General features: G+C 44.5%; 2 protein-coding genes and 1 long non-coding RNA gene across 3 annotated transcripts; all 3 read right to left on the bottom strand.

Annotated features, from left to right (window-relative positions):
• Positions 1 to 50,144: 50,144 nt before the first annotated feature.
• PCYOX1L (prenylcysteine oxidase 1 like) lies at positions 50,145 to 78,325 on the bottom strand. Its single transcript, XM_040406502.1, has 6 exons — positions 78,210 to 78,325; positions 74,629 to 74,835; positions 71,388 to 71,562; positions 56,992 to 57,203; positions 53,461 to 53,601; positions 50,145 to 51,474 (listed from the first exon to the last, which is right to left on the bottom strand). Exons 1-6 carry the CDS (start codon positions 78,292 to 78,294, stop codon positions 50,807 to 50,809), a joined length of 1,488 nt encoding a protein of 495 aa, XP_040262436.1. The 5' UTR covers positions 78,295 to 78,325; the 3' UTR covers positions 50,145 to 50,806.
• Positions 78,326 to 80,116: 1,791 nt separating this feature from the next.
• LOC120978261 lies at positions 80,117 to 94,682 on the bottom strand. Its single transcript, XR_005774045.1, has 3 exons — positions 93,958 to 94,682; positions 87,670 to 87,673; positions 80,117 to 80,128 (listed from the first exon to the last, which is right to left on the bottom strand). It is a non-coding gene; the product is annotated as an uncharacterized LOC120978261 (long non-coding RNA).
• A 2,024-nt stretch (positions 94,683 to 96,706) lies between these two features.
• GRPEL2 (GrpE like 2, mitochondrial) lies at positions 96,707 to 107,084 on the bottom strand. The gene is made up of 4 exons (XM_040406488.1): positions 106,971 to 107,084; positions 100,260 to 100,389; positions 99,253 to 99,334; positions 96,707 to 97,428 (listed from the first exon to the last, which is right to left on the bottom strand). The coding sequence occupies exons 1-4, from the start codon at positions 107,042 to 107,044 to the stop codon at positions 97,079 to 97,081; spliced, it is 636 nt and encodes a 211-aa protein (XP_040262422.1). The 5' UTR covers positions 107,045 to 107,084; the 3' UTR covers positions 96,707 to 97,078.
• Between the last annotated feature and the right edge of the window lie 364 nt (positions 107,085 to 107,448).

Below are 107,448 nucleotides of genomic sequence, written 5' to 3'. Positions count from 1 at the left end.
CTTACAAAAGTCTCTGGCATATGCTAACATCCCTGTTAGCGAATCTACGATACGTAAAACACTAAACAAGAATGGATTTCATGGGAGGATACCACAGAGGAAGCCACTGCTGTCCAAAAAAAACATTGCTGCACGTTTGCAGTTTGCACAAGAGCACCTGGATATTCCACAGCAGTACTGGCAAAATATTCTGTGGACAGATGAAACCAAAGTTGAGTTGTTTGGAAGACACACACAACACTATGTGTGGAGAAAAAAAGGCACAGCACACCAACATCAAAACCTCATCCCAACTGTGAAGTATAGTGGTGGGGACATCATGGTTTGGGGCTGCTTTGCTGCGTCAGGGCCTGGACGGACTGCTATCATCGAAGGAAAAATGAATTCCCAAGTTTATCAAGACATTTTGCAGGAGAACTTAAGGCCATCTGTCCACCAGCTGAAGCTCAACAGAAGATGGGTGTTGCAACAGGACAACGACCCAAAGCATAGAAGTAAATCAACAACAGAATGGCTTAAACATACGCCTTCGGGAGTGGCCCAGTTCCAGTCCTGACCTCAACCCAATTGAGATGCTGTGGCATGACCTGAAGAGAGCGATTCACACCAGACATCCCAAGAATATTGCTCAACTAAAACAGTTCTGTAAAGAGGAATGGTCAAGAATTACCCCTGACCGTTGTGCACGTCTGATCTGCAACTACAGGAAAACTTTTGGTTGAAGTTATTGCTGCCAAAGGAGGTTCAACCAGTTATTAAATCCAAGGGTTCACATACTTTTTCCACCTGCACTGTTAATGTTTAATAAAAACATGGTAACGTGTGTTATTAGTTTAAGCAGACTGTGATTGTCTATTGTTGTGACTTAGATGAAGATCAGATCACATTTTATGACCAATTTGTGCAGAAATCCATATCATTCCAAAGGGTTCACATACTTTTTCTTGCAACTGTATATATATAGGAGGCGCCCATCTGAGTAGGTATCGGTCGCGCTGGTAAATGAAACTAGCTGTAGTAATTTGTAAAATCAACGGTGGTCAGTGGGTACATACCTTGGACATTTGTGGAGAGGAGCGTGGACGCCATTACCCTGCAAGGATTTAATGGGAGTAGCGGTATGGCGTGCACCGCCAGGCGTCTAGCGTCATCAGAGGCGGGCGCATGCGCACTGGGGTTTTAGAGAGCAGTCAGGGAACTGGCACGCTCTTACTTATGCTGAGTTAGCTAATGGTTATGTAGAGCTGCTGATTCACAGGGGAAGTGCTACGGTGGTAGGAGGCAGTCCTTATATAATGAGGTGCAGTTTGAATATATAAATGTGTAAATGTATGTGGATGGGGGAGTGTGTAAAAGGAAGAGTGAGTACTGGACACAATTGAGCAGGAGAAAATATGAGAGGACAATGGAGAATAATAATAGTAAACAATATGCACAGTCATATGAATATTAGCAGACTTATAAATAAATGAATCAATGGACATGCACAATTATATAAATATACGCAAGCTTATGAATGAAAGGATAAATGGACAAAACATAATCATAAAATGAAATGAAAATCAACGTGAAGATAGCCCAGGTAGTAACGAAAATAGTATGTAGTAGTATAAGTGGGCAAAATACATATGTATGGTGTTTTATATATATAATATTCTATTGCTACTACTATTCCGATATATACTACCTGGCTGGGTGAAATCACTTTGTCTGTAGGGAAATAAGAAGAAGAGTTAGTAACAGAGAATATTATTTTGATATTCTAAGCAATATCGAATACACGTATGGTGCATTACAAGAAGAGTCATAGGGTAAAAAAATCATAAGATGCAAAAATCAAAATCTCTATTTAGTCCGCGTGGAGCGAGGGTATTGAGTTAAAAAATCCAGTATGCCTCCCGTTGTTTTAAGCGTGCAGTCCTGTTGCCTCCTCGTTTCATGGGAGCTATTTGTTCCAGGATTTGGAATTTAAGTTAGCTGATTTGGTGTTTGGCTGAGATGAAATGATGTGGGATAGGTTGTTCTATTTTTTGGCAGCGAATATCGGACTTGTGTTTAGAGATTCTGTCTCGCACACTTTGGGTGGTCTCGCCCACGTATGTGAGGCCGCACGGACATCTGATTAAGTAGACAACATAGGAGGAAGTAAAAGCCTTTTGAGTGGTAAATTTTGCCTGAGTGAGGATGGGTTGCCTTTGATGACATTTGTGCACTGTGCACAGTTGAGGCATGAATAGGTCCCCGTTTTTTTAGGTGCCAATGTTGTTTGTTTCAGGGTGGGTTTGAAAGGGCCGATATCAGCCTGTACTAATTTATCCCCTAGGTTTTGAGGTCTTTTATAGCACATTCTGATAGGGTTTTTTGGAATTCTACAATGTCCGCATATGATTGTTTAAGAATGGGCCAATGTTTTTGTATTATCGATTGGATTTTTGGTATTATGGGGTGGTATGTAAGGTATCAGTGGAATGTGAGGAGGAGGGGTGAGTGATGTTCGTGGCAGGTAATGTACTTGGTGGAGGAAGTTGATCTCTTTTGAGTAGGGAAGTTGGATAGCCCCTCTGTTTGAATTTTTGTGACATTTCATCTAGAAGTTGGCTGCAGAGAATGGGATCTTTGACTATTTTGGAAACTCTTTGAAACTGTGAACAGGGTAGTGATTTTTTTTGTAGTATGCGGGTGGCAGCTTGTGTAGTGGAGGAGAGTATTGCGATCTGTGGGTTTTCAATAAAAAATCTGTAGTGAGAGTACCGTGTGGTGTTTTGATGACAATTGTATCCAAGAAACTTATGGAGTGCAGATCGGTGTGAGAAGTGAATTGTAAATCTTGGTCTATTCCATTTATATGGTGAAGAAAATTGGAAAAGGAGTTCTGGTCACCCTTTCAAATACAGAATATGTAATCGATATATCTGTACCATGTTGTAGCGTGTGTTTGGAATAGGTTATTCAGGTAAATCCAGTCATTCTCGAATTTTGCCATAAAGGCGTTGGCATAAGGTGGCGCTACGTTCGCACCCTGCGGTACCTTTCCTATGAATGTAGAAATTGTCCCCAAACATAAAGAAGTTATGTTGTAGTATGAATTGTGATAGTTGTATGCAAAAAGTCTGGGCTGGTGGGGGTAGTTCAGAGGTGAGTAGGAGTGTTGTGATAGCCTGTATCCCTTTTTCATGTGAGATAGAAGTATATAGGCTGTTAACGTCAAGTGTCACAAGCATGCTTTCGGGGGGGAATGTTTTGTAGACTTGAGATGATGGATAGGAAGTGAGAAGTGTCTAGTAGGAAGGAGCATGTTTGTTTAACTAGAGGGGTTGATATTTTCTCGAGAAATATGGATAGTGGTGAGAGCAGTGAGTCTGTGGAGGCTACGATTGGTCTTCCAGGTGGGCGAGTTTGATTTTTATGAATTTTTGGTAGTGTGTTAAACACTGGAAGGATAGGGTTTTCATAGAGTAGAAAGGTGCAGGTGGATTTGTCCATGGTTCCTATTTGGAGGTGATGGTCAAGGAAAGCGGTGATATCTTTTTTTAATTTAAAGGTAGGGTTATGTTGGACCTATTCGTAAGTGGTTGTGTCTGACAGTTCTCTTTGGATTTCTTGAATGTAGACTGTAGTATCCATTATTACTATTGTGCCCCCTTTGTCAGCTGGTTTAATGGTAATTGATTTCTCCGATTAAAGTGCATTGAGGGCAATCTGTTTCTCACTACTTAGATTTTTTGGAGTGTGTAGGGTGCCTCTTTTTTAAAGCTGTAGTATTGGTATTAATTTCCCAATCTATGAGGTCAATGAATGCCTCGACCCCATGATAGGTCTTGGGGGGCATGAAGATGCTTTTATTTTTGAGGCCTAGTGTATGGATCAATAAGGTGGTAGAGAATGTTTAGGTGGGATTGATGTGGTACAGTGGGGCAAAAAAGTATTTAGTCAGCCACCAATTGTGTAAGTTCTCCCACTTAAAAAGATGAGAGAGGCCTGTAATTTTCATCATAGGTACACTTCAACTATGAGAAATAGAATGACGGGAAAGACTACAGGAAATCACATTGTGGGATTTCTAAAAAATTAATTGGTAAATTCCTCGGTAAAATAAGTATTTGGTCCCCTACAAACAAGCACGATTTCTGGATCTCACAGACCTGTAACTTCTTCTTTAAGAGGCTCCTCTGTCCTCCACTCGTTACCTGTTCTGGTCACCTGGCACCTGTTTGAACTTGTTACGAGTATAAAAAACACCTGTCCACAACCTCAAACAGTCACACTCCAAACTCCACTATGGCCAAGACCAAAGAGGTGTCGAAGGACACCAGAAACAAAATTGTAGACCTGCACAAGGCTGGGAAGTTTGAAACTGCAATAAGCAAGCAGATTGGTGTGAAGAAATCAACTGTGGGAGCAATTATTAGAAAATGGAAGACATACAAGACCACTGATAATCTCCCTCGATCTGGGGCTCCACGCAAGATCTCACCTCGTGGGGTCAAAATGATCACAAGAACGGTGAGCAAAAATCCCAGAACCACACGGGGGGACCTAGTGAATGACCTGCAGAGAGCTGGGACCAAAGTAACAAAGGCTACCATCAGTAACACCCTACGCCGCCAGGGACCCAAATCCTGCAGTGCCAGACGTTTCCCCCTGCTTAAGCGAGTACATGTTCGGGCCCGTATAAAGTTTGCTAGAGAGCATTTGGATGATCCAGAAGAGGATTGGGAGAATGTTATATGGTCAGATGAAACCAAAGTAGAACTTTTTGGTAAAACTCAACTCGTGTTTTAAAGAAAAAGAATGCCGAGTTGCAGCCAAAGAACACCATACCTACTGTGAAGCATGGGGGTGGAAATATCATGCTTTGGGGCTGTTTTTCTGCAAAGGGACCAGGACGACTGATCCGTGTAAAGGAAAGAATGAATGGGGCCATGTATCGTGAGATTTTGAGTGGAAACCTCCTTCCATCAACAAGGGCTTTGAAGATGAAACGTGGCTGGGTCTTTCAGCATGACAATGATCCCAAACACACCGCCCGGGCAACGAAGGAGTGGCTTCGTAAGAAGCATTTAAAAGGTCCTGGAGTGGCCTAGCCAGTCTCCAGATCTCAACCCCATTAGAGGGAGTTGAAAGTCCGGATTGCCCAGCGACAGCCCCAAAACATCACTGCTCTAGAGGAGATCTGCATGGAGGAATGGGCCAAAATAACAGCAACAGTGTGTGAAAATCTTGTGAAGACTTACAGAAAACATTTGACCTCTGTCATTGCCAACAAAGAGTATATAACAAAGTATTGAGATGAACTTTTGTTATTGACCAAATACTTATTTTCCACCATCATTTGCAAATAAATTCTTTAAAAAAAAATCAGACACTGTGATTTTCAGGATTTTTTTTCTCATTATGTCTCTCATAGTTGAGGAATACCTATGATGAAAATTACAGGCCTCTCTCATCTTTTTAAGTGAGAGAACTTGCACAATTAGTGGCTGACTAAATACTTTTTTGCCCCACTGTATGTTGCGCCTTTAGTCTAAGGGATCTGTAAAAGCTATTGAGTTCTTGTTAAAGGGAAAATTGGCATAAATTACCATATGGCCAGAATGAGAGACCCTTGGATAACAGATTTAGTTCAGCTGGTGACGGAGTTCGTTATGAGATATTTACAACGAGGTTCCTACCTGCGATCGGGTTTGTATGTTGCTGGAATTTGTATGTTGCAGGTGCCCCTCCCTCGGAGTATGTGTTGTTTCTTCTTGGTCGGTGTCTGCGTCTGGGGAAAAAACGTTGTGGACTGTAGCTTGTACTTCTTTTGCTGCCCAAGGAAGAGGTTGCATAGTCTACTTAGGTGGTGTTGCCGTATCCCTTGGTAGTAACTTGCCATTGCCACCATTAGACTCTGTTCAGTTGATAGTCTTCTTTGTCGCGGATGAACTTGGTATGTTTAGTATTTTCTAGATATTTTGAGTTCTTCTTGTATTTTTTCTGTCTTCTTATTTCTGACCATTCTGAAGTGGAGGTGGTAGATAGTAGTTGTGTTTCAATGATCGTGAGTTTTTCTTTAGACTCCTGGATTGCTGTTTGAAGGAATTCAATGCTGAGGACGATGATGTCTGTCACGATCCCTACTCAATAGGTCACGTCACTGGGGTGAATTATACTAGTGAGCTCATCAAGTTACCACAGAAATTCCCACCCACCTATTCTAGATGATGGAATTATGCTAACTTACTCCCCTAGATTCTAACACCCCAATATTTTCTATCACAATAGCTGCCACCACCTATACTATAAGGCAATAGGGGCCTATACTCAGATATTCTGTCAACCCAAATTTAACACAGTAACACAAGTTATCTATATGGGACCTAAAATCCTCTGAAACACTACTGGTAACGTTATTCCCTCCGAAAGAGCAAGTTCTATAAGACCACAAGGAAGGGACTTTATCAATTTTAAAATTTAATACACAATAGTGCAGTGCAATACAAAAAGAAAGTGTCAGAAAAAAGATAAAAATATACATACATACATACAATAATAATGCAGTAAAACAGATAAAATAAAAGGGGTAAAATACAGAATATTGGATAACTGAGATGCAACAATATAACAAACCAAACCTGTGAGGCCTGGGACATATCAGCAAGTCTTGAGTGGGACTCACAGACTCCTCCCTCCTCCCATTGCAGGCATGGCCACATGCTGGAGGTAACTGGTGAGTTGTTTGTGAGTCGGCCCAATGCTCCTGTAATTTGCCCACTGGCTCCTGGTATTGCCCATATGGCTCAGGTTGGAGAGTGTAGGGTCCCGGGCTACTTGAGAAACCTTGTCGCGGTGTCCGGGCTTAGACATGTTCTACACCGTGGGACATGTTGACTAATCTCTCAATTTTAAAATCAGTTTGAGGATTTAGTATTACTGCAGAGTGCACCTGTGTTCGTTATTGTTTTGTTATATTGTTATATTAATTATTACATCCGCACTTGTTACCTTGTGTAGGATGTCTATTGTGGTACTTGTGGTTCGCTGCGGGCATCCTCCATTGTATGCATTTTGCTGGGGATTGCCATTAGCAACGGGCCACAAATGCAGGATCTGCTCCCCTATATATATGCACAACTGCATGTGGGTTTGAAGCACCTCCTGCTAATGCCAACCTGTCTTCTTAGTTTGTATATATAGATTTCTGGAGGTGTATAAACTCCTATTTAAATGTGCCTGTTTTCCATCTACAGGTCACATTAAGGTGCACCTGTGAGGCCTGGGACATATCAGCAAGTCTTGAGTGGGACTCACAGACTCCTCCCTCCTCCCATTGCAGGCATGGCCACATGCTGGAGGTAACTGGTGAGTTGTTTGTGAGTCGGCCCAATGCTCCTGTAATTTGCCCACTGGCTCCTGGTATTGCCCATATGGCTCAGGTTGGAGAGTGTAGGGTCCCGGGCTACTTGAGAAACCTTGTCGCGGTGTCCGGGCTTAGACATGTTCTACACCGTGGGACATGTTGACTAATCTCTCAATTTTAAAATCAGTTTGAGGATTTAGTATTACTGCAGAGTGCACCTGTGTTCGTTATTGTTTTGTTATATTGTTATATTAATTATTACATCCGCACTTGTTACCTTGTGTAGGATGTCTATTGTGGTACTTGTGGTTCGCTGCGGGCATCCTCCATTGTATGCATTTTGCTGGGGATTGCCATTAGCAACGGGCCACAAATGCAGGATCTGCTCCCCTATATATATGCACAACTGCATGTGGGTTTGAAGCACCTCCTGCTAATGCCAACCTGTCTTCTTAGTTTGTATAACTGAGATGCAGCAGTTATATTCTGGCTGTGGGAACAGCTGAAGATATGGGCAGTCACTCCAAACTTTGTGGATCCCCAAAATGGCTTACAATTACCTGTTCCCAAACACCCATTTTTATCCCCCCTCAGCCGACGGGTGGGCAGTGAGGGAACCTCCCTCCTTTCGGTCCGGCCTTCTGGGACGTCTGATATTATTCAGGTTTATGCCCCACCTTCCCAGAAGACTGACTTAGGTGGCAATATGAATCACGGCGATTCCTCGATGTATGACAGGGACTGCGGGTACAGGTATGATCCCATAATCTGAGTCGCTATGTCCCGGTCATACAGACACCAAATGTGATTGAGTCATGAATTCCACAAGGCCGATCCTGAATACAGAGTAATGCCTCCTGTCCAGTATGGCGCGCATAGACTCTGCCCGAAGCCCATGTGAGGCTGAACACAATTATTAGGGTTCTGAGGCTGAGGGTGCCATGAGGTCGGAGTTATGGCTTCTGATATTATTTCATTTATCTACTGAATGGGTTAGACCACCCACTGGTCTAGCAGCCAACATGTCTAGGGTGGCTGTGCATTTTAAGTATCCCCCTGCCAGGTCTTCATTAGGATGCCCAAATCGTTTTCAGTATGCAGTCCAGTCCTAAATGGTGGCAACCTCTGAGAATGTGGAGTATCTCACCTAGTCTTCAGATGGGCTGGCATCTAGAAGCACCATTTGCATTTGCTTAATAGATTAATTAGCCATTGCTATACAATTAGCTATTGATCATGCAAGTTTAAGAGAATATGAGATCTATCTATCTGTCTGTATCTGTCTATTCACCTCAGATTTCATTACACCTCCCCCTTCAAGACATGGCATGGGATCATTGATTTAGCAATCAATATCACAAGCCATGCTCAGCCCTAACATTTCCTCTACCTCCCTCTTCATGTCCGCTCTTACCTCTATGGAGACTCGATAGGCCGTTCTAATCGGCAGATGATCCCCAGTGTCCACGCAGTGAGTGGCCAGGGGAGTCCTTCCAGGTCTCCCTGTAAAAGTGTCAAGAAAGGGGTTAAGTACCCCCCACAGCTGGGATCTCTGAAACTTGGACAGCTGTGAGCTAACTACGGCATCCTCAAGGTAACCTACCTCCTTAGCTGCAGCCACTAAAACCGACAGGGTGTCACTTTCCCCCTCCTCTGGTAAACTGCAGACAGGCAGGACGGACGTATCCCTGTCATGATGCGCCTTGATCATATTCACATGAAAGACTTTATGCTTCTTGCGAATATGATCGATCATGACTACATAGTCCACGTCATTTAAGCGTTCATGAATGGGATACGGGCCCTCCCATGCCGCCTGGAGTTTGTTCTGGGTCATAGGGACATAGTCGATTACAGAGACTTCGGGTGAAACAGATTCTCCCTCCCATGATTCCTTCAGGAGATCTAGGGGGCCCAGTACCCTTCTCCCATACAGGAGCTCAAAGGGTGAGAAACCCATTGAGGCCTGAGGTACCTCTCTGTAGGCAAATAGCAGGCGCGGTAGATAACGCTCCCAGTCTCGCCCGTGGGTATCCACAAGCATTTTGAGCATCTGCTTGAGGGTCCCGTTAAATCGCTCGCAGAGACCGTTTGTCTGCGGGTGATACGGACTGGCTACCAGGTGTTGCACCTGTATTTTCTTACAGAGGCTCTGCATAAGATTGGACATAAACTGGATCCCCTGATCTGTGAGCATCTCTCTGAGGAATCCTACACGGGAAAAGATGGTGAGAAGTGCATCTGCCACTTTGTCAGCCCTGACGGACGATAATGCAACGGCCTCTGGGTAACGTGTGGCTTAATCCACGACCGTCAAGATGAAGCGTTTTCCTGAGCTGCTGGGTACAGCCAAGGGCCCCACAATATCCACAGCAATCCTCTGGAAAGGCTCCTCAATGATGGGCAAAGGGATGAGGGGGGCACGATGCACAGGTCCTGCCTTCCCCATCCTTGCAGTTGATGGAGATTTGAGGGATGCACATCCAGGGCACGAAGCTCCCATTCCACCACATCCCAAAGAAGCTCTATTGGGTTGAGATCTGGTGACTGTGGGGGCCATTTTAGTACAGTGAACTCATTGTCATGTTCAAGAAACTAATTTGAAATGATTCGAGCTTTGTGACATGGTGCATTATCCTGCTGGAAGTAGCCATCAGAGGATGGATACATGTTCTCATTCTGTTTACGCCAAATTCGGACTCTACCATTTGAATGTCTCAACAGAAATCGAGACTCATCAGACCAGGCAACATTTTTCCAGTCTTCAACAGTCCAATTTTGGTGAGCTCGTGCAAATTGTAGCCTCTTTTTCCTATTTGTAGTGGAGAGGATTGGTACCCGGTGGGGTCTTCTGCTGTTGTAGCCCATCCGCCTCAAGGTTGTGCGTGTTGTGGCTTCACAAATGCTTTGCTGCATACCTCGGTTGTAAGGAGTGGTTATTTCAGTCAACGTTGCTCTTCTATCAGCTTGAATCAGTCGGCCCATTCTCCTCTGACCTCTAGCATCCACAAGGCATTTTTGCCCACAGGACTGCCGCATACTGGATGTTTTTCCCTTTTCACACCATTATTTGTAAACTCTAGAAATGGTTGTGAGTGAAAATCCCAGTAACTGAGCAGATTGTAAAATACTCAGAACGGCTCGTCTGGCACCAACAACCATGCCACGCTCAAAATTGCTTAAATCACCTTTCTTTCCCATTCTGACATTCAGTTTGGAGTTCAGGAGATTGTCTTGTCCAGGAGCACACCCCTAAATGCATTGAAGCAACTGCCATGTGATTGGTTGACTAGATAATTGCATTAATGAGAAATAGAACAGGTGTTCCTAATAATTCTTTAGGTGAGTGTATATATATATATATATATAAAAAACACCATACATATGTATTATGCCCACATATACTACTACATAGTATTTTCGTTACTACCTGGGCTATCTTTACGTTGCTTATCATTTCATTTTATGATTATGTATGTCCATTTATCCTTTAATTCATAAGCTTGCGTATATTTATATAATTGTCAATGTCCATTGATTCATTTATATATAAGTCGGCAAATATTCATATGACTGTGCATATGGTTTACTATTATTATTCTCCATTGTCCTCTCATATTTTCTCCTACTCAATTGTGTCCAGTACTCCCTCTTCCTTTTACACACTCCCCCGTCCACATACAGTGCCCTGCAAAAGTATTCACCCCCTTGACTTTTTTTGTGTTTTGTTACAGCCTTAAGTTCAATGTTTTGTTAATCTGAATGTTATGTGATGGATCAGAACACAATAGTCTAAGTTGGTGAAGTGAAATGAGAAAAATATATAAATAAAACTTGTTTAGAAATAGAAAGCAGAAAATTGGTATGTGCTTATGCGTTCACCCCCTTTGTTAGGAAGCCCATAAAAAGCTCTGGTGCAACCAGTTACCTTCAGAAGTCACATATATAGTGAAATGATGTCCACCTGTGTGCAATCTAAGTGTCACATGATCTGTCATTACATATACACACCTTTTTTGAAAGGCCCTAGAGGCTGCAACACCTAAGCAAGACGCATCACTAACCAAACACTGCCATGAAGACCAAGGAACTCTCCAAACCAGTGAGGGACAATGTTGTTGAGAAGTACAAGTTAGGGTTAGGTTATAAAAAAAAATATCCGAATCTTTGATGATCCCCAGGAGCCCCATCAAATCTATCATAACCAAATGGAAAGAACATGGCACAACAGCAAACCTGCAAAGAGACGGCCGCCCACCAAAACTCACGGACCGGGCAAGGAGGGCATTAATCAGAGAGGCAGCACAAAGACCTAAGGTAACCCTGGAGGAGCTGCAGAGTTCTACAGCAGAGACTGGAGTATCTGTATATAAAACGACAGTAAGCCGTACGCTCCATGGAGTTGGGCTTTATGGCAGAGTGGCCAGAAGAAAGCCATTACTTTCAGCTAAAAACAAAAAGGCACATTGTGAGTTTGTGAAAAGGAATGTGGGAGACTCCCAAAATGTATGGAGGAAGGTGCTATGGTCTGATGAGACTAAAATTAAACTAATCGGCCATCAAAGAAAATGCTATGTCTGGCACAAAGCCGACACATCACATCACCCAAAGAACACCATTCCCACAGTGAAACATGGTGGTGGCAGCATCATGGTGGGACTGGGAAACTGGTCAGAGTTGAGGGAAAGGTGGATGGTGCTAAATACAGGGATATTCTTGAGCAAAATTTGTACCACTCTGTGCATGATTTGAGGCTAGGACGGACACTCACCTTCCAGCAGGACAATGACCCTAAACACACTGCTAAAGCAACACTTGAGTAGTTTAAGGGGAAACATGTAAATGTGTTGGAATGGCCTAGTCAAAGACAAGATCTCAATTCAATAGAAAATCTGTGGTCAGACTTAAAGAATGCTGTTCACAAGCGCAAACCATCCAACTTGAAGGAGCTGGAGCAGTTCTGCAAGGAGGAATGGGCAAAAATCCCAGTGGTAAGATGTGGCACGCTCATAGAGATTTATCCAAAGTGACTTGGAGCTGTGGGCATGTTCTGTAAATTAACCACTTGCCATCTGGGCCATTTGCCCCCTTCCTGACCAGGCCTAATTTTGCAAAACTGACATATCTCACTTTATGTAGTAATAACTTTGGAACGCCTTTATTTATCCAAGTCATTCAGAGATTGCTTTCTCGTGACACATTGTACTTCATGATAGTCATAAATTTGAGTCAAAATATTTCACCTTTATTTATGAAAAAATCCCAAATTTACCCAAAAATTTTAAAAATTCGCAATTTTCTAAATTTCAATTTCTCTGTTTTTAAAACAGAAAGTGATACCTCATAAAATATTTATTACTTAACATTCCCCATATGTCTACTTTATGTTGGCATCATTTTGGAAATGTCATTTTATTTTTTTAGGACGTTAGAAGGCTTAGAAGTTTAGAAGCAATTCTTCAAATTTTTTAGAAAATTGCCAAAACCCACTTTTTAAGGACCAGTTCAGGTCTGAAGTCACTTTGTGGGGCCTACATAGTGGATACCCCCATAAATGACCCCATTGTAGAAACTACACCCCTCAAGGTATTCAAAACCGATTTTTACAAACTTTGTTAACCCTTTAGGCGTTCCACAAGAATTAAAGGAAAATGGAGATCAAATTTTAAAATTTCACTTTTTTGCAGATTTTCCATTTTAATCCAATTTTTTCTTTAACACATCGATGGTTAACAGCCAAACAAAACTCTATATTTATTACCCAGATTCTGCGGTTTACAGAAACACCCCACATGTGGTCATAAACTGCTGTATGGGCACACGGCAGGGCGCAGAAGAAAAGGAACTCCACATGGTTTTTAGATGCCATGTCCCATTTGAAGCCCCCCTGATGCACCCTTACAGTAGAAACTCCCAAGAAGTGACCCCATTTTGGAAACTAGGGGATAAGGTGCCAGTTTTATTAGTACTATTTTTGGGTACATATGATTTTTTGATCATTCATTATAACACTTTATGGGGCAAGGTGACCAAAAAATTGGTTGTTTTAGCACAGTTTCTATTTATTTATTTTTACAGCGTTCACCTGAGGGGTTCAGTCAAGTGACATTTTTATAGAGCAGATTGTTACGGACGTGGCGATACCTAATATGTATACTTTTTCTCATTTATTAAAGTTTTACACAATAATAGCATTTTTGAAACAAAAAAATTATGTTTTAATGTGTCCATGTTCTGAGAGCTATAGTTTTTTTTATTTTTTGAGAGATTTTCTTATGTAGGGGCTCATTTTTTGCGGGATGAGGTGACTGTTTTATTGGTACCATTTTGTGGGACATACGCGTTTTTGATCACTTGGTGTTGCACATTTTGTGATCCAAGGTGACAAAAATTGCTTGTTTTGACACTTTTTTATTTTTTTTGTACGGTGTTCACCTGAGGGGTTAGCTCATGTAATATTTTTATAGAGCTGGTTTTTACGGACGTGGCAATACCAAATATGTCTATTTTATTTTATTTTTTCTATTTTTAAAAAAAAAATGTATTCCTTACTTGGGGACTTTTTTTTTTTTACATGTGAAACTTTTTTTTATTTTATTTTTTCAACCCTTTATTTTATTTTTATTTATTTTACACTTTTCGTCCCCCATAAGGTCATACAAGACCTCTGGGGGACATTTGCTTCACTTTTTCTTTTTTTTTTTTTCACTGTTGATTTCTCCTGTAACTGGGGATGACATAGTAGCCCCAGTTACAGAAGAAATGCACCCCCCAGAGAGGCTGTACAGCATAATTCTGCGCTGTACAGCCTCAGAGCAGGGCTGATCGAGGTCTGTGAAAGACCTCACACAGCCCCTGCACTCTCCGGTCACGGCGGTCACATGACCGCCGGGCCATTACAGGAAGCGCATAGCGCTTCCTGCTCTGCATACACAGCGCTCGGCGAGCGCTGTGTATGCAGCGATCCAGAAGGCAGGGACACCTGGGCACTGTCCCTGCCTTCTCTAAGGGTTGCCCTGCTGTCACTGACAGCGGGCAACCCGATCAGCAGCTGCACGATTAGCGTGCAGCTGCACTTTCTGAACAGACGTTTTAAAACGTGCGTTCAGAAATAGAGATCCACCCATAGGACGTTTATATCCTATGGGCGGACGGGAGGTGGTTAAATGATGCAAATTCTCAAACAATCCATGTTAATTCCAGGTTGTGAGGCACCAAAACACGAAAAAAGTCAAGGGGGGTGAATACTTTTGCAAAGCACTGTACATCTACACATCCATATATTCAAACTGCGCCTCATTATAATATAATATAATATTAGGACTGCCTCCTACCACCATAGCACTCCCCCTGTAAATCAGCAGCGCTATATAACTATTAGCTAACCCTGACTGCGCTCTAAAACACCACTGCGCATGCGCCCGACTCCGATGACGCGCGTGCCATACTGCTACTCCCATTTAATCCTCGCAGGGTAATGGCCTCCACATGCCATCCTGCACGCTCCTCTCCACAAATGTCTAAGGTATGTACCCACAGACCACCAATGTATTTACAAATTACTACAACTAGTTTAATTTACCAACGCCACAGATACCTACTCAAATGGGCGCCCATATATATATATATATATATATATATTATATATATATATTATATATGTTGTTTTGACTGCTCTCTCTCCATACCTACCTCCCAGCGTCTCATATATTCCTCCCTAAGGGCTCTTTCACACTTGCGTTCTTGTGTTCCGGCATAGAGTTCCGTCGTCGGGGCTCTATGCTGGAAGAATCCTGATCAGGATTATCCCCATGCATTCTGAATGGAGATAAATCCGTTCAGGATGCATCAGGATGTCTTCAGTTCCGGAACGGAACGTTTTTTGGCCGGAGAAAATACCGCAGTATGCTGCGCTTTTTGCTCCGGTCAAAAATCCGGAACACTTGCCGCAAGGCCGGATCCGGAATTAATGCCCATTGAAAGGCATTAATCCGGATCCGGCCTTAACCACCTCCGGACCGCTGTACGCAGATTCGCGTTCCGGAGGTGGCAGCCCTGCGCTCAGCGACGCATATACGCGTCATCTCGCGTGAGCCGGGATTTCCTGTGAACGCGCGCACACAGGCGCGCGCGCTCACAGGAACGGAAGGTAAGAGAGTTGATCTCCAGCCTGCCAGCGGCGATCGTTCGCTGGCAGGCTGGAGATGTGTTTTTTTTAACCCCTAACAGGTATATTAGACGCTGTTTTGATAACAGCGTCTAATATACCTGCTACCTGGTCCTCTGGTGGTCCCCTTTGTTTGGATCGACCACCAGAGGACACAGGTAGCTCAGTAAAGTCCCACCAAGCACCACTACACTACACTACACCCCCCCCCCCGTCACTTATTAACCCCTTATTAGCCCCTGATCACCCCATATAGACTCCCTGATCACCCCCCTGTCATTGATTACCCCCCTGTCATTGATCAACCCCCTGTAAAGCTCCATTCAGATGTCCGCATGATTTTTACGGATCCACTGATAGATGGATCGGATCCGCAAAACGCATCCGGACGTCTGAATGAAGCCTTACAGGGGCATGATCAATGACTGTGGTTATCACCCCATATAGACTCCCTGATCACCCCCCTGTCATTGATTACCCCACCTGTCATTGATTACCCCCCTGTAAAGCTCCATTCAGATGTCCGCATGATTTTTACGGATGCACTGATAGATGGATCGGATCCGCAAAACGCATACGGACGTCTGAATGAAGCCTTACAGGGGCGTGATCAATGACTGTGGTTATCACCCCATATAGACTCCCTGATCACCCCCCTGTCATTGATTACACCCCTGTCATTGATCAACCCCCTGTAAAGCTCCATTCAGATGTCCGCATGATTTTTACGGATGCACTGATAGATGGATCGGTTCCGCAAAACGCATCCGGACGTCTGAATGAAGCCTTACAGGGGCATGATCAATGACTGTGGTTATCACCCCATATAGACTCCCTGATCACCCCCCTGTCATTGATCACCCCCCCTGTCATTGATTACCCCCCTGTAAAGCTCCATTCAGATGTCCGCATGATTTTTACAGATGCACTGATAGATGGATCGGATCCGCAAAACGCATACGGACGTCTGAATGAAGCCTTACACGGGCGTGATCAATGACTGTGGTTATCACCCCATATAGACTCCCTGATCACCCCCCTGTCATTGATCACCCCCCCTGTCATTGATCACCCTCTGTAAGGCTCCATTCAGACATTTTTTTGGCCCAAGTTAGCGGAAATTATTATTTTTTTTTCTTACAAAGTCTCATATTCCACTAACTTGTGTCAAAAAATAAAATCTCACATGAACTCGCCCTACCCCTCACGGAATCCAAATGCGTAAAATTTTTTAGACATTTATATTCCAGACTTCTTCTCACGCTTTAGGGCCCCTAGAATGCCAGGGCAGTATAAATACCCCACATGTGACCCCATTTCGGAAAGAAGACACCCCCAGGTATTCCGTGAGGGGCATATTGAGTCCATGAAAGATTGAAATTTTTGTCCCAAGTTAGCGGAACGGGAGACTTTGTGAGAAAAAAATAAAAAATATCAATTTCCGCTAACTTGTGCCAAAAAAAAAAATTTCTATGAACTCGCCATGCCCCTCATTGAATACCTTGGGGTGTCTTCTTTCCAAAATGGGGTCACATGTGGGGTATTTATACTGCCCTGGCATTCTAGGGGCCCCAAAGCGTGAGAAGAAGTCTGGTATCCAAATGTCTAAAAATGCCCTCCTAAAAGGAATTTGGGCCCCTTTGCGCATCTAGGCTGCAAAAAAGTGTCACACATGTGGTATCGCCGTACTCAGGAGAAGTTGGGGAATGTGTTTTGGGGTGTCATTTTACATATACCCATGCTGGGTGAGATAAATATCTTGGTCAAATGCCAACTTTGTATAAAAAAATGGGAAAAGTTGTCTTTTGCCAAGATATTTCTCTCACCCAGCATGGGTATATGTAAAATGACACCCCAAAACACATTCCCCACCTTCTCCTGAATACAGAGATACCAGATGTGTGACACTTTTTTGCAGCCTAGGTGGGCAAAGGGGCCCACATTCCAAAGAGCACCTTTCGGATTTCACTGGTCATTTACCTACTTACCACACATTAGGGCCCCTGGAAAATGCCAGGGCAGTATAACTACCCCACAAGTGACCCCATTTTGGAAAGAAGACACCCCAAGGTATTCCGTGAGGGGCATAGTGAGTTCATGGAAGTTTTTATTTTTTGTCACAAGTTAGTGGAATATGAGACTTTGTATGAAAAAAAAAAAAATAATAAAAAATCAGCATTTTCCACTAACTTGTGACAAAAAATAAAAAATTCTAGGAACTTGCCATGCCCCTCACGGAATACCTTGGGGTGTCTTCTTTCCAAAATGGGGTCACTTGTGGGGTAGTTATACTGCCCTGGCATTCTAGGGGCCCAAATGTGTGGTAAGGAGTTTGAAATCAAATTCTGTAAAAAATGACCTGTGAAATCCGAAAGGTGCTCTTTGGAATATGGGCCCCTTTGCCCACCTAGGCTGCAAAAAAGTGTCACACATCTGGTATCTCCGTACTCAGGAGAAGGTGGGGAATGTGTTTTGGGGTGTTTTTTTACATATACCCATGCTGGGTGAGATAAATATCTTGGTCAAATGCCAACTTTGTATAAAAAAATGGGAAAAGTTGTCTTTTGCCAAAATATTTCTCTCACCCAGCATGGGTATATGTAAAATGACACCCCAAAACACATTCCCCACCTTCTCCTGAGTACGGAGATACCAGATGTGTGACACTTTTTTGCAGCCTAGGTGGGCAAAGGGGCCCATATTCCAAAGAGCACCTTTCGGATTTCACAGGTCATTTTTTTACAGAATTTAATTTCAAACTCCTTACCACACATTTGGGCCCCTAGAATGCCAGGGCAGTATAACTACCCCACAAGTGACCCCATTTTGGAAAGAAGAGACCCCAAGGTATTTCGTGATGGGCATAGTGAGTTCATAGAACTTTTTATTTTTTGTCACAAGTTAGTGGAATATGAGACTTTGTAAGAAAAAAAAAAAAAAAAAATCATCATTTTCCGCTAACTTGTGACAAAAAATAAAAAGTTCTATGAACTCCCTATGCCCATCAGCGAATACCTTAGGGTGTGTACTTTCCGAAATGGGGTCATTTGTGGGGTGTTTGTACTGTCTGGGCATTGTAGAACCTCAGGAAACATGACAGGTGCTCAGAAAGTCAGAGCTGCTTCAAAAAGCGGAAATTCACATTTTTGTACCATAGTTTGTAAACGCTATAACTTTTACCCAAACCATTTTTTTTTTACCCAAACATTTTTTTTTTATCAAAGACATGTAGAACAATAAATTTAGAGCAAAATTTATATATGGATGTCGTTTTTTTTGCAAAATTTTACAACTGAAAGTGAAAAATGTCATTTTTTTGCAAAAAAATCGTTAAATTTCAATTAATAACAAAAAAAGTAAAAATGTCAGCAGCAATGAAATACCACCAAATGAAAGCTCTATTAGTGAGAAGAAAAGGAGGTAAAATTCATTTGGGTGGTAAGTTGCATGACCAAGCAATAAACGGTGAAAGTAGTGTAGGTCAGAAGTGTAAAAAGTGGCCTGGTCTTTCAGGGTGTTTAAGCACTGGGGGCTGAGGTGGTTAAGCTAAACGTCGTTTCGGCGCATTACCGGATCCGACGTTTAGCTTTTTCTGAATGGTTACCATGGCTGCCAGGACGCTAAAGTCCTGGTTGCCATGGTAAAGTGTAGTGGGGAGCGGGGGAGCAGTATACTTACCGTCCGTGCGGCTCCTGGGGAGCTTCAGAGTGACGTCAGGGCGCCCCACGCTCATGGATGACGTGTCGCATGGATTAAGTCATGCATGCGCATGGGGCGCTCTGACGTCATTCTGGAGCGCGCCGGGAGCCGCACGGACTGTAAGTATACTGCTCCCCCGCTCCCCACTACTACTATGGCAGCCAGGACTTTAATAGCGTCCTGGGTGCCATAGTAACAATGAACGCATTTTGAAGACGGATCCGTCTTCAAATGCTTTCAGTTCACTTGCGGTGTTACGGATCAGGCGGGTACCTCCGGAAAATGGAGTGCACGACGGATCCGGACAACGCAAGTGGGAAAGAGGCCTAATACAACTATCTTTACCCATGTACATAAAGCCTACACAGACACATTACTTACCTTAAGTAATCATTTTCATAAGGATACAATATGCCTATAGAAGTGCTTTGTAACGGATCACCTTCCGTTAATGGACTCTTCCTAGCTTGCGCCGAGGACCACAAGCACCGCACTGGACACCACAAGCACCGCAGACTCCACAACCGCCGTAGCTTAACTGGAGCCGCGCCGTCTTCCTACCACCCTGAATGAACCTCCAGCATTCAGGACCGTGTGGGAAAGATCTATCCTCCAGGGAATATGCAGAGCATAGCAATCCCCAGCGTGACACAGCAATTCCCTCCAAAAACGAGACGAGGCTGCGTTTTGAAGGGTTCCGAAAACATGGACTGACCTGAACTCTTTATTGAGGGCTACCCGCCCGTATTTATGCAGGTCCCCACAATGCATCATGGTCTCCTCCTCTCTGCCCTGGAGACACCCGAAGTGCAATTCAATTATCTCCCAGGACAAAGGGAGATCACCAATACACATGTGGGAACAATAGGAGAGGAATCACCACCCGAATACACAAAATCCTCTCTTCGGTCTGTGATATAATTATGGATTAACATAACTATCACAGACAGTAAAAATACAGTTTTTAAACATACACTGTAACTTTAAAACCATACATTCCATCTCTATAAAAATTACATATTTAAACTCTGCATACATCAAACATAAACACTCCCAAAAATCACACAAATCCCTCCAGCGGATCAAAAGTTAAGTGAAGTCCTTTATGACCGACCGCAAGCACAATTTCCTGGCCAAAACAGTTCCATAGATTCTTTAGTATACACCGCTGAACGCGTTCGGTCCTAAGAACAGTCCAGACATGCGGCATAATTCTGTTCTTGAAGGGTAATATGTCCCGGGGCCATAGTCGTAAGGCAGGAGGCTAGCCATAAGTCCTCTACAATGCCCAGTGGCAAATGGCAGTTTGTCACATGCTTATACAAAGATATTTGATAGATGTGTATGGCGACATTATATTCATTCATTATATTTATTCTTTTAAGTGCAGGGTTATTATAAAGACCCAAAGACATAGAGAACTCTCTCTGCGAATGAACCTATTGAGTACGCATAGGTGTCTTTCTCCTATTATATCTACTCACGGATGGTCTATTTGGAATCCATAGGGATCTCGTTTCTCTCTATATATGATTATGTTACTCCCTCCGCTATGGCATCATGTAACATTCTATATTATCTAGAGGTGTGTTGTTCAACTCTTTTGTCCAACTTATTTGTAAATTTGAGTCAGATCACCCTCCTGATGTCGTCTAACACTTCCCCCTATGATACCACAGCGGCAAAACATATCATCTCCCAAGTCACAGCATCAAGTGACTTCCTACACATACCCCACAGCGAATATCGCGCACGTGATTGGGAATGGGAGTCTAAGAAGCTCATCTCAGCTGAACTGCACTGCACAACTCTTGCAGAATACTACAAAAACAAGAGGATTCGCAGAGGACTAAGAGTCCATCTCCGCACGACTCTATTCCCTTCTAATACTGAATATTGCAACAAATTCGAGACCATCATAAACAAATATTCATTGGACATAATCATCATCATCCTCAGCATTGAATTCCTGCGAAAAGCAATCCAGGAGTCTAAAGAAAAACTCACGACCATCGAAACACAACTACTATTTACCACCTCCACTTCAGAATGGTCAGAACCAAAGAAGAAGAAGACAGAAAAAATATCTAGAAAATACCAAACGCACCAAGTTCATCCGCAACACAGAATACATTCAACTTAACAGAGTCTACCAGTGGCAATGGCAAGATACTACCAAGGGATACGGCAACACCACCTACGCAGACTACGCAACCCCCTCCTTGGGCAGCGAAAGAAGTACAAGCTATCGTCCACAAAGTTTTTTTCCCAGACGCAGACACCGACCAAGAAGAAGAAACACATAAGCCGAGGGAGGGGCACCCACCGATCAAAATTCCAGCAACATACAAACCTGATCGCAGGTAGGAACCTCATTGTAAATATCTCATCACGAACTCTGTACCAGCTGAACTAAATCTGTTATCCAAGGGTCTCTCATTCTGTCCATATGGTAATTTACGCCAATTTTCCCTTCAACAAGAACTCAAATCGATTTTACAGATCCCTTAGACTAAAGGCCCACTTTTCGCAAATATACCAAATTAATCCCACCTAAAACATCCTGTACCACCTTATCAATCCATACACTAGGCCTCAAAAATAAAAGCAACTTCATGCCCCCCAAGATCTATCATGGGGTTGAGGCATTCATTGACCTCATAGATTGGGAAATTAATACCAGTACTACAGCCTACACACTCCAAAAAATACTACCAGTACTACCCTACACACTCCAAAAAATCTAAGTAGTGAGAAACAGATTGCACTCAATACACTTCAATCGGATAAATCAATTACCATTAAACCAGCTGACAAAGGGGGCGCAATAGTAATAATGGATACTACAGCCTACATTCAAGAAATCCAAAGACAACTGTCAGACACAAGCACTTACGAACAGGTCCAACATAACCCTAACTTTCAATAAAAAAAAACATATCACCACTTTCCTTGACCATCACCTCCAAATAAGAACCATGGACAAAGCCACCTACACCTTTCTACTCAATGAAATCCCTATCCATTCAGTGTTTTACACACTACCAAAAATTCATAAAAATCTAACTCACCCACCTGGAAGACCAATCGTAGTCTCGTAGACTCACCACTATCCATATTTTTTGAGAAAATATTAACCCCTCTAGTTAAACAAACACGCTCCTTCCTACTAGACACTTCTCAGTTACTATCCATCATCTCAATTCTACAAAACATTTCCCCCCCACCCCCCGAAAGCATGCTTGTGACACTTGACGTTAACAGCCTATATACTTCTATCTCACATGAAAAAGGGATACAGGCTATCACAACACTCCTACTCACCTCTGAACTACCCCCACCAGCCCAGACTTTTTGCATACAACTATCACAATTCGTACTACAACATAACTTCTTTATGTTTGGGGACAATTTCTACATTCAAAAGGAAAGGTACCGCAATGGGTGCGAATGTAGCGACATCTTATGCCAACGCCTTCATGGCAAAATTCGAGAACGACTGGATTTACCCGAATAACCTATTCCAAACACACGCTACAACATGGTACAGATATATCGATGACATATTCTGTATTTGGAAGGGTGACCAGAACTACTTTTCCAATTTTCTTCACAATCTAAATGGAATAGACCAAGACTTACAATTCACTTTTCACACCGATCCGCACTCCATAAGTTTCTTGGATATAATTGTCATCAAAACATCACATGGTATTCTCACTACTGATCTATATCGAAAACCCACAGATCGCAATACTCTCCTCCACTACACAAGCTGCCGCCCTGTCATGGTCTTACCTTCTTGCTGTTCTCCTTCGTTTGACATGTGCTGGCGGCCATCTTGGTTTCTGGGTTTCTTGTAGCCTCCCACCCTGCGGCTCCTCCTTCCCACTGGGAGGAGCTGGATGCCCAGCTCATATATATAGGAGGTCTGTGGCTTCAGTTCCTTGCTTGGTCCTCCTGTGTTCACATGCTTCTAGACTGCTGCTGCTTCTGGTTCCTGATCCTGGTTTCGTCCGACTACCCTGCTGGTTCCTGATCCTGGTTTTGTCCGACTACCCTGCTGGTTCCTGATCCTGGCTTCGTCTGACTACCCTGCTGGTTCCTGATCCTGGCTTCGTCTGACTACCCTTCTGGTTCCTGACCTCTGGCTTCGCAAAGACTCTGCTTCGGTTTCGCCATCCGTTTGGACTTTTGCTTTACAGCTTTATTTTCAATAAAGCCTTCTTATTTTCACTTATCCCTTGTTGTACGTCTGGTTCATGGTTCCGTGACATTAGGACCAAGCCATGAATTCTGACGGTACAGGGCCATCCTTGCTACCCACGCTGGTTGCCAGACTTGATCAGCAGGATCACCTGTTGGGTCGGTTCGCTGTGGCGTTGCAAACCCTGCTTGAACGCACGGCTCATTTCGCTCCCGTTGCCGATGGGTCGGTTGTCGCTCCTGGGCCCGCTCCTACTGCCGCTCCGGTTGTTGCGCCAGAGTCTACCCCGACACCTGTTGTTGCACCTGCGGTGTTTCGGGGTATGACCGGTTCTGCCCCTCTTCCACAGCGCTTTGGGGGAGAGCCAACTCAGTGCCGAGGTTTCCTTAACCAGGTGGGCAGTTATTTCGAGTTGCTGCCACATGCCTTTCCCACTGAGAGATCAAAGGTGGGCTTCTTGATCTCGCTGCTCTCGGACAAGGCCTTGGCCTGGGCCAGCCCTTTATGGGAGAACAACAATCCGGTGGTTGCCGAGTTTTCCGGTTTTGTTGCTTCTCTTCGGAAGGTATTCGATGTGCCGGCTCGTGCGGCCTCTGCTGCGAAGCTCCTTATGTCCATCAGACAGGGTTCACGATCCGTAGCTGAATACGCCATTGAGTTTCGTACCCTGGCAGCAGAGGTGGGCTGGAATAATGAGGCTCTGGTCGCTGCTTTCTCTCATGGTCTCTCGGATGCCTTGAAGGATGAGGTTGCAGCTAAGGACCTACCAGTGGAGCTCGAGTCTCTTATTTCTTTCCTGATTTTGATTGACACCAGACTCAGGGAGAGACCTTCCTTTAAGGAGAGCCTGCGGAGGTTTTCTAACAGATTGGCGCCTACGTTTGCTGTCCCACCCGTGCCTCCCTCTCCTCCCACGCCTCCTGGGGATGACTTGTCTGGGGGTGAACCCATGCAGCTGGGGTTTGCTCGCCTGTCCGAGGGGGAGAGGGCACTCCGGAGACGCGAGGGCCGATGCATGTACTGTGGTCTCGGTGGGCATTTTCGGTTGGCATGTCCGAACCGTCCGGGAAACGCTCGCACCTGAGATCCTGTTGGGGGCAGATCTTGGGTGGAGTCTCCTCGTCCCCGGTTTCCCGTGTTGACAAACCACTGATCACTGTTGTCCTCTCCTGGGTCGGGGGCTCGGTGACGACCCAGGCGTTGGTGGACTCTGGTGCTGGTGGTTTGTTCATTGATAATGTGTTCGCTGCCGCCAATTCCATTCCTCTGCAGGCTCGAGGTTCCCCACTGGCTCTTGAGGCGATAGACGGCAGACCCCTTCTGCCGCCACACGTGACTCATGAGACCCTTCCAGTGGGGATAGCCATTGGTGCCGTTCACAGAGAGTCGGTCTGCCTCCAGGTTATTTAGTCTCCACACTACTCGGTGGTCTTGGGGTACCCCTGGCTCCAGAAGCATAATCCGACTTTCGATTGGAGATCGGCCGAGATCCTCTCGTGGTCACCGCAGTGTGGGGCTAGGTGCATCCATGGGTCTGTCAAGTTGCTGTGTACTTCCTCGGACTCTCTGTTGCCTCCTGAATACGAGGAGTACCGGGATGTATTCGATAAGGTGCGCGCGGTTGCCCTACCTCCGCACCGCCCATACGATTGTGCCATAGAGTTACAATCTGGTGCCGTTCCTCCTCGTGGCAAAGTCTATCCACTGTCGGTAGCGGAGAATGAGGCCATGGAGGAGTACGTGAGGGAGGCGCTTTCACGCGGACACATTCGCAAATCCTCGTCCCCGGCAGGGGCTGGATTTTTCTTTGTGAAAAAGAAGGGCGGTGAGTTGAGGCCTTGCATCGATTACAGGGGTCTCAATCGCATCACGATCAAGAACGCTTACCCGATACCCTTGATTTCCGAGCTGTTCGATCGCCTTAAAGGGGCCACGGTCTTTACCAAACTCGACCTGAGGGCGGCATATAACCTGGTAAGGATCAAGGCGGGCGATGAGTGGAAGACCGCGTTTAACACCAGGACCGGTCATTATGAATCCTTGGTTATGCCCTTTGGGTTGTGCAATGCGCCCGCAGTCTTTCAGGAATTCATCAACGATGTTTTCCGTGACCTGTTGCAGCAGTGTGTGGTGGTCTATTTGGATGACATCTTGGTATATTCTGAATCCATGGAGGCCCACATTCTGGATGTCAGACGAGTGTTGCAACGGTTACGAGAGAACAAGCTGTTCGGTAAGCTTGAGAAATGCGAATTTCACCGATCCCAGGTAACCTTCTTAGGTTACATCATTTCCGCTGAGGGGTTCTCCATGGATCCTGAGAAGGTTTCGGCTGTCTTACAGTGGCCCCAGCCCAGTGGTCTTCGTTCCCTGCAGCGCTTTTTGGGCTTCGCCAATTATTATCGGAAGTTCATCAGGGACTTTTCCATGCTAGCCAAGCCTCTCACGGATCTGACCAGGAAGGGCAGTAATTCCCAGGTCTGGCCGCTCGAGGCCATCCGAGCTTTTGAGGCTCTAAAGTCCGCCTTTGTGTCGGCTCCGATTCTGTCGCATCCCAACCCTGGGTTGCCCATTGTCCTCGAGGTGGACGCGTCTGAGACGGGAGTAGGCGCCCTTCTGTCTCAGCGTAGAACACCAGAGGGTCCTCTGCTTCCTTGTGGGTTTTACTCCCGGAAACTGTCTTCCGCGGAGTGCAACTATCAGATTGGTGACAGGGAGTTATTGGCCATCGTGCAGGCCCTTAAAGAATGGAGGCACTTGCTCGAGGGTTCGGTGGTTCCGGTCCTCATCCTGACGGACCACAAGAATCTGACCTACCTTTCTGAGGCCAAGAGATTGACACCACGTCAGGCCAGATGGGCTCTGTTCTTGTCACGTTTTAATTACGTGGTCTCCTACCTACCCGGTTCCAAGAACATCAGGGCGGATGCCTTATCACGGCAGTACTCCGAGCTGTCCAGGGAGGAGTCGATTCCGACTTCGGTCATACCTCCGAATCAGATCTTGGCCGCCATTCGCACCAGCCTGACCTCTCCCCTGGGTGAGCAGATTTTGGCGGCTCAATCTGGTGCTCCCTCTGGGAGACCCAACGGCAGATGTTTTGTGCCTGAGGAGTTGCGCACTCGGTTGTTGCGAACCTACCATAACTCCAAGACCGCGGGGCATCCTGGAAAGAATCAGCTGTCCTGGGCTGTTTCACGTCTGTTCTGGTGGCCTTCCCTACGTTCCGACATCGCCGCATATGTAGCGGCATGCTCCGTTTGTGCCCAGAGTAAGTCCCCCCGGCACCTTCCGTTGGGCCTTCTGCAACCCATAGCCACCGGGGAGCGCCCATGGTCACACCTGGGGATGGATTTCATTGTGGACCTCCCTGCATCCCGAGGCCATACGGTCATTCTCATGATTGTGGATCGGTTTTCCAAAATGTGCCACTGTGTTCCTCTCAAGAAGTTACCCTCTGCACAAGAGTTGGCCACGATTTTTGCCAGGGAGGTCTTCCGGTTGCACGGTTTGCCCAAGGAGATTGTGTCGGATCGGGGGAGTCAGTTTGTGTCCAGGTTCTGGCGCGCCTTTTGCTCCCAGTTGGGGATTCATCTCTCCTTCTCCTCGGCCTACCACCCTCAGTCCAATGGGGCCGCAGAACGATCCAATCAGGCCTTGGAGCAATTCCTTCGTTGCTATGTCTCCGATCACCAAGACAATTGGGTTGACCTCCTGCCTTGGGCTGTGTTTGCCAGGAACACGGCGGTGAACTCTTCCTCTGGGACGTCTCCCTTCATGGCCAATTATGGGTTCCAACCTGCCGTGTTACCGGAGGTATTCTCTCCCCAGGATATTCCGGCTGTGGAGGATCACCTTTCCGTCCTACGTGCTTCTTGGGTACTGATCCAGAAGTCCCTTGAGGTCTCTGCGCAGCGCCAGAGACTCCAGGCTGATCGCAGACGAGCGCCTGCTCCTTCCTACCAGGTCGGAGACCGTGTATGGTTGTCCACCCGCAACCTCAACCTTCGAGTGCCCACTTCCAAGCTGGCGCCTCGCTTTGTTGGTCCCTTCCGAGTGCTTCGCAGGGTAAACCCGGTAGCCTATGCCCTTGCGCTTCCTCCTGGCATGCGGATCTCCAACGTGTTTCATGTCTCCCTGTTGAAGCCACTGGTGTGTAATCGTTTAACTTCCTCGATTCCTCGGTCTCGTCCGGTCCAAGTGGGTAATCGTGAGGAGTATGAGGTGAGCAATATCCTGGACTCAAGCCTGGTCCGCGGTCGGGTGCAGTTTTTGGTCCATTGGCGTGGTTATGGTCCAGAGGAGCGTTCCTGGGTTCCCTCCGCAGATGTCCATGCTCCTGCCTTGCTCCGAGCCTTCCACGCACGCTTCCCTCAGAAACCGTTCTTTACTCCGCGGAGGAGGGGCCCTTGAGGGGGAGGTACTGTCATGGTCTTACCTTCTTGCTGTTCTCCTTCGTTTGACATGTGCTGGCGGCCATCTTGGTTTCTGGGTTCTTGTAGCCTCCCACCCTGCGGCTCCTCCTTCCCACTGGGAGTAGCTGGATGCCCAGCTCATATATATAGGAGGTCTGTGGCTTCAGTTCCTTGCTTGGTCCTCCTGTGTTCACATGCTTCTAGACTGCTGCTGCTTCTGGTTCCTGATCCTGGTTTCGTCCGACTACCCTGCTGGTTCCTGATCCTGGTTTTGTCCGACTACCCTGCTGGTTCCTGATCCTGGCTTCGTCTGACTACCCTGCTGGTTCCTGATCCTGGCTTCGTCTGACTACCCTTCTGGTTCCTGACCTCTGGCTTCGCAAAGACTCTGCTTCGGTTTCGCCATCCGTTTGGACTTTTGCTTTACAGCTTTATTTTCAATAAAGCCTTCTTATTTTCACTTATCCCTTGTTGTACGTCTGGTTCATGGTTCCGTGACACGCCCGCATACTAAAAAAAAAATCACTACCCCGTGTACAGATTCAAAGTTTCCAGAATAGTCAAAGATCCCATTCTCCGCAGTAGTCTAGCTGAAATGTCACAAAAATTCAAAGAGAGGGGCTATCCAATTTCCCTACTCAAAAGACATCAACTTCCTCCGCCAAGTACATCACCTGCCATGAACATCACTCACCCCTCCTCCTCACATTTCACTGATACCTTACATACCACCCCATAATACCAAAAATCTAATCGATAATACAAAAACATTGGCCCATTCTTAAACAATCATATGCGGACATTGTAGAATTCCAAAAAACCCTATCAGAATGTGCTATAAAAGACCTCAAAACCTAGGAGATAAATTAGTACAGGCTGATATCGGCCCTTTCAAACCCACCCTGAAACAAACAACATTGGCACCTAAAAAAACGGGGACCTATCCATGCCTCAACTGTGCACAGAGCACAAATGTCATCAAAGGCAGCACAATTACCCATCCTCACTCAGGCAAAACTTACCACTCAAAAGGCTTTTACACATGTACTTCCTATGTTGTCTACTTAATCAGATATCCGTGCGGCTTCGCATACGTGGGCGAGACCACCCAAAGTGTGCGAGAACGCATCTCTAAACACAAGTCCGATATTCGCTGTCAAAAAATAGAACAACCTATCCCACATCATTTCATCTTAGCCAAACACCAAATCAGCCAACTTAAATTCCAAATCATGGAACAAATAGCTCCCATAAAACGAGGAGGCAACAGGACCACACGCTTCAAACAACGGGAGGCATACTGGATTTTTTAACTCAATACCCTCGCTCCACGCAGACTAAATAGAGATTTTGATTCTTATGATTCTTTTACCCTATGACTCTTCTTGTTCTGGACATTTTCTGAAATGCACCATACAAGTATTCGATGTAGCTTATAATATCAAAATAATAGTCTCTGTTACTAACTCTTCTTTACCCTTATTTCCCTACAGACGAAGTGATCTCACCCAGCCAGGTAGTATATATCGCAATAATAGTAGTAGCAATAGATTATATTATATATAAAACACCATACATATGTACACTGCTCAAAAAAATAAAGGGAACACTTAAACAACACAATGTAACTCCAAGTCAATCACACTTCTGTGAAATCAAACTGTCCACTTAGAAAGCAACACTGTGTGACAATCAATTTCACATGCTGTTGTGCAAATGGGATAGACAACAGGTGGAAATTATAGGCAATTAGCAAGACACCCCCAATAAAGGAGTGGTTCTGCAGGTGGTAACCACAGACCACTTCTCAGTTCCTATGCTTCCTGGCTGATGTTTTGGTCACTTTTGAATGCTGGCGGTGCTTTCACTCTAGTGGTAGCATGAGACAGAGTCTACAACCCACACAAGTGGCTCAGGTAGTGCAGCTTATCCAGGATGGCACATCAATGCGAGCTGTGGCAAGAAGGTTTGCTGTGTCTGTCAGCGTAGTGTCCAGAGCATGGAGGCGCTACCAGGAGACAGGCCAGTACATCAGGAGACGTGGAGGAGGCCGTAGGAGGGCAACAACCCAGCAGCAGGACCGCTACCTCCACCTTTGTGCAAGGAGGAACAGGAGGAGCACTGCCAGAGCCCTGCAAAATGACCTCCAGCAGGCCACAAATGTGCATGTGTCTGCTCAAACGGTCAGAAACAGACTCCATGAGGGTGATATGAGGGCCCGACGTCCACAGGTGGGGGTTGTGCTTACAGCCCAACACCGTGCAGGACGTTTGGCATTTGCCAAAGAACACCAAGATTGGCAAATTCACCACTGGCGCCCTGTGCTCTTCACAGATGAAAGCAGGTTCACACTGAGCACATGTGACAGACGTGACAGAGTCTGGAGACCCCGTGGTGAACGTTCTGCTGCCTGCAACATCCTCCAGCATGACCGGTTTGGCATTGGGTCAGTAATGGTGTGGGGTGGCATTTCTTTGGAGGGCCGCACAGCCCTCCATGTGCTCGCCAGAGGTAGCCTGACTGCCATTAGGTACCGAGATGAGATCCTCAGACCCCTTGTGAGACCATATGCTAGTGCGGTTGGCCCTGGGTTCCTCCTAATGCAAGACAATGCTAGACCTCATGTGGCTGGAGTGTGTCAGCAGTTCCTGCAAGATGAAGGCATTGATGCTATGGACTGGCCCGCCCGTTCCCCAGACCTGAATCCAATTGAGCACATCTGGGACATCATGTCTCGCTCTATCCACCAACGTCACGTTGCACCACAGACTGTCCAGGAGTTGGCAGATGCTTTAGTCCAGGTCTGGGAGGAGATCCCTCAGGAGACCGTCCGCCACCTCATCAAGAGCATGCACAGGCATTGTAGGGAGGTCATACAGGCACGTGGAGGCCACACACACTACTGAACCTCATTTTGACTTGTTTTAAGGACATTACATCAAAGTTGGATCAGCCTGTTTTTCCACTTTATTTTTGAGTGTGACTCCAAATCCAGACCTCCATGGGTTGAAAAATTTGATTTTCATTTTTTAATTTTTGTGTGATTTTGTTGTCAGCACATTTAACTATGTAAAGAACAAAGTATTTCAGAAGATTATTTAATTAACTCAGATCTAGGATGTGTTATTTTTGTGTTCCCTTTATTTTTTTGAGCAGTGTATTATGCCCATGTATACTACTACATACTATTTTCGTTACTACCTGGGCTATCTTTACGTTGCTTTTCATTTCATTTTATGATTATATTTTGTCTATTTATCCTTTCATTCATAAGCTTGCGTATATTTATATAATTGTGCATGTCCATTGATTCATTTATTTATTAGTCGGCAAATATTCATATGATTGTGCATATTGTTTACTATTATTATTCTCCATTGTCCTCACATATTTTCTCCTGTTCAATTGTGTCCAGTACTCACTCTTCCTTTTACACACTCCCCTGTCCACATATATTTACACATTTATATATTCAAACTGCACCTCATTATATTAGGACTGCCTCCTACTACCGTAGCACTCTCCCTGTGAATCAGCAGCGCTACATAACTATTAGCTAACCAAGCATAAGCAAGAGCGTGCTAGTTCCCTGAGTGCGTTCTAAAACCCCAGTGCACATGCGCCCGCCTCCGATGACACTAGACGTCCGGCGGCATGTGTCATACTGCTACTTCCATTTAATCCTCGCAGAGCAATGGCGTCCAGACGCCATCCTGCGCGCTCCTCTCCACAAATGTCCAAGGTATGTATCCACTGACCACCAATGTATTTACAAATTAGTACAACTAGTTTCATTTACCAGCACCACCGATACCTACTCAAATATATTATACACTGCCCGTCCAAAAAAAAAGTCGCCAACAAAAATATTTTGTTGGACCGCCTTTAGCTTTGATTACGGCACGCATTCGCTGTGGCATTGTTTCGATAAGTTTCTGCAATGTCACAAGATTTACTTACATCCAGTGTTGCATTAATTTTTCACCAAGATCTTGCATTGATGATGGTAGAGTCTGACTGCTGCGCAAATCCTTCTCCAGCCCATCCCAAAGATTCTCAATGGGGTTAAGGTCTGGATTCTGTGGTGGCCAATCCATGTGTGAAAATGATGTCTCATGCTCCCTGAACCACTCTTTCACAATTTGAGCCAGATGAATCCTGGCATTGTCATCTTGGAATATGCCCGTGCCATCAGGGAAGAAAATAATCCATTGATGGAATAATCTGGTCATTCAGTATGTTCAGGTAGTCAGCTGACCTCATTCTTGGAGCACATACTGTTGCTGAACCTAGACCTGACCAACTGCAGCAACCCCAGATCATAGCACTGCCCCCACAGGCTTGTACAGTAGGCACTAGGCATGATGAGTGCATCACTTCATCTGCCTCTCTTCTTAACCTGATGCGCCCATAACTCTGGAACAGGGTAAATCTGGACTCATCAGACCACATGACCTTCTTCCATTGCTCCAGAGTCCAATCTTTATGCTCCCTAGCAAATCAAAGCATTTTTTTCTGGTTTGCCTCACTGATTAGTGGTTTTCTTATGGCTACACAGCTGTTCAGTCCCAATCTCTTGAGTTCCCTTCGCATTGTGCATGTGGAAATGCCCTTACTTTCACTATTAAACATAGCCCTGAGTTCTACTGTTGTTCTCTTCTATTTGATTTCACCAAACGTTTAAGTGATCACCGATCACAATCATTCAGGATTTTTTTTTCCCGCCACATTTCTTCCTCGAATACGATGGGTTCCCACTATTCTTCCAGTTTTTAATAATGCGTTGGACAGTTCTTAACCCAATTTTAGTAGTTTCTGCAATCTCCTTAGATGTTTTCTCTGCTTGATGCATGCCAATGATTTGACCCTTCTCAAACAGACTAAGATCTTTTCCACAACCACGAGATGTGTCTTTCGGCATGATTGTTTAAGAAATGAGAAGCAGAGATGCAACTTATTGCACCAGTTACATAGAAACATAGAATGTGTCGGCAGATAAGAACCATTTGGCCCATCTAGTCTGCCCAATATACTAAATACTATGGATAGCCCCTGGCCCTATCTTATATGAAGGATGGCCTTATGCCTATCCCATGCATGCTTAAACTCCTTCACTGTATTTGCAGCTACCACTTCTGCAGGTAGGCTATTCCATGCATCCACTACTCTCTCAGTAAAGTAATACTTCCTGATATTACTTTTAAACCTTTGCCCCTCTAATTTAAAACTATGTCCTCTTGTAGCAGTTTTTCTTCTTTTAAATATTCTCTCCTCTTTTACCTTGTTGATTCCCTTTATGTATTTAAAAGTTTCTATCATATTCCCTCTGTCTCGTCTTTCTTCCAAGCTATACATGTTAAGGTCCTTTAATCTTTCCTGGTAAGTTTTATCCTGCAATCCATGTACCAGTTTAGTAGCTCTTCTCTGAACTCTCTCCAAAGTATCAATATCCTTCTGGAGATATGGTCTCCAGTACTGAGCACAATACTCCAAATAAGGTCTCACTAGTGCTCTGTAGAGCGCCATGAGCACCTCCCTCTTTCTACTGGTAATTCCTCTCCCTATACACCCAAGCATTCTGCTAGCATTTCCTGCTGCTCTATGACATTGTCTGCCTACCTTTAAGTCTTCTGAAATAATGACCCCTAAATCCCTTTCCTCAGATACTGAGGTTAGGACTGTATCACTGATTTTATATTCTGCTCTTGGGTTTTTACGCCCCAGGTGCATTATCTTGCACTTATTAACATTAAATTTTAGTTGCCAGATTTTTGACCATTCCTCTAGTTTTCCTAAATCCTTTTCCATTTGGTGTATCCCTCCAGGAACATCAACCCTGTTACAAATCTTTGTGTCATCATCAAAAAGACACACCTTACCAGCGAGGCCTTCTGCAATTTCGCTGATAAAGATATTAAACAATATGGGTCCCAGAACAGATCCCTGAGGTACCCCACTGATAACAAATCCTTGGTCTGAATATACTCCATTGACTACAACCCTCTGTTGCCTGTCCCTCAGCCACTGCCTAATCCATTCAACAATATGGGAGTCCAAGCCCAAAGACTGCAATTTATTGATAAGCCTTCTGTGTGGGACAGTATCAAAAGCCTTACTGAAGTCTAGATAAGCGATGTCTACTGCACCTCCTCCATCTATTATTTTAGTCACCCCATCAAAAAAATCAATAAGATTAGTTTGACATGATCTCCCTGAAGTAAACCCATGCTGTTTTTCATCTTTCAATCCATGGGATTTTAGATGTTCCACAATCCTCTCCTTAAGTATGGTTTCCATTAATTTCCCCACTATTGATGTCAGGCTTACTGGCCTATAGTTGCCCGATTCCTCCCTACTACCTTTCTTGTGAATGGGCACAACATTTGCTAATTTCCAATCTTCTGGGACGACTCCGGTTGCCAGTGATTGGTTAAATAAATCTGTTAATGGTTTTGCTAGTTCACCACTGAGCTCTTTTAATATCCTTGGGTGTATCCCATCAGGCCCCTGTGACTTATTTGTATTGATTTTAGACAGCTGACTTAGAACCTCTTCCTCTGTAAAGACACATGCATCAAAAGATTCATTAGTCTTCTTCCTAACTGAGGTCCTTTTCCTTCATTTTCCTTTGTAAAGACTGAACAGAAGTATTCATTGAGGCAGTCAGCTAGTTCTTTATCTTCTTCCATATACCTTCCTTCTTTTGTTTTTAATTTTGTAATTCCTTGTTTTAGTTTCCTTTTTTCATTTATGTATCTGAAGAATGCCTTATCGCCTTTTTTCCCTGACTGAGCTAATTTCTCTTCTGCCTGTGCTTTAGAAGCTCTTATAACTTGTTTGGCCTCTCTCTGCCTAATCTTATAAATTTGCCTATCATCCTTTTTTTTTTTTTTTTATAATTCCTAAATGCTATCTTTTTGTTTTTAATGATTTTGGCCACTTCTGCTGAGTACCACAGTGGTCTCTTCCTTTTTTTGCTTTTACTGACAAGCCTAATGCAATTTTCTGTTGCCTTCAATAGTGCCTCTTTTAAGTAACCCATTTCTCCTGGACTCCAATGAAACTGTTCCAATCTGATAGGGACTCGTATACCACTAATCTAATTTTAGAAAAGTCAGTTTTTCTAAAATCTAAAACTTTTGTTTTTGTGTGGTGTGACTCAGTCACTGTACTTATAGTAAACCACACTGACTGGTGATCACTAGATCCCAAGCTTTCCCCTACAGAAATATCATATACCAAATTCCCATTTGTGAATACTAAATCTAAAATGGCCTCCTTCCGGGTTGGCTCCTCAACTACTTGCTGTAGAGATAATCCCAGTAGGGAATTTAGAATATCTGTACTCCTGGCAGAACTAGCTATTTTGGTTTTCCAGTTTACATCTGGAAGATTGAAGTCTCCCATAATGATAACTTCCCCCTTCAAAGTCATTTTAGCTATTTCCTCAACTAGTAGATCATCTAATTCTTTGACTTGGCTAGGTGGTCTATATATCACACCTACACGAGTTACCTTATGATTATCAAGCTGCAAGGTAACCCAAACTGACTCTAAATTGTTCTCGCTAACATGTATCAAACTAGATTTTATGCTGTCTTTCACATACATGGCCACCCCTCCCCCCTTCTTGCCTTCTCTGTCTTTCCTGTATAGAGAGAAGTTAGTGCAGAAATAGGTTACATGAAGAGTGGCATAGAAAACTAATGAAGCCCCTAACTAGAGCTTAACTCAGTAAATAATTAGATAACCAACAAAGCAACACTGAGAACTATTAAGCTAAAAAGGTATATTTTTATTAGACATATGGTTAAAAACATAGACAAAGAGATGACAGACAAGTGCAAAATAGTGCAGTACAATCCTGGGAGAGTTAATTCAGTATAATAGAGTAAAAAGGTAAGCGACCAAAAAATATATATATATATATAAATGCCTGTATATAAAGAGGACTCCTATACAAGAGCTACACTTGAAAAAAGTCCACAGTGCAAATAAATGCATTCAGTATGAAAGTGCAAGTGCGTATATTCAGTTGTGACTGGGGGACATAAGGTATAAATCCTCAAGTGTGGCTCTTTCCAAAAGTGCAATTGTATCTATACCGCTATAAGTAACAAGCGGTAAAGTGCAAGTGCAATATAGGAGATAAGAGGTGAATAGCAAGACCATGTATGGTACAAAAAAGGCAAAGGGCCGCAACAAAGATAGTGAAACATGCGGTCCAAACAAAGCAAGGTCACATACCGTTATGGAAGTAACAAGTCCGCAGGAAGACTGCACACCCCGACGCGCGTTTCGATTTGAAACCTTCCTCTGGAAGAACCAGGTCTGCCATTGTAAAGAGGGGAAAGATTTTAAACAAACAAATCTTACTTGTTTAGATTGCATCCACCTCCAGATTACCTCCTGAGTATCTCCTGAATATCTCCAATGCACTTGCAGACCAGCACTTGATTAGACCAGCACTTGATTAGCAGCAAGCTATAATATAGTTGGGGTTAAATAACTTATTGCCAGCTGAAAGATAATCGCCCATGCAGTAATTGTCCAATAGGAGGCTCATACCTATTTGCTTAGTTAAATCCAGGTGGCGACTTGTTTTGGGACAGGCAGTTTTGACTGCTCTCTCCTAGTTTTGATTGCTCTCTCTCCATACCTACCTCCCAGCGTCTCATATTCCTCCCTAATACAACTATCTTTACCCATGTACATAAAGCGTAATCATTTTCATAAGGATACAATATGCCTATAGAAGTGCTTATACAAAGCTATTTGATATATGTGTATGACTATGTGTATGGCGACATTATATTCATTCATTATATTTATTCTTTCAAGTGCAGGGTTATTATAAAGACCCAAATACATAGAGAACTCTCTCTGCGAATGAACCTATTGAGTACGCATAGGTGTCTTTCTCCTATTATATCTACTCACGGATGGTCTATTTAAAATCCATAGGGATCTCCATTACGATGGCCTCGCGTCTACCACCCTGGGACATCCTAATAGATCTACTATTACCACTGTATTATTTCTCTGCAACAAATAACATTTCTCTCTATATATGATCATGTTACTCCTTCCGCTATGGCATCATGTAACATCCTATATTATCTATTGTTATTAAATCCCATATGTCTTAACAAATATTTTCTCTTTTCTGGATGGATTAAAAATTATAACAAAATAAAATAAGAAGTCCACTGTAGTACAGGCTTAATGTTTGTCTGGCCTAGCGATTGTTTATGTAGGTGGTAGTGTCCGAGCTGTTGTCCTTCACCTTGCAGCAGTGTCTGTAAAGCTGTATTTCGCTGATCATTCTGCTGTCTTGTCTCTCAAATGTTTTCTTGAGGCAGGATTAAGTTGTTCTTACAGAAGAAGAATATCTTGTTCCCGAGTTTCCATCACAAAGGATTAAGACACAATTCTTGAGAGTGGGAGCGCTGATATTTGCTTCCATACTCCCCCACTATGTGAACAGGGACTCCCCTCTTCCTCCCCTTTCTGGCAGTAAGCAGGACAAGCCCACTCCTACCAAGAGGGGAGGAACAGGGTGGTTAGCCCTGTTCCTGTCAACCTTTGCCAACCATTACCTCCTCTGCTGGAATACATGGCATAGCATCACAATACATTGCCTATAAAACATTAAAGGGGTTCTGCAGTTTGTTTAAACTAATGATCTATCCTCTGGATAGATCATCAGCATCTGATCGGCAGGTGTCCGACACCCAGGACCCCCGCCGATCAGCTGTTTGAGAAGGCAGCGGCTCTCCAGTAGTGCCGCGGCCTTCTCACTGTTTACCGCTGGCCCAGTGACATCACGACTAGTATCAACTGGCCTGGGTGGGGCTAAGCTCCATTCAAGTGAACAGAGCTTAGCCGTGCCCAGGCCAGTTATACTAGTTGTGACGTCACTGGGCCAGCGGTAAACAGTGATAAGGCCACGGCGCTGCTATAGCGCCGCTGCCTTTTCAAACAGCTGATCGGCGGGGGTCCTGGTTGTCGGGGGTCCCAGAGGATAGATCATCAGTTTAAACAAAGTGCAGAACCCCTTTAAGCGGTATTCCTATCTGGGTCACTAGGATATGCCAACAATGTCAGGTGAAAAAACAAGAAAACGGAGCTCATGGTACTGTATGTAAAAATATAATTTTATTGTAACATGATTAAAATATAAAGCAATAAATTATATGCCGTTAAAAAGTGAATAGAAGCAGAAAAAGAACGCCACCCTGGGATAGCACACGTGTCAAATCTAAAAGATAATGATCAATGGAATTAATTATATACGGTACAATGACCAGCCATTGACCAAAAAATACAGCATGGGTAACAGTTGAGTCAGCAATCAGAAGAAAACCTACATGGCAAAAAATGGAACAGGGTTTGCATGCGAGTGCAGCATAAGTGAAATAGAAGCAAACCTCATTAATGACTAGGTATGAAATAACCTGAATCAAATGCCGTATAGGTAAAAAAGGAAAGCAAAGACTCACCAAAAAAAGACTGTGTGCTATATCACCCAGGATGGCGCTACCCCAACGCGCGTTTCGGCGTGCCTTCGTCCGGGGGTAACGCCATCACTGTGAATCATCTATTTACAGGCTCTCTCCACCAATCAGATGTTGATTATACGTACTTGTCCTCAGCTGTGCATGTATACTGGCGCGCGGGGTTCCAGTCAAACCGCGCCCAGCTACCTCCCGGCCGGCGTCCCGCCTACACGCCCACATCACGAAGTCACATGATCGGACGATAGCGGCGTAAGGACGCACAGGCGAGAGGCGCGAAAAATTAACCTCTCCTCTGTCTGCTCCTTCTGCCATCGAGCCTTTGTTGGAGCATTATTTCAACTTCACATATATATTTTTAGAAATATATTTTTTCTGTATATTTATATATATTATTTTCTTTTTTCGTCATTTCCATCATGATTGTTTTTCTCTTACATATTCATATATACATATTTTTTATCTTGAGTGTAATCAAGGCAATCATGTTCTCATTCATTCTCTATCATGCACTGTCATACTCTTCCTTTCTCTTCTTCCTTTTCCCCTTCTCCCCCCCCCCCCCCCCTCCCTCCGGGATGTGGATGTGAGGGGGCGGAGCTCCTGTGTTGTGCATGGAGGAGAAGTTAGTGGTTTCCTGGGATAACCCATAATAACATCCTAGAAAAGCTGGGAGTTGTAGATTTGTCCTTTTATATCCTTCTCCATGTAATTACAACCAATGCCCTACAACAAAAGTCTGGATATGCTGGGAATTTTAGTTCTCTACTCTTATACCCCTCTCCCTGTAATGTATATTGATGCCCAATATTAGTCTGGACATGCTGGGGGTTGTAGTTTTCTCCTCTTAAAACCCTCCCCCAGTAATGTCAGCTGATGCCCTATAATAACAATCTGGACATGCTGGGAGCTGCAGTTACCTCTTCTTATACCTTCTCCCTGTAATATCTACTTATGTCCGATAAATACAGCCTGGAAATGCTGGAAGTTGTAGTTCTCTCCTCTTTTATCCTTCCTTGTATTGCCCGCTAATTTCCAATAACAAGCCGGTCATGATGAGACTTGTATTCCTCTTATTACTATTTGATGTTCTGCAGCATCTGAGGTATGCATTAGGGTACTTTCACACTTGCACTAAACTTTTCCTGTATTGAGTTCCGTCCTAGGGGCTCAATACTGGAAAAAAAAACTGATCAGTTTTATCCTAATGCATTCTGAATGGAGAGCAATCCGTTCAGGATGCATCAGGATGTCTTCAGTTCAGTCACTGTACGGTTTTTGGACGGAGAAAATACTGCAACATGCTGAGGTATTTTCTCCGTCCAAAATTCCGCAACACTTGCAGGAATGGAATGCATTAATGCCGGATCCGGCCCTAAGTGTTCCGGAAAAACGGATGCGGTTTTGCGGTCTGCGCATGCGCAGACCTTCAAAAATGTGAAAAAGATAAATACTGCATCCGTTTTTGGATCCGGTATTACAATGCATTTGTGAGACGCATCCACATCCGGATCCGGCTACAAATGGTATCCGTTTGCATACAGATTGCCGGATCCGGCAGGCAATTCCAGCGATGCAACTGCCTGCCGGAATCCAACAACGCAAGTGTGAAAGTACCCTTAGGCTTTGTTCTTATCTGCCTTAGTGACATTCGCTGTTCTGCTCTTCATAGGAGCACAACAACAAAAACCACAGTAGTGCCAGATCTGACGGATCCCGCTGACTAGGATGAGATCTGATGAGTTTCCATCATGGAGTCTGGCAGGCTGCAAAATATCATCTGAGACTGAGGCCCCAAAACAGATGTGATCAAAGCCTTATATGTTCTGCAGCATCAGATTAATATGTTCTGCAGCAGCTGAGGTGTGTATTATGAGGTTCTGCAGCAGCTGAAGTGTGTATTAGGAGGTTCTGCAGCAGACAGAGAAACATCAGTTGTGACTGGATTCAATATTTTAGTATTGTGTCTGCAAAATGTTTTTAATTTCTTTTTTATTAGCAATTAAGGTAGTTTTTAATTATTTTTACAAAGGGGGCGCCATCTGCCTTGAACACCAAAATATCTTGTCCTGACCCTGTTCCTCTCCCAGCATGCCTTGCACTGTGACCTGACTGACTGGTCGGGCCTCACCTGATCCAGCAGCGTCACCAGTAGTCTATACATGTCTACAATTTTGTACTGGTGTCCTTAGACAGCTCTTTGGTCTTGGCCATGGTGGAGAGGTTGGAGTGTGAGGACAGGCGTCTTTTATACAGGTAACGAGTTCAAACAGGTGCAATTAATACAGGTAATGAGTGCAGAGTAGTTTCTACATATTAAGGCCCCCTGCACACGAACGTGTGCTTCCCGTTGCCGTATTGCGGACCGCATTTGCGGATCCGCAATACACGGGTGCCGTTCCGTGGGCATTCCGCATCACGGATGCGGACCCATTCACTTGAATGGGTCCGCAAATCTGGAGATGTGGAATGGTACGGAACGGAAGCACGGAACGGAACCCTATGGAAGCACCTCTCAAGGGGAAATGGCTGTTCCCCTTGAGAGGTGCCATTGCCACGAGATAATGTTATTCACTTATGGTCGATTGTTGTAAATATATATGTATATACATTTTTAGAAAGAAATGACTTATGGAAACCTTACGTATGCAATCAGATATGTGACATGGCAAATCTAAGGAGTTTTTTTCCGGATCTAGCAGCGGATACTCACAACGTGTAGCAGATTATTCACTTTCTTTGATAGCATTGTTCTAAAAGCCTGCTATATTGTTCTATGTCACGGAAGCAAACATCAAAGGCGCTGGGAGAAAAGAACAGCTCACATTAACTGTTACTATTACTTGCCTGTCATGCAATATACAAAAGGACACATAAGTTGTACACCAGGTCCAAAAATGGCAAATTTGCAGAAATTTCCTGCTACTGAAAAATACATAAATCCATTCCATGCATCTGACATTGCTGCAGAATTTTCATAGATTTCTAAAATCCCTAATGGGACAGACCGGCGATTCCTGCAATGAATGTGCCGTGTGTAACTTTACCATGTTATTTCACCTAGTAGTTAATAAATAGGTTATCTTAGAAATTCTGCAATAATCGTTTCAGACGACAAAACAGAATACTAAAAGTTGCATTGCAGCTATGGCTTTTATGTAGCATGCATACGACTTTAAGTCGCAGGGTATGGCCGAGCCTTACTTGGAACAGTGTTCCCACTTTTATAACTCAGTGGGGTCATTTATCAAACTGGTGTAAAGTAGAACTGGCTTAGTTGCCCATATCAACCAATCAGATTCCACCTTTCATAGCTCCTTTGGAAAATGAAAGATGGAATCTGATTGGTTGCTATGGGCAACTAAGGCTACTTTCACACTAGCGTTTTAGTTTTCCAGTATTAAGATCCGTCATAGGGGCTCAATAGCGGAAAAAAAACGCTTCTGTTTTGTCCCCAGTCATTGTCATTGGGGACAAAACTGAACAGAACAGAATGCTCCAAAATGCATTCCATTCTGTTCTCATACCGGAGAGCAAACCGCGGCATGTTGCCGTTTGCTTTCCGTCCTGGGATGCAGAGCAAGACGGATCCGGCATGACCACCAATTCAAGTCAATGGGGACGGATCAGTTTTCTCTGCCACAATAGAAAACGGATCCATCCTCCATTAACTAACAATGGAGTTCATGACGGATCCGTCTTGGGTATGTTAAAGATAATACAATCGGATCCATTCAGAACAGATGCAGACGGTTGTATTATCAGTAACGGAAGCGTTTTTGCTGAACCCTGCCGGATCCAGCAAAAACGCTAGTGTGACAATAGCCTAAGCCAGTTCTACTTTATAAATCTCCCCCAGTGAGACTGTAGTGTAAAAAGTTTATGATCCTTATCCTGAATAAGCAATGTCCCCAAATTATTTTTATCAGAATAGTTAGAAATATTTCTCTGTACTATAATTACTGTCATCTTAGGTAGCTTCCACATGGCCATAATACAGAAACAATGTCACGGCAGGGTATAGTGCAGTCCTAAAACTCCTTACAAACCACTGTCCCTACCTACTTGCACGATCCGTCCTAAATGACAGCTCACAACTGGATAGTGGTCCCTTCCTGACTAGGTGCAGGGGCCTATGGTACAAAAACGTAATGACAGACAGACACCTAAAATGACAGGTGACAATAGCAAACCAGGAGGAATAAACGGACGGACCGGGTCAAAACCAGCCAAATCAATAGACAAGAGTAACGATACCAAGCCAGGTTAAGCACAGAGGGTCACATCAAGGTCCAAACATAAATGGAAGCAAGGTCAAAATTAAGGCAGAAGTCAGACAACAGGATTCAGAGAGGCAGGTCCAAAAACTCAGTCCAAAGTAAAAAAAAACATAGAATAATAATGAGGCTAGTGAGGCTTAAACAGATCAAATCACAGGCAACTGTGGCCAGCATATGGGATAAATGGGCCCTATGTGCCCGGCCGCTCAGAGACAATATACTTGCCCCGCACAGTCGCTGATGCTTCTCCCTGTACACAAATGAAAACATCTGGTGCGGTGTTGAGGGGGGGGGGGGGGGGGAAGCAGCCAATGGCAGGCGGGGACGAGCCTCCCTAGTGTCACCCACCATGCTAGCTAGGGAGGCTCGTCCCAGTCTGCCATTGGCTGCTCCCACCAACACTGCGGATGTTTTCATCCGCGCACGGGGAGATGCAGGAGCGGTGAGCAAGGTAAGTATATTCATTGTGAGGGGCCCGGTACATAGGGGAGCTGTTGTACGATTTTGGATAACCCCTTAAGGAATCAGCCCTATTTCACCTTAAGGACTTGGCCACTTTTTGCAAATCTGACCAGTGTCACTTTAAGTGCTGATAACTTTAAAACGCTTTGACTTATCCAGGCCATTCTGAGGTTGTTTTTTCGTCACATATTGTACTTCATGACACTGGTAAAATGAAGTAAAAAAAATTCATTTTTATTTACAAAAAAATACCAAATTTACCAAAAATTTGTAAAAAAATTGCAAATTTCCAAGTTTCAATTTCTCTACTTCTATAATACATAGTAATACCTCCAAAAATAGCTATTACTTTACATTCCCCATATGTCTATTTCATGTTTGGATCATTTTGGGAATATTTTATTTTTGGGGGATGTTACAAGGCTTAGAAGTTTAGAAGCAAATCTTACAATTTTTCTGAAATTTTCAAAAACCCCATTTTTAGAGACCAGTTCAGGTCTGAAGTCACTTTGCGAGGCTAACATAATAGAAACCACCCAGAAATGACCCCATTCTATAAACTAGACCCCTCAAGGTATTCAAAACTGATTTTACAAACTTTGTTAACCCTTTAGGTGTTCCACAAGAATTAATGGAAAATAGAGATAGAATTTCAAAATTTTACTTTTTTGGCAGATTTTCCATTTTAATAATTTTTTTACCGTTACAAAGCAAGGGTTAACAGCCAAACCAAACTCAATATTTATGGCCCTGATTCTGTAGTTTACAGAAACACCCCATATGTGGTCGTAAACCGCTGTACGGGCACACGGCAGGGCGCAGAAAGAAAGGAATGCCATACGGTTTTTGAAAGGCAGGTTTTGCTGGACTGCTTTTTTTGACACCCATGTCCCATTTGAAGCCCACTGATGCACCCCTAGAGTAGAAACTCCATAAAAGTGACGCCATCTAAGAAACTACACCCCTCAAGGTATTCAAAACTGATTTTACAAACGTCGTTAACCCTTTAGGTGTTCCACAAGAATTAATGGAAAATAGAAATACAATTTCAAAATTTCACTTTTTTGGCAGATTTTCCATTTTAATAATTTTTTTCCAGTTACAAAGCAAGGGTTAACAGCCAAACCAAACTCAATATTTATGGCCCTGATTCTGTAGTTTACAGAAACACCCCATATGTGGTCGTAAACAGCTGTACGGGCACACGGACAAGAATAGGCAGTTCTATGGGGGTGCCAGCCGGGTGTAGTGCGTATCCGCAATGCACTACGGACGTCTGAATGGACCCTAAGTGAGGGAAAAGCACCTGACAGATCCCACCGTTTCCCTCATGGAGCCTGTCATTTTATTAATACTACTTCGTCCAGTATTTTTTATGGAATCTAAGACAGAGGCCCCTAACAAAGCCTTCAAAGCAAATGTCACCTTGCAAATACAGTACATCCTGTTTGTTCTCAAGTTGTGAAAAGCAGGTACATACAATTTGACTAATGTTTCAAATTGTCCTAGCCTCCTCCATCAAAGCAAGCTCCACAAAACCACTGCTGACCCAGGCTTCCTGCAAATTAATTATTACTCTCACTGTATAAAAGTGAGTCTGGCACTGGGAGTAAGAATATTCATGCGACTGTTCCGGTGTGTATATAAACGCATGCACAGGAAACGGTCCTGGTGACAATTCACAGAGACAGACTGGAATTAAAAGTAGTCATCTGGACAGGATCCCTTGGTTGCAAGCACTGCTCAGGTAGTAGACTATGAGATTGTAAACCAGTTCGGGTGCCCGGCTTGTGTACGTGTATTTAAATGGGGAAAAAAAAAGTTCTGATAATTTATCGAAGGCTAATCATGACAACATTATGCTACCAATAATAATTTATCATTTCATCATATTCATGATATCCATGGAAGAAATGTCAGTTAGAAGAATTCAACATGCAGGTTGCTAAACCCACTACAATATTTTCAGAAGCAAATACATATACATGTGTTGCATGTGTAATGGTTTTCTGCAGTAAGCCCCTAATACAGTGCTGTGTGCTGACAATCGAGATATTACGTACCATGCCAGAGACATAACACAATCAGGTACAGAGTGAGCTGCTCAGCATTACACAGAGAGGACAACCTAGCAATGGTCCGCCCAGAATAAATATTAGTTCCACGTTATATCCAGTCATCCAATATAATAGTATGTAATACTATACACGGCTTGCTCAGCTTCTTCTCTAGTGCACTTCCCAGCCACTACCGCAGGGAAATAAATTTAAATTTAAAAAAATTACATCGCTCTCTCTCAGGGGGTCGTACTCACGGACTTCTTCACGGACACCAGGTTTAGGCCTCTTTCACACGGGCGTCCCGCATTTGCTCAGGATGCGTCGCGTGTGTATTGTGGGAAACCCACAATCTTCTATCTTCATTCAGCGGGACCTGCGCTGACGTCACCGCGCTCACCACGTGGTGAGCACGATTACATCATCAAAGGTCCTTTTGCAGGTCCTGAAAGAAGAAAGAAAGAAGACATGCCGGCTGCGCGAACAAGAGGTTAAGGTGAGTTAATTATATATTTTTTATTGTTTAACCCCTCAAGCCACATTTTGGTAAGCATTCTGTTATTAAGAATGCTATTATTTTCTCGTATAACCATGTTATAAGGGAAAATAATACAGTGATTAGACTTTAATGGGGTTGCTCATCCCTATCATCTCCTATCAACCCTGCGTGAAAATCACACCGCATCCGCACTTGCTTGCGATTTTCATGCAGACCCATTCATTTCTATGGGGCCTGCGTTGCATGAAAAAAACACAGAATATAGAACATGCTGCGATTTTCAGGCAACGCATAAGTGATGTGTGAAAATCACCGCTCATCTGAACAGCCCTATTCGCCTGGGTGAAATTAAGGTCCAAACAGTGCAATTATTTGGCAGTTTTCACACACCAGCACAAACAAATCAAAAGAAACACCTGCCCGTCTAGGCACTAACTAAACAAAGAAAAAGACACAAATGCAATAGCACTCTGCAACCAGCACTCCACCCTGCCTCCATGCTGGATGTTGAATGAGGCATTGGTGTACATTTTGGCCAAATCGTAATAAGCCACTCACCACGTCAAGGTCGCCTCTATGAGTGGTCCCTAACACTAGTTCCTACCTGTTTATGGGCCATGACAGCCACACAAAGTCCAGGGAGCGCAGGCACAGCATGAACGCCAGGCACACACTGCTTTTAACCCCGTCCGGTACCATTACAGCTTTCATCGGATCCAGGGATGCAAGTACCAACATGGGCGGAGGGCTGGTTGCAGAGTGCTATTGCATTTGTGTCTTTTTCTTTGTATATGTATTTCGCCATAGCGATGTGCACCTGCATATAGGGTTGTGCTGACTGTATCCCCCACATTTTTTCTTTGTAGTATATATTGGAGGCGTGGCGATCTCCATGCAGTCATGCACACCTGACCAGTTAATCTGCCCTGGAGGCTGGTTTTAAAGTCAGTATAAAACTGAGTCTACTTCTACAGGGCCTACCAGTAGCCATTTGGCTCCAGGAGAAGTATATAGTGGGCTCAGCATGCATGTTGGTACTTGCATCCCTGGATCCGATGAAAGCTGTAATGGCACCGGACGGGGTTAAAAGCAGAATGTGCCTGGCGTTCATGCTGTGCCTGCGCTCCCTGGACTTTGTGTGGCTGTCATGGCCCATAAACAGGTAGGAACTAGTGTTAGGGACCACTCATAGAGGCGACCTTGACGTGGTGAGTGGCTTATTACGCGCTGGCCAAAATGTACACCAATGCCTCATTCAACATCCAGCATGGAGGCAGGGCGGAGTGCTGGTTGCAGAGTGATATTGCATTTGTGTCTTTTTCTTTGTATATGTATTTCGCCATAGCGATGTGCACCTGCATATAGGGTTATGCTGACTGTATCCCCCACATTTTTACTAACTAAACAAATATGATGTGTCTCTCTGACTCGCCTATACATCACAGTTCACGCAATGTTTAAGGTGTGGCTTTCTCAGCCCAATGGTCTCAGCCTCCAGGCTGTAGCAAATACAAGTCCCCTAAATTCCAGGCTATCTCCCAGCCTCGTGGCCCTTCAGCCTAGCCCGGCTGAGACCACACTCACAGAGCCTCAGCAGCACTCTGTTCAAAAGTCTTCTCTCTCTCTATCCCAGACTGACAGCATGGGACAGGTTTTTATTTCCACTTAACGATCCCAGATGACACCTGGAGATCCCTCAGGCTTAGGGGAAAACAAGCCCTGGAATGGGGTGGACTGGGGAGGTCCCACTACCAAGCCTACCTTCCCCAATCCAATAAAATCCAGCCTATGAACTACTAAAGAAAAATAGCTTCAGCAACTATGTTTGCTGAAGCCAGTACCATCCTGGATCTTATTTACCTCACCCATTTGAGGAACCTGGATGAGATATACACCCCTTCCGGGACATTCGCACACATTTCATTTCAAATATATATATATCCCAAAAAACTAAAAAATTAAATAAAATAAATAAATAAACAGCAGCACTAGTCCAATTAACCTCGGGAGCAAATCCTCAAAACCGCAGGCTTCAGCAGTCAGTATAAGGCAATACGTATCCAAAAACGAGGCAGCACTCCAAAAATAAAGTGAAGATGGTGGACCCTTTATTGACCCCTCTGCAACGTTTCAACCGCTCAATGCAGTCTTTATCAAGCATGCTTGATAAAAACTGCATTCAGTGGTTGATTATATATATATATATATATATATATATATATGTATATAAAATATGGATTTCTGCACAAATTGGTCATAAAATGTGATCTGATCTTCATCTAAGTCACAATAGACAATCACAGTCTGCTTAAACTAATAACACACAAAGAATTAAATGTTACCATGTTTTTATTGAACACACCATGTAAACATTCACATTGCAGGTGGAAAACGTATATGAACACTTGGATTTAATAACTGGTTGAACCTCCTTTGGCAGCAATAACTTCAACCAAACGTTTCCTGTAGTTGCAGATCAGACGTACACAACGGTCAGGAGTAATTCTTGACCATTCCTCTTTACAGAACTATTTTAGTTCAGCAATATTCTTGGGATGTCTGGTGTGAAATCGCTTTCTTGAGGTCATGCCACAGCATCTCAATTGGGTTGAGGTCAGGACTCTGACTGGGCCACTCCAGAAGGTATTTTCTTCTGTTTAAGCCATTCTGTTGTTGATTTACTTCTATGCTTTGGGTCATTGTCCTGTTGCAACACCCATCTTCTGTTGAGCTTCAGCTGGTGGACAGATGGCCTTAAGTTCTCCTGCAAAATGTCTTGATAAACTTGGGAATTCATTTTTCCTTCGATGATAGCAATCCGTCCAGGCCCTGACGCAGCAAAGCAGCCCAAAACCATGATGAGTACTTCACAGTTGGGATGAGGTTTTGATGTTGGTGTGCTGTGCCTCTTTTTCTCCACACATAGTGTTGTGTGTTTCTTCCAAACAACTCAACTTTGGTTTCATCTGTCCACAGAATATTTTGCCAGTACTGCTGTGGAACATCCAGGTGCTCTTGTGCGAACTGTAAACGTGCAGCAATGTTTTTTTTGGACAGCAGTGGCTTCCTCTGTGGTATCCTCCCATGAAATTCATTCTTGTTTAGTGTTTTACGTATCATAGATTCGCTAACAGGGATGTTAGCATATGCCAGAGACTTTTGTAAGTCTTTAGCTGACACTCTAGGATTCTTCTTCACCTCATTGAGCAGTCTGCCCTGTGTTCTTGCAGTCATCTTTACAGGACGGCCACTCCTAGGTAGAGTAGCAGCAGTGCTGAACTTTCTCTATTTATAGACAAATTTGTCTTACCGTGGACTGATGAACAGCAAGGCTTTTGGAGATACTTTTATAACCCTTTCCAGCTTTATGCAAGTCAACAATACTTAATTGTAGGTCTTCTGAGAGCTCTTTTGTGCGAGGCATCATTCACATCAGGCAATGCTTCTTGTAAAAAGCAAACCCAGAACTGGTGTGTGTTTTTTATAGGGCAGGGTAGCTGTAACACCTCCAATCTCATCTCATTGATTGGACTCCAGTTAGCTGACACCTCACGCCAATTAGCTCTTGGAGATGTCATTAGTCTAGGGGTTCACATACTTTTTCCACCTGCACTGTGAATATTTACATGGTGTGTTCAATAAAAACATGGCATTATTAATGACGTTGGTCTTAAGAAGCCCTATAGCTGGCTTATGCAGAGGCGCCAACCTCTACATAACTTCAGCGGATCCACCTTCGCTTCTAAATGTAAGCCACTTTCCTAACTGTGTTACATTTAGACCATTTTCTACGCCTAAACCAGGCATAGAAAATGACGACTGAGACTGGCCTGCTGGCCCATCCACTCCATGCCCAATTTTTTTTGACCTGGCGCGAGCAGGGAAGAAGTCTCAGATTCCGCCGCACCACGATACCACTTGGAATCTAAACAGAGTTCGGTAAAAGATTTTTAACAGAAGAAATTAATTTCTGAAGTTATTACCCGCAGTCTCACGTCTTACTTCGCGAAGTAATAACTTCGGCTCATAGGAGCCAATACATTCTAATACTGTAGGAGCATTCACTCCATATACAGTATTTTAACAAAGTTTTATGCGAATCGACTTTGGATGTTTCAGCCGAAGTCGAGTCGCTCATCCCTGGTGGCCACAATTTAGAATGAAGACAAATGTCAGGGAAGAACCACAAAAGTTTCGGATTCACTGAAATTAGAATCCTTTAGGAAATTCGTAATGAATTTGATTTGTGTAGAATCTATTTGCTCTTCTCTTGGGATGGGTTGTTGCTGAGACAATGCTACCACAACATCCAATTAACTACCAATCACTCCTTATAGATGTGACAACAATAGCTCAACTTTCTCACAATTTCTCTCTAGTTAAAAATGTTGCATCTTGCATAAAAGTTACATTGTGGGACCAGCTTGTGCACAAATCACTGCAGTCCAGGTCTACAGACACAGGGTTATATTACAAAGTGAAAACTGAACAAGACTGTTTTAATATTTTTTTTTTTTATTATCACCATTAGAAAGCACGTGAATTTTACATGATTTAACCTCTTTCCTACAGAAGCTCTACGTGCTGAGCTTGAATCAATCCATCTTCATTGGATTGTCATTCTGTTTGATATCCCATCTACAAACTCAGACCAAAGTTCTTCTGACGTTGGCTACTGGCATATCTGCAGCCCCGAGCCCAAAATTCACATATAAATAAGGTCATTATAAGTTAAAAGGTAAAATGCACAGTAATTCTCCTATGAGAGGTTCCTCCTTGATTATGTATTGTTAAGTGGCTCATGATACCCCACGATTAGCAGGTGCTCAACGTGTCCATCCAGTTTCATATTGTACTGATTCATGTCCAGTGCTGATACAGTAAAAAAAAAAGTGAAAAACGTTGAGCAACAAAAAAGGGGCAAAGATCACAGTGTTCGCTCAATCCAATGTGAGATGTAATCCCCAACACAGAAAACGGAGAACTTCCAGTTATTCCAAGCAATTGTGAGATCTTATCCTAACCCAACGCAGATTTGATAAGAAAGTGGTCAAGCACAGAAGATCCAGCTGCAGAACAGAGGATACGCTGTGCCATAAAGTCCAGTATTAAATGCAGAATGCCATGATACAGAGTCAAGTGGTTGTGCTGTAAGACAATGATCCTACAGCTCAGTCTTCAGCTTGTGCATTAGATCTTGCTGGTCTATTTTCTCATTGAGTTCAAACCAGCGATTGAAAGCCAAAAGAGCCACGTTTTTTGCCGCAACTGCGCTCATCTCCACAGAGCTAGCAGCCCACTCTACACCACTAAGGTAATAGAGACCATTGTGAAGAATAATGGGAGGCAACGGACTAGAAGAAGCAGCAGTAGCATAGCTCGGAAAAGCTTGCCACTCAATCACTTGGACAGAGTAGTAAGACTTAAACAGCGTTTTTAGCTCCTTTCGGTCTAGAGGCCTTTGAGACAACACTCGCCACACTGCAGCTTCCTGAGGAGGTTTGCGGCGAAAGCCAACCGATACATTAACCGGGCATATATTTTCTAAACTATGGAATATAGCATCTGGTGTGTCCACGGAGAGGATACTTGAAAAAGGAAAAAGTTTGGGATCTACAAAACCAAAGTAGGAGGAATTGAGGTAGCCATGGACAATGGAAGTAACTACTCGATGGTAAGAACCCATAGGCTCAGGAGGAGAAGGCTGGAGGTTCAGAAACGAAATGGGGTATCCAGCTTTGTGCAACGGGGCAGCCACGATCACCAAGTCATAGTAATCTGAACCAAGAGTTCCCTCCTGCTCATACTGGACTTCATACAGGGGCTTCTTCTCTGTGAAGGAATCAGAATAAAAGGAGCAGTGAAAAATGCAAGAAGAATAAGTCACAGCAGAGCTTTCCCAACTAGATATAATCTACAAGCCCCACATTTATGAAATGACAGAGGTTGTCTCATGAACACTATCCCTTTTCATCTACCCTATAAGGACATACGAACATCATAGGGGGTAAAAGCTGTTCCAAGTGTGCATGGCTAATTTCAGACAATGCCCAAATTATCACTTCTACACTTCTAAATGATGTTAGAGTTACGTTTAGCTGAATGTGAGAACTGTTGAATACAGTAAACGTAAGTAAATGTTTATTCCTGATGTACCGAGTAGTAACGCAAGAGATCTTACTGCGGCACATACATGGAGCGTACAGCATCAAGACTTACACTGCAAGGCTGTGGCTCCCTCCGGTGGAGACTATAAAGCATTGCATAACACTGGAAAGTCTGGGCTAAACACATGCAATCCAACAGCTGCAGCACTCAATGATACAGTTAAAAGTTCTCTTTATTCAATATGGGTCCATATGTCCATGTGGCCTAGATTTTTCACTCAAGCCTTAATTCTATTTGGATCTCGGAGTGTCTTTTCATGTCTTCTGGATTGCACTTATTGGGACCAATTCTTTAGCATGTGTACTGAGAGGCCCACCATGTAACTGCCATCAGCCTACAAAGTGACGGATTTCAGGTGGGACAGGATCAGTCAGCGGCTTCTTCTCCATTTTTATATTTTGTCATACAAAAACCTCTCTCTATTCACAGAATGCGCTGATTTCATAAATCAAGTGATTAATCGCTCAATTTTGGTCAAGAAACAATTATATGAAATAGAAAACAGATATGTTTTTCTATCAGCAAATCATTTTAGTAGATTGAAAGTTCACACTTTATAATTTTGACTCCAACAAAGAAGACAAGTTAAAAGGTGTGGTTCCACTATAGCAATGTATCATCTATTCACAGGATAGGAGATAAATGTGTGATCACTGCGGGCCTGATCACCAGAATACGTGCATGACCACCACTCCATTATTTGTGGGCCGGTGTCTTTAGCTGCTTTTGAATTCCCTGTAGGACTCAGGCATCTCAAACTCGCGGCCCTCCAGCTGTTGCAAAACTACAACTCCCAGCATGCCCGGACAGCCTACAGGTATCAGCCTACAGCAGGGCATTGTGGGAATTCTAGTTTTACAACAGCTGGAGGGCCGCGAGTTTGAGATGCCTGCTGTAGGTGCACTTGTCACAGGGATCAGTGCTCCCTGTGACAACCGCTCCTCTTACACCAACAGGACTCTACTACAGGGTCTGAAAGTGGCTGACCTGTAGATGCAGACCAGGTGCACACTTGTAAGGCTGAGAATCATGCGTTGCTCTGTTAGGGCTCATTCAGACAGCCATATGCTGTCCGCAAAAATGCAGATACGTTTTTTTGTGGATTAGATGTTGTCCCATTCATTTTCTTCCATTGCACAGCTCAGCAAAAAAATGAAACATGTCCTATACTTGTCAGTGAAAATCAGGACATGGACCTATTGATCAGCAAAAAAACGGAATGCAATCCGTTTTTTTTTCAGACATGCTGAACTGTCCGCAAAAAAACGGATCCGCATTTTTGCGAACAGCATATGGCCGTCTGAATGAGCCCTTACTCTGTGATTCCTCCTGCATAGGACATGGCCCTATGGATCAGCAAAAAAAAAGAATGCAATCCGTTTTTTGCGGACATGCTGAACTGTCCGTAAAAAAGCGGGTCCGCATTTTTGCGGACAGCATATGGCCGTCTGAATGAGCCCTTACTCTGTGATTCCTCCTGCATAAAATGCCAACTGAGTGTGATCATTCCGTTTGTCAATGGGGCATATCCCTACACAGTCTGACACTGCCCAATCAATTCTGGGACAGACTCTATAAGGACAGTCAAACCTACTAATTATTAAGAGTTACACACGTTGCACCATGGTCATGCTAGTGAAAACCCAATACCTGCGTTGTGTAGAGACACTGACGTCACCCTCGCATGGATCACATTAGCTTTTGACAGCTTCAGCAGACCTGAACAAACCAGCTTATTACCACCTTCTATAGACCACATATTTCCCTGAGCTCCAGCCAAAGACATGACACCTAAGAGAAAGAGAACATGTGACAGCTTAACTAGAATGGAGCGTACGGGATCGACCGATTATCGAAGTTACCGATATTATCGGCCGATATTCATGATTTTCAAAGTTATTGGTATCAGCATCTAACCTTGCCGATAATGCGTCCAGAGCGCTATCACACAACATCAGCGCGCTGCTGTCAGCGCACCATGTTCCCTCAGCAGCACAGGGGAGAAGGAGTCACTCTCTCCCTCCCCCTGTGCTGCGCTGCCAATGAGGAGAGACGGGGCGGGCACACTGCGCCACCAATGATAATTAACATCTAATACAAATGCAGGAGGCGGTGCCCAGCCTATATGACAGGAAGCTGCAATCAGCGGCAGTAAACCCCTCAGGTGCCACACCTGAGGGATTCATTGCTGCTGCTGATCGCAGCTCCCTGTCAGAGGCAAGGTGCTGGCTATGTGATTCTGCGCCGACACACCCGCCTCCTGTATTAAACATTAATTATAATTGGTGGCGCAGTGCTCCCTCCCCAGTATTAAAAACATTGGTGGTGCAGTGCGCCCCCCCCCCCCCCCCCATCCCCCAGTATTAAAATCATTGGTGGCAGTGGCAGCTTCTGATCGGAGCCCAAGCAGGGTAATCCTGGGGCTCTGATCGGTTATCATGGCAGCCAGGACACTATTGAAGCCCTGGCTGCCATGGTAATCTCCCTGCTGCTGTGTGCACAAAGCCCAGGACAGCAGGGACAGTGTGAAGTCCTATTCACCCTAATATAGCTCTATTAGAGAAAATAGGACAAGGGATTAAAAGATCCCAGGTTCTAGCCCCTAAGGGGGAAACCGTTATTAAATAAAAAGTTTTAAAAAAAAGAAAAAAAAAAACACACCAAAATGTTAAGTATAAATCACCACCTTTCCCAATTTTACATATAAAATATATAAACAATAAATAAACATGTCACATAGTGCCACGTCCAGAAAATTAAAATATATTTTTTTAAATCTCCTACGTGGTGAACACCGTAACAGAATATTTTTATATTTTTTCAAAAATGAAAATGCAGAGAATATCGGTATGTTATCGGCTATCGGCCTGAAAGTTCACAGGTTATCGGTATCGGCTCTAAAAAATCTATATCGGTCGATCCCTACAACTACAGCAGATCCAACTATTAGCCCCCTTTCACACGGGTGAGTATTCCACGCAGGTGCAATGCGTGAGGTGAACGCATTGCACCCGCACTGACTCCTGACCCATTCATTTCAATGGGGCTGTGTACATGAGCGGTGATTTTCACGCATCACTTGTGCGTTGGGTGAAAATCTCAGCATGTTCTATATTCAGCGTTTTTCACGCAACGCAGGCCCCATAGAAATCAATAGGGCTGCGTGAAAATCGCATCGCATCCTCAAGCAAGTGCGGATGCGGTGCGATTTTCACGCATGGTTGCTAAGGAGACGAGGGATGTATGACCCGGGACCCCATTTACTTTATTTTTTTCCATTATAACATGGTTATAATGGAAAATAATAGAATTCTTTAATACAGAATGCTAAGTATAATGTCAATTGAGGGTTAAAAAATAATAAAAACATAACTCACCTCATCCACTTGATTGCGCAGCCGGGATCCTCTTCTTTGTTCTTCTTGAAGGACCTGCAAAAGAACCTTTGATGACGTAATCGTGCTCACCACGTGGTGAGCCAGATGACATCACCGAAGGTATTAAGAATGCTATTTATTATTTTCCCTTATAACCATGTTATAATGGAAAATAATAAAATCTACAGAACACCAAACCGAAAGCCGAACTCGCGCGGAAAAAACTGAACAACGTAACGCAATCACAGTCAAAACTGACTGAAATTGTGTGCCTACTCGCACGATTTTCCTTGAACGCACCTTACTTTATTATAAAAATATTCTCAAATACCTTTCATTGTTTATAATGGCACGTTTTGTCTGGGGAGCAATCAGTAGGGGGAAACAAAATGGCCGTTGTCCCGTCAGATCACACAAAACCTGTCCTGATCACACATGAGGGCAAGTTACTTTACAACACTGAGGTAAAGAGCTGCCTTAGGCCCCTTGCAGAAGAGCGTGTCCGGATTAGGTCCGGATGCGTTGCGAATGCTTTCAGTGAAAAATGCGTGATTTTGCAGGCAAAGTAATTCAGTTTTGCCTGCGATCGCGTTCAGTTTTTATCGGGCGGGTGCAATTTGTTTTGCACGCGCGTGATAAAAAACTGAATGCATACAAACAACATCTCTTAGTAACCATCTGTGAAAAACGTATCGCATCCGCACTTTTGCGGATGCGATTTTCACACAGCTCTATTTACTTCTATGGGGCCAGCGTTGCGTGAAAATTGCAGAATATAGAACATGCAGCGATTTTCACGCAACGCACAAGTCATGCGTGAAAACCAACGCACATGTACACAGATCCATTGAAGTGAATGGGTCCGGATTCTGTGTGGGCGCAATGCGTTCGCATCACGCATTGCTCCCGCGCGGAATACTCGCCCGTCTGCAAGGTGCCTTATCCTCCTCTCTGCTCTACCTGTCAGGGATTATGATCCTGAATACAGATGATAAGAACTTTAGCTGGATCTCTGGGGAATTTAGTTAATGAGGAGACATGAAGTACATAGAGGACAGGCTGTGGTAATGTGTTGCTGTGGTAATGGAGACTGTAAACAAGTGCTGCTGCTCATTCGCCACATCCTCACCCTCCTCTCATGTCTCCTCATCATGTCTATTCCCACAGAGATTCATCTGTATTCAGGATCATGATTCCTGACAAGCAGAGCAGAGGAGGATGAGGCAGCACTATGGCTCATTATGGTGAAGTAACTTTTCTTCCTGTGTGATGAGGAACAGGTTTTGTCTGTACTAATAGGACGGCGACCATTTTAGGTCTCCTAATGGTTGCTCCTCAGACAAAACGAGCCATTATAACTAATAAAATGTATTTGGAAAATATTTATAATAAACTATTATTTAAGTATTTTCATTTTTTAAATTCCTGGAGAAACCCTTTAAGCTGGCCACACACATTCAATAGCTGTCGACTGAGGGACTTTAGGGCCGATAGCTGTCTCTCCCGTCTCCCCCATACTCATATACGTTCGGCTAGACCAAATGTGTATTCTATGGGATAGAGAGGAGAAAACTGTTGCCAGACACCTCTGGTGGTGGGTTATCTTACTGGAGAACAAAAGGATTGGGACGAAAATATTTATTTCGCCTGATCGCTGTCTCTCCCAACATATCATCTTATATGTTTCCCCTCTGCTGCCCCCCTCCCCTCTCACAGCATACAGCATCACACCAAATACTGAGGGAGAGAGACTGCAGCGGCATCCCCTTTCTGGGACGGAGATCAAAACATTATTTAAACTTACCCACTAATGCTGGAATTGATACAGATTGCCCATAGCTGGCTTTCATTACAGCACTGATGACATCATCAATGAATCGCTGTGACACTCCAATGCTTTGCAATGACTCCCCAACCGACCTCTGAGTCATATTTACAAAGTGATCCCCTCCCAGTGAACGAAGGAGGCCTTCTATTGTTGAGAAAGCGTATTCATGAGCTTGATATTTATACACTCTGCAAAAAAACACATTATTTATGCTTATTATAACCTTCAAAAACTGTATGAACTGTAAAAGGATGAAAATGTCCTAAACAAGGCGTTACACACAATAGGGACAGAAAGGCCCTAGACATATCATCACTAGGGTAGTCTAGAGCTGTCTAATCAAGATAAATTACAGTACCATAAAAAGGATTGTCAATTTGTTTACAACCCTGATTTGTAGAAGGTTCCTCCAAAAGTCAGCTGATGGCAGGTTGTCCCACTAAGACCCCCAGTAATCTGCAAGGGAATCCAGCAGCGAATCCCACCACAGGGTAAATAAAGCATCACATGGTACCCATTGAAATGAAAGGGCTGAGCTTGTAGTTCTTCCAGAGAAAGACACGCTCTACATCATTTAATGGATGAATTTCCAAACTTCCTTCTATTGATGCACTAATAAGGTAAAGATGGGTTTCCTAAATCGGACGACCCCTTTAACACACTTAATTGGGGGTAGACCGGAAGAAGTACCTGCTGTTGCTAAAGAATGTGTAATAGTACCCTAAAGCTGGGGATCACAAGTTAATCTTCATCTTATTTTAACCCCTCTAACACATTAAGGCTACTTTCACACTAGCATTTTTGCTGGATCCGGCAGGGTTCAGCAAAAACGCTTCAGTTACTGATAATACAACCGTCTGCATACGTTATGAACTGATCCGGTTGTATTCTCTTTAACATACCCAAGAAGGATCTGTCATGAAATCCATTGCATTGTTAATGGAGGATGGATCCGTTTTCTATTGTGGCAGACAAAACGGATCCGTCCCCATTGACTTGCATTGGGGGTCATGCCGGATCCGTCTTGCTCCACATCTCAGGACGGAAAGCAAACCGCAGCATGTTGCATTTTGGAGCACTCCGTTCTGTTCAGTTCAGTTTTGTCCCCATTGACAATGAATGGGGACAAAACTGAAGCGTTTTTTTTCCGGTATTGAGCCCCTATGACGGATCTCAATACAGGAAAACTAAAATGCTAGTGTGAAAGTAGCCTAAAATTAGTAAAAAAGCCTGAAAATGTCACAAATCTGTCTCAAATAGAGTTGTCACACAAGTCAGGTTAAGTGCACTGTAACCCACCCCTTAGTGACAAAACTCCTTTTAGCCTTAAAGTAGAAATCCCACAATTTTTTTTTATTCTCTAACCTGTTGGAAAGGTACATGATGTAAACTGTAGTGAAGGCAATCTTCTTACCAGTGACTGTATTTGTGAGTTATAACCCCCCTCCTGAACCTCAGCTTTGTCATGTGACCAACACTCTGATCTCCAACTGATACAGGGCAGAAAGTCAGTTACTTCGCTATTTATTCCTATGAGTCTGAGAGTGAGAATCCCATAGGGATACATAGAGCAACTGGCTTCCTGTCCACACATAAGATGCTGTGTCAGTTGGAAAGTCTGATTGCTGGTAACATGACACAAATGAGAAGCAGAAGGGAGGTTATAACAAATATGGTCACTGGTAAGAAAATTACCTTCACTATAGATTACATTATGCACCTTTCTAACAAGGTCACAGAATAATTTTTTTGGTGGGTGTTCTTCTTTAAAGGACCAGGAACATTTTTCTCCCTGTTTTCCAGTATTCTGGAAACAATAAACTCTTTTTTTTTTCAACAAAATGATTTGCTTTATTCCAAGAACCATAACATTTTTATATTTCCATCAGCATGACTGTGGGAGGGCTTGTTTTTGCAGGGAAATTTGTAGTTTTCATTGGCAATATTTGGATTGCTTTTTATTCTGTTTTGATCGGTGAGATAAATAGAAAAAAATAAAACTTTGTATATAGAGAAAAGATCTTTTTTAAGGTTTTCTGTGAAACCACTTAGGTGCCTTGGTTTGTATTGACCAAAGCATCTGACGGATTAAAACAACTAATTAGATGTGGAGGACTGATTAGATGTGCAAGCTGCTTCTCACTTATATATATACATATATATATACACATACAGTACAGACCAAAAGTTTGGACACACCTTCTCATTCAAAGAGTTTTCTTTATTTTCATGACTATGAAAATTGTAGATTCACACTGAAGGCATCAAAACTATGAATTAACACATGTAGAATTATATACATAACAAACAAGTGTGAAACAACTGAAAATATGTCATATTCTAGGTTCTTCAAAGCAGCCACCTTTTGTTTTGATTACTGCTTTGCACACTCTTGGCATTCTCTTGTTGAGCTTCAAGAGGTAGTCCCCTGAAATGGTTTTCACTTAACAGGTGTGCCCTGTCAGGTCTAATAAGTGGGATTTCTTGCCTTATAAATGGGGTTGGGACCATCAGTTGCGTTGAGGAGAAGTCAGGTGGATACACAGCTGATAGTCCTACTGAATAGATTGTTAGAATTTGTATTATGGCAAGAAAAAAGCAGCTAAGTAAAGAAAAACGAGTGGCCATCATTACTTTAAGAAATGAAGGTCAGTCAGTCAGCCAAAAAATTGGGAAAACTTTGAAAGTAAGGGCTATTTGACCATGAAGGAGAGTGATGGGGTGCTGCGCCAGATGACCTGGCCTCCACAGTCACCGGACCTGAACCCAATCGAGATGGTCAGCAGTTCCTGCAAGACGAAGGCATTGATGCTATGGACTGGCCCGCCCGTTCCCCAGACCTGAATCCAATTGAGCACATCTGGGACATCATGTCTCGCTCTATCCACCAACGTCACGTTGCACCACAGACTGTCCAGGAGTTGGCAGGTGCTTTAGTCCAGGTCTGGGAGGAGATCCCTCAGGAGACCGTCTGCCACCTCATCAGGAGCATGCACAGGCGTTGTAGGGAGGTCATACAGGCACGTGGAGGCCACACTACTGAGCCTCATTTTGACTTGTTTTAAGGACATTACATCAAAGTTGGATCAGCCTGTAGTGTGTTTTTCCACTTTAATTTTGAGTGTGACTCCAAATCCAGACCTCCATGGGTTGAAAAATTTGATTTCCATTTTTTTTTTTTTTGTGTGATTTTGTTGTCAGCACATTCAACTATCTAAGTATTTCAGAAGAATATTTAATTAATTCAGATCTAGGATGTGTTGTGTTATTTTTGTGTTCCCTCTATTTTTTTTGAGCAGTGTATATATACATACATACACACACACACACACAGTGGGATGCGAAAGTTTGGGCAACCTTGCTAATCGTCATGATTTTCCTGTATAAATCGTTGGTTGTTACGATAAAATATGTCAGTTAAATATATCATATAGGAGACACACACAGTGATGTTTGAGAAGTGAAATGAAGTTTATTGGATTTACAGAAAGTGTGCTATAATTGTTTAAACAAAATTAGGCAGGTGCATAAATTTGGGCACCACAAAATTGAAATGAAATCAATATTTAGTAGATCCTCCTTTTGTAGAAATTACAGCCTCTAAACGCTTCCTGTAGGTTCCAATGAGAGTCTGGATTCTGGTTAAAGGTATTTTGGACCATTCCTCTTTACAAAACATCTTGAGTTCATTCAGGTTTGATGGCTTCCGAGCATTGACAGCTCTCTTTAAGTCACACCACAGATTTTCAATTATATTCAGGTCTGGGGACTGAGATGGACATTCGAGAACGTTGTACTTGTTCCTCTGCATAAATGCCTTAGTGGATTTTGAGCAGTGTTTAGGGTCGTTGTCTTGTTGAAAGATCCAGCCCCGGCGCAGCTTCAGCTTTGTCACTGATTCCAGGACATTGGTCTCCAGAATCTGCTGATACTGAGTGGAATCCATGCGTCCCTCAACTTTGACAAGATTCCCAGTCCCTGCACTGGCCACACAGCCCCACAGTATGATGGAACCACCACCATATTTTACTGTAGGTAGCAGGTGTTTTTCTTGGAATGCTGTGTTCTTTTTCCTCCATGCATAACGCCCCTTGTTATGGCCAAATAACTCCATTTTAGTTTCATCAGTCCACAGCACCTTATTCCAAAATGAAGCTGGCTTGTCCAAATGTGCTTCAGCCCACCTCAAGCGGCACTTTCTGTGCTGTGGGTGGAGAAAAGGCTTCCTCTGCATCACTCTCGCATACAGCATCTCCTTGTGTAAAGTCCGCCCAATGGTTGAACGATGCACAGTGACTCCATCTGCAGCAAGATGATGTTGTAGGTCTTTGGTGCTGGTCTGTGGGTTGACTCTGACTGTTCTCACCATTCGTCGCTTCTGTCTATCCGAGATTTTTCTTGGTCTGCCACTTCGAGACTTAACCTGAACTGAGCCTGTGGTCTTCCATTTCCTCAATATGTTCCTAACTGTGGAAACAGAAGCTGAAATCTCTGAGACAGCTTTCTGTATCCTTCCTCTAAACCATGATGGTGAACAATCTTTGTCTTCAGGTCATTTGATAGTTGTTTTGAGACCCCCATGTTGCTACTCTTCAGAGAAAATTAAAAGAGGAGGGAAACTTACAATTGACCCCTTAAATACTCTTTCTCATAATTGGATTCACCTGTGTATGTAGGTCAGGGGTCACTGAGCTTACCAAGCCAATTTGAGTTCCAATAATTAGTTCTAAAGGTTTTGGAATCAATAAAATGACAACAGTGCCCAAATTTATGCACCTGCCTAATTTTGTTTAAACAATTATAGCACACTTTCTGCAAATCCAATAAACTTCATTTCACTTCTCAAATATCACTGTGCTTGTCTCCTATATGATATATTTAACTGACATTTTCTATCTTAACAACCAACGATTTATACAGGAAAATCCTGACGATTAACAAACTTTCGCATCCCACTATATATATATATATATATATATATATATATATATATATATATATATATATATAAAGACCCTGATCATATAGGACAACGAAATAGGAAGTATGCTCTGTGATTGATATGGAAGGAGATGACATGAAGGGTTAATACTGAAACCCATGCAGGGACAGGAGAAAGATCTGTAATCTGTCTCCTGTCCCTCCACGTTACCTAGTTGTTCACCTCTTCTCTTCCACACAGACTGAAGTGAGAGCTGCAAGTAAAGTAAATGCAGCTCTCACTTCAACCTACAGTTTTTTTTAACAGTACGTCACAATGGCTGAGGGATTGTATGGAGCGGGCTGCTGCAGTGAGCCCGCTACATATGCGGAAGGTGCCGGCTGTATCATACAGCAGACTCCTGGTCGCAATGACGGGAAACGGCGATCACGCCGAACCCCATCATTTAAAACCTCAGAAGCCGTGATAAACAATATTTGTAGCATCTGGGAGGTAAGGCAGAGGGATGCGGCTCCCTCTGCCTTCCGATCAGAACCCCTGCAGTGAAATTGCGGGATTACGATCGCTTACCGTGGCAGTCTGGGCGCAGCTGAAGCTTCCCAGGCCTGCCATGGTAAGCTTTCTGCTAAACTGTGCATGAGGCACAGCTCATCAGGGAGCGTGTCAAATTGCCATTCACCGTAATAGATCTCTATTAGGGTGAAAAGCACAAGGGATCAAAAGATCCCAGGTTCCAGCCCTCTAAGGGGGCTAAAAGTTACAGTTGAAAAAGTAAGAAAAAGTTTAAAAAAAAAAAACACAAATATTAAAAGTGTAAATCACCCCCCCTTCCCAATTTTACATATAAAAATATATAACCAGTAAAAAAATTAACATATCATGTATCGCAGCTTCAGAAAATGTCTGAACTATTAAAATATTTTAAAAAATTTCCTGTGTGGTAAACGCAGCAATGGAAAAAAAAAATATATGAAAAACACACGATTCGCCGTATTTTAGTCATCTTGTCCCCACCAAAAAATTTAATAACAGTGATCAAAAAGTTGTAAAACAAAAATGGTACTTATAAAAACTACATTTTGTCCAAAAATGCAAAAAAAAGAAAAAGAAACAAGCCCTCATACATCTCTGTGGACAGAAATATAAAAAAGTTGAAGGCTGTCAGAAAATGGCGATGCAAAGAATTTTTTTTCCTTTTTAGTGCATAGTGAACACCCTAATATTAAAACCCAACAAAACATTGGCGGAATTGTGTTGTTTTTTTTTTCAGCTTAAATGGAATCTGTCACCAGAATCATCACCATTAACCTCTTAAGGACCCGTGACGTACATTTCCTTCATGGGGATCGGGCGGGGACAGGAGCTGCGCCCGCCCAATTAGCGGCAGGGGTCCAGCTGTCACTGATAGCCGGACCCCTGCTGCATGCGCCGGCATCGATGAAATCACAGATGCCGGCGCATTATCCCTTCATGTGCCGTGGTCAGCGCTGACCGCGGCACATGCGATGTCCTCGCAGAGATCGGAGCTGCCATCGGGTCCCCGTGCTGCTGTGAACGGGACCCGATGGCATGAAAGGCAGCCCGATGTCTTACTTAGGCATCGGAGCTGCCTTCCGGTAGAGAGCCTGTGAGATCCAGGCCCCTTGATCTCACAGGCAGGAATCTATATGAGAAATACACACTGTATTACTAATACAGCCAATGCATTCCAATACAGAAGTATTGGAATGCATTGTAAAGGGGATCAGACCCCGAAATGTTGAAGTCCCAAAGTGGGACCAAAAAAAAAACTGTGCTAAATAAAATAAAAATTGTCACCTTACATCACCAAAAGTACAACACCAAGCGATCATAAAGACGTATGCCCGCCAAAATAGTACCAATCTAACCGTCACCTCGTCCTGCAAAAAATGAGCCCCTATCTAAGACAATCGCCCATAAAAATAAAAAATACTATTGCACAGAATATGGAGACACTAAAACATCTTTTTTTGGGGTTTTAAAAATGCTGTTATTGTGTAAAACTTAAGTAAATAAAAAAATGTATACATATTAGGTATCGCTGTGTCCGTAAGAACCTGCTCTATAAAAATATCACATGACCTAACCCCTCAGGTGAACACCGTAAAAAGAAATTAAATAAAAACGGTGTAAAAAAAAAAGCCATTTTTTGTCATCTTACATCACAAAAAATGTAATAGCAAGCGATCAAAAAGTCATACGCACCCCAAAATAGTGCCAAACTGTCATCTCATCCAGCAAAAATCATACCCTACCTAAGATAATCGCCCAAAAACTGAAAAAACTATGGCTCTGAGACTATGGAGACACTAAAACATGATTTTTATTGTTTCAAAAATGAAATCATGTAAAACTTACATAAATAAATAAAAAAGTAGACATATTAGGTATCGTCCTGTCCATAATAACCTGCTCTATAAAAATATCACATGACCTAACTCCTCAGGTGAATACCGTAAAAATAAAAACGGTGTAAAAAAAGCCATTTTTTGTCACCTTACATCACAAAAAGTGTAATAGCAAGCGATCAAAAAGTCATATGCACCCTATAATAGTACCAATCAAACCGTCATCTCATCCAGAAAAAATATTTGCCCCTACACAAGACAGTCACCCAAAAAATAAATACAACTACGGCTTTCAGAATGTGGAGACATTAAAAAATCTTTTTTTTTTTTCAAAAATGCTTTGTTATGTAAAACTGAAACAAAACCAAAAATTTGGTATTATCACGTCCTTGACAACCTGCTCTATAAAAATACCACATGATCTAACCTGTTAGAGGAATGTTGTAAATAAAAAATAAAAACGGTGCCAAAACAGCTATTTCTTGTTACCTTGCCTCACAAAAAGTGTAATATAGAGCAACCAAAAATCATATGTACCCTAAAATAGTACCAGCAAAACTGCCACCTTATCCCGTAGTTTCCAAAATGGAGTCACTTTTTTGGAGTTTCTACTCTAGGGGTGCATCAGGGGGGCTTCAAATGGGACATGGTGTTAAAAAAACAGTCCAGCAAAATCAGCCTTCCAAAAACCGTATGGCATTCCTTTCCTTCTGCGCCCTGCCGTGTGCCCGTACAGCAGTTTACGACCACATATGGGGTGTTTCTGTAAACTACAGAATCAGGGCCATAAATATTGAGTTTTGTTTGGCTGTTAACCCTTGCTTTGTATCTGCAATTTTTTTGATAAAAAATTGAAAATCTGCCAAAAAAGTTCTGAAATTTCATCTCTATTTTCCATTAATTCTTGTGGAACACCTAAAGGGTTAACAAAGTTTGTAAAATCAGTTTTGAATACCTTGAGGGGTGTAGTTTGTAAAATGGGGTCATTTTTGGGTGGTTTCTATTATGTAAGCCTCACCAAGTGACTTCAGACCTGAACTGGTCCTGAAAAAGTGGGTTTTAGAAATTTTCTGAAAAATTTCAAGATTTGCTTCTAAACTTCTAAGCCTTCTAACGTCCCCAAAAAATAAAATGGCATTCACAAAATTATCCAAACATGAAGTAGACAGATGAGGAATGTGAAGTAATAACTCTTTTTGGAGGTATTACTATCTATTATAAAAGTAGAGAAATTGAAATTTGGAAATTTGCCAATTTTTCAAAATTTTGGGTAAATTTAGATTTTTTTTTATAAATAAAAGTATTTTTTTTTTACTCAACTTTACCACTGTCATGAAGTACAATACGTGATGAGAAAACAATCTCAGAATGGCCTGGATAAGTCAAAGCGTTTTAAAGTTATCACCACATTAAGTGTCACTGGTCAGATTTGCAAAAGAGGTCTGGGTCCTTAACCCCTATTTCACCTTAAGGACTTGGCCATTTTTTGCAAATCTGACCAGTGTCACTTTAAGTGCTGATAACTTTAAAACACATTGACTTATCCAGGCCGTTCTGAGATTGTTTTTTCGTCACATATTGTACTTCATGACACTGCTAAAATTGGGTCAAAAAAAATTTGCATAAAAAAATACCATATTTACCGAAAATGTAGAAAAATTAGCAAATTTCAAAGTTTCAGTTTCTCTACTTCTGTAATACATAGTAATACCCCCAAAAATTGTGATGACTTTACATTCCCCATATGTCTTCTTCATGTTTGTAGCATTTTGGGAATGATATTTTATTTTTTGGGTATGTTACAAGGCTTAGAAGTTTAGAAGCAAATCTTGAAATTTTTCAGAAATTTACAAAAACCCAATTTTTAGGGACCACTACAGGTCTGAAGTCACTTTGCGAGGCTTACATAATAGAAACCGCCCAAAAATGACCCCATTCTATAAACTACACCCCTCAAGGTATTCAAAACTGATTTTACAAACTTCGTTAACCCTTTAGGCAGGGCTCGACAAATCCCAGGCGCCAGGTCGCCATGGCGACCAGGAATTTAGTCCTGGCGCTTGGGTATTTGTCAGCCCGTTTTCAAAGGTGCCCGGGCGATGGGTGCGGAGCTGCCGTTCTGTCCGGAGGCAGCACCGTTTGAAACAGCTCCGTCACAGCACACCATAGCAGAGACGCTGGCAGCAGGGAGGGGAGGGGCTCGGGAGGAGTGTAATCTGATCCTAGAGTGGAAGCTGCTTCTGCCAGCCCCTCCCCTCCCCGCCCACCAACCAATCAGAGCTGAGGCAATGCAAGGACTAGCAGCTCTGAGTCCGAGTCACTGACACAAGTACAGGGAATCGAATGAGTCACAGGTTAAGAATCTAAAGATCCTACAGTTAGTGACTCATTCGATTCTTTGAGTTAAAAGAACAGTCAGTCAGACTCTAGAACAGGTTACACTGAGGCTGTGCTGATGCTTTCACAGCAGTGATAAGATTAAGGGACAGGAGCAGAGAGATAAAAGTGACAGGACACAGTTTAGATTACAGTTTGAATTAACCCTTTAGGATCAAATTGGCTTCTCAAGGAGATCTATATGTTAAAGGCATCCCTTCTTCTGTCTCATTCAGTAGCTATAGAACTAAGGCTACTTTCACACTTGCGGCAGGACAGATCCGGCAGGCTGTTCACCCTGTCGGATCCGTCCTTCCGCTGTTTCGCCGGACCGCAGCTCTGTCCCCATTGACTATAATGGGGGCAGAGCTCTGGCGCAGCACGGCAGTGCATGGTGAAAGGCCGCCGGACTAAAAGTACTGCATGTCCAACTTTAGTCCGGCGGCCTCTCACCGCGAACTGCCGTGCTGCGCCGGAGCTCCGCCCCCGTCCCCATTATAGTCAATAGGGTCCGGGGACGGAGCGGCGGTATATGTAACATGGTATACAGCATTATTGGGGGGGCTCTATGGAGAAGTGGGGGGGGGCACTATGGGGGCACCTACTAGGGGCTTTATGACGCGACTCCGCCTGGCTCCTAACTTTTTTAGCTGGCTCCTAGATTTCAAGGAAATTTGTCAAGCCCTGCCTTTAGGTGTTGCACAAGAGTTATTGGCAAATGGGGATGAAATTTGAGAATTTCATTTTTTGGCCTAATTTTCCATTTTAACCCATTTTTTCCACTAACAAAGCAAGGGTTAACAGCCAAACAAGACTGTATCTTTATTGCCCTGACTCTGCCGTTTACAGAAACACCCCATATGTGGCCGTAAACTACTGTACGGGCACACAGTAGGGCGTAGAGGGAAAGGTGCGCCGTATGGTTTTTGGAAGCCAGATTTTGCTGGACTGGTTTTTTGACACCATGTCCCATTTGAAGCCCCCCTGATGCACCCCTAGAGTAGAAACTCCATAAAAGTGACCCCATCTAAGAAACTACACCCCTCAAGGTATTCAAAACTGATTTTACAAACGTTGTTAACCCTTTAGGTGTTGCACAAGATTTAATGGAAAATAGAGATACAATTTCAAAATTTCACTTTTTTGGCAGATTTTATTTTATTATTTTTTTTCCAGTTACAAAGCAAGGGTTAACAGCCAAACAAAACTCATTATTTATGGCCCTGATTCTGTAGTTTACAGAAACACCCCAGATGTGGTCGTAAACCGCTGTACGGGCACACGGCAGGGCGCAGAAGGAAAGGAATGCCATACGATTTTTGGAAGGCAGATTTTGCTGGACTGTTTTTTTTTACACCATGTCCCATTTGAAGCCCACTGATGCACCCCTAGAGTAGAAACTCCAAAAAAAGTGACCCCATTTTAGAAACTACGGGATAGGGTGGCAGTTTTGTTGGTACTAGTTTAAGGTACATATGATTTTTGGTTGCTCTCTATATTACACTTTTTTGTGCGGCAAGGTAACAAGAAATAGATTTTTTGGCACGTTTTTTTTTGTTATTTACAACATTCATCTGACAGGTTAGATCATGTGGTAATTTTATAGAGCAGGTTGTCACGGACGCAGCGATACCTAATATGTATACAATTTTTTTTATTTATGTAAGTTTTACACAATGATTTCATTTTTAAAACAAAAAAAATGTTTTAGTTTCTCCATAGTCTAAGAGCCATAGTTTTTTCAGTTTTTGGGCGATTATCTTAAGTAGGGTCTCATTTTTTGCGGGATGAGATGACGGTTTGATTGGCATCTATTTTGGGGTGCATATGACTTTTGATCGCTTGCTATTTGATCGCTTGCTATTACACTTTTTGTGACGTAAGATGACAAAAAATTGCTTTTTTTACACCGTTTTTATTTTTATTTTTTTACGGTGGTCATCTGAGGGGTTAGGTCATGTGATATTTTTATAGAGCCGGTCGATACGGACGCGGCAATACCTAATATGTATACTTTTTTTTTTATTTATTTAAGTTTTACACAATGATTTCATTTTTGAAACAAAAAAAATCATGTTTTAGTGTTTCCATAGTCTAAGAGCCATAGTTTTTTCAGTTTCTGGGCGATTATCTTGGGTAGGGTATGATTTTTGCGGGATGAGATGACGGTTTGATTGGTACTATTTTGGCGTACATGCGACTTTTTTGATCACTTTTATTACCTTTTTTGGGAAGTAAGGTGGGCAAAATGTCAATTTCCTAATAGTTTTCATTTTTTTATTTTTATGGCGTTCACCGTGCGGGGAAAGTAACATGACCGTTTTATAGATCAGGTCGTTACGGACGCGGCGATACCAAACATGTGTAGGGAATTGTATTTTTTTCATTTTTAATCAGTGATAAATGTGTTTTTTGATTTTTACATTTTTTCACTTTTTTTTGACCCAGACCCACTTGGTTCTTGAAGATCCAATGGGTCTGATGTCTGTATAATACAGTACAGTACAATATATAGTGTACTGTACTGTATTTTACTTACACTTTGTCTGAACAGATCTCTGCCTTTAGCACAGATCTGTTCAGCACCATGGACAGCAGGATGCCTGAGACGGCGTCCTATTGCCATGGGAACCTTCCCCGTCTGCTCAGTACCGGTCAGAACTTCGCAGACGGGGAAGGGTAAGGAGGGGGGCTGTCTGGGAGCTCTCTCCCTCTCCATTGGGGGGCTGCAAAGGCACTGCAGCCCCCCGATGGGAGAGGGAGGGAGCTCCCTCTTACTGTTAACTTTTTCCATACAGCGGTCCGTACGGACCGCGGTATGGAAAGGGTTATACGGCTGACATCGCATCACCGATGTCAGCCGTTTATACCAGGGTGTCAGCAATGTGCTGACACCCTGGTATACCCACTAGACGCCAACGATTATTCAAGGGGAGGCGGGGCAGGGGATCTATATTTTAGGGACACTAAAGTTTCTGATCCCCGATCAGAAACTGCAGAAAGCGCAGCAAACCGCAGGTCTGAATTGACCTGCGGTTTTCTGCGATCGCCGATACGGGGGGGGGTTAAATGACCCCCCTGCGTTGTTACGGGATGCCGGCTGAATGATCATTCAGCCGGCATCCCGTTGCGATTAACCCCCGCGGCGCCGGAATCCCGATTTAGAGTTAGGACGTACCGGTACGCCCTGAGTCCTTAAGGGATTAAGGTGAAACTATTGTCTTGTAGCACTTACTACCTCCTTTCCAGATGTGCTTTTCTTTCCTTGCTGCTTAGTTTCTATCTTGAAAAAATCCACTTTATTCCTTATGCAAATGAGCCAGTAAGGTGCCCAGAGGGGCGTTATTATTGTTCAAAAGTGCCCAGGAACACCCCTGTTGAGTGCCCAGGCCTGCCCTCCAGCAGAGCCCAAGCACGCCTCTCCTTGGCTCATACTCTACGCCCCCAGCAGTGCCCTTGTCCCCCCCCCTATATCACTAACAGCAGAGAACCCCGCCCACCCTTGCCTTCAGTGTCACTGACAAATCTCGCAGCGCTCTTCCAGCAGTGGATCAAACAGTCACTGGGCTCTGCGCATGCACAGTGAAACATTTGAGGCTGATGCCCTCAGTTTCGAACACTGCCTGCGCCTCCACTCTTCCGATTCAACTGAGGTAATCAGCCTCAAATGTTTCACTGGGCATGCGCCGAGCCCAGTGACTGTTTCATCCTCTGGTGGAAGATCGCAGCGAGATTTGTCAGTGACACTGAAGGCAAGGGTGGGCAGGGTTCTCTGCTGTTAGCGATATAGGATGGGGGGGGGGGACAAGGGCACTGCTGGGGGCGTAGAGTATGAGCCAAGGAGAGGCATGCTTGGGCTCTGCTGGAGGGCAGGCCTGGGCACCTTTGAACGAAAGATAACACCCCTCTGGGTACCTTACTGGCTCATTTGCATAAGGAATAAAGTGGATTTTTTCAAGATAAAAACCAAGCAGCAAGGAAAGAAAAGCACATCTGGAAAGGAGGTAGTAAGTGCTACAAGACAATAGTTTTAGTTTAATGGTGATGATTCTGGTGACAGATTCCCTTTAACCCCCAAATAATTTTTTTCCTGTTTTTCAATACAAGACTTGGTAAATTAAATGGACCACTTCTTGGTCTGTACAGATCCCTTTACTGCAGTTATCTGCTTATCATTACAGGCAAAATAAGAATGACAGATATCACCTATATATAGATAACACAGGATCCAACATTCACAATAGGTGAAAGCTATGGTTGAAGCTTATCTAGAAAAGTCTCCCATAGAAGTCAGAGGCGCCCTCCTGTCCATTGTGTCTATGGCCCATGGGGCTGCTGTAAGGCAATTTTCTTAATGCTTTCTCAATGCTATTAAGAACAGCTCAGGCAAGATGGCCGCCCCCATAATCATGTTCAGAAAGTACAATAAAAAAAATATTCAATCAGAAAATAAAAACAGAAAAAAATGAATATTTGTCGCTGGTAAAAAAAAGAAAACCTTCAGTGACACATTCCCTTTAGGGAAGCTTGGAACGGAAAAAGATGTTTGAAGCCTGGGCCATTTAATGCTTTCTCTCCCTAATCTCCCACGGTTATCGTGCTGAGACAAGTGCATTACACATAATGGTAGATTTACATGTTTTTCCTACAAAAATATATAGACACACATTTTACCAAATGCTAACCTCATAAATTTTTCCATGGCTTCTTCCACCCACATCTGCAGTCTCAAGAAACTGATTCCATAGTGCCACCAGAGTCGGAAAAGATTTAAGAGGTACCAATCTGTCTCCTCCAGAACCAAATGCTCTCCATTGAAGATAGCACTCTTCCCCGCCACCTCTTTACGGTGCTTTATTCCTTATTATGGAAGAAAAAATTATTACTATAGAACCATGGATGAAAAAATGCGTGAAAAACCTGTTGTCTGGGAAGATTACCAGTAGAAGGCAGCAAGGCACAGCTCCAGAACTTCACAGACAGTGTTTCGTTGGTTTTCTGGACCAGTAAATGCTGCCTATTTCTTATTCATAAAGCTTGTGCACCAAGTTTATTTATAAGCCATTGCCACGTGTTCTATAACAAAAAATAGCTGTAGATCTGATGTTTTATTTAGCATGCAGAAAGTCTGGTCACAGTGAGCAAACATTAGTATTTAAGGGTCGCTACATTTTCAAAACACTTAATACAGTCAGGTCCATAAATATTGGGACATCGACACAATTCTAACATTTTTGGCTCTATACACCACCACAATGGATTTGAAATGAAATGAACAAGATGTGCTTTAACTGCAGACTGTCAGCTTTAATTTGAGGGTATTTACATCCAAATCAGGTGAACGGTGTAGGAATTACAACAGTTTGCATATGTGCCTCCCACTTGTTATGGGACCAAAAGTAATGGGACATAATAATAATCATAAATCAAACTTTCACTTTTTAATACTTGGTTGCAAATCCTTTGCAGTCTATTACAGCCTGAAGTCTGGAACGCATAGACATCACCAGACGCTGGGTTTCATCCCTGGTGATGCTCTGCCAGGCCTCTACTGCAACTGTCTTCAGTTCCTGTTTGTTCTTGGGGCATTTTCCCTTCAGTTTTCTCTTCAGCAAGTGAAATTCATGCTCAATCGGATTCAGGTCAGGAGATTGACTTGGCCATTGCAGAACATTCCACTTCTTTCCCTTAAAACTCTTTGGTTGCTTTTGCAGTATGCTTTGGGTCATTGTCCATCTGCAATGTGAAGCACCGTCCAATGAGTTCTGAAGCATTTGGCTGAATATGAGCAGATAATATTGCCCAAAACACTTCAGAATTCATCCTGCTGCTTTTGTCAGCAGTCACATCATTAATAAATACAAGAGAACCAGTTCCATTGGCAGCCATACATGCCCACGCCATGACACTACCACCACCATGCTTCACTGATGAGGTGGTATGCTTAGGATCATGAGCAGTTCCTTTCCTTCTCCATACTCTTCTCTTCCCATCACTCTGGTACAAGTTGATCTTGGTCTCATCTGTCCATAGGATGTTGTTCCAGAACTGTGAAGGCTTGTTTAGATGTCGTTTGGCAAACTCTAATCTGGCCTTCCTGTTTTTGAGGCTCACCAATGGTTTACATCTTGTGGTGAACCTTCTGTATTCACTCTGGTGAAGTCTTCTCTTGATTGTTGACTTTGACACACATAGGCCTCATGCACACGACCGTTGTTGTGTTCCGTTCCGCAAAATGGGGTTCCGTTGTTCCGTGATCCGTTTCCGTGTGTCTTCCTTTATTTTTGGAGGACCACCAGACATAAAGGAAAGTAAAAAAAAAGTCTAAGACAGGTTTGCCATGCAAATGATAGGAAAAAAACTGACGCGGACACGGATGACAATCTTGTGTGCCTCAGCGTTTTTTAGCGGTCCCATTGACATGAATGGGTCCGCAAACCGTTTTCCGCGAAGAAAATAGGACAGGTTATATTTTTTTGATGGACTGGAACCACGGATCACGGACGCGGATGGCAAACGGTGCATTAGCCGAGTTTTCAACGGATCCATTGAAAGTCAATGGGTCCGCAGAAAATCACGAAAAACGGCACAACAGACACGGAATAAAACAACGGTCGTGTGCATGAGGCCATACACCTAGCTCCTAGAGACTGTTCTTGAGCTGGCCAACTGTTGTGAAGGGTGTTTTCTTCACCAGGGAAAGAATTCTTCGGTCATCCACCACAGTTGTTTTCCGTGGTCTTCCGGGTCTTTTGGTATTGCTGAGCTCACCGGTGTGTTCCTTCTTTTTAAGAATGTTCCAAACAGTTGTTTTGGCCACGCCTAATGTTTTTGCTATCTCTCTGATGGGTTTGTTTGGTTTTTTCAGCCTAATGATGGCTTGCTTCACTGATAGTGACAGCTCTTTGGATCTCATCTTGAGAGTTGACAGCAACAGATTCCAAATGCAAATAGCACACTTGAAATGAACTCTGGACCTTTTATCTGCTCATTGTAATTGGGATAATGAGGGAATAACACACACCTGGCCATGGAACAGCTGAGAATCCAATTGTCCCATTACTTTTGGTCCCTTAACAAGTGGGAGGCACATATGCAAACTGTTGTAATTCCTACACCGTTCACCTGATTTGGATGTCAATATCCTCAAATTAAAGCTGACAGTCTGCAGTTAAAGCACATATTGTTTGTTTCATTTCAAATCCATTGTGGTGGTGTATAGAGCCAAAAATGTTAGAATTGTGTCGATGTCCCAATATTTATGGACCTGACTGTATATCATAGAGACATTTCAAAGGTTTTGGTCAGTGGGGGGTCTGAGTGCTGAGACCACCACCGATCTTTAGACTGAGGGGAGAGAAGTGTACCCATATCACACTCTCCTCACTGCACTAGATGGACTCCATAGAAAGTCTACGGGCTGGTCTCGACTCTGTCCTCTTCAACGAGGGGAGGGAGCGCGATATGCTTGTGCTTCTCTCCCCTCATTCTACAGATTGGTGGTGGTCTCATTTATTTATGTATTTTACTCATTTATATAGCGCTGACATATTCCACAGCGCTTTACAGACTTTATCATTGCTGTCCCCAGTGGAGCTAACAATCTAAGCTCCCTATCAGTATGTCTATGGAGTGTGGGAGGAAACCGGAGAGCCCGGAGGAAACCCACACAAACACTATGCAAACTCTATGTAGATGTTTTCCTTGGTTGGATTCGAACCTAGGACCCCAGCGCTGTAAGGCACCAGTGCTAACCACTGAGCCACCATCATCACTAAGAATCAGGAATTGGGCATGTTAGATTCCAACAAGCCCAATCCTCTTCTCCTGGAGAAGGTAAGCTGCAGATTTAGGAGAGTTGACAAGGAAACAGCGCCAAATTTAAAACGTATAATAAGCATTAGGTATACGCACATACATACTCACCCAACAGCTTGACGAAATCCTGCATGTGCAAGTTTAATGAGTGCATTGATGGGCTGCCACACTCATACTGGTGGCTGTTCACAGTTAGGGTGGCCAATCGCCCACCAACACGGTCGGCCTCATATACATCAATCTGCACTTGGGGTCCAAACTGCTGGTGAAGAAAGTATGTGACTGCTGAGCCCCCAATTCCAGCACCAATTACAGCTGCAATATATAAAAAGAGCAACAAAGAGTTAATCACAAGACATGGCTTCATCCACATTCACAACCTTTTTGTTGTTCCACTGCATCTGCACTGAAAAGGGAATAGTCTACCAAAAAGTCTCCTATACAGACCTATGTGTCTCCATAGTAACAGACTACATACATACTCTGTGGTACTGATTTACTAATGTGTCTGGGCCAAAGATCTGTATCAAAAAAGGTAACAAAAACTGGTGCAATTTGGCGCATCTAGGGATTCCACACTTTTTCCAACCTGCTCAGAAGGGGGCATGGCTAAGGCTACTTTCACACTAGCGTTCGGAGTGGGTCCGTCTGATGTCTGCTCAGACGGATCCGCTCCTATAATGCAGACGTTTGCATCCGTTCAGAACGGATCCGTCTGCATTATAAGTTAGAAAATTTTCTAAGTCTGAAAGTAGTTCAGACGGATCCGTCCAGACTTTACATTGAAAGTCAATGGGGGACGGATCCGCTTGAAGATTGAGCCATATGGTGTCATCTTCAAGCGGATCCGTCCACATTGACTTCCATTATAAGTCTGGACGGATCCGCTCGCCTCCGCACGGCCAGGCGGACACCCGAATGCATCAGGGCTGGACGGCTGCGTTCAGGACCGCTCGTGAGCCCCTTCAAACGGAGCTCACGAGCGGACACCTGAACGCAGGTGTGAAAGTAGCCTTAGCGGAAAGTGGGTGGAGCTTTGTATGAAAGGTACATGGCCTAAGACGCACCATTTAGCGCCAATGTTTTGGCGTAAAAATCTGTCTTAAAGTAAGGGCTCGTTCACACAACTGTTGGTGTCCCATTCCCGTGCTGTGAACCGCAAATTGCGGTCCGCAATGCATGGGCACCTTCCGTGGGGCAGGCGCATGGGGATCACAGACTTATTCACTAGAATAGGTCCGCGATCCCTCCGTTCCGCAAAAAGATAGAGCGTAGTGCTTCCGTAGTGTTCTGTGCTTCCGTTCCGCATCTCCGGATTTGCGGACCCATTAAAATTAATAGGTCCGCATCCGTGATGCGGAATGACAACGGAACAGCAAATGCGGTCCGCCATACGGGAACTGGACACCAACAGTCGTGTGAACGAGCCCTAAGCCAACCCTGTAAGGCTCCATTCAGACGTCCGTATGTGTTTTGCAGATCCACGGATCCGTAAAACACATACGGACGTCTGAATGGAGCCTTACAGGGGGGTGATCACCCCATATATCTCACTTTACATATAGCTCCCTAACACGTGTTGGGACTTTTTCATACATTTATTTACAATTGGTCACTAGGACCATAGATGTCCCTAGATTAACACGTATTACTAAATATAAAATTTAAAGGGAGTCTGTCACCACATTTCAGCATATTAGACCGATCAAATAGGGTTATATGATCCACCCAGAACTTAGCAGGCAGCACCTCCTAAACGGCTCATAACCCCGCCCTCCGTGCACCTCTGCCCGCCCGTTTACTCCCCTCCCCTGTCCTTTTCCACTGCGGCTGTGCGGTCCAAATCATAGCGGGCGCATGCGCAGTAGGTATCGCGATGCCCTGCCAGGAGCGGGCATCGCATTGCGCATGCGCCCGCTACGATTTGGACCGCACAGCCGCAGTGGAAAAGGACAGGGGAGGGGAGTAAACGGGCGGGCAGAGGTGCACGGAGGGCGGGGTTATGAGCCGTTTAGGAGGTGCTGCCTGGGGCTCCGAGGATTGAGAGACCGCCCTGGGCACTTGAGAGGGCTCATTAACATAACCTTATAAGTTCATTTTCGGCTAAAAGAAAAGTCAGTTTTCTACAACAAAGGTACTGTTTTTAAGTTCTGGGTGGATCATATAACCCTATTTGATCGGTCTAATATGCCCAAATGTGGTGACAGACTCCCTTTAACATTTATTTTGTGTCCATAAAATAACTAGAACTCTATGATTAAAAATATCAGCTTTGCCTGCTTTATATGTATAGATAATTGCAATAGGTCTGATTGTTGTGTAAATCCACTAGAGGGCACTCTTCACTAGTGACTGTTAGACTCTCTATCTTTATCTTGTAGCATCATCTGTGCTTAAATAGTGCGCTCTGTTATTTCCACAGAGCGCTAACTGCTAACAGTAATGTCCTTGTGGAATACATACTTATGCTATTATATCTACTAGACCCCTATCATGGCTAGGCATGCGCTGGCTAAAACACACTAGAAACACTTACGCAGGCGCAGTGAATGTCTGACCGCTCCCTGCACAGACATCTCGGTCATCGGCGCAGGCGCAGTGAATGTCTGACCGCTGCCTGCACAGACATCTCGGTCATCGGCACAGGCGCAGTGAATGTCTGACCGCTGCCTGCACAGACATCTCGGTCATCGGCGCAGGCGCAGTGAATGTCTGACCGCTGCCTGCACAGACATCTCGGTCATCGGCGCAGGCGCAGTGAATGTCTGACCGCTGCCTGCACAGACATCTCGGTCATCGGCGCAGGCGCAGTGGAGATGTCTGTGCAGGGAGCGCAGGCGCGAGAATTCGTCCGCTGGCTCAGAGGGAGGATCGCATTCCAGAGGAGATGGGCGGGCTGGAGGGACGTGCTGGGCGGCATTTTGGGTGAGTAGACCGAGCCTCTAGGTGCTGAAAAGACGCCCCCATAGCACCTAGAGGCTCATTAGCATATTAATAAAAGTTCGTTTTTTAGGCAAACGGCTGCACACAAAGGTATTAGAATAGCATTGTTAGGTAGAGCAGACACTAGCGGATCGCTAGTGTCTGATAGCTAATTATGTCAAAACGAGGTGGTAGAAACCCTTTAAGGGGGTTTAAGCTAGGGTGGCTGAAGTGGTTAAGGAAGGGGCACAGTATGCCAACATAGATACTGGCTGTTCTAACGATGTAAAGCTACAGGTTACCCAATGTACCCTTATAACAGCACATGGGGATGAGTGCATGGAAAAAACATCAACAAAGACTGTGGTCAGGTTCAGCCTCCTGCATTAATGGTCAAAGGCACTCAGTATACGGATCATCTACACAGAAAAGTGTCATATAAGGAGCGCTCCAGGCTCTTTATAAAAACTGTCCTTTCTTCTAACCTGTGGAGATTTATCAAAGGAAACCTGGATTAGTTGCCCACAGCGACCAATCAGATTCCATCTTTCATGTTCCAAGGGAGCTCTAGAAAATGAAAGGTAGTATCCGATTGGTTGCTATGGGCAACTCAGCCAGTTCTACTTTACTAAATCTCTCCCAGTGTGGTTAAGGGTGAAGCCCATTTTCTGCTCTAAGTCTGCATTTCATGGTCATAACCTGGAAGATGACCCTACGCCTAGGACCTCACTGTCACATGCTGGTACAAGCCGCAGGCTGCCGGTTACCTATCCTGCCAGGCGGGTCGGGAGTGCCGGGCTGCCCGACGCACAGCTGGGTGACCACAGCAATCAGCAGCACAAGAGGAGCCATGCCGAGGATGCGAGGTGGAAGGAGAAGCTCACTGGCGACCAATCAGCGAGAGGCAGGGTGAGGCGACCCTGTCCGGAGGGAGGCTTGGAACGCAAGCGGCTCAGCGCCTTAGAAGAGCGCATGCGTACAACTGCATCGCTACAGTACTGCGTATAGACTCTGGGGTTGTAATGTGTTTAGAGCAATTGTGAAGCAAATCGTCAGAAAATCACAGCACATCTCTCTAGGATATCAGATAGGGTGCAGAATATGGTTCAATCACAGACACATACATGTTCTACAGTCTGCCTGTGGTGATAGGTGAATAGCAGATGCAATACGTGGCTTAGGATCTTTGAAAAATGTAACCTCTACTGTAAGTCGTCAGAAACAGCGCCACCCCTGTCCACAGGCTGTGTCTGGTATTGCAGCTGAGCCCTGTTTCTAACTCATTGACCAGCTGCACTGTCTGGAAAGAAGACCTCTGGATAATAATGGTTAGATCTGGGTTCTGACTGCTGGGACCCCACAGATCAGGAGCATGGGAGTCCTATCCATGTGTCTATGGGACTGACAGTGCTCGGCTCCGCAGCCCCACAGAGATGAATGGAGCAGTGTTAACGCATGTGCAGCACCGCGCTGTACAACTTTAACCCTTTCAGCTTTTTTTCTGTTTCGCTGTTTTCGCACGCGGGGATGTCCATGATGCTCCATTATTGTTTATTTTGGTTTTGAGGAAAGGGGGTGATTTGAATATTATTTTTTTTTTATACTTTTAAAAACATGCGCCGCACAGACCTGTCACCTACCAGTAGGAGGAGCGCCGGCCGGCCACAGACAGCGCATGTAAGTATAAGCTAAGTAACCATGGCAGCCAGGACTGCAGTAGCGTCCTGGCTGCCATGGTAACCGATCGGAGCCCCAGCGATTAAACTGTGACTCCGATCGGAAATGCCGCTCCGCTGCCACCAATGATGGGAAGGGGGGAGAGGGGGGTTGTTAGCCTGTGGCCACTGCCACCAATGCTTTTAATACTAGGGAGGGAGGGGGGGGGGGCCGCACTGGCCACCAATGCTTTTAATACTGGGGAAGGAGGGGGGTCTGGCCCCTGCTGCCTGGCAGCACCCGATCAGGGAGCTGAGATCCGCACAATTAACCCCTCAGGTGCGGCACCTGAGGGGTTAATTGTGCGGATCACAGCCCCTGTAAGAGATCGGGTGCTGCCAGGCAGCAGGGGGCAGTTATGTACACAGTTCTTAGTATATTCTAACTTGAAGCGTCCCCGTCACCATGGGAACGCCTCTGTGTTAGAATATACTGTCGGATCTGAGTTTTCACGATCGTGAAAACTCAGATCTGAAAAAGCTGTTATGCAGACGGATCCGCACTGAACGGATACCATCGTTTGCATTTATAGGTGCGGATCCGTCTGTGCAGATACCAGACGGATCCTCACCTAGCGCAGGTGTGAAAGTAGCCTTAGTCCTTACCTGTGCCTGTGTGCGAGCCGGTCTGAAACAAATGCGGTCAGCGGGAGCAGGCAGTTCCGAGAACAGCCCGATGAAGGCCCCCGGCGGCTGTTCTTGGAACTGCCTACTTTGTTTCAGACCGGCTCGCGCACAGGCACAGGTAAGGACTTACCTGTGCATCGCCAGACTTGTGAGTTAAGATGGCAGCTCGCATGTGTTCGCAGGCGAACACTGCGAACTGGCCATCACTGTTCCTTTATAGAGCCTTGCCACAGGCAGGGTCTCCAAAGGAACTTAGGTGTGGCAGCCACGGATCATTCAGGAGGACTCAGGATGGAAATGGCTCAGCTAGATGCAAAATGTGCATAACTGAGCATAACAGATAGCTAAAGGGGTTATCCGATCCTGTAAACACCCCCGAAATGACCGGCCACTCATAGAGAACATAATTGACTGGTCCCTCACACTTACGTCCCTCCAGATCCCTGCACGGCTGCAGCTGCATCTCCCCGTGGTGCACATCACAACATCCAGCGACGGGGGGGTGCAGCCAATAGCAGGCTGCAATGGTGACCTGCCCCCTTGCATCATGTGTGACGTCACCTGTGATGCTAGGGGAGCACGTCACCATTGCGGCCTGCTATTGGCTGCACCCCCCCATTGCTGGATATTGTGATGTGCACCACGGGGAGATGTGGCCGTGAAGGGATCCGAAGGGGCTAGGGTGGCCACTGGCTTCACCTCAGAAAGCCGGCTACATCCCCAAAACTGATAAACCACGCCCACCCCAGTGAAACGACCCCCCCCATCGCCGGCCGGGAAAAAAAACAGGGGGAGGAGAGGGAAGAAGTTTCTGAATGGAAGGTCAGCTGGTGACAGCCGGTGTGCTTCTCTCCCCCTTAGTCAGCCACATGGAGGAATGTCTGCGGCAATAGTGACTGACGGGGGTGAGAGAAGCCTCAGTCAGTTGCTGCAGCTCACGCTCAGACAGCGCAGTGCTGCTGTCTGAGCGTGAGCTACTGAGAGGGTGGACATTAGTGTTGATCGAGCACCGTAGTGCTCGGGGGCTCGGGCCGAACACATCGGGATGCTCTGGTGCTCTACCGAGCACCCAAGTATAATGGAAGTCAAAGGGAGAAGCCGAGCATTAAACCTGGCACCCCCTGCTCTGAAGAGGGGATGGTGTCTGGTTCATAGGAAAAGGTCAGAAATCGATGGAAACACCACTGAAATGGTTCTGGAACAGCATGGGGAGGATGTCTGGATGCAGGACTCCCAGGTCGCTGCTGGGAACGATGTTGTCCGAATAGTACGTCACAATGTTGTCCGAATAGAACGCCACGTTTTTACAAACTGACAATATTACGCACAAAACCAAAGATAAAATTGATTTTAGAGGAAAAATTGTTAGGAAACATTCTTTCCTGTATATTTACTTGTATATAAAGTGCAAGTGCTGCCAAAAATGGAAGAGGCACAACCTGTATATCACATAAAGGAGGGCCTCATTCACATTGTGGTACAATAGTTCAGGTACTGGGACTCCTACACTTATAAAGCCTATGCACTAAGTGAAAGGGCTGCCAAAAATTACAAGGAACAGGCACTGCAATACACCCTTTATTACACATAAAGGAGGGCATCATACACACCCTTGAAAAATTATGATTGATGGCCTGCTGGTTACCCTTAAAAACATTAGGAGCAAGGGCCTGCTGGTGACCCTCTAAAACATTATGGGTGAGGGCCTGCTGCTGATCTGACCATCTAAAACATTATGGGTGAGGGCCTGCTGCCGCTTTGGTGACTCTAGATAACCTGGGCCCGATCGCACGTCCCTGTGACGGCGACGATCCATTCGGATGTCTGGCCTATTAAGTTTCGATGTTATTGTCGATTATTTTCTGGAGAGACATTATAAACAGATTCAACTCTGCTTCACCATAGAGGGTTTGGAGTCTACCCCTTTCCAATATCTTTTTCCACATATATATATACGTGATCCTTGCTAGAGTCACTGCATATCACCATCTGGTGACTCAACTTATCTCCTTGTTTTTGTGTTTTATTGTTGTTTTTACTGCCATTGACCGTTGCATATATTTAAGCAATATAGTTTTTCATATAAATGTTATAGTATTCTATTTTTGATGTTGAATAAATAACTGTTATTCCAAGTGAACCAAATATTTTGGTTGTGCCTATCTTCAATTTCAATATTGTCAGCGCAAACCATTGTAACTGCGGGTAATGGGGAATCAGTGTTTGATTCCGGAGAGGGAGCCTGAGAAACAGCTACGGCTACCGCATCCAAGCAAGGCAGCATGCGCCCAAATTACCTATCAGGTATAATTAGGTGAGGGCCTGCAGGTGAGCTGACCCTGTAAAAGATTGTAGGGGAGGGCCTGCAGGTGAGCTGACCCTGTAAAAGATTGTAGGTGAAGGCCTGCTAGTGAGCTGACCCTGTAAAACATTATATGCGAGGGCCTGCAGGTGAGCTGACCCTGTAAAACATTTTATGTGCAGGCCTGCTGGTGAGCTGACCCTCCAAAAAATTATATACGAGGGCCTGCTGGTGAGCTGACCCTGTAAAACATTATATGCGAGGGCCTGCTGGTGAGCTGACCCTGTAAAACATTTTATGTGCAGGCCTGCTGGTGAGCTGACCCTCCAAAAAATTATATACGAGGGCCTGCTGGTGAGCTGACCCTGTAAAACATTATATGCGAGGGCCTGCAGGTGAGCTGACCCTGTAAAAGATTTTAGGTGAGGGCCTGCTGGTGAGCTGACCCTGTAAAACATTTTATGTGCAGGCCTGCAGATGAGCTGACCCACTAAAAAATGATATGCGAGGGCCTGCTGGTGAGCTGACCCTGTAAAACATTGTAGGTGAGGGCATGCTGGTGAGCTGACCCTGTAAAACATTTTATGTGCAGGCCTGCTGGTGAGCTGACCCACTAAAAAATGATATGCGAGGGCCTGCTGGTGAGCTGACATTGTAAAACATTGTAGGTGCGGGCCTGCTGGTGAGCTGACCCTCTATAAAATTATATGTGAGGGCCTACAGCTAAGCTGACCCTGTAAAACATTATATGCGAAGGGCATATATGCGACAAATAAGCATGTTGATATGATGGAAGAGGAAGAGGAGGATGAGAAAAGAAAGATTCAACCATTTACCCTTGTTTGTGGTGGAAGGGGTGCATGGGAATACAGTGTATTAAGTACATTATAAACAACACATTTAAAGTGCCTTTATGTTCAACTGCTTTCCTTTGGTGGAGTCGAGAAGTCATAGTCAATCCAGGCCTTGTTCATTTTTATAAGAGTCAACCTGTCAGCTTTTTCAGTTGACAGGCACATACGCTTATGTTATAATGCCACCAGCAGCACTAAATACCCGCTCAGACAAAAACGCTGGCGGCAGGGCAGGCTAGCACCTCCAAGGCATAGAGCGCCAGTTTGTGCCACGTGTCCAGCTTGGACACCAGTAGTTGTAAGGCACTAAGGGATCATTGAGGACGCTGACACGGTCTGCTACGTACTCCACCATCTTCCCAAATTTTTCCCTCCTTGTGACACTAGGCTGCGCATCAGGGTGAGGGTGCTGGCGGGGTGTCATGAAACTGTCCCAGGCTTTGGAGAGTGTTGCCCTGCCTCTCTTGGAACTGCTGTATGTTCACCTTGTCTCCCCTCCTCGGTTGGCCAAGGAACTACAGACTCTGCCGCCAGCGTTGTCAGATGGAAATTTTTTGAGCAATTTTTCAACAAGGATCTTCTGGTATTGCACCATTTTGCTTGTCCTCTCCACCAGAGGAATGAGAGGTGAGAAGTTCTCTTTGTAGCAGGGGTCGAGAAGGGTAAACAACCAGTAATCCGTGCTGTTTAAAAGGCGTATAACGCGAGGGTCGCTGGAAAGTCAGCCTAACATGAAGTCAGCCATGTGTGCCAGAGTCCCAACAGGCAAGACTTCACTGTCGTCATCAGGAGGATCACTCTCAATCTCCTCATCCTCCTCCTTCTGTTCTGCCCACCTACGCTGAACAGATACGAATTAAACTTCCATGGGTACTACCCTCTGTAGTGTAGGCAACCGTCTCCTGCTCCTCCTCTTCATCGTCCAATTCACACTGAGAAGACGAACTGAGGGTGGTCTGGCTATCACCCTGTGTAATGTCTTCCCCCATTTCCACCTCTTCCATATGCAAAGCGTCGTCCTTAATTGTGAGCAGCGAGCGTTTTAGTAGACACAGAAGTGGGATGGTTACGCTGATAATAGCGTTATCGCCGCTCACCATCTGTGTAGATTCCTCAAAGTTTCTTAAAACCTCACAAAGGTCAGACATCCATGCCCACTCCTCGCTTGTGAATAGCGGAAGCTGACTGGAAAGGCGACGACCATGTTGCAGCTGGTATTCCACTACTGCCCTCTGCTGCTCACAAAGCCTGGCCAACATGTGGAACGTGGAGTTCCAGCGCGTGCTCACGTCGCACAACAGCCGGTGAGCTGGCAATTTCAAGCGCAGCTGCAGCGTTGACAGACAGGCTGAAGCTGTCGATGACTTGCGGAAATGTGCACACACGGGGCACACCTTCACTAGTAGCTCAGGCAAATTGAGGTAGGTTTTGAGAAACAGCTGAACCACTAAGTTTAAGACGTGGGCTAGGCTTGGGATGTGTCTGCGCTTGCCGCGCTCCAAAAGCACCACCAAGTTACGGCCATTATCAGACATAACCATGCCTGGTTGTAGGTTGAGTGGCGAAAGCCACAGCTCAGTCTGGTCTCGTATCCCCTGCCACAGCTCTGCGGCTGTGTGCTGTTTGTCCCCTAAGCATATCAGCTTCAGCACGGCCTGTTGATGCTTCCCCACTGCAGTGCTACACTGCTTCCAGCTACCGACTGATGGCTGACTGGTGCTGCACGCGGATAATTCGGAGGTGGAAGTGGCGGAGGAGGAGAAGTGGGGGTTAGAGCCACTAATGTAGGTGCTGGCGGAAACCCTGATCGACGTAGGGCCCGCAATCCTTGGCGTCGGTAGCACCTGTGCCATCCCAGGGTACAACTCGCTCCCAGCCTCCATAACATTCACCCATTGTGCCGTCAGGGAAATGTAGCATCCCTGGCCGAATGAACTTGTCCATGTGTCCGTGGTTAAGTGGACCTTCCCAGTAACTGCGTTGGTCAGGGCACGTGTGATGTTACGGGACACATGGTGTAGGGCGGGCATGGCACACCTTGAAAAATAGCTGCGGAAGGCCTCAGTGTCCACAACCCTAAATGGCAACATTTCCAGGGCCAGTCATTTGGAAAGCTGCGCATTTAGTGCTATGGCCTGTGGGTGGGTGGCTGGGTATTTGCGTAATGACATTTGGACGCTGCGCTGGGACACAGAAGTGGATGTGGTCACTGATGGTGCTTGCAAAAGTCCAGGTGCAGGGCGGGAGACATCCTGGCCTGCGTCTTGGACAGGGGATTGGCCAGCATGTAACAGCGGGGAAGAGGAGGCAGTGGTGTGACCCACAGACCCAGATTGTGGACCCAGGCGTTCGGCCCACCTATTATGGTACTTTGATGCCATGTGGCGGATCATGCTGGTGGTGGTGAGGTTGATAGTGTTCATGCCCCTGCTCATTTTTGTATGGCTCAGGTTGCAAATTACAATTCTTTTGTCGTCTGCACTTTCCTCAAAAAAGCACCAGACTGCGGAACACCTACCCCATGGCAAGAGATATTTCCGCAAGGGGGTGTTCCGTGGAACAGTTGCAGGCCTGTTTGGTGTGGCCCGCCTTCTCCTTTTTGCCACCCCACTGCCTCTTCCAGCCTGTTGCGGTGCTGCAGATCCCTCCCCCTCTGTACTGCTGTCCTTGCTCTGCTTTCCACCTTCCCAGGTTGGGTCAGTGACTTCATCGTCCACCACCTCTTCTTCCACACTCTGCTCATCCTCCTGACTTGTTGACCTAACCACAACCTCAGTGATTGACAACTGTGTCTCATCCTCTTCCTCAACCTCTTGAGACAGTAATTCCTGTTAAATTATTGGCAACTGTGTCTCATCATCCTCCACCTCATTAAACAGTAATTGCCGTTCCCCACCGTCAACTTCTTGCGACTGTGAATGCTCAAGAGTTTGGGAATCAGGGCACAAGATCTGTCCCTCTTCAAGAGTGCTTGGCGAGAGGGCCAAATCAAGGAATGGTGAGGAAAAGAGGTCCTTGGAATATCCGTGTGTGGGATCACTTGTTTAGCCAGACTCTCCATGGTGGGAGGAAGGAGTATCAACACTGGACTTGGTGGAAGCATTATCTGCTGCAATCCAACCGACCACCTGGTCACACTGGTCTGACCTCAAGAGTGGTGTCCTGCGCCGCCCTGCAAACTGGGACATGAAGCTAGGTATCGTGGATGACTGTTTTTCTTGTGCTCTGGCAGCAGGCAGTTTCAACGCACCCAGGGCCACAGCCTCTGCGTGCACCATCAGCATCACGGCCACTTCCCCGTCCCTTACTGCTCGTCTTCTTCATTTTAAATGTGATATACAGTCAGGTCCATAAATATTGGGACATCAACACAATTCTAACATTTTTGGCTCTATACACCACCACAATGGATATGAAATTAAACGAACAAGACGTGCTTTAACTGCAGTCTGTCAGCTTTAATTTGAGGGTATTTACATCCAAATCAGGTGAACGGTGTAGGAATTACCACAGTTTGCATATGTGTCTCCCACTTGTTAAGGGACCAAAAGTAATGGGACATAATAATCATAAATCAAACTTTCACTTTTTAATACTTGGTTGCAAATCCTTTGCAGTCAATTACAGCCTGAAGTCTGGAATGCATAGACATCACCAGACGCTAGGTTTCATCCCTGGTGATGCTCTGCCAGGCCTCTACTGCCACTGTCTTCAGTTCCTGCTTGTTCTTGGGGCATTTTCCCTTCAGTTTTGTCTTCAGCAAGTGAAATGCATGCTCAATCGGATTCAGGTCAGGTGATTGACTCGGCCATTGCATAACATTTCACTTCTTTCCCTTAAAAAACTCTTTGGTTGCTTTCGCAGTAGGCTTTGGGTCATTGTCCATCTGCACTGTGAAGTGCCGTCCAATAAGTTCTGAAGCATTTGGCTGAATATGAGCAGATAATATTGCCCAAAACACTTCAGAATTCATCCTGCTGCTTTTGTCAGCAGTCACATCATCAATAAATACAAGAGAACCTGTTCCATTGGCAGCCATACATGGCCACGCCTTGACACTACCACCACCATGCTTCACTGATGAGGTGGTATGCTTAGGATCATGAGCAGTTCCTTTCCTTCTCCATACTCTTCGCTACCCATCACTCTGGTACAAGTTGATCTTGGTCTCATCTGTCCATAGGATGTTGTTCCAGAACTGTGAAGGCTTTTTTATATGTCGTTTGGCAAACTCTAATCTGGCCTTCCTGTTTTTGAGGCTCACCAATGGTTTCCATCTTGTGGTGAACCCTCTGTATTCACTCTGGTGAAGTCTTCTCTTGATTGTTGACTTTGATACACATACACCTACCTCCTGGAGAGTGTTCTTGATCTGGCCAACTGTTGTGAAGGGTGTTTTCTTCACCAGGGAAAGAATTCTTTGGTCATCCACCACAGTTGTTTTCCGTGGTCTTGGGGGTCTCTTGTGTTGCTGAGCTCACCGCTGCGTTCCTTCTTTTTAAGAATGTTCCAAACAGTTGTTTTGGCCACGCCTAATGTTTTTGCCATCTCTCTGATGGGTTGTTGTGTTTCTTCAGCCTAATGATGGCTTGCTTCACTGATAGTGACAGCTCTTTGGATCTCATCTTGAGAGTTGACAGCAACAGATTCCAAATGCAAATAGCACACTTGAAATGAACTCTGGACCTTTTATCTGCTCATTGTAATTGGGATAATGAGGGAACAACACACACCTGGCCATGGAACAGCTGAGAAGCCAATTGTCCCATTACTTTTGGTCCCTTAACAAGTGGGAGGCACATATGCAAAGTGTTGTAACTCCTACACCGTTCACCTGATTTGGATGTAAATACCCTCAAATTAAAGCTGGCAGTCTGCAGCTACAGCACATCTTGTTCATTTAATTTCAGATCTATTGTGGTGGTGTACAGTGCCAAAAATGTTAGAATTGTGTCGATGTCCCAATATTTATGGACCTGACTGTATGCTTGAAAGTATGTCACACGTACAGTAGCGTAGGATTTGGAAGTGTATGCACCAAAAAATTTAAAAAGGTATTTGAGATGTGGAAACATCACACAGGAGATATCCCGCAGATAATGTCAATGCTGTCACCAGCGGCTAATTTTTTTTTTACAGGGAATGTCACAGGTATTAGGGATGAGGAAACGTTATACAAGAGATGTACCACCGGTAATGTCACTGTCCAAAGCGTCTACGTAAAAAGTACACTATATGTCAAAGATAAAAAATTTAGGCGCACACTTTACACAGGAGATGTGGCGCGGATAATTTAACTGTCCGCAGCGGACACCGCCTACGGAAAAGGTACACTGGATGTCACTGATATTTTAGGGATGCGCACACTTTACACTGGAGATGTGGCACAGCTAATCTCACTGTCCGCAGCGGTCACAGTCTATTGAAAAAGTACACTGGATGTCACAGATATTTTTGGGATGCGCACACTTTACACTGGAGATGTGGCGCAGCTAATGTGACTGTCCGCAACGGACACAGTCAACGGAAAAAGTACACTGCATGTCACTGATATTTTAGGGATGCGTACACTTTACACTGGAGATGTGGCTCAGCTAAAGTCCCTGTCCGCAGCGGACACCGTCTATTGAAAAAGTACACTGGATGTCACAGATATTTTTTGGATGTGCACACTTTACACCGGAGATGTGGGGCGGATAATTTAAATGTCCGCTGTGGACACTGTCTACGGAAAAGCTGCACTGGATGTCACTGATATTTTAGGGATGCGCACACTTTACACAGGAGATGTGGCGCAGCTAATGTCACTGTCCACAGGGGACACCGTCTACGGAAAAAGTACACTGTATGTCACAGATACATTTTAAAAGCGCACACACTGCAGATGTGGCGCTGGTAATCTCACTGTCCGCAGCAGACACCGTTTACGGAATAAGTACCCTGGATGTCACAGATATTTTTGGGATGCGCACACTTTACATTGGAGATGTGGCACTGGTAATGTCACTGCCCGCAGCAGACACCGTCTATTGAAAAAGTACACTGGATGACACTGATATTTTAGGAATGTGCACATGTTACATTGCAGATGTGGCGCAGCTAATGTCACTGACCACAGCAGACACAGTCTATTGAAAAAGTACACTGGATGACAGATATTTTTTTGGATGCGCACACTTTACACTGGAGATGTGGCGCAGCTAATCTAACTGTCCCCAGCGGACACCGTCTACGGAAAAAGTACGCTGGATGTCACTGATATTTTTTGAATGCGCACACTTTACTCAGGAGATGTGGCACGGATAATTTAAATGTCCGCTGCGGACACAGTCTACGGAAAAAGTGCACTAGATGTTACTGATATTTTAGGGATGCGTACACTTTACACAGATGTGGCGCGGATAATTTAACTGTCCGCATCGGCCTATTAGACACTATTTACCGCAGGATGCACAAAAAATATATATTGCTGCTGTCACACACAATAGTCCTTAATAGGACTTCTGGGTCTCTTAAAAAAATTTCTAATAAAAATCTTCCAATAACACTCCCTACACTCTGTCCCCTTCCTATGCACAGCTCTCCCTGACACTGACGCCATCCGTGTTTTGCAGATCCACGATTTGCAGACCGCAAAACACACAATGGTTGTGTGCATGTAGCCTAAGACTGAGCCGAACACGTTTCATCGGGTGCTTTATAACTTTATATGACGCATTCCAGCCAGCCAATCACTGTAATGCCAGTAGCCAACATGGCTATGGCATTACAGTGCTTGCCAGAACCTCCCAGCCAAGAAATGTGCGAGGAGGAGACTCGAGCACATGCGGTACATACTCGATCATCACTAGTGGACATCCCTGCGTCCGGCCACCCTAGAAGGGGCGCAGACATTGTGGACCAGGTGGAGGGGCTCGGGCATGGGGGGGTGTTTACAGGATTTGATAAAACCTTTTAAAATATGATGGGGTTTTTTTTGTTAATTTTTTTGTTCTTCTGACAGATCAGAAGAACGGAAAACTAAACGGTTGTGTGAACACTGGCCTAAGAAGGTTCTTTGGATCCAGGTCATCTGTGAAGGTCATGGGATCGCTGCCCTGTACTGCTGCATTACCTCTCCCAGCCCTCACATAAAAATATTTTGTCCAACAGTTGAAGGACAACCTTGTCCTTTGTACCCTGATGTTTCACATCACTTCACCCATCAGATCTGCTTTTTACAAGGAATAAAATAACCCTGATTCTCAGGGGCACATTTACTAAGACCAGCTTATTACGTCAGTCTTAGTTTCCCCCTTGCGTTTCCGTTGGATCTGTCTAACTTATGACTAGGTGCACACCTCGTCATAAATTAGGCGCATCTGTGGCAGGTCTTGCGCCTGGCGTGATGCTAGAAAGTCCTACTTGCACAGGCATGGCCGTCTATCATGCTTGGTGTCAAAAAGTAGATATTTTTCAAAATGTCTCTGCAGTACTCCCTGCTTGCCACCAGATGGAGCTCATTGCGTAGCCAAGAATGGAGACCAGATACAGTCAACCTTCAGCCTTGCATCCAAATCTATACAGCCTCTGACTGATGAAGAACTGCCAGATAGTCTTCCAAAAACACAAGATGACTGATTTATTATTAATAGATCATATTATACTTGAGTCTAGACATCAATTTCCTATTTTCATAGAGGATCATTACCATTATGACTGTTGTTACTTCTGATGACATTCTAGTTTTGGTCATCCAGGACAGGGTTTCCAACGGTCTCCTAAAAATAGGAGGTATTTTTCCAGTGTCCGTGATCCTCTATTAGATATGTCAGATTTTTTTGAGGTTAGTGACACTGGATTTATTATTTTACAGCTTAATTGAGCTATAGAGAGATATTATTTATAATCTCTCCATGAAACATGTTCGCTCTCCATGATTTTTGGATAGGTTGGGGACAGAAATAATACAGCTTGACAACACTGATGAAGGCACACGCTAGATTGTATGGAAACCTGATGAAATCTGTATTGGTTTACTAGCCACATGCAAGAACATACAAACATGGTTGAAGTATAACATGCCTATGTAAGATTATGGCTGAGCTTGGGCTTGGGGTACTGCTCAGGGTCAGGCTAAATGGGATTTTAAAATGCCAGAAGTATGAGCTGCTTATTCTCCTCTTCTCTAGAGGTCATAGACTAAATATATGACTAAGGGCTCATGCACACAACCATGTTTTTGTCCGCATCCTGTATTTTTTGCATTCACTTCAGTGGGGGCCGTAAAAGATGTGGTCAGCACATCATGTGTTGTCCACATCCATATGTCCGATCCGCGGCCCACCAACATGTCCTATTCTGATTTGTTTTACAGACAAGGATAGGACTGTTCTATAGAGGGCAGGACGTTCTATTCTGCAAAATGCAGAATGCACATGGCCAGTATCTGTATTTGGCAGATTGCGGACCACGCAACAGGCTACAGTTGTGTGCATGAGCCCTAAGGCATATACATAGTAACATAGGGGGGTCATTTAGGATCAGATTCCAGCGCAAAGGTTATCTGAGCAGCAATCTGTGACTTTCCCCATTCATGCCAAGTCCAAAAAAAAAAAAAAAGAAGTGGGCATGGCATGGCCAGGGAAAGAGACAGGCATGTCTAATTCATTATTTTCTACACCAGTTTTAGACGTAGAAAATGGTCTAAATCAGGGATGCCCAACCTGCGGCCCTCCAGCTGTTGCAAAACTACAACTCCCAGCATGCCTGGACAGCCTACAGCAGGGCATGGTGGGAGTTGTAGTTTTACAACAGCTGGAGGGCCGCAGGTTGAGCATTCCTGGTCTAAATGTAAGCTAGCAATGGAGCAGTCTTAGATTTAGAACTGGCGCTGGATGTGCCAAAGTTATGTAGAGGCCGTCGCCAATTCAGAACTTCTGTGGATCCACCACCAACCATAGGGGTTTATTAAGACCGGCGTATTAGACCCCCATAGTTTATAAGGCTGGGGAAAAAAAAAGACATCCATCCATCCAGTTCAGCCTGTTATCCTGCAAGTTGATCCAGAGGAAGGAAAAAAAAAAAAAAAAAAAACTATGAGGTAGAAGCCAATTTTCCTCATTCCTCTCAACTCCAATCAGGCAATCAGAATAACTCCCTGGATCAACGACCCCTCTCTAGTGGCTATAGCCTGTAATATTATTACACTCCAGAAATACATCCAGGCCCCTCTTGATTTCCTTTATTGTACTCACCATCACCACCTCCTCAGGCAGAGAGTTCCATAGTCTCACTGCTCTTACCGTAAAGAATCCTTTTCTATGTTTGTGTACAAACCTTCTTTCCTCCAGACGCAGAGGATGTCCCCTCATCACAGTCACAGTCCTGGGGATAAATAGATGATGGGAAAGATCTCTGTACTGACCTCTGATATATTTATACATAGTAATTAGATCTCCCCTCAGTCGTCTTTTTTCTAAAGTGAATAACCCTAATTTTGATAATCTTTCAGGGTACTGTAGTTGCCCTATTCCAGTTATTACTTTAGTTGCCCTCCTCTGGACCCTCTCCAGCTCTGCTATGTCTGCCTTGTTCACAGGAGCCCAGAACTGTACGCAATACTCCACATATGTAACAGATCATGTGTCATATCTCCAAGTTGTGGACATAGATGAGGATTTTTACACTGAACTCTAAAGCCCCCCCGATGCACAGTACATTGTGGAGAATGGCAGCTTTAGCTGACAGTGTAATGTGTATGGGGGAGTTGGAAGTGCATGGCTGCAGTAACATTCAGCACATATTCTTCTTATGATTGGGTCAATAAGCAAGAGATTCCAAGCACTAATGTTCACATCAAATTTTATTTGGTGAAACAAACCTACAAGTTGTGAAAAACTCGGCGTGTCCCCTGAATAAAGACACTTTACGCTTTGCTGCACTTCTGTACAAAGACCAGAAGAGGCACACAATGCCAATGTCACATGCTTCTCTGGCACCACTGGGTATGTACAGAGGGTACAGTGCGGCACCATGAACTTCAGATACCTGGCGGGGAAGCAATTCTCTCCCCTCCACCAGTGCCCTCCCCAGCCCCTATAGAACAGCTCCCCTTACAAATAAAACACAATTCCTAACAATATAAATAAACTAAACCAAAATGAAAAAAAGTAAATAAGAAAATGGAAGACTTGTCGTACTAACAAAACATTTACTATATAATTTCCTGCATTTTATGCACTAACTAGTGATACACTGGGTCAGTACTACCACATACTAGCAGCCTGCACTCTGTAAACAGCCAAGTGGGTTGCAGAAAGAAGTGTCTGGAATTCAAGGGGGAGATTTATAAAGGAACACAGGCTTAGGTGCCCATATCAACCAATCAGGTTCCACCTTTCATTTTCTAAAAGGAGCTCTGAAAAATAAAAGGTGGAATCCGATTGGTTGCTATGGGCTACTTTACACCAGTTTGATAAATCTCCCCAGCGTATCTCCATGGTAACAGCCAGCAAACAAATTCTGTGCAGCGTAACCAGTTAGTCTTTCAGTCTCTTACTTTGTGTGGATTAGCCAGAAGTAGAGGACCAATAGAAGGGAATGGAACTGAAATATCAGACAAAATAGAGCGTGTATTTTTTGTTGCCATGGAGATGTATACGTCAGCATAGGAGCTGTAGTTCGAAAACAGGAGGAAATGTTTAAGACCTACTTAAAGGGGTTTTCCAAGTGTCTTTTTTAAGTGATGACCTATCCTCTAGATAGGTCATTAGTATCTGATCGGTGGGGCTCTGACACCCGGGACATCTGCCGATCAGCAGTTTGAGGCACCAGTGCTCCTGTGAGTGTCTTACCAAGCACAGCGCCGTACACTGTATAGTGGCTGTGCTTGGTATCACAACTCAGCCCTATTCACAACTAATAAATGTGACATCACATGGCCTAGGAAAACATCTGAACAGTGGGGGCCCAGGTGTCAGACCCCCACCAATCAGATACAGATAACCTATCCTGAGGATAGGTCAAAAAAAAAAACTTGGAAAACCCCTTTAAACGTTGCTTTATTTTACATCACTTAAGAAAATAAGAAAAGAAAAAAAAAAAAAAGTTTCCAAAAACGTACACAACCTTTGGAGAAAATCTTTAAGGCCGTTTTACATGGACTGAAGATGCAGCTGAATGATCAGAAATGAATGGGTCATTCCTGATCATTGCGCTGTGTATCAGTCCATGTTAACTGCTCCAAATACTATTTAGGAACCCAGCTTCTGTTCCGTGGTAAGGCCTCATGTTCACCAACGTGTGCTGCGGACTGCAAATTGCGGTCTGTAATGCACAGTCGCAGTGTGCCCACCGTCTGCGGACGCAGACCCGTTCACTTGCTTGCACTACTTTTTTGCTGTGCGGAGGCATGGACAGAAAACCCAAGTAAGCACCTCACAGTGCTTCTAATCCGTGCCTCCATTCCGCACCGCATCAAGTGAATGGGTCTGCATCCATGATACAGTGCGCACACGGCCAGTGCCCGTATATTGCAGACCCACTGTTTGCGGGTCGCCATACGGGCACAGATGGCACATGTTCATGTGCATGAGGCCTAATACAGCCATTTAGAATACAAATTAGTGAGAGAAAAAAAAAATCTTATTACCAAATATGTATGCTGTGGATAGGGGCTAACCCCATTGAAAGGGCATCTGTACCTATGAAACTGGCTGACCTGTTACATGTGCACTTGGCAGCTGAAGGCATCTGTGTTTGTCCATGTTCATATGTGCTCGCATTGCTGAGGAAAGTGATTTTATAATATATGCAAATGAGCCTCTAGGAGCAATGGGGGTGTTGTTGTTACACCTAGAAGCTCTGCTCTCTGTGCAGGCCAGGCATGATGACGTTTTCACTGCTTGGCCCTGTCAAAGTGCAGAGGGTGCAGCGCCTCTAGGAGTAATGGCGATCCTATCTCCTCTAATCCTAGAGCTCATTTGCATAGATAAAAAAAAACTAATTTCTCTCCGTAATGGGCACAAATGAACATGTAGCTGCTTCAGCTGCCACATGTAACAGGTTTCATAGGTACAAATCTGCAGACAGATGCCCTTAATGCCAGCACCTTCAGTAGTAGAGATATATATATATATATATATATATATATATATATATATATATATATATATATATATATATATATATACACATACACACACACACACACACACACAGTGCAAGCAGATTCCAGTTTTGTCAGCACATAAATATATCTGTCAGTACGTCCTGTGGGTGTATAAAGGGTATGTGCAGTCTTCTTTATGGATGGAATGTAAAAAGACCCCCTCCTCCCAATCAAGGACAGTAGAGTCTTCCCTAGTGACAAATGTGTTGCACATGCCCCAAAAGGATAGTTCCCATGAAGCCACGTCCACTTCTGAGGTGTTCTGTGATTTCTTACTGGAAGCGCTCCATTATCAGAATGAAACTCCCAGCATATTCCTGTGTTACTACAGCCTGTAATACGCATTCCAGCCACACTCTGCTGATAACAGGAGTTTCTCTTATCAATTAGAAATCACTTGGAATTCCTCCCCAAGGTTCCCAAAAGTGTACATAAAACAGAGTAAAATCTATTATAAAGGCTGCGAACGGTGAGATAAGCAACAGCATATTAGGACAAAACTTAGAAACACATCTGAAAATATAATCTTACCCAACTCTTGAATGGTTCCCAATTTCACCTGCATAGATGTGTGCCTGCATCTAAAAAAAATCTGTGGCAACACTGCCATTTTGTTGCCAGGTAATGGGCTTGAAGGTCTTCCCTTCTATGTACATCACAATTTCCGAAACACACAGCGACCACATGGGGGAAAAGTGAGGACAGATTTCTACAACCTGTGCAGTTACTAGAAGTCTGTCTTCATTTACCTCCCCCTTGTGGCGGCTGTGTGTCACTGAAATCTGTACAGCGGACAACTATAAAATGCTGAAACACGATTAGACTACGTTCACACTGGTCAAAGTCTTCCTTCAGAGCGTCTGTCAGTCGTTCCATTACTTTTGGATCTAGGTAAAGACCACGGCACTCGTGTTCAAAGTGATCAGAAATGGTTCATTTAGTGTCCATCCGATGTCTCCAAATTCACAGTACTAAGGCCGTGAACAAGGTCCTGGTGGACCGAAACGTTGGCCAGTGTTATAAGATTCAATTTTGGGATGGACAATAAATGAACCATTTCTGATCACTTTAAATACGAGTGCCGTGGTCTTTACCTATATCCATATTGATCATTACCACTGAGCACCGACAGCTACACAAGGAGTGCCATCCACTACAAACTATTGTATATGTTGGTTCCATTACTTTTGACATCAAGAATTGCAAAGCATTAAATGCTATAGTTAATGGGAGACTTTGATGGGGTCAGATGGCCAGCACATTGCTATCTTCCCATATAAATGAAAGCCACACAGTAGTAAGCAGAGCCTAATGCAGGTAATGGTTAGACACCCATCAATCTTCGGGTCCATTCACACGTCCGCAAAATGGGTCTGCATCCGTTCCGCAATTTTGCAGAACGGGTGTGGACCCGTTCATTTTCAATGGGGCCGGAATGTGCTGTCTGCACTTCCGGATCCGCAAAAAAATAGAACATGTCCTATTCTTGTCCGCAATTGCGGACAAGAAAAGGCATTTTCTATGAGAGTGCCGGCAATGTGTGGTCTGCAAAATGCGGAACGCACATCTCCATTGCCTGTTTTGCGGATCCGCAAAACACATACGGACGAAGAAAAAACAACTACTAGAGAAATTGCTTCAGAATAAATGAATACCATAGGAATGCAAGAATGTAAAACAGATACCAGCTAACCAGTCATTTTTGTCTTTTTGCTTTTCTATATAACTCGGGATAAATACTCTATTAGCCATAAATATTTAGTGAACATAAAATGAAATCAAATCAAGATGGGAGACAGTCCCTTGATCCCAGAGATGACTAGAAAGCAGTGTGAGAACTACACCAATGGGAGGTTACGATAAGGCACTCCAGCAGCGGGGTAATGGCTCCAGGTAAAGTAAAAAAAAGAAACCAAACAAGTAAACTAAACTCTAATTATAATAAATAAGGAGGAACTTTCCGAGGGACGTAGAAGGAGTATTTGAATCAGTCCACATTTTGGTCACTGTCTTGTGTTTCCACTGCAACTCCAACATGAGCATGACGTATGGTTCGCCCATGTAGTTTGTACCCATCTTGCTGTATGGTGGCCACACTGCCAGGCTCTCTGCCCTCTGCTGGTACATGAGAGACTATTTCATGGTCATAAGGATCATACGGTCCTCCCACTGGGGTCATTTTATGTAGTCCGTGTTTGGAAAATATGCTTTGCAGTTTCTTTTCAACTAAAGATAAGATTTCTGACGCATCCTTCATCCCATTCTGCTGCGTTTCGTTCACCGACTGCTCCAAAATATCTGCCACATCCACCAAGTCCCGACAGAAGCTCTGGATACCTGCAAAAAGACCAGAGTGAACAGATGTCACAGCGCTTCTTCTGTACACAAGCTGACCAGCGGTTTCTACAGGAGGAGGACCATCAGATGCAGGAAGGCGACTGACAGTGCAAAATGTGTGTGACAATAGTGCACTTTTGAGTCACTTGATTCAGTCTTTTAAAAAGTTAATCCAAGTTTAGGCAACTTTTTACTTTTGGCCAGTACTGCACTTTCAAAATGCTTCCTTCAAATGTGAAGGCTCCTCTCAGTGAGGTTTCTGGTTCCAGACCTGTAATATACACCACTGCGGCCAGTCACTGGCTTCAGTGGTGACAAGACCCCAAGCGACACATGACAAAGCAGTGGCTTGCCGCTTGGGACACATCACTGCAAAGGCCTGCGACTGGATGCAGCAGCGCACGTGAAACCCACCTGGATGTGTAGGGGCCTAGAACCTGAAACATCGGAGAGAAGCTCTGCGATGGAACCAAGCAGTGAGGAGCAGGGGGGTGGATTACTTTGCTTAGGTACAGTGCAGTAATGGCCAAAAGGAGATGTGTATTTCAAATATTGGCACATATCCCAAGATAGAAGAAGAAAGAAGCTGCCATACTGGTTCACATAGTTTCAGGAACATGCAAAAGTCACTCTGAGTCTGCCAGGACTTGTAGTTCTGCTTAACCTGATAATGACCAACGGCCATACATGTAGAGCAATCTAGCAGGAGCGTTATGCAGTGAATAGAGGAGGCAGTTATGTCACCTCTTTTATTGGACCCACTGATCACGTGATTGCCTGTCCTGTAACTGAGGCTCCAATGGATGCCCCAGTTGAAAAGGTTAGTGCGTCTTATGAATCAAATACTAGTGAGCACTTCCATTATTTAGTATGCAGTAGGTGCGGGGAGCAGTGAGGGAAGTGCTGAGCTGGCTGTACTCACCACTTCCTGGTCTTCTCCGGGCCCACGCTGCACGGTCCTGATTATGTCCTTCCGCTGTACACAGAGCATGCATTATGACCCGACGCTGTACAGTATCAGGTCACAGTGCAGCGTGGGCCTGAAGTCGACCAGGGAGAGGTAAGTGCAGGAAAAGCTGCGGGATGTGCAGACTGGTGGCACCATCATAAGTTCATATAGTTATTTTTGGTCTGATATGAGGATCCGATCTAAGGTCGGATATGGAGGTCTGATCTGAGGTCAGTGTACCCCAGAGGTCTTTTAATAAAGAGGTCCTGTCACCACTCCTGACATGCCTGGTTCAGCAAACAACTGTATTCCACATAAATTGACAATTCTCACCCTTTTTTATAACTGTATCCTGATCCTTTATTATTCCTATTAGATGTTTACTGATAAATTAACAACTGGGTGTTACCAGAGAGGGAGGGGTGTCTGCATGATCTAACACTGTCCAGTCATTGTTGGCAGTGGCAGTCTGTGCAGGGACCACCCATCTCTGACAAGGAGAATGGTAACACCCAGTTAGCAATTTATTCATACATTTACAGTAGGGATAATAGAGGAATGGCACAACATGCAGTTATGAGAAATTAGTTGTTTCATGGGGAACACAAGTAATTACTACAATAGCCATGTCAGGAGAGGTTACAGGTCCTCCATAAGAAATACTATGGGCAAAATCTGATGAATGACTGGTCACAGCAGCAGTAGTTCTCCTCTTTAACCCTGTCCTCGTCACTCAGACAGTTCTCAGTTTCTATTTACTGCATATGACAAATCATGTGTCTGTCATACTCATGGCAAGGAGAAGTGAGTCTTGTCTTCTGCTCCGTCAGACAGAAGTCGCTTAGTGATCTACAAAGAAGGAACCAGAGTCTTACCAAAGAGCTTTGCATCCTCCACAAACTTCTGTGTCCTTTTCCTAACGGTCTTCGAATCCGCTACTGCTCTTCTGTAACTCTCCTAGCAAAGAGAAGAATATTAGAGAATGCCACCTGTAGTGACTGGATTCCCCCTTTAGAATGGGACAAAACAACAAACAAGGGGTAAATTTCTGGTTTCTGTTAAATTTTATGTCCATTAAAATATTCTACAGTTTTCAAACCAGGAAAAAAAAAAAAAAAAATGAATTGTCAGATTGGCGGGAAAGCCATCAGCTTGCTTGGAGATCCCAGGTGTAAGACAACAGAAGTCAATGAAAAGCCGCTGCAGGCAATGTCCATGCAGCGGCCGGGACGGATCGGAGAGGGTCCCATTGAGAGACGCAATGCAGTGGCGGACAGTGACCTGACTAAAGGGTCCCGTGATGCAGGGGCCAAAGATTCTGCTGGTGTTGCAGAACTGGATGCATATCCAGCGGAGAACTCTAGTGTCTAAGACCCTGGACATGGAGGTATGGACACGGTCATAGAGGAGTCTATTGTCCAGAGGCCAACAGATGAAGTTATGGACATTGCTGATAAAGGTATGGAACTAACCAGTAAAGCCCCTTTAATTTGTCCAGCCATCATCGTGGAGACCGTACTGACTGCAGGTCCACAGTGTGTGCGCAGTGTGAGGCTGTATGTTGTTGTTCTGTGAGGCTTACCATGGTGTGTGTGTGTCTGCTTGCAAGTGGAACACTCAGGGGTGTCCTGTCGACCTTCTAACAGGCAGGTGGTGGCAGCAAAAGTTTCGTCTTATTGCGTGGGTGTGCTTGCAGGCTTCAGGTGGCGATTTATGCTTGAGTTACTGCCCGGCGCAGGGCGTAAGAGCATGTGAGGGCGTGAGGTGAATCGGCCTGAAGGGCTTGGGCAACCCTTGTCATGTGACGCAGTGGGCTGGTTTGGTCCCCGGTACGCAACAGTCAGTCTGGACCCTTCTTCATGTATGGCCACTAAGAACTTACTGTTAAGTCTCGAACCTCCTCCTCGAGCTTTAGCGCCTTCCTCTCGAGTGAGTCAGCACCGTTGTCTGCGGTGGTCTGGTCCCCGGTATTTTTCTGTTGAGGGGCGGCACTATAAGCACACACCGAACACCTGCCAAGTAAGGGTAGTTTAATAAAACCTCTCTCTCCATAAAGAATGAATAACCACACATGCAGGTGGGAGGTATACAGGGATAATAGACGGAAATCTATGTCAATTAGTAGACAGAGGAGACAGGCCGCTGAACAGAGGCCATTGTGTTCATGGAGCCATGGCATGGCCTCCTACTTGACCCCATTACTATACCTCCTAGCTGCTGCCTTTAGGTGTGGGGTTATTCCTGAATCCTGCACCACAGGGACCTTACATAATCTTGTATTGTAATCACAATGATATTACCAAACCTTTTCCACCATCGAAAGGACGCAAGGCATTTTATCGGTGCAACAGGCTGAGTGGCTAAGGTCTAAAGCTGGCCATACACCTTGCAGAACTGGCTGAGTTTCGTAGGACTGGCCAACCATCTAATGTGAATGTGGGCCTCCAGACCTTCCCGCAACACCATGCCTGATCCTTTTGTCCTTGGCGAGATAAGCCACCAGAGGAGTCTGTCACTGCCTCACTCCCCCTCCTGAAACAGTGTGTCCTTCTGCTTGGAAAAAGGTGTTTTTTTTCTATACAGTAACAGAAGAAAAAAAGCTATGCTGACACATACGAGGCCTGCATACCTCAGGGAAACCAGAGGTGGGGGGAGATTTATTAAAACTGGTCTAAAGTAAAACTGGCTTAGTTGCCCATAGCAACCAGATTCCACCTTATTTTTCAGAGCTCCTTTGAAAAATGAAAGGTGGAATCTGATTGGCTATGGGCAACTAAGCCAGTTCTCCTTTATACCAGTTTTGATAAATCTGCCCCACTTTTTTGTCATACACTTGATACATGGGGCCCTATGGGCACGAGTATACATCAGAGAATACTGCTGATCTATACCACAAGATGTGACCAGAGTCTAGCAAACGTACAATCACTCCAATATGCTGAAGAGTGAGGTCCTGGGAGTTATATATAAGGCTACGGTCACATTCTGCTGGTCTACATATGTTATACAGATAGGATTCTCCGCTAGAAAGATTCCATGGAAGTTAATGGGGATGTTAGGGGCCATGCACCTGGTACAGTGATGAAGGAAACTATGCAGGTCCTTTTATTGCCGATTCCTAACTGAAGGGAAGAAAATCCCTAAAATCAGAGGCACATATTGTCCCACAGTGGCCCTCAAATTCTGGATCCCAAATACAGCCACATAGGTGAGGGGTTAGTGCCGATCTTTCTCGATACGTTTCTGTGAAGGTTTTAAAGCAGAACGATGTAGTAAAGAGTGGAACTTTGTTCTAGCTTATGTCATCAGATGTGAACATTTAGTAAACCACGCGGTCATTACGGAGGCTTCGCCCCCTCTTCAGTGCAGTGCCTCTCCTTCCCTGACTGAGGCTACGTGAAGGAGCGCGGGAGGAGAATGGAGTCTCAATGCTCCCCTCCTCCCACTCTGCACACAAGCTATAGCTAGAAACCAAAGTCCACAGCAGAAGATCTCCAGATGGGCTTCATTCCTGCTCCAGCCCTGTGGCTCGTACAGGTCCTATAGAAAAAGTTTACAGGATGGCAGATTATGTATAACTGTTCATTCCTGATACCTGGCCTGTATAAAAACGTGTCTTTCAGCCAGCACCAGTGCTGCGCAGGAAGAACGATATTCCTAGGAGAAAAGCGATCGTTCGTCCCTACAGCAGAGGCGATTGCAGACCTCATCTCCATTCATGATCAGGCAGTTATTAGGAAAGTCTGGTTTATTCCTGATAATGTGTCCGATCATCAACCAGGGTAAAAGGACCTTAAAGGGGTATTCCGCTGGATAGGGGATGACTCTCTAACCCGAATACCCCTTGACCTCATGAGGCTGCATTGTGAAACAAAAACAAAAAAACATTTGTGAAATCTTAAAAAACGGACAAACGTATTGAAACTTATGCACATCCCTCAAACATATATGTTAAAGAAAGGATAGATCACCACCAAATTGTATACGCTTGTGTACTTTTACCATATGTCTAAATGTATCCGCTTGACTGGCAACAAAAACGAGATGTGAACAGACTCTAAGCCCGTCCCCTAGCCTGAGCATTCGGGGGGAAAAAAAAGGATGTGGAAACCCTAGACGTGCCAAATTGCAGCTATCTGCACAAATTGTGAGCAGATGCGTTAGTAAATCTGGGCCTGTTCGTCCATCTTATCACTAGCGTTTTCTTCATGACCGTTTTCCTCCTTAGAGAAGATGTCAAACGTCTGAAAAACTCCCAAGAACAACAGTATGCTGCGTTTTTATAAAAGGGCTACTTAAATGGTCATTAACCAAAAACACTCGTGTCCTGCATTTGATATTTCCTAGATCCTTCAGCTAAGCTAACATTCAGAGCAGCCATTTTTACCGCCAAAAATGCAGGGGCAAAAATAAATAAATAGACAAAAAAAAGGTTTGAAAGTACCATAAGGCCTCTTTCACACGGGCGTTGCGGGAAAATGTGCGGGTGCGTTACGTGGACACCAGCGATTTTTCCGCGCGAGTGCAAAACATTGTAATGCGTTTTGCATTCGCGTGAGAAAAATCGTGCATGTTTGGTACCCAAACCCGAACTTCTTCACAGAAATTCGGGCTTGGGATCGGTGTTCTGTAGATTGTATTATTTTCCCTTATAACATGGTTATAAGGGAAAATAATAGCCATCTGAATACAGAATGCATAGTAAACTAGCGCTGGAGGGGTTAAAAAAAAAATTAAAAATAATTTAACTCACCTTAGTCCACTTGATCGCGATGCCGGCATCTCCTTCTGTCTCCTTTGCTGAACAGGACCTGTGGTGAGCGTCCATTACAGGTCAAGGACCTGTGGTGACGTCACGTGATGGATCACGTGATGACCGGAGTGATGTCATCAAAGGTCCTGTTCCTGTATTTAATGCTCACCACAGGTCCTATTCAACAAAAGGAGACAGAAGGAGATGCCGGGCTACGCGATCCAGTGGACTAAGGTGAGTTAAATTATTATTATTATTTTTTAACCCCTCCAGCGCTATTTTACGATGCATTCTGTATTCAGAATGCTATTATTTTCCCTTATAACCATGTTATAAGGGAAAATAATAATGATCGGTTCTCCATCCCGATCGTCTCCTAGCAACCGTGCGTGAAAATCGCACCACATCCGCACTTGCTTGCGGATGCTTGCGATTTTCACGCAACCCCATTCACTTCTATGGGGCCTGCGTCACGTGAAAAACGCCGCTCATGTCAACAGCCCCATAGAAATGAATGGGTCGGTATTCAGTGCGGGTGCAATGCGTTCACCTCACGCATCGAATCCGTGCGGAATACTCACCCGTGTGAAAGGGGCCTAAAAACTATGTCACGCTCTTACTTGTGGCAACAAGTGCTGTTTTGTTGCATTTTTTTGGCCATGCAGTATTCTGCTGCAATGTGTGAACACAGTCTTGTTCTCATGCGCACCGAGGGTTACCTGCAGATTACATGTGGCTTTTCCACATGGATTTCCGTGCAGGAAAACCTCAGCACAAGGGCTCATGCACACGAGCGTATTTTCTTTCAGTTTCCATTCAGTTTTTTTTTTTGCGGACCGTATGCGGAACCATTCATTTCAGTGGGTCCACAAAAAACAAAACGGAAGAACATGTCCTATTATTGTCCACATTATGGACAAGGATAGTACTGTTCTGTTAGGGGCCAGCTGTTCCGTAAAATACGGAATACGGACATTATCCATAATTTTTGCGGACCACAAAAAACATATGGTCGTGTGCATGACTCCTTAGGCCTCATGCACACAAACGCATTTTCTTTCCGTGTCCGTTCCTTTTTTTTCTGCAGATTTTCTGCATACAAATACGAAACATGCAGGTAGCCTTAACCCTATGGACCCGGTGCAGACAAATCTAAGAGAAAAGCGACGTCAACCTTTCTAGTGGCTTGGGAGACAATTGGAACCATAGCTGGACCCATTGTGTAAACAGGCCTCCTGGCATGGGGTCACTCAGGCATTTTTAATGGTGGTGTCACCACAAACATTGCAGCTGTGTGAACCAACACTGGCCTTTATCTTTAGTCAAACACCTTGACTAGAGCTGGGGCCACCAAGGCAGATAAAAGAAAACTCATTGCCCCGGCACCGAGGTGAAATGTGTAAGATCCCATGCCTAGAGGTGGCCACACACAGGACTCCCTCTCCAGACCACTGTGACCCAATTCCATCCAACCATGAGGATTACCCGGAGAGCACAACAGACAGTGTACAGCTTGCGGAAACGCTTTCTGATGCAATAGTAGACACGGAGGCATTTCCATTTTCCACCCTGGACCGAGAAGTCCTGCACAGCAGATTCCATTAATGTGACATGGCCATAACTTGTCTCCTCAGACATGAGAGGAGGAGTAGTTGTATAGAAGTGCAATCTACCACAGAGCTCACTTTTCCTAGCTTGGATGTATGTCAGCAGAAGGAGGTCATCAGAGAAACCAGCACGTCCCACCACTCTCCCAACATCTTGCTACAGGGTAGGAGGACACCACAACGGAAACCATACCGTATTAAGCTCTAGAACCCCACATCTTAATATGAACTATACACCAATGAATGAATATTCCTAGTCTACAGTGTGCAGGGTCAAACCCATGACACATGCACAACAGTCCTGACATGCCTACAATACCTGAGTCTAGGAGCTGATGATGTGTGTGGTTGCAGCCTCCAGTGACGTTCTACTAGGGGACATCGGACAGATCCGATTGAGATGCCTTATGTTACATTCAGTACATACCGATCTATACGTACATTGCTCACACTGTATACATGCGGTAAGGTCCAGAGGCATATCTGCCGCTCCTCATAAAAGATGAACATGGGCCCCTGTTCTAGCAATCGGCAGCGGTTGGATTCCCACCCATTAGACACTAGGATAGGGGACAAGCTGTTGTCATGGGACAATCCCTTTAACTGACTCTAAAAGCCCCCATTTGCCCAGCGGAGGCTAGAGGGGTGTCCCTTTGGACTCGGGTCAGAGTACATTGGTGTACATTTTTTAGCAGACTGCAGAAACCATATTCCACGTGGTAAATAATCTGTTCTACCATTGGAGCCTAAGGGCGACTTATGCCACCGTATATCAATTGGGAGATTCTCCAGATGTATACTCAGACATAGGGGCGAACGAAACTAGGAAAATCCAACTCGTCTGACGGTTAGCCTTCATTCACACCATCAGCATTTTGTATCGAACATGGGAAGTTTTGGATGTCCTCCAGGTTCTAGACTAGGCCAGAGTTGCCTGAGGGTACCTGACCGCCCCCTTGTAATAAGGCAGACACAAATGGGGGCTGAGCTCAGCCCCCATCAGCGGGGGGGGGGGGGGGGGGGGGTAGAATTTAGATAACTACCTTTACATATTAACATATAAGGCAATTCCAGCCAATTTGACCTGCTTTCTTGTGTAAATGGACTATTTGTATTCAGAAAGGGGGGGAGGGGGTCTGTGGGTGGTAGAGTGATCCAGGGCTAGGAAAGCTGCCCATTCAATCACAAGGGGGGGATGGGCCATCAGCATAGCCAATATTTGTACCAATGCCCAGTAACCTTTTAAATAAAGCTATTAAGGGTCCATTCAGACATCTCCAAAACACGGATACAGGCCGAGTGCGTTCCGCATTTTGCAGACCACATATGGCCGGCCCAAGGATAGAAATGCCTATGCTCGCAGACAAGAATAAAACATGCCCTCTCTTTTTTGAGGGAAGCGGAACGGAACTATGGTGTGAATGGACCCTAAGGCCTCTTGCACACGAACATGTGCACTCACTGGCCGTACTGCCGCCCGCAATGCACGAACACCCACCATGGGGCAGCCGCAGCGGATCGCAGACCCATTCACTTTAATGGGTCCACAATCCAGCAGTTCCGCAAAAAGATAGAACATGTCCTATCTTTTTGCAGAACGGAAGTACGGGACGAAACCCCACAGAAGCACTCCGTACTGCTTTCGTGCTTCCATTCCGCATCTCCGGATTTGCGGACCCATTGAAGTGAATGGGTCCGCAACCGTAATGCGGAATGCACATGGGCTGGTGCCTGTTTATTGCGGATCCGCAAATGCGGTCCATAATACAGCCACGGAGTGCACACATGCTGATGTAAAGAAAAACTGCCTTAGTTGCCCATAGCAGCCAATCAGATTCCATCTTTCATTTTTGAAAAGCTCCTATGGAAAATGAAAGGTGGAATCGGATTGGTTGCTGTGGGCAACTAAAAGCCAGTTCTACTTGACACCAGTTTGCTAAGTCTCCCCCATTGCAGATAGCACAAGGATCGCTCTGAGGACGCCATAGAGTCCGGGAAGGGCTGCTCATGTGATGCACTGGGGCTCTATAGAGGGGCTACGTAGAGGAGTGCTGACCCTCCTGCAGCACGTGCGGTCAGAGTCTGCCGCGGTTACTATGGTAACTAACGGACACTGTACAGTAGCCCTGATAAAGCCATATAGTAGTGACCTCTACCATGTAATGCACGAAAGGGCCCCACTGACTACAGCTCCTATACCTCACTACATTTTACTTTTAAGAGCAGCACTCACCTGCTGTGCCGGGCCCCGTGGGATAGCAATACCCGAAGCTGGTCAGCCGCAGCTCTCATCCTCAGCCCTGCCATGTCCACACTTCTCTCGTCTTTCTTCTGTTAGTGTACAGCGCGGCGCACATGCGCAGTAGAACCACTACCAGAGCACGGGCAGCAGCCAATAGAAAAAGGGGGCGGGTGAAACTACAACTCCCGGCACGCAACTGGCTGCCCGGCGGGACACGTGACGTTCGGTTAGACCTAGGCTAGGGAGTTATGTCCCGTTAGCTGTAACAACAGTGGGGTTGCCTATAGCAACCTTGCGTCCAGCCTGTCCTCATGGTATGGCTAGCTGTGCTATCACGTGGTCACATTTTGCAGCCATTTGAAGAATTTCTTAAAAACCGCATGTCAGAACTGATGTGAATGAACTGCATGGAAAAACTGCATTTTTTTAAAAATGTTAAATTTCATGGCAATTGAGAAAAAAACATAGG

Source organism: Bufo bufo, chromosome 1 (assembly GCF_905171765.1).
Source record: "Bufo bufo chromosome 1, aBufBuf1.1, whole genome shotgun sequence".
Classification (NCBI taxonomy): Eukaryota; Metazoa; Chordata; class Amphibia; order Anura; family Bufonidae; genus Bufo; species Bufo bufo.
Note: the sequence above shows the minus strand (reverse complement) of the source record. Positions and strands in the feature narration are given on the sequence as shown.

Bases quoted from the DNA above. Each gene is read 5' to 3' on its own strand.
- PCYOX1L (XM_040406502.1), bottom strand. From the start codon at position 78,294: ATGGCTCCTCTTGTGCTGCTGATTGCTGTGGTCACCCAGCTGTGCGTC. The intron at 74,836-78,209 runs GTAACCGGCAGC...TATATATTGCAG, and splicing joins CGACCCGCCTGGCAGGATAG to CTGTAATTGGTGCTGGAATT. The intron at 71,563-74,628 runs GTGAGTATGTAT...TTCCATAATAAG, and splicing joins GGATTTCGTCAAGCTGTTGG to GAATAAAGCACCGTAAAGAG.
- GRPEL2 (XM_040406488.1), bottom strand. From the start codon at position 107,044: ATGGCAGGGCTGAGGATGAGAGCTGCGGCTGACCAGCTTCGGGTATTG. The intron at 99,335-100,259 runs GTAAGTTCTTAG...TCTCTTTGCTAG, and splicing joins AGGAGGTTCGAGACTTAACA to GAGAGTTACAGAAGAGCAGT. The intron at 97,429-99,252 runs GTAAGACTCTGG...GTCTTTTTGCAG, and splicing joins GGAGGATGCAAAGCTCTTTG to GTATCCAGAGCTTCTGTCGG.